The sequence below is a fragment of the Aristolochia californica genome, unplaced genomic scaffold (assembly GCF_029961685.1).
Source record: "Aristolochia californica isolate CCGP_79_NKW_82.1479 unplaced genomic scaffold, dmAriCali1.0.hap1 SCAF_4, whole genome shotgun sequence".
Lineage (NCBI taxonomy): Eukaryota > Viridiplantae > Streptophyta > Magnoliopsida > Piperales > Aristolochiaceae > Aristolochia > Aristolochia californica.
The window spans coordinates 24,642,525-24,786,703 of NW_027182103.1; the positions used below are offsets into that span (position 1 = coordinate 24,642,525).

Genomic DNA, 144,179 nt, shown 5'->3' on the forward strand with positions numbered 1-144,179 from the left:
TTAGATAGATAATGTAATATTATCATGATAGGCTTAACATAGAGAGTTCTTGTTGGAATGTAATTAGGAGTCCTAAGATTACTTGTACATGGACTTTATCACCTCCTCAACTATAAAAAGAGGTGATTGTAACTCAGAAATCAAGCAAGCAAGTCTCTTAGTTCTCTTCTATCGTGTGAAGCTCTCTCTCTCCAAACCTCTTCTATTTTTACCTTCTTCTCTCTCAACCCAAGAATCTTTCTTGTTTTTCTCTTATTTATTTCTCTCTCCCCTTGCTTGAAGTATTATTCATGGGGACATAAATTAAACAAATATTTCCTGAAAAAATGCGCTAACATGGCCTTTTGGTTTTAGAAAGTAATTTGTTTTAGCATCAATTGCCTTACCTCAAAATTTTCCTGGTAACAATTTTTCAGCTTAAAAAGTGTTTCCTAGAAACATAAGGCAATAATAGTCACTAGAAACGTATTTTTACTAGAAATACTTTTCTGATGTCTCCTAAATAATGGAACTAACAAGACCTTAGATTTGTATAAAGTAATTTGTTTCAGCAAAAATTGTCTTACAACAAAATTTTCCAGGTAAGAATTTTTAGCTTGAATAGTGTTTCCAAGAAACATGAGACATTAATGGACCCTAGACAGATATTTTTACTAGAAATACATTCCCAAAGTTTCCTAAAAAAGGTAATAACAAAGCCTTAATGATGTAAAAAGTTATTTGTTTCAGAAAACAATTTCCTTACACCAAAATTTTCTTGATAAGAATTATCAACAATAAAAGTGATTTCTAGAAAAATGAGGCACTAATGGTCCATGGACATGTATTTTTACTAGAAATACCTTTCCAAAATTTCCTTAAAAAAGGCATTAACAAGGCTTTATAGTAGTAAAATGTCATTTTTTCTAGACAAAAAGCCTTATCACAAAATTTTCCTAGTAAAAATTTTCAGCATGAAATGTGTTTCATGAAAGTTTCATGGAAATATGAGGCACTGACGGTCCATGGAGACTTATTTTTATTAGAAATAATTTTCCAATGTTTCCTAAAAAACACACTAACAAGGTCTTATAGTCGCATAAAGCAATTTTTTTAGCAAAAATTGCTTTACCAAAAAAGATTGTTGGTAAGAATTTTCTGGTAGAAAAGTGTTTCCAGAAAACATGAGGCACTAATGGTCCTTGGAGATGTATTTTTACTAGAAATACTTTTCCAAAATTTCTTGAAAAAAAAAATCTCTAACAAAACCTTATAGTTGTAGAAAATAATTTGTTTCAGGAAAGTTATCCAAGTAAGAATTTTTTGCCTCAAAAGTGTTTTCTAGGAAACATGACACACTAATGGCTCATGGAGATGTATTTTTACAATAAATACTTTTCCAATTTTTCTTGAAAAAAAAAATCTCTAACAAAACCTTATAGTTGTAGAAAATAATTTGTTTCAGGAAAGTTATCCAAGTAAGAATTTTCTGCCTCAAAAGTTTTCTCTAGGAAACATGACACAGTAATGGCTCGTGGAGATGTATTTTTACAAGAAATACTTTCCCAATGTCTCATGAAAAAATGCCCTAACAAGGTCATATAGTTGTAGAAAGTATTTTGATTCAGAAAATTTTTTCTAGTAAGAATTTTCGGCTTGAAAAGTGTTTCTAGGAAACATGAGGCACTAATGGTCCCTGGAGACATATTTTTACTAGAAATACATTTCTAGTGTTTCCAAAAAAATCCACTAACAAGGCCTTATAGTTGTAGTAAGTAATTTGTTTCATAAAAAAAAATATCTTTACCACAAAATTTCTCAGGTAAGAATTTTCAACTTGAAAATTATTTCTAGGAAACATGAGGCAATAACGGTCCCAAGGGTCATATTTTTCCTATCTTCCTAAGAAAATGCACTAACAAGGTCTTATAGTTGTAAAAAGTAATTTGTTTTAGCAAAAATTGCTTTCCCACAATAGTTTCTTGGTAAGAATTTTTATCTAAAAACGTTTTGCCAGGAAACATGAGGCACTAATGGTCCCTTGAGACGTATTTTTACTAAAAATACTTTTCGAATATTTTCTGAAAAATTGCACTAACTAGGCATTGTGGTTGTAGAAAGTAATTTGTTTTCGCAAAAAATGCCTTACCTCAAAATTTTCCGGGAATGAATTTTCAGCGAGAAAAGTGATTCTAAGAAATATGAGGCACTAATGGTCCCTAGACATGAAATTTTACAAGAAATACTTTTCCATCATTTCCTGAAAAAAATGTACTAACAAGGCCTAGTAGTTGTTAAAAGTAATCTGTTTAAGCAAAATATTCCTTAAAACAAAAAATTTGACAAGAAAAGTTATTCATGAAAACATGTGGCTTTAATGGTCCTGGACATGATTTTTTTTTCTAGAAATAATTTTTTAACTTTTTTCTAAAAAATTCATTAAGAAAGCTTTATAGCAGTAAAACTTATTTATTTTCAACAAAATTTGCCTTTTACAACATTTTCCTAGTAAGAATTTTCAGCTTGAAATGTGATGAAAATATGAGGCACTGATGGTCCATGGAGATGATTTTTTAGTAGAAATACTTTTCCAGCGTTTGCTAAAAAAATACACTAACAAGGCCTTATAATTGCAAAAAGCAATTTTTTTGGCAACCATTGCTTTACCAAAAACAGAATTTTGATAAGAATTTTTAGGTAGAAAAGTTTTTCCAGAAAACTTGAGGCACTAGTGGTCCTTGCAGACATATTTTTACTAGAAATACTTTTCCAACGTTTCCTACAAACAAATCACTAACAAAGCCTCATAGATATAGAAAATAATTTGTTTCAGCAAAGTTTTCCAAGTGAGAATTTTCTGCCTGAAATGTGTTTTCCAGGAAACAAGATGCACTAATGGTCCATGCATACGTATTTTTACTAAAAATATTTTCCCAACGTTTCTTGAGAAAATGCACTAACATGGACATATAGTTGTTGAAAAAAATTAGTTTCAGCCAAAATTTTCTTGTTTGAATTTTCAGCTTGAAAAATGCTTCCAGGAAACATGAGTCACTAATGGTCCCTGGGGATGTATTTTCACTATAAATACATATTTTAGGTTTCCAAAAAATGTACAAACAAAGCCTTATAGTTTAGAAAGTAATTTGATTCATAAAAAAAATCCTTACCACCAGAAATTCCATGGTAAGAATTTTCAACATGAAAAATGTTTCTTGGAAACATGAGGCAGCCATGGTCCCAAGGTCGTATTTTCACTAGCATAATTTTTCCAACATTCCTAAAAAAATCCACTAACAAGGCCTTATAATTATAGAAAGTAATTAGTTTCTAAAAAACATGCTTTACCATAATAGTTTCTTGGTATTAATTTTCAGTAAAACAATTTTTTCGAGGAAACATGAGGCACTAATGGTCCCTTGAGACATATTTTTACTAAAAGTACTTTTTCAACATTTTCTGGAAAAAATGAACTAACAAGGCATTGTGGTTGTAGAAAGTAATTTATTTTCGAAAAAATCCTTTCAAAAATTCCCAGGTAAAAATTTTAAGCTAAAAAAGTGTTTTTAGGAATGTGGCACTAATGGTCCCTAGAAATGTAATTTTACTAGAAATAATTTTCCAATTTTTTCTGAAAAAAATGAAGTAACAAGGCCTTGTAGTTGTTAAAAGTAATTTATTTCTACAAAAATTACCTTACAACAAAATTTACATAGTAAGAATTTTCAGCTTGAATAGAGTTTCTAGGCAACATGAGGCACTAATGGATCCTGGAGAAGTATTTTCACTAGAAATACATTTCCAAAGTTTCCTCAAAAAGGCAGTAACAAGGCCTTAATAATGTACAAAGTAATTTCTTTTAGAAAACATTTTGATACACCAAAATTTTCCAAGTAAGAATTTTAAACAAGAAATGTGATTCCTGGAAACATGAGGCACTAATGGTCCATGGCCACATATTTTAATTACAAACACTTTTCCAATGTTTCTAGAAAAAGGGCATTAACAAGGCTTAATAGTAGTAAAATATAAATTTTCCAGGAAAAATTGTCTTATTACAAAATTTCCCTCATGAAAATTTTCAATTTGAAAGGTTTTTCATGGAAATATGAGGTACTGACGGTCCATGGAGATGTATTTTCAGTAGAAATACTTTTCCAAAGTTTCCTAAAAAATACATAACAAGGCCTCATAGTTGCCGAAAGAAATTTGTTCCAACAAAAATTGTTTTTCCAAAAAAGATTCTTGGTAAGAATTTTCAATTAGAAAAGTGTTTTCAGAAAACATGAAGCATTAATGGTCCTTGGAGATTTATTTTTACTAGAAATACTTTTCCAACGTTTCCTCAAAAAATCACTTTCAAAACCTTCTAGTTATAGAAAAAGAATTTGTTTCAACAATGTTTTCCAAGTAAGAATTTTCTACATGAAAAGTGTTTTCCATGAAACATGAGGCACTAATGGTCCATGGAGACATACTTTTACAAGAAATACTTTCCCAACATTTCTTGAAAAAATGCACTAACAAGGTCATATATTTGTAGAAAGTAATTTTGTTTAATAAAAAAATTTCTAGTAAGAATTTTCATCTTGAAAAGTGTTTCCAGGAAATATGAGGCACTAATGGTCCCTATAGACATATTTTTCCAAGAAATACATTTCCAGCATTTCCAAAACAAATGCACTTACAAGGCCTTATAGTTGTAGAAGGAATTTGTTTCATAAAATAATATCCTTACCACAAAATTTCCCTAATATGAATTTGCAACTTGAAAAATGTTTCTAGGAAACATGAGGCAGTAATGGTCTCAAGGGTCATATTTTTACTAGAAATATTTTTCCAACATTCCTAAAAAAATGCAATAACAAGGCCTTATAGTTGTAGAAGTAATTTGTTTCAGAAAAAAAATGTTTTACCAAAATAGTTTCCTGGTAAGAATTATCCGCTAGAAAAGTTTTTCCAAAAAACATGGGGCACTAATGGTCCCTCTAGAAATATTTTTACTAAAAATAATTTTTGAACATTTTCTTAAAAAATACAAAACAGAGGCCTTGTTGTTGTAGAAACTATTTTTTTTTCGCAAAAATTGCCTTACCTCGTATTTTCCTGGCAAAAATTTTCAGCTAGGAAAGTTTTTCTAGGGAATATGAGGCACTAATGGACCCTAGGGACATAATTTTACTAGAAATACTAACACGGCCTTATAATTGTTAAAAGTAATTTGTTTCAGCAAAAAATGCATGTTGGAAGATAGGGCTCAAGACCACATGACCAAGGAAGGCCAACATATCTAAGAGTATTATAAGATGCACCAAACGACCAAAGAAGGCCCACAAGATGGGCCCAAGCCCATAAGAAGTAGGACCCATAATGATTACCATGAGCTGGCCATGGTCTTAGGTTAGATTTATTTTTATTTTATTTTATTATTTTATTATTACGTATTCTGACCAGGAGAACAAAGAAATACACTTAATTACGTGCCTCCCCGGCAACGGCGCCAAAAACTTGATGTAGAATTTAGTTACATCGGCTTTAATACCTCGCAAGTGTACGAATCGTTCATGTAATTTAGCAGTAAGCGAGGGTCATATCCACAGGGAGGATTGAATTTTGTGTATTCTTCAGTCAACTAGCCTAACCAAATATGATGAATTAATCTGAACTAAACACTAATTATATCCTAAATTATCAAACAATAATCTAATTAACTACTTGCATAACAGGAAACGTCAACTCTGGATTTTATCGTGATTTGTGCCTCTCTCGAGTGCCACATAATCACGAATCCGATTTCTCAATCCTTGCGTCTAGCCCCTCTCGGGCGCCTAGAGTTAAAGACAGAAATCGAATTACAATAGAATACAGAGAATCAATTTCCTATTGTGATGATGCTAAAATTATCAACTTTGGATTTTATCGTGATTCGTGCCTCTCTCGAGCGCCACGTAACCATGAATCCGGATTCTCAATCCTTGCGTCTAGCCCCTCTCGGGCGCCTAGAGTTAAAGACAGAAATCGGATTAAAATACCAAAATCCAACCTCAATTATAATCTTACCTTAATTAGCTAATTTAATCAAATATCAAGAAAACAAATCTTAAATAAACCTTAATTATCAAATCAGATTCAATTAACATTCAAAACCTAAGTTCAAACTATATGAAAAATTAAATTCAATAATGACGAATTACTCCCCTTCTTCCTCCTCTCGCTCGGGCAGCAACTCGTTCTCATGGATGCTGCAATTTCCGGAAATTGGTGGCGTCGGGTAGCAATAGTGAGTGGCCGGAGGTAGAGACGACGGTTAGAAGCCGACGGACGGAGGTAACGTCCGGCGAAGAACGAAACAGAGATGACGTTCTCCAACCGGCTCTCTCGAGTCTCGGTTGGAGTCGGAATGGCTCCGGGACTGGTCGAAATATGTAAAAGACGCCGGAGGATGGTCGGAAAGAAGAAGTGGCACCGGAGAAGCCCTCTCGGATCCCCTCCCGGCCTGGCGAGCAAAGAATGGCAGCGTCGAACTCGCCGCGACGGAGACTCTCTCGAGCTCTCCTCGGGTCTGTTCTCGGTTGCCGGATGGTGGTGGACGACGGTGGACGACGGTGGCACGGCGAACGGCGGTGGGGAACTCCTCTCGGATCCTCCCCTATTTCCGGTCAAACAAACTCTGTTTTTGGTCTCCCTTTTTCCTTCTCTTCACGCTGCCTTCCCCCCTCGGGTTTTCCCTCTCGAGTCCCCTTTCGACCCCCTCTTTCGACGCCCCCCTTTTGCTTTAAATACCATCTTGTTTATTTTAAAACAATTTGACCTAAAAATCATCTCCATTTCACTAAGGGCATTTTAGTAAATATCTCCTTCTCCACCATAATTCTCTTGAAATTCCGTAATTAAATCTATAAAAAATATTTCAGGAAGAAATAAATCTTAAAAACAATGAAATATAATTCAGGAGAGAAAAATATGCAATATCGACAATGATTAATGCCAAATTCAATAAATGCTCATTCCATTTGAAAACCGATAAATAACCACCTATAACACAATTATAAAGGTTATTCTATTATAATTAACTTAGTTCTCATGTCAGAATATAGCATCTATCACTGGCATCCTTATCGCATCAATTGGAAGATCAAGGACTCAAATAAGTATCTTTATCTAATGGTGACGTCCTACAAGAGTTTTAGTTTGAGTTAGGTTTGTCTTTTATCTATATGGAGTTATTTAATTATGCTAGGACTTATCTTTAAGTGTTAGAGTTTGAGTGTAATTGAGACAATTATTATTGTAATTGGACTCTACCACCTTCCTCTATTATAAATAGAGGTTCATGTACTTTGATTATAATGATTCAATGAAGTTTTTTTCTTTTCCATAAATTCAAAATGGTATTAGAGCAGGTACTATGAGTTGACTTGGTCAACCCACTGAGATAATGAGATCCTTTTCTCTAAACCCTAAACCCTAAGTCTAGGTTCGTAGTTATTTTTTTGAGTCCCTACATGCATAGTTTGCTTTGTGTTTTTTAAATCTATATGGATCTTTGAATATTAGAAATTATAGATTGACTGAAATATATTTGAGTCTACTTTCCAAAGAAAAATAATTTGTTCCAATTGAAGTTATCGACAGACAGATATATATATATTTTAATGAGCGAAGGTCAGATTGCAAAAAGTTTCGGGGAGTAGCAGCAATCTTCAGATTCCAAGGTATTTTTTTCTATCAAGAACTAGACTTTATATGGAAAAATATATATAAAAAAATATTTGTAAGTCTATTCATTTACGTGTTCAACCAATTTTTTTATCTGAGCTACAAAGAAAAATTGATATTTGAAGCAGCAAAGATCAGATTGAAAAAGAGCTTCGAGCGGCAATAGAAAGCCTCAATTTCCGATGTATTTTATGCTAACAAGAAAGAGACTTTATATAGATAATTATATATGAAAAGAAATATACATAAGTATATTTTCTTACCTATTCAACCAATTCTCAGTATGATTTTTTTATAAGGAGATATTGATCTTGGAAGAGACAATGGTCATTCTAGAAAAGCAGGAGAAACAGTACTTTGTTCGGCCAGTTGATAGAGACTGAAATATATCAGATTATTTATCTTCTGATAATTATATTTTATGAATTTATTGTACTTGGATGAAAGGTATATAAGTCTACTTTTAGAAGGAGAAAATTTCATGTCAATTTGATCTATATTTAAAGAAATATTCGCATTGGAAGAATCAAAGGTCATGTTGGTATTCTGTTGTAATGAAAAATCCAAATCTATGCCAATTGTTTTGTGACACTTTTTGAGTTAATATATCAGAAAAATATCTCACTTCTGCCTGGTTTGAGGGCTTATTTATACATCTTTGTTATTTGGGCTTATTGCTACATCTATGATATTTGGTTCAAGCTGGAATCACTGTCATTACCTCCCAGTTTGAGGGGGAGAAGTACAAGAAAGAGGTATTTTATTCCATATAGTGGATGACTTTATGTGACCAATATTTTCAAGAAAATGGGAGCACAAAAGATGAAGCTTCTCCATCTAAGAAAAAATATTTGTATCGGATTTTGATTATTTCATGGGTCCTTCTACAAGGTTTAATATTTTGGTTCATGTTGTATGTGTTGGAAGATGGTCGTGTTATATTCACCTGCAACTATTATATCTCTTTGGGGACATTATTATTGAAGAAGAGGTGGCCTCATATCATCATTATTTTCCCCCATCAAAAATATCAAAATTAATTGTGGTTTGGAGTCCATGACAGTGGAACTTCATTCCCGTCAAAAAGATCAAAATTATTTGTCGTTGGGAGTCCATGATGTAGGAACTTCATCCTCGTCAAAAATATCAAAATTATTTGTGGTTGGGAGTCCATGACGGAGGAACTTCATCTCTGTCAAAAATATCAAAATTATTTGTGGTTGGAAGTCCATGACAGAGGAACTTCATCCTGTCAAAAATATCAAAATTATTTGTGGTTGGAAGTCCATGACTGAGGAACTTATTATTGCATCTATGTTATCCCCCCCTCCCCCCCCCAGTTTGAGGGGGAGAAGTACAAGAAAGAGGTATTTTATTCCATATATTGTGGATGACTTTATGTGACCAATATTTTCAAGAAAATGGGAGCACAAAAGATGAAGCTTCTCCATCTAAGAAAAAATATTTGTATCGGATTTTGATTATTTCATGGGTCCTTCTACAAGGTTTAATATTTTGGTTCATGTTGTATGTGTTGGAAGATGGTCGTGTTATATTCACCTGCAACTATTATATCTCTTTGGGGACATTATTATTGAAGAAGAGGTGGCCTCATATCATCATTATTTTCCCCCGTCAAAAATATCAAAATTAATTGTGGTTTGGAGTCCATGACAGTGGAACTTCATTCCCGTCAAAAAGATCAAAATTATTTGTCGTTGGGAGTCCATGATGTAGGAACTTCATCCTCGTCAAAAATATCAAAATTATTTGTGGTTGGGAGTCCATGACGGAGGAACTTCATCTCTGTCAAAAATATCAAAATTATTTGTGGTTGGAAGTCCATGACGGAGGAACTTCATCCTGTCAAAAATATCAAAATTATTTGTGGTTGGAAGTCCATGACTGAGGAACTTATTATTGCATCTATGTTATCCCCCCCTCCCCCCCCCCCCCCCCCCCCCCCCCCCCATCCTATCCTCTTTTCCCTCGAATTGGCTAGCTGTGTCTCAAGGAAGAGAGCACCAGCGTGAGCGGAAGTGTTGGAAGATTGGAGGACTGCCATTTTATACAAAAAGATCGTATCCATCATTTGCAGCAAGCAGGAGTTCTTGATGTTCTCTCACCCTCAGCTTGAATGGGAGTGTTGGAAGATAGGGCGCAAGACCACACGACCAAGAAAGGCCCACATATCTAAGAGTATTATCAGATGGGCCAAACGACCAAAGAAGGTCAACAAGATGGGCCCAAGCCCATAAGAAGTAGGAACCACAATGATTACCATGAGCTGGCATCCTTTTCACATTAGTTGGAAGATTAAGAAGGACTCAAGAAAGTCTCTTTATCTAATTTCCACGTCCTACAAGAGTTTTGGTTTGAGTTAGGTTTGTCTTTTAAGTATATTGAGTTATTTAACTATGCTAGGACTTGTCTTTAAGTGTTAGAGTTTGGGTATAATTGGGAGAAAGGTAGTTTTATTGTAATTGGACTCTACTACCTTCCTCTATTATAAATAGAGGTTCATGTACTTTTATTATAATAAGTCAATGAAGCTTTTCTCTTTTCCATAAATTCAACATTGCCTTACAACAAAATTTTCCTGGTAAGATTTTTCAACTTGACAAGTGTTTCCAGGAAACATGAGGCAATAATGCCCCCTGGAGATGCATTTTCACTAAAAATACATTTTCAAAGTTTCCTAAAAAGGCAATAACAAGGCCTTAATGATGTAAAAAGTTATTTTTTTATGAAAAAATCGCCTTACACAAAAATTTTGCAGGTAAGAATTTTCAAAAGTGATTCCTGGAAACATGAGGCACTAATGGTACCTGGACACGTATTTTTACTAGAAATAATTTTCCAATGTTTATTAAAAAAAGGCATTAACATGGCCTTATAGTAGTAAAATGTAATTTTTTTCAACAAAAAATGCCTTATCACAAAATTTTCATGGTAAGAATTTTTCAGTTTGAAAAGTGTTTCGTGGAAATAAGAGGTAGTCATGGTCCTTGGAGATGTATTTTTAGAAAAATACATTTTGATCATTTATTTAAAAAATGCACTAAAAATTCCTTATAGTTGCATAAATTAATTTGTTTCAGCAAAAAATGATTAACCAAATATGATCCCTGGAGAGAATTTTCAGGTTGAAAAGTGTTTCCAAAAAATATCAGGTACTAATGGTCCTTGCAAAAAAATTTTTACTACAAATACTTTTCCAACGTTTCCTGAGAAAAAAATCACTAACAAAAACATATAGTTATAGAAAGTAATTTGTTTTAGCAAAGTTTTCCTAGAAAGAATTTTCTTCCAGAAAAGTATTTTTTTGGAAACATGAGTAACTAATGGTCCATGGAGACATATTTTTACTAAAAATAGTTTGCCAGCGTTTCCTGAAAAAAAATGCACTAATAGGTCATTTAGTTTTAGAAAATAATTTGTTTCAACAAAGTTTTTCTTGTAAGAATTTTCGGCTTGAAAAGTGTTTCCAGGAAACATGAGGCACTAATGGTGTTCGGAGACGTATTTTTACTAAAAATATATTTCCAGCATGTCCAAAAAAATTCCCTAATAAGGCCTTATAGTTGTAGAAAGTAATTTGTTTTATAAAAAAATATCCTTACCACAAAATTTCCCTAGTAATAATTTTCAACATGAAAACTTTTTCTAGGAAACATGAGGCAGTAATGGTCCCAACGATCGTATTTTTACTTCACATACCTTTCCAACATTTCCTAAAAAATGCATTAACATGGCCTTATAATTGTAGAAAGTAAATTGTTTTGGCAAAAATTGCTTTACCACAATAGTTTACTAGTAAGAATTTTTAGCAAGAAAAACTTTTTTCCAAGAAACATGAGGCACTAATGGTCCCTCACAACATATTTATACTAAAAGTTCTTTTCAAATATTTCTTCGAAAAAATGCACTAATAAGGCCATAGCGTTGTAGAAAGTAATTTGTTTTAGCAAAAATTGACTTTCCTCAAAATTTTCCTGATAACAATTTTCCATTTCAAAAGTGTTTCCTGGAAACATAAGGCACTAATTGTGCTTGGAGACGTATTTTTACTAGAAATACTTTTCTAATGTTTCCTCAATAAAGGCACAAACAAGACCTTAGATTTGTAGAAAGTAATTTGTTTTAGCAAAAATTGCCTTACAACAAAATTTTCCAGGTAAGAATTTTAGTCTTGAATAGTTTTTCCCAAACATGAGGCACTAATGGACCATGGAGCCATATTTTTACTAGAAATAAATTTCCAAAGTTTCCTAGAAAAAGGCAATAACAAGACCTTAATGATGTAAAAAGTTATTTGTTTATGAAAAAATTTCCTTACACCAAAATTTTGGTTGTAATAATTTTCTAAGTGAAAAGTGATTCTTGGAATCATGAGGCCCTAATGGTCCCTGGATATGTATTTTTACTAGAAATATGTTTTCAATTTTACTAAAAAAAGGCATTAACAAGGCTTTATAGTAGTCAAATGTAATTTTTTCTGCAAAAATTGCCTTTTTACAAAATTTTCTTGGTAAGAATTTTCAGCTTGAAAAGTGTTTCATAGAAATATGAGGCACTCAAGGTTCATGGAGACATATTTTTTTAAGAAATACTTTCCAAAGGCTCCTAAACCAATACACTAACGAGGCCATATTGTTGCGAGAAGCAATTTTTTCGACAAAAAATGATTTACCCAAAAAGGATTCTTGGAAAGAATTTTCAGGTAGAAAAGTGTTTCCAGAAAACATGAGGCACTGTGGACCTTGGAGACATATTTTTTCTAGAAATACTTTTCCAACTTTTCTTTAAAAAAAAAACTAACAAATCCTTATAGTTATAGAAAATAATTTGTTTTAGCAAAAATATTCTAGTAAAAATTTTCAACTTGAAAAATGTTTCCAGGAAATATGAGGCATGAATGGCCCCTAGAGATGTATTTTTACTAGAAGAACATTTCCAACTTTTCCAAAAAAATGCACTACCAATGCCTTATAGTTGTAGAAAGTAATTTGTTTCATAAAAAATATCCTTACCAAAAAATTTCCCAGGTAAAAATTTTCAACTTGAAAAACGTTTCTAGGAAACATAATGCATTAATGGTCCCAAAGGTCATATTTTTATTTGATATAATTTTCCAACGTTCCTAAATAAATGCACTAACAAGGCCATATAGTTGTAGAAAGTAATGTTTTTCAACAAAAAATTTTTTACCACAATAGTTTTCTTGTTAGAATTTTCAGCTAGAAATTTTTTTCAAGGAAACATGAGGTCCCTCGAGACGTATTTTTACTAAAAATACTATTCAAAAAATTTCTGAAAAAATGCACTAACAAGGTCTTGTTGTTGAGGGGGATATAGGATGACATCTATATGCATCAACCACCTGGGTAAGTGGTTGAGGGGGAGTCCGTACGTCAACTACAAAAATCTCTTTATGGTCTCAAACCATGCACGAGGTCACTGTTTGAGACCATAAAGATATTTTTGTAGTCGACATACGGACTCCCCATCAACCACATACCCAGGTGGTTGCTGCATATATATGTCCTCCTTTATATCCCATTCAGAAGACCATTTTTTTGCATCAAGTTGATAGACTTGCTAGGAAGAGTTAGCCGTGAGAGATAATACCAAACATACCTAGTTTAATTTAGCCACTGGAGAGAAGGTTTCTTCATAATCAATGCCATTACATCATGTATAGCCTTTAGCAACAAGGCAATCTTTTAACCGAGCCACAAATCCATCCGGATTGTGTTTCACAGTAAATACCTATTTGCAACTGACGAGTTTCTTATATGAAGGAAGGGGGACTAAAGCCCATGTCTGATTTTCATAAAGGGCCTGCATTTCTTCATCCATAGCCGCCTTCCACCGTAGATGTTAGAGAGCCTCAAGATAGGACTGTGGTACAGGTACGGAGGAAATAACCAATAGAAATTGACAAAAAATAGGGGATAAACGATGATGAGACACAAAATTTGTTATAGGATGAGAAGTAGAACGCATGGTGCAGCTCTTTCCTAACTGCAATAGGACAAGTATCATATTTTGGGCCAAAAATAATCGAAGAAAATGGACTTACCTCAGTAGGATCCAACAACTCAGCAGGTGTGGTGTCAGCTAGTGTTTCTGGGGGCTAAGTAGTTTCTGCAACATGGGGCACAACCAATCGAGGAGAACCTGGTACAGAAGATAAACCTGGAGGAGCATTATCAGAATAATATAGAGATTCTTCAAAAAAAATGACATCCCTAGACACAAGTAAACGCTGAAGAGAGGGATTATAGAAAATATAACCCTTTTGTGTGTGAGAGTATCCTAAGAAGATACACTTCACAGATTTGGCATCAATTTTACTATGTTTATGGGAGAAAATATGGACAAAACATTGGCAGCCGAAGACTCTCAAGGGCGGTGAAAAAGGATCATCATCAGGTAATAATAGAGAGTAAGGAGATTTTTTACCAAGAATGGAAGAGGGTAACCGGTTTATAAGAAAACATGCGGTAAGAACTGCATGAGGCCAATAAAAGTATGGAACTTGCATGACATATAGTAAACTGCGAGCTATCTCAAGAATATGATGGCTCTTCCGTTCGGCTACATCATTTTGTTGAGGGGTGTAGGCACATGATGTCGGATGAATAATGCCATTTTCTTGATAAAACGAGTCAAGATCTTTGGATGTGTCTTCTCTGGAATTATCTGACCGAAGGACTTTAATTTTTTGCCCAAACTGAGTGAGTACCATTGCATCAAAAGATTAAAATATCAATGGTATTTCAGAATGTTCTTTAAACAAAAATAACCAAGTGGTACGAGTGAAGTCATCAATGAATGTAATAAAATAATTCACTTGAGAAATGTTGGATACACTCAAGGGTCCCCATACATCAGTATGAATTAACGAAAAAGGAGAGACACTTTTAATTTTTGGACAAGGTGAGTATGTAGACCTTTGATGTTTACTCATTTGACATGCTTCACAATGAAGGTCTGACCAGGCTTTAGGAAAAATATGATGAAGAGATTGGGCAGACGGATGTCCCAACCTATTTTGCCATAACCTGGTCTTAGTGTCATGGGTGGATCCAGTATTTATTTGTGGCACATCAAGGTAGTAGAGCCCCACTTGTTCACAGCCTCCACCAATCACCTGCTTCGTTGTAAGATCCTAGAAAGTGATAGAGCAATTAAAATGTTTGGTGACCTGACTAACTGATAAAAGATTCAAAGGGAAAGTAGGAACGAAAAGATATCAGTGAGAGAAAGTGATGGTGTAACAAAAATGGATCCTTTCCTTTGAACTTTATTTTGTGAACCTTCAGCAATGATAACAAACTTATATGGAAGACATAGAGAAAGTGAGTATAGTAGATGTTTGTTACCTGTAAGATTCTTGGAGGCTCCTGAGTCAATTATTGAGGATGAAGAGGAAGCAAAAAAACATACCTGAAGCGGTGGTGGCAGCGGTTGGTGAAGAAGTACTTGGGATGGACCCCATCATGGTTTTAATTTTCTAGAACAGTCCATAGTCTTCATAAGTATCTTATGGTAGACCGCTCTACTTTTGTATCAATCACTAATGCTTGGTTAACCTTATTCTCATTAGCTTTATAACATCTTTCGTGAGAGTGGCCCAATCTACCACATATAGAGCATTCCTTCAGGTGAAAGCATGTTTCTCTAGTGTGGTCATATCCCTTACAATGGGTGCATTCCTTCCCATCTATTCTATCAAAACTCGTCCATCTACCTCTACATCTTCCACCTCTATAAAATTTACCTCTGCCTTGGCCTTGGCCTAGGTCAAATGGTGTTCCCCTATGTCCAGAGTACATAGTGGATGGTATTTCGGTAGTAGAGGGAGAAGCATCTGGAATACGGAAAAGTGTAGCACATACATCATCAAAATTGGGAATTGCGGAAGAGCTAAGGTGAGTCTTAACAACTTCAAGATCCGGTTTAATGTTAGCAAGGCATATGGAAGTTATCAAGGCCCATTCTATTTATCTTGGATAGAGATTGGCGGGGCAAGTTTCTATTCTTGAAGAAATCCTCTAAATCGAGCCAAATATTCATGTATAGTGTCCCCTTGTTTGGTGGTAAACATCTGTTATAAAATATCATATGGCCTTTGTAAGTTGTCGGCACTTGAATACAACTTGGTGCATGTATCTCAAATTTGTTTATCCGTCTGTAGGTGAATGACATTATTGGAGACATGTTCTTCCATACTGTTGATAAGCCAACTAATAACCAATGTATCCTTCTTTAACCATTTGGTATAGAATATAACATCTTTGTTGGAAGACAAGGCTCAAGCCCACACGACCAAGGAAGGCCCACATATCTAAGAGTATTATAATATGGGCCAAATGACCAAAGCAGGCCCGTAATATGGGCCCAAGCCCATAAGAAGTAGGACCCCTCAATGATTAGCATGAGTTGGCATCCTTATCACATCAGTTGGAAGATCAAGAGGAACTCAAGAAAATATCTTTATCTAATGGGCACGTCCTAGAAGAGTTTTAGTTTGAGTTAGGTTTGTCTTTGATCTATATTGAGTTATTTAATTATGCTAGGACTTATCTTTAAGTGTTAGAGTTTGGGTGTAATTGGGACAAGGGTAGTTTTATTGTAATTGGACTCTACTACCTTCCTCTATTATAAATAGAGGTTCATGTCCTCTAATTACAACAAGTTAATGAAGTCAATGAAGTATTTCTCTTTTCCATAAATTCAACATGGTTCAGAGCAGGTTCCATGAGTTGACGTGGTCAACCCACAGAGGTAATGTGATCCTTTTCTCTGAACCCTAAACCCTAAGTCTAGGTTTGTAGTTATATTTTTTTCAGTCCCTACACCCAAATTTTTTTTTGCATTTTCCACCTCTATACTGAGATTTACATATGCAAAATATATATTGGCGGAAAGATATTTGAGTCTTCTTTTGAAATAAAACTATTCTTTCAAATCAGAGTTATTTACAGAGAGATCAATATTTGAATGACCGAAGATCAGATTGAAAAAGGGTTTGAGCAACAACAGTAAGCTTCTGCTTCCATGGTATTTTATTCTGTCAAGAACTAGATTTGGATACATATATATCAAAAGAAATATATTTAAGTCTATTATTTTACCTATTCAACCAATTTTTTTTATCTGAGTTATCTACAAAGATAAATTGATATTTGAAGCAGCAAAGGTCTGATTGCAAAAGAGGTTCGAGCAGTAGCAGAAAGCTTCAACTTCTAAGGTATTTTTTTATATCAAGAAAGAGACTTTATGGGAGAATTATATATCAAAAGAAAGATACGTAAGTCTATTTTCTTAACTATTCAACCAATTCTCATCATATGTTTTTTTAAAGGAGATATTGATCTTGAAAGAGTCAATCCTTATTCTGTAAAAAAAGGAGAAACAATACTTAGTTCGGTAAGATGACAGAGACCGAAATCTATCAGATTATTTATCTACCATAATTATATTTTATGAAGAGAAGTTATACTTGGATTAAAGGTATTTAATTCTATTTTCATAAGAAGAAAATTTTATGTCAATCTGATCTATATTTAAATAAATATTCTCATTGGAAGAATCAAAGGCCATGCTGGTATTCTATTGTATTGAAAAATCCAAATTTATGCCCATTGTTTTGCATCACCTTTTAATTTGATTTATTAGGAAAATATCTCACTTCTCCCTGGTTTGAGGGTTTATTTATACATCTCTATTTTTTGGGCTTATTGCTACATCTATGATATTTGGTTCAAGTTGGGAGCATTGCCATTACCTCCCAGCTTGAGGGGGAGAAGTACAAGAAGTACAAGAAAGAGGTATTTTATTCCTTATGTTGTGGATGAGTTTATGTGACCAAAATATTCAAGAAAAGGGGAGCACAAAAGATGAAGCTTTTGCATCTAAGAAAAAATATTTATATCGGATTATGATTATTTCATGGGTCCTTCTACAAGGTTTATTATTTTGGCTCATGTTATATGTGTTGCAAGATGGTCGTGTTATATTTAGATGTAGCTATTATGTCTCTTTGGGGACATTATTATTGAAGAAGAGGTGACCTCATATTATCATTTATTTCATCCACGTCAAAAAGATTTGGACCAGTTCATAAATGTTGATACCCCCCATAAGGGTACAGTGGTGATTATGAGGTCATTCTTGTGACTCATGTTATCTTCAGCCATAGGAGTAAAATCAAGTACAATTGTTTTCCAATCAAGTAATCAAAATATGACCAAGTGGAAGGCTATAACCAACTTCATTAATGGTGATGCTTAGAAAAAAGCTAAGTAATTAATTTGAATGGATAATTACTCATAAAATGCTCAACATAATCCTTCTTATCTAGGAATCTTGTTCCCATAGATTTATTAAAAAAATCCAATATGAACTGGTCTTAGTCAAAGTATTATGCAAACTGAAAATCTCTTCTAATCGAAGATAATCCAAGATGCATATTTTCTCATAATTTCATAAGATGAAAACATACATAAGGACATCTCTAAATCACCTCTTAATACCGAAAAATATTATCATAAAATTAATAATATAAAAAATAAATACTTATCTCATGAGCTTCAATCTTGCTTCATAAGGAGCCTTCTATGAGCAGCTTTTAATCATATCTTCATAGAGCATAATGGGGATCCTAAATTTGTAGCTGATACCATGTTGAATTTAGGACTCCATGAATAATACCTTGAGCAAGGGGAGAGAGAAAGAAAAATGGAAAAAAAGAAAAGATCTTTTGTAGAGAGAGAAGATAAGGAAAATAAGGGAGATAAGAGAGAGAGAGAGAGAGAGAGAGTACTTCACACGAGAGAAGAGAAAAAAAAAGAAACTTGCTTGATATTTCCGAATTACAATCACCCCTATTTATAGTTGAGGAGGTGATAGAGTCTATGTACAACTAACCTTAGGACTCCTAATTACATTCCATCTAGAACTCTCTAAGATAAGCCTATTATTATAAGATTACATTATTTATTAAAAAAACTAACTCCTTATTTAAGCACGTGAATCAAGTTAGAGAGGCAGCTCCAGGTCTTATCTTGTGGTCCCCATTTGATCTTCCAGCTCATGAAGATAGAGGTACCAGCTCGTGGTATCTTTGTGGGTCCCACTTCTAATCTTATATTCTATTTCAGCACATGTTCCTTATCTCTTAGCTCGAGCCAATTTGTATGAGGACTCTTGTTGACATCTCTTGAGCTCGTGGTGGGTCCCACCATCTTGTGTGCCCATGGTGAGTCACACATTATAACAATTTATTTTCGCAAAAATTGCCTTACCTCAAAATTTTCCTAGAAAGAATTTTCAGTAAGAAATGTGTTTCTAGGAAATATGAAGCACTAATAGTCACTAGAGATGTAATTTTATTAGAAATAATTTTCCATTATTTCTTGAAAAAAATGTACTAATAAGGCCTTGTAGTTGTTAAAAGTAATTTGTTTCATAAAAAATTGCTTTACATCAAAATTTTCCTGGTAAGAATTTTCAACCGGAATAGTGTTTCAAGGAAACATGAGGCACTAATGGACCCTGGAGATGTATTTTTACTATAAATATATTTTCAAAGTTTCCGAAAAAAGGTATTACCAAGGCCTTAATAATGTAAAAAGTTATTTGTTTCAGAAAAGATTTCCTTTCACCAAAATTTTCTATGTAGAAATGTTCAACAATAAAAGTGATTCGTAGAAACATGAGGTACTAATGGTTCCCTGAAATATATTTTTACTAGAAATATTTTTTTACATTTCCTGAAAAAAGGCATTAACAAGGCTCTATAGTTGTAAAATATAATTTTTTTCAGCAAAAAAATGCCTTGTTACAAAATTTTCCTCGTAAGAATTTTCAGCTTGAAAAGTGTTTCATGGAAATATGAGGCATTGACTGTCATTGAATTTGTATTTTAAGTAGAAATATTTTTCCAACGTTTCTTCAAAAAATACACTAACAAGGCCTTATATTTGTAGAAAGCTATTTTTTCGGCAAAAATTGCTATTCCAAAAAATATTTTTGGTACGAATTTTTAGGTAGAAAACTGTTTCCAAAAAACATGAGGCACTAATGGTCCTTGGAGACATATTTCTACTATAAATACTTTTCCAACGTTTCCTGAAAAATAAATTCATAAAAAAAAACCTTATGGTTATAGAAAGTAAATTTTTTTAGCAAAGTTTTCCAAGTAAGAATTTTCTGCTTGAAAAGTGTTTTCCAAGAAACATTAGGCACTAATGGTCCATGGAAACTTATTTTTACTATAAATACTTTGACAACGTTTCCTAAAAAAATGCACTAACAAGGTCATATAGTTGTAGAAAGTAATTTGTTCCAACAAAATTTTTCATGTAAGAATTTTCAACTTGAAAAGTTTTTCCAAGAAACATGATATGCTACTGATCCCTAGAGACACATTTTTACTAGAAATACATTTACAATGTTTCTAACAAAATGTACTAACAAGGCATATAGTTTTAGAAATTAATTTGTTTCATCAAAAATATCTTTCTCACAAAATTTCCATGGTTAGAATTTTCAACACGAAAAAATGTTTCTTGGAAACATGCGGCAGTAATGGTCCCAGGGTCGTATTTTCACTAAATGTTTTTTTTCCAACATTCCTGAAAAAATGCACTAACAAGGCCCTATAGTTGTAGAAAGTAATTTGTTTGAACAAATATTTTACCACAATAGTGTCCTGGTAAGAATTTTCAGCTAGAAAAGTTTTTTTTCCTGGAAACATGAGGCACTAATGGTTCCTCGAGACTTGTTTTTACTAAAAGTACTTTTCAAACATTTTCTTAAAAAAAAATCACTAACAAGGCCTTGTGGTTGTAGAAAGTAATTTGTTTTCGCAAAATTTGCCTTACCTCAAAATTTTCCTGGTAACAATTTTCAACTAAAAAAGTGTTTCCTGGAAACATGATGGTCCCTGGAGAAGTCTTTTTATTAGAAATAATTTTCAAATGTCTCCTAAATAAAGGCACTAACAAAAGAGTTGTAAAAAGTAAATTGTTTCAACAACAATTGCCTTACAAAAAAAAATTCCTACAAAGAATTTTCAGCTTGAATTGTGTTTCCAGGGAACATGAGGTATTAATGGACCCTGGAGATCTATTTTTACTAGAAATAAATTTCCAAAGTATCCTAAAAATGGCAGTAACAACGCCTTAATGATGTAAAAAGTTATTTGTTTCAGAAAAAAATGTTTTACACCAAAAATTTCCAAATAAGAATTTTCAACTAGAACAGTGATTCCTAGAAACATAAGGCACTAATGGTCCTTGGACATGTAATTTTATTAGAAATACTTTTCCAATATTTCCTAAAAAAGTCATTAACAAGGCCATATAGTAGTAAAATGTAATTTTTTTTACAAAAATTGTTTTATCAAAAAATTTGCCTGGTAAGAAATTTCAACGTGAAAAGTGTTTCATGGAAATATGAGGCACTCACAGTCCATGGAAACATATTTTTATTAGAAATACGTTTCTAACATTTCCTAAAAAAATGCACTAACTAGCCCTTATAGTTGCAAAAATTATTTCTTTTTAGAAAATAATACTTTACCAAAAATGATTCATGGAAAGAATTTTCTATTAGAAAAGTATTTCAAGAAAACATCAGGCAATAATGGTCCTTAGAGATGTATTTTTGCTAGAAATACTTTTCTGACGTTTCTTGAAAAAAATAATTAACAAAGCCTTACATTTATAGAAACTTATTTGTTTTAGCAAAGTTTTCATAGAAAGAATTTTCTGTCTAAAAAGTGTTTTCTAGGAAATATGAGGCACTAATGGTCCCTGGAAACGTAGTTTTACAAGAAATATTTTTTCATCTTTTCCTGAAAAAATACACTAACAATGTCATATATTTGAAGAAAGTAATTTATTTCAGCAAAAAATTAGTAGTAAGAATTTTCAACTTGAAATGTGTTTCCAGAAACATGATGCACTAATGGTCCCTTGAGACTTATTTTTACTAGAAATACATTTCCAGTGTGTCAAAAAAATGCACTAACAAGGCCTTATAGTGTTAGAAAGTAATTTGTTTCATAAAAAATATCCATACTGTTAAATTTATGGAAAAGAGAAAATACTTCATTGACTTCATTAACTTATTATAATCAAAGTACATGAACCTCTATTTATAATAGAGGAAGGTAGTAGAGTCCAATTATAATAAAACTAACTTTGTCCCAATTACTCCCAAACTCTAACAGTTAAAGATAAGTCCTGACATAATTAAATAACTCAATATAGATAAAAGGCAAACATAACTCAGACTAGAACTCTTCTAGGATGTGACCATAAGATAAAGAAGCCTTTGTGAGTCCTTATTGATCTTCCAACTAATGTGATAAGGATGCCAGCTTGTGCTAATCATGGTGGGTCCTATTTCTTATGTGCTTGGGCCCATCCTATGGGCCTTTTTTGGTCGTGTGGCCAATCTTATAATACTCTTAGATATGTTGGCCTTCCTTGGTCATGTGGGCTTGGGCATATCTTCCAACACTATCCCTCAAGTTGGGGGTGAGAGAGCAACATGAACTCCCAGCTTTTTGCAAATAATGTATAGAATATTTTTGTATAAAATGGCACATCTTCCAATATGCCTTCATCTTACAACTCTCCCCCTCATGCTGTTGCGTCCTTCCATGAGGCCTTGCTGACATAAAATAAGTGAGATTAAAAATCACTCCTAGCAAGTAAGTCATTGCTCCATACTCCAGTCCTAATGTTGGATGTAGAGCACGCTCCGTCTTCTATAGGTAGTGTGTCTATTGGCATTGCTCTGAAGTTTCTACCACTGTGTCCCTCCACAGGACAACAACTCTCAAGTGTTAGGAGTAATAAAATTCATTACAAGGGGGGGGGGGGAAGGGTCCCAATCCGGACACCTACTATCATGTGTTAAGCACCTAGCCAATACTACCGAAAAGACCGGCCTGTTAGGAGCGAAAGACATAGGTACTTAACCCAGGACCATAACATCACACCCCTCCTTCGCGGGCCGACGTCCACGATGGCCCACTTGCGATGGCCCACTCTGCCACAGTCGCCCCCTCCACACGTTCGGTGGCCTACTCCGTCAAGGTCACCCCCTCCGCATAGGTCACCCCCTTCGCAGTTGCCCCCTCCGGGATTCGAACACGCGACGAGGGAACTAGCTCTGATACCAAGTTGTTACGGTCCCGAGTCATGGATCGAGTAACACGGCGTGGGAGTTGTGAATCCAGCACTGGTACTGAGTTGCTGGATTCGGTAAGGAGGATTAAATGTCCCTTCTTTGGGTACTCTTTCACCAGTGATCAGTCTCCCTTTTTATGATCTCATTCTAGTGCTAAAGTTATAGATAGAATGGAAGTAATTCAGGTGGAGAAAGAATGGAAAAATACCTGTTTTACTCACGTTAATCAGGGTTTCAACCCTGATTTGATGCAGCTCGTTCTAGGACTTGAAGACCTAGCTTGATGGGGCAGCCTTGGCTCACGTTGATGGCTGTCCTTGCTCTATTTTCGTGATGAATTCCCAGCAAGAAGAGTTGATTTAACCCTTCACATGAAAGAACCAGAATTATTCCTCCTTTGCTGCTGGTCAAGAGAGAATGGAACCCAACTTCTTGTTGACACTGGTGATGAGAGAAGATCCTCTCTTTTGGCTCAGAAAAGGGGCAGGAAGCTCCTTTTCTTAATATGGATGATGAGGGATGAATTTGGGTGAAGATGGATGGCAATGGAGGGTGAAGGATAGGTTGGATTTTTGGAGTAAATCCTAAACTCGAGATCAAGAGGTGATCTCAACCTGTTTAGACTAGATTATTCTAAAATCTCAAAGCTTACCTATTTCATTCATACCTTTCCCTTAAATAGGTCACGTCAAGGAGTTTTAGGGTTAGGGTTACAATAATTTCCCATAATGCCCTTACATATAAAGTAATTAGAAATAACTCCTACTCAAAACAATATAAGAAATAAATCCTACTCAAAGAAATATAAGAATTAAATCCTATTGAGTGAGTTGTTGTTGTCTTCTTCGTTGTGTGACTCGGTGTGCTATTGAGTCCACAACATCAGCTCGAATTCTGTGCAAGGTCTTCTGGATCCCTTCGTGTGTACTGTCATGGTAGGCCGAGAGAATAGCTAGAATCAACTTGGACTCAGGTGGAAGGAAAATCCACTGCTTGTAATAAATAAGTGAATCCTGGATGGACCACTTCACATTCATTGTCCCTTCTGAGATCTGCTGATACAGTTCCTGCAGTGCAGGGTTAGTGGCATGTGCTTCTCGCACCAAGTCCATAATGAGAAATCTTGGCTGGCTGATAGAATAGACTGACTGCTGATCTTCAAAACACCGTGATAAGGCATATGTCACCTTATTTAATCTCCCCGCACGATACTCCACCGAGAAGTCAAACCCCAACAACTTACTGATCTAGTGGTGCTGTGGTGACGTCGTCAAACGTTGTTCTAGTAGGAATTTAAAGCTGTAGTGATCCGTGCGTATGAGAAAAGCCCGGCCCCATAGATAAGGCCTCCAATGTTGGACATATTATCTCACATGAGGGGGTTACGGTGGATCCCGAGAAGATCCGAGCTATTCACGAGTGGCTGCAACCATAGCCGTGTTTTGCATTACGAGGTTTTCTGGGTCTTGCGGGCTACTACCGCAAATTTATTCAGAACTATGGGCCAGTGACAGCACCATTTACGAGTTTACTCAAGAAAAATTTCTTTATTTGGAATGAGGGGGCCACCACGTCATTTGTGGTACTCAAAGCTGCCCTCGCATCCGCGCTAGTATTACAACTTCCTAACTTCGACGAATTGTTCGTGGTAGAGTGCGACACTTCGGGCGTGGGCATGGGAGCCGCTTTACAGTAGCTGGGCCATCCTATTGCGTATTTTAGCAGACAACTGGCAGTCCGCCATCACAAGCTGGCAGCCTATGAGCGCAAATTGATTGGGTTGGCCAAAGCGGTCCAACATTGGAGGCCTTATCTATGCGGCCGGGCTTTTCTCATACGCACGGATCACTACAGCCTTAAATTCCTACTAGAACAACGTTTGACGACGTCACCACAGCAGCACTGGATCAGTAAGTTGTTGGGGTTTGAATTCTCGGTGGAGTATTGTGCGGGGAGATTAAATAAGGCGACAGATGCCTTATCACGGTGTTTTGAAGATCAGCAGTCGGTCTATTCTATCAGCCAGCTGAGATTTCTCATTATGGACTTGGCGCGAGAAGCACATGCCACTAACCCTGCACTGCAGGAACTGCATCAGCAGATCTCAGAAGGGACAATGAATGAGAAGTGGTCCATCCAGGATTCACTTATTTATTACAAGCAGCGGATTTTCCTTCCACCTGAGTCCGAGTTGATTCCAGCTATTCTCTCGGCCTACCATGACAGTACACACAAGGGGATTCAGAAGACCTTGCACAGAATTCGAGCTGATTTTTATTGGCAAGCCATGAAGCCCTCTATTGCGACTTATGTGGGTGATTGTCAGGTATGTTAGCGCAACAAAGCCGAGCACTTGAGTCCAGCCGGTCTTCTCCAGCCTCTGGCCCTTCCTACGCAGATTTGGGCTGACATTTCAATGGATTTTGTGGAAGGCCTACCCCTTTCAGCCGACAAATCCGTACTTTTCATAGTGGTTGATAGATTCTTCAAGTACGGGCATTTTATACCGATGGATCATCCGTATACAGCAACACGGGTTGCTCAGACTTTCCTGGAGCAGATAGTCCGCTTACATGGCATTCCAGAATCTATTGTGAGTGACAGAGATGCAGTTTTCACAAGCACCTTTTGGCGGGTACTATTTCGCTTGAGTGGGACGAAATTGAAGTTCTCCTCCGCTTATCATCCACAGACAAACAAGCAGACTGAGGTGGTGAACCGCACCATCGAGTTGTATCTATGGTGCTTGGTGGGGGATCGTCCGCGGCAATGGGTTCAATGGCTTCCGTGGGCCGAATACTATTACAACACTTCGTTCTACTCTGCATTGCAATCCACTCCTTTTCGGGTTATATATGGCCGGGATCCACCTCGCCTCCTCTCGTACAACCCAGGGTCCACCCGCGTGGACACGATTGATCAGGCACTCATAGATAGGGATATACTGCTACAAAATATCACAAAAAGGCTACGATGCGCCCAAGCTCGGATGAAGGATGTATACGATAGAGGCTACCGTGAGGTCTCTTTTGAGGTTGGGAAGTATGTGTGGCTACGGCTCCAGCCCTACCGTCAGCAGTCTCTTACGGGACCTCCACGTCATAAACTCTCACCCAGATTTTTTGGGCCACTTCCCATTCTTCGACGTGTGGGACCAGTCGCCTATCAACTCAAATTACCAGACACAGCCAGAATTCACGATGTGTTTCATGTCTCTCTTTTGAAGCCGCATTCCAGAGCACAACCTACATCCACTCCATTCCTACCACCGGTTGATCATGGTGAGGTTATTCTTAACCCAGCTACGGTGTTACGCGTACGCCTGATCAATGACCATTGGGAGATTCTCGTCCAATGGATGGACACTGACCCCAACACTACAACATGGGAACGTGTGGACATCTTCAAACAAGTCTACCCAACTTTTGAGCTTGAGGACAAGCTCTTTCTCCATGGGGAGGCAGATGTTGTGGACTCAATAGCACACCGAGTCACACAACGAAGAAGACAACAATAACTCACTCAATAGGATTTAATTTTTATATTTCTTTGAGTATGATTTATTTCTTATATTGTTTTAAGTAGGAGTTATTTCTTATATTGTTTTAAGTAGGAGTTATTTCTAATTACTTTATATGTAAGGGTATTATGGGAAATTATTGTAACCCTAACCCTAAAACTCCTTGACGTGACCTATTTAAGGGAAAGGTATGAATGAAATAGGTAAGCTTTGAGATTTTAGAATAATCTAGTCTAAACAAGTTGAGATCACCTCTTGATCTCGAGTTTAGGGTTTACTCCAAAAATCCAACCTATCCTTTACCCTCCATTGGAATCCATCTTCACCCAAATTCATCCCTCATCATCCATACTAAGAAAAGGAGCTTCCTGCCCCTTTTTCGAGCCAAAAGAGAGGATCTTCTCTCATCACCAGTGTCAACAAGAAGTTGGGTTCCATTCTCTCTTGACGAGTAGCAAAGGAGGAATAATTCTGGTTCTTTCATGTGAAGGGTTATAGCAACTCTTCTTGCTTGGAATTCATCATGAAAATAGAACACGGACAGCCATCAACGTGAGCCAAGGCTGCCCCATCAAGCTAGGTCTTCAAGTCCTAGAACGAGCTGCATCAAATCAGGGTTGAAACCCTAATTAACGTGAGCAAAACAGGTATTTCTCCATTCTTTCTCCACCTGAATTACTTCCATTCTAGCTATAACTTTAGCACTAGAATGAGATCATAAAAAGGGAGACTGATCACTGGTGGAAGAGTACCCAAAGAAGGGACCTTTAACCCTCCTTACCGAATCTAGCAACTCAGTACCAGTGCTGGATTCACAACTCCCACGCCGTGTTACTCGATCTATTGGTCTCTGGAGATGTATTTTTACTAGAAATACTTTTTCAATGTTTCCTTAAAAAATACACTAACAACACCTTATAGTTGTAGAAAATAATTTGTTATAGCAAAACATTTCTTAGCACAAAATTTTCTTGTTAAGAATTCTCGATTAGAAAGGAGTTTCCATGAAACTTGAGGCACTTTTGGTTCCTGGAGACGTATTTTAACAATAAATATTTTTCCAACATTTAATGAACAAAGGCACTAACAAGACCTTGTAGTTGTAGAAAGTAATTAGTTTCATAAAAAATTGCCTTACCTAAAAATTTTCAAGGTAAGAAATTTTAACTAGAAAAGTGTTTCAGGGAAACTTGAAGCACTAATGATCCAAGGAGTTACTAAAAAATATTTTTCCAATGTTTTTTGAAAAAAAAAAAGCACTAAGACGACCATAATGTTATAGAATGTAATTTGTTTAAGTAAAAATAGCTTGACCACAAAATATTCTTAGAAATAATTTTTAGCTAGAAAAGTGTTTCCTGGAAACATGAGGCATTAATGGTCCCTTGAGATGTATATTTACTACAAAATAATATTCCAACATTTCTTAAAAAAAAGGCTCTAACAAGGCCTAAAATTTGTAAAATGAAATTTGTTTCAGCAAAAAATTGCCTTACTACATATTTTTCCGGTCAGAATTTTCAACGTTTACTAAAAAATGCACTAACAAGGCCTTATAGTGAAAGTAATTTGATTAAGAAAAAATTGTCTTACCAACAAATTTTCTTGTAAGAATTTTTTGCTAGAAAAGTTTTTCTTGGAAACATGAGGCACTAATGGTCCCCATAAACATATTTTTACTAAAAATATTTTTCCAATGTTCCTTGAAAAAATGAACTACCAAGGCCTTGTACTTGTAGAAAGTAATTTGTTTCAAGAAATTTTTCCTGGTAAGAATTTTCATCTTGAAAAGTGTTTCAAGGAAACATGAGGCACTAATCGTCCTTGGAGACATATTTTTACTAGAAATATTTTCCAATGTTTTCTAAAAATACTCAGAAAAAAGGCCATATAGAGGACAAAGTAATTTGTTTCAAAAAAAATTTACCTCAAAATTTTCCTAGAAAATATTGATAGGGATTAGACACCCTAATTCAAAACTAACGAGAGCAACAACAACAATCGTAGAAGAAAGGAAAATCAAGCAAACAAAAACACACAAGATTTGTATAGGTTCACCATTCTTCGCCGGTCTACTCGCCCTTATCGACCCCTGATATGTATGGTTTCTCTTCCCATGTATCTCTTGCAACTACTTTATCTTCTATTTCTATTCTCTCTTGCTACAAAGATGCAATGTCACATGAGTGTTGGCAAAAGGCAATGCAAATAGAACTACAAGCTCTAGAGGAGAATCACACTTGGGATATTGTTACCCCCCACCCCCCCTCCCCTCCACATCCTGCTATTTGGCCTCTTGGGAGTCAATGAGTTTTTTCTATCAAGCTGCATTCAGATGGACCTTTGGATCTGCACAAAGCCAGCCTTGTAGCGCTGGGGAATAAGCAGAAATATAGGATTGATTATGAGGATACATTTTCTCCAGTTTCCAAGATGACCACGATTCAAACCATATTAGCCATTACAGCCTCACAGTCCTGGCCACTGCATCAGATGGGTGTGAAGAATGCCTTTCTCCAAGGTGATCTACAAGAGGATATTGACATGAAGCTTCCCTCTGGTATGACTAATTCTTCTCTTAATGTTGTCTGCAATCTATGCCATCCTCTATATGGGCTTAAGCAAGCTCCTCGAGATTGGTTTGACAAGTTTTGCGGTACACTTATTCTCCACAAGTTTACATAGAGTTAGTATGATTCCTCTCTCTTCTATCACAAGTCTGTCGCGGGCATGGTCATTCTCTTGGTTTATGTGGATGACATTATCTTTACTGGCACTGACTCTAGCCTAATTACTAAGCTTCAGCAGGTGTTGCATGCAACTTTTCTTATGAAGGATCTTGGCCAGCTCATGTACTTCTTACGGATGGAAGTACGTCATCGACCCAACGGTATTTTCTTAAACCATCATAAGTATATTTAAGATATTTTTACTCTATTTGGTTTGGAGGACACTTCATTGATCGCTACTCCTATGGATGTCAATGTCAAATACAGGAAAGATGAAGGGGCTCTTCTTGATGATCCTTCTATCTATCGACGCCTGGTTGGGAGTCTCATATACTTGACCACAACTCATCCCGACATCTCAGGCGGAATAAGAGAAACCGCCGGCTGTCCAAGAAGTTTGGGAAGGAGCTTTGCTATTGCTTCATATAAGTCACAATATGAGGTACCCCTAAAGCTAATAGGGCTTTCGAACTTCAATCTCTAATTATTTTGGAAAGTAGAGTCGAAGTCCAAGTCCTGAATGATGGAGACCTCACAGAGGATTCTTGGAACCATGGTGATCTCATCCAGGATCTTCTTGCCAATGACCTTGACGGGGAATGCAGTGCCATCAATGATGGACTTGGAGTAATAAACCTTGGCGAAGGGTCCCTGGCCAATGAACCTGCCGAGCTTGTATTTTCTGAAAACATTAGGTGTGCAAGCGTCGAGGACATTACGGTCTCTAGGGGTCACAAAATCAATCGACCCCAAGGAAAGTCCTGTGTCCCGAGGCTCTTCGTCTCTGCTCTTGTTCTCAAGCTCACTTCGGATTCTCCTTTCGCCACTGTAAAAATTTCCACTTCGAAATGAAAATCTCTAGATTTGTTTTACCTTCCTGCTCGTATAAACTGCTAACGACGAACAATTGAAACTACTGGGTAGAAGATTTTTGTTCCTCATGACGAAGGAGAGCCTGGCCTGTTTCGGTGAGCAGCAGCAAGTCGTGGCCAAAATTTAGCATGGGGTTCCTCTGCTAAAAAATTTCTAGTCTCAATTTCTGGAAGAAGGTTAGGTTTTCATGAACAGGGGAGATTTGAGGTCGAACCCAAATCTGGCAGTTCTGATGCGATTTGAGGTCGAACGATGGGCAGCAATTGTTAATCTTCTAGAGCGGTGACTTTTCCCTCTGAGGCCTTAACGTGATGCTTCTCGATTTCTAGCAATGTCTCAAACATTATATTGGAGGACTCATCCATCCCATTTCGCACTACTGAAACCCATGTGTGTATTTCTCCCAATAGATCAAGTATGGCAAACCATTTTTCTCCGGACAAAGCATCGCTCATTGTGTTCCCGCTCTGATACCATGTTGTTAAGATCCCGAATCTAACAAAGCTATTCGTAGGGAAGAAGAAGAGAAGAAAAGAAAATCAAGGCAAAGGGAAACTTGAAAACCCTAGGTTCATTAAGGAGAACGCACACACCCTAGCTCGTTTAGGAGAACTCAAAACCCTTTGTTTAACCTAAATTCAGACTTGTCTCTTTTCCATTCCTTACACCCCTAAATAGAGATCATGTCAAAAAGGTTCAAGAGAAAATTATAGATTTTCCCCTCCACAACATTTAAAGTAAATAAAATTAATGACTAAGTAATTGACATAGCTTACTAACTAAGTAACTTAACAACTAAGTAACTTAATGACTAAATAACTGACTCAGCCAAAGTAATTGACTCAGCCATGGCATCCTTGCATGAGTCAGCTTGCTATTGATTTCATAACAGAAGTTTGTAGAAAGGACTCTAGAGAATCGTCGACATCTAATTCTACCTTAAGTGTCGATACTAGTGGCAGGAACTTCGAGAGGAATTTCATCAAGGGCAATGGTAACAAGAAGTCAAGGAATGGAAGAAGCAAGTCCACATTCGGAAGGAATGTGGAGTGCATGAATTTTAGCAAGTCAAGTCACATGTAGAAAAATTGCAGAGCACCGAAGAAAATGAAAATAAAAACAAAAACAATGATGTAAATTCGGTAACTAAATAAATACAAGATGTTTTACTCTTGTTGGTTGATAGCCCTATTGACTCTTGGGTGTTTGATTCAGGAATTTCTTTTCACACCACTGCACATTGTGAGATCATGGAGAATTATGTTGTTGGAGATCATGGGAAGCTATATCTTGCTAATGAAGAACCTTTGGATATTGTCAGTATTGGTAATGTCAGTTTGAGGATGTGAACGGGACAGTGTAGAAAATTCACAAGGTGAGACATGTGCCAAAACCTATGCATAATTTGATTTCAGTAAGGGCAGCTTGACGATGAAGGTCATAATGTGACTTTTAATGGTGTTACCTGGAAAGTCACTAAGGGAGTCATGGTTGTTATACAAGGAGTTAAAACTGGAACTCTTTACTTCACTTCTAGTTGCAGAGACATGGTTGCAGTTGCTAATGCTCTTGCTAATTCTAACTTGTGGCATTATAGGCTCGATCACATGAGTGAGAAGGGAATGAAAGTGCTTCAGTCCAAAGGGAAGCTACCAAGGTTGAAAACTGTAAATAATAGTATTTGTGAAGGTTGTATTTTCGGCAATCAGAAAAGGGTTAGATTTTCTAAGGCTAGAAATGAGCAAAAGACAGCAAAATTGAAGTTGGTTCACACATATGTGTGGGGGCCTTCAACTGTTACTTCCCTTGATAGTTCTAACTACTATGTGACATTTATTGATGATGTAAGAAGAACGAGCGTGCTAGGAGCATGAGATTACATTCAAGATTCCCAAAGATGTTCTGGTCTAAAGCTATTAGCATCGCTGCCTATTTGATCAACAGATGTCCCTTGTTGGAAGATGGGCTCAAGTCCACAAGATCAAGGCTAGTAAGTCCACACATCCAAGTGGTGGCATATGGGTAAAATAGGATGTTTTCCATAAAGATGGCATAAAGATGTAAATACATGTTCCTTTTATGTATCTTCTTTTATCATGTTGTAGCCCTAAGGACACTGTAAAGCTATAAATAAATGCATCGGCTAAGAGGACATTTCCAACGTTTCATAAAAAAGGCTCTAAGAAAGAATTATAGTTGTAAAAAAGGCATCACAAAATTTTACAACTAAGAATTTTCCTCTTGATAAGTGTTTCCATGAAATATGAGGCAATAATGATCCCCAGAGACATATATTTACTAGAAATACTTTTCCAACGTTTCCTGAAAAAAATGCACTAACCAAGACTAATAGTTGTATAATGTAATATGTTTAAGAAAAAAATTTTAATATCACAAAAAATTTCTGCAAATAATTTTTAGCTTAAAAAGTGTTTTCAGTAAACATATGATCCCTGGAGATGTATTTTTACTACAAATAGTTTTCCACTATTTTCTTGAAAAAATCCACTAACAAGGCCTTATAGTTGCAGGAGGTAAGTTGTTTCAGATAAAATTGTCACATCATATAATTTTCCAAGTACGAATTTTCAACTAGAAAATTGTTTCCAGGAAACACGAGGCACTAATTTTCCTTGGAGACGTATTTTTTCTAGAAATAATTTTCCAGCATTTCCTAAAAAATACACTAACAATGCCTTAATGTTGTAGAAAGTAATTTGTTTTAAAAAAAGGCCACATCACAAAATTTTCCTTACAGAATTTTAAGCAAGAAAAGTGTTTGCAACAAAAATGAGGCACGAATGGTCCCTTGAGACGTACTTTTAAAAGAAATACTTTCCCTACATTTCCTTTAAAAAGGTACTAACAAGGCCTTATAGTAGTAGAAATTAATTTGTTTAAGCAAAAATTTCCTTACGACAAGTTTTTCCTGGTAAGCATTTTCAGCTTGAAAATTGTTTCCTGGAAACATTAGCTACTAATGGCGCCTAGACATGTATTTTTACAAGAAATACTTTTCTCACATTTCCTTAAAAAAATGTCTTAACAAGGCCTTTTACTTGTAGAAAGTAATTTGTTTCAACAAAAAATTCCTTACCACAATTTTCCTAGTAACAATTTACATCTTGAAAAGTGGTTTAAGGAAACATGAGGCACTATTGGTCCCTAGAGATGTATTTTTACTAGAAATTCATTTCCAATGTTTATTGAAAAAAACGCACTAACAAGTCTTTATTGTTGTAGAAAGTAATTGGTTTGAGCAAATATTACCTTACCTCAAAATGTTCCTTGTAATAATTTTCAGCAAGAAAAGTGTTTCCAGGAAACATGAGGCACTAATGGTCCCTAGGCACTAATGGTCCTTAAAGTTTTAGAAAATAATATTTTTAAAAAAAATGTCTTACCATAAAATTTTCCTAGAATAAGTTTTTTGCTAGTAAAGTGTTTCCAAGAAACACGAGGAAAAAATAGTCTCATGTGATGTATTTTTATTAGAAATAATTTTCCAATGTTTCCTGAAAAAAGGTAGTAACAAGGTGTTATAGTTGTAAAAAGTAATAGGTTTCAGCAAATATTGCCTTACCTCAAAATTTTCATTGTAAGAATTTTTAGGAAGAAAAATGTTTCTAGGAATCATGAGGCACTAATGGACTCTGGAGACGTATTTTTTCTACATATACTTTGCAACATTTCCTTAACAAATGCACCACCAAGGCCTTATAGTTGAAGAAATTAATTTGTTTTAAAAAATTCCTTACCATAAAAATATTCCTAGAATGATCTTTTTCTTATATACATTATTTACAGGAAACATGAGGCACAAATTGTCACATGTGACGTATTTTTATTAGAAGTAATTTTCCAATGTTTCCTGAAAAATGCCTCTAACAATACCTTATAGTTGTAAATTGTAATTTGATTATGAAAAAATTGGCTCCAGAAAATTTTCCTAGTAAGAATTTTCTGCTTGAATAGTATTTCCAAGAAACATGAGGCACTAATGGTCCCTACAGACGTATTTTTACTAGAAATATTTTTTCCAAAGTTTCTTGTTAAAAGGCAAATACAAGGCAAAATAGTAGTAGCAAGTAATTTGTTATACCAAAAATTGCTTTCCAAAAAAAATTTCCTCCTAAGAATTTTCAGCTTGAAAAATGTTTCCAGGAAATGTGAGCCACTAATGTTCTCTAGAGACGTATTTCTACTAAAAATACTTTACAATGTTTCCAGAAAAATGCATTAACAAGGCCTTATAGTTGTAGAAAGTAATGTTTCTTCATTAAACATTGCCAGACCACAAAATTTTCTTGGTAAGAATTTACATTTTGGAAAGTGGTTCAAGGAAACATGAGGTACTAATGGTCCCTGGAGATGTATTTTTACTTGAAATACATTTCCAATGTTTTCTGAAAAAAGGCACTAACATGGCGTTATAGTTATAGAAAGTAATTTATTTAAGCTAAAATTGCCTTACCACAAAAATTTCTTGCAAAGAATTTTCAGCAAGAAAAGTGTTTCAAGGAAACATGAGGCATTAATGATCCCAAGAGATGCATTTTTACTAGAAATACTTTTCCAAAATTTCCTTAAAAAATGTACTAACAAGTTGTTATAGTTGTATAAAGTAATATGTATCAGCAAAAATTGCCTCACCACAAATTTTTTTAGATGAGAGTTTTCAAATTGAAAAGTGTTTCCACCAAACATAAGGCATTAATGGTCCATGTAGATGTATTTTTACTAGAAATACATTTCCTACATGACAAGACATTATAGTTGTATAAAGTAATTTATTTTAGCAAAAATTGTAGAACTACAAAATTTTCCTGGTAGCTTAAAAAGTGTTTCCAGGAAACATGAGGCACTAATGGAATCTGGAGAAGTATTTTTACTAAAAATACTTTTTGCAATGTTTCCTTAACAAATGCACTAGCAAGGCCTTATAGTTTTAGAAAGTATTTTTTTAAAAAACACGCATTACAATAAAATTTTCCTAGATTGATTTTTTCGCTTGTAAAGTGTTTCCAAGAAACACAAGGCACAAATAGTCTCCTATGATTTATTTTTATTAGAAATACTTTTCCTATGTTTCCTAAAAAAGGGCACTATCAAGGTGTTATATTTGTAGATAGTAATTGGTTTTAGCACATATTGCTTCACCACAAAATTTTCCTTGTAAGAATTTTCATCAAGAAAAATGTTTCCAGGAATTAGGAGGAACTAATGGTCTTTGGAGACGTATTTTTACTACAAATACTTTTGCAATTTTTCCTTAACAAATGCACCACCAACGCCTTATTTGTTCAAAAAAATGCCTTACCATAAAAATATTCCTAGAATGATTTTTTTATTATAAATTGTTTAAGGGAAACATGAGGCACAAATTGTCACATGTGATGTATTTTTATAAGAAATACTTTTCAAATGTTTCCTAAAAAATGCCTCTAACAATACCTTATAGTTGTAAAAAGTAATTTGATTTTGAAAAATTGCCTCTCCAGAAAAATTTCTTGGTAAGAATTTTCTGCTTGAAAAGTGTTTCCAAGAAACATGAGGCACTAATTTTCCCTAGAAACGTATTTTCACTAAAAATATTTTTCCAACGTTTCCAGAAAAATGCATTAACAAGGCCTTATAGTTGTAGAAAGTAATTTTTATTCATTAAACATTGTCTAACCACAAAATTTTCTTGGTAAGAATTTAAATTTTGGAAAATGGTTCAAGGAAACATGAGGCACTTATGGTTCCTAGAGATGTATTTTGTTATGGAATCCATAGTAGGACGAGTCATCCAGAGGTGATGTGGAGGAGTTGGTGATTCAGTGGATTATATGTCTATTTTATTTCATAAGTCGTTAGCATGTATATGTCTATTTTATTTCATAAGTCATTAGCATGTAAGCCACAATGGTAGGATTGTAAAAACCTTCAATTGGGCCCTTAGCGTGAATTGCTTTAAGGGAGCTCACGAAATGAAATGAGGCAAGAATGATTTCAACCTAACCAGGATCATCGTTCTCCTCTAAGGAACCCAAGATTGGCGTTCTCCTTGATGAACCCAAGGTTCAGGCATCCCTTCGATGAGTCTGACTCCACATCTCCAATCCTTCCTTCATTCCCTCCTATTCTTGGCAACATAGGTCAACCAGGTAAGTCTGTTAGGCCTGGTTCATCCCCTATTCCCCTTGGCGATCCTTCCCTTTTTTGAGTGTCGAGGTCTGTGGTCAGGGACCACAACACATTGGTATCAGAGCAGGTAAATATGGGGGAGTCTTAGACCCATGAGGATTTGCTGGCAAGAGTCACGGAAATGGTTTACACCAGACCGGAGGAGACCGAGGGCCGACTAGCAGCATTGCTAGATAGCCGACTCTCTCAAATATACGAGATGATTTCAGGAAAAACACCAATGCCGAGAGAGGGGGAGAAGGCACCTTCAATTGGACAAGGTGCACATCACATTGGACGCACATAACACACCAGAATTTCAGTCCAAGCAGTGGGGTGGTCCCAAGGTACACTAAACTCTATTTTTCGGTTTACAATGGGGTTGACGGCCCTTTAATTTGCTTATATCGTTGTGAAATTTTTTTTTTTTACGGCTGAAATAGACAAAGTTGGCTTGGCCGCATTCCACATGCTAGATGAAGTGCAACTATGGGGCCATCAACTTGAGTTGGAACATCCTGACATAGAATGGGATGAATTTAAAGAATTGTGCACCATACGGTTTGGGTCCCTTGCTCAAAACAATCCTTTGGGCGATTTAGTACTGTTACGACAGACGGGTAGCGTTGTCCAGTACCAAAAGCAATTTCAAGAGAAATTAGCACCAGCCAGCAAAGTGGTACGAGTGGACCAACATGTCAGCTTGTTCACGGCTGGCCTCACTGAGTCCCTCCATTTGGAAGTGGAACTACTTGGCCCTACGGATTTGACTAGGGCAATGAATTTGGCTAGAGCCTTGTAAACCAAACAGAAATTTCAAACTTGAAGACCTGTCTGGCAAGGGGGAAAGAACAGCTCGGTAGTGCCTACCATAGCACCACCGTGGCGAAGTAATACTGCTACCACTACTTCTATAACACCTAAACCTCCTCCATCCACTCCAGCATTCATCTGGAAATTAAACCGGTCTGAAATGGAAGAACATAGATTAAAGGGGTTATGTTATAATTGTGATGAGCTGTACACATTCGGCCACCAGTGTAAGAAACTATTCTGGTTAGAAGTGAAGGATGAGGAAGAAGCAAGAAATTGAGAAGTAGAGCAGCTCGAGGTCGAAGAGCCCGCCGTTTCTTTGCACACGATCACAGGCCTCCAGTCTACCACAACCATGCAAGTTTGTGCCTTAGTCAATAAGCAACCCCTTTTAAGTCTTGTGGACTCCAGCAACACTCATAATTTATTGAGTTTCACAGCTGCCAAGTTTTTAAAGCTTCCAATTCAACTGTGGCCTGTAGCTTCAGTCTCTGTTGCAAATGGGGAAAAGGTGCCTAGTTATGGGATCAGCAAGAAAGTCAGGTTTACCATTGATAATCATCAATTTTTTGTGGAGTTTTTTATCATCCCACTGGCAGGATTCGATATGGTTTTGGGGGTTAAGTGGCTCCAAACATTGGGGCCCATCTAGTGGGACTTTTCAGCATTGATGATGAGCTTTGAAGTTGGCAACAACAAGGTTACACTACAAGGACGTAAAACTGAGGTGCCAGTGCATCTAAAAGGACTTCAGCAACACACCCCGGTGGATAGCAATTTAGACAACTTGTTGGATCACTTCCAGGACTTATTTCTGGAACCTATTACTCTACCGCCATTGAGACATTGTGACCATTGGATCACTTTGAAGGCTGGGTCCGAAGTGGTGGTTGTGAGACCATATAGTACCCCCACCTCCAAAAGGATGAAATTGAACATCAATGCCGAAACATGCTCGAATAGGGTCTCATCCGGCCGAGTAAGTCCCCTTTCTCCTCGCTAGTTTTATTGGTAAAGAAAAATGACAGTACTAGGCGCTTTTGTGTGGACTACCGTGAGTTAAATGCCAAGACCATTAAGGACAAGTTTCCTATTCCAGTTGTGGATGAGTTATTAGATGAATTGCATTGAGAAATTTTTTTCATAAAGTTAGACTTGCGCTCGGGGTATCACCTAGTCAGAATGTACCCTCTGCATATAGAGAAGACCACATTCCGTACTCACCATGGTCACTTTGAGTTCATCGTCATGCCTTTCGGTCTCTCCAACATCCCTTCTACATTTTAGGCACTAATGAATGAGGTATTTAATGACTATCTCTGAAAATTTGTGTTAGTGTTCTTCGATGACATTTTGATCTACAACAAGTCTTGGACTCACTATTTAAGAGACTTACGTTTGGTGTTCCAACTTCTTCGGACACATCATTTATAATTAAAACGTTCCAAGCGCTCATTTGGTACCAATCAGGTGCCCTATCTGGTCAAGTTATTACAGCCACAGGGGAAACAGTGGATCCGGAAAAGATTGAAGCAATTGTGCATTGGCCACCACCGTGCCATATTTCAGCATTGAGAGGATTTCCGGGCTTAGCCGGATATTATAGGAAGTTTATCCACAACTATGCACCACTAGCTGCTCCTCTATCCAATCTTCTCCGCCGCAATGCCTTCCACTGGAATGATAGCACTGAAAATCATTCCAAGCACTCAAGCAAGCTCTAGCATCAGCTCCGGTACAGCAATTAGCCGATTTCAAAGATCTGGTAGAATGTGATGCCTCAGGAGGCGGGCGGTGCTTCAACAATCCCAGCACCCTATTGCCTATTTCAGCCGTCAACTCGCACTTCACCATCATAAGCTACCAGCCTATGAATGGGAACTCATTGGCCTAGCCAAGGCCGTCTGCCATTGGAGACCTTATTTATGGGGATGCTTTTTTCTTATCCGCACAGACCACTACAGTTTGAAGTTTCTGTTTGATCAACGCATATCAACTTCTCCCCAACAGCACTGGCTTAGCATGTTAATTGGCTTTGATTTTTAGGTGGAACATAAAGCGGGTGTTGAATTTATGGAAAAGTGAAATACTTCATTGACATCAATAACTTGTTTTAATCAGAGTACATGAACTTCTATTTATAATAGATGAAGGTAGTAGAGTCCAATTACAATAAAACTACCCTTGTCCCAGTTACACCCAAACTCTAACACTTACAGATAAGTCCTAACACAATTAAATAACTCAATATTGATCAAAGACAAACATAACTCAAACTAAAACTCTTCTTCGTCGTGACCCTAAGATAAATATACTTTTGTGAGTCCTTCTTGATCTTCCAACTGATATGATAAGGATGCCAACTCATGGTAATCATTGTGGGTCCTACTTCTTATGAGCTTGGGCTCATCTTGTGGGCCTTCCTTGGTCATGTGGGTTTGAGCTTATCTTTCAACACTCCCCCTCAAGCTGGGGGTGAGAGAACAACATGAACTCCCAACTTGCTGCAAATGATGTATAGAATAGTTTTTTATAAAATGACACATCTTCCAATATGCTTTCATCTTCCAATACTCCCCCTCACGCTGTTGCGTCCTTTATTGAAGCCTTACGAAAATCACTCCTAGCCGGTAAGCATTGCTTCATACCCCAGTCCTAATGCTGGATGTAGGACACACTCCACTTCTATCGGTAGTGTGTCTATCGGCATTGCTCTGAAGTGTCCACCACCATGTCCCTCCACAGGACAACGACTCTCAAGTGGTAGGAGACATAAAAGCCATTACAAGGGGGGGGGGGGGGGGGGGGGGGGGGGGGGGGGGGGGGGGGTGGGGATAACATAGATGTAATTTTAAGTTCCTCCGTCATGGACTTTCAACCACAAATAATTTTGATCTTTTTGATGGGGATGAAGTTCCTCCATCATGGACTTCCAACCACAAATAATTTTGATCTTTTGGATGGGGATGAAGTTCCTCCATCATGGATTCCCAACCACTAATAATTTTCATCTTTTTGACGGGGTAAAATAAATGATGACATGGGGCCACCTCTTCTTCTATAATAATGTCCCCAAAGAGACATAATAGCTGCAGTTGAATATAACACGACCATCTTCCAACACATATAACACGAACCAAATAATAAACTTTGTAAAAGAACCCATGAAATAATCTAATATAATTTTTTTTTCTTAGATGCACCAGCTTCATCTTTTGTGCTCCCCCTTTCTTGAATATTTTGGTCACATAAACTCATCCACAACATATGGAATAAAATACCTCTTTCTTGTACTTCTTGTACTTCTCGTACTTCTCCCCCTAAAGCTGGGAGGTAATGGCAGTGATCCTAGCTTGAACCAAATATCATAGATTAAGAAATAAGCCCATATAACATAGATGCATAGATAAGCCCTCAAACCAGGGATAAGTGAGATATTTTTCTGATATATCAACTCAAAAAGTGAGGCAAAACAATGGGTACATGAACCTCTGATACCATGTTGAATTTATGGAAAAGTGAAATACTTCATTGACATCAATAACTTGTTGTAATTAGAGTACATGAACCTCTATTTATAATAGAGGAAGGTAGTAGAGTCCAATTACAATAAAACTACCCTTGTCCCAATTACACCCAAACTCTAACACTTAAAGATAAGTCCTAACACAATTAAATAACTCAATATTGATAAAAGACAAACATAACTCAAACTAAAACTTTTCTTGGTCATGAACCTAAGATAAAGATACTTTTGTGAGTCCTTGATCTTCCAACTGATGTGATAAGGATGCCAGCTCATGGTAATCATTGTGGGTCCTACTTCTTATGGGCTTGGGCCCATCTTGTGGGCCCTCCTTGGTCATGTGGCACATCTTATAATAATCTTAGATATGTGGGCCTTCCTTGGTCGTGTGGGCTTGAGCTTATCTTTCAATAGCGGGTACTCTGAATAAAGCTATTGATGCCCTCTCCCATCGTTCCAAAGACCAACTGCATTTGGCTGCCATCAGTCACCCCACTTCTATCTTACTAGATTCCATCAGAGAAGAACACCAGCACACACCAAATTTATAGGAGTTGTCACAGCAGATTGTTGCAGGCACTAAGTCAGCCCACTGGTCCGTTCATGACCACATTATTCTCTATAAAAAGCATATCTAGCATCCACTTCACCATTGGTAGCACTGGCTGCCTCATCTTATCATGACAACAAGCATAAAGGGGTGCAGAAAACTCTTCCATGCATCCGGGAATATTTTTATTGGCCAAGGATGAAATCCACAGTTGCAACGTATGTGGCTGAGTGTCTAGTGTGTCAACGGAACAAAGCTGATCATTTTGAGTCCAGCTGGCATCTTACAACCACTCAATCTTCCCACACAGGTATGGGCAGACATTTCTAAGGATTTCATTGAAGGGCTTCCGAAAACTTCGAGCAAATCGGTTCTCTTGGTGGTGGTAGACCATTTTTCTAAATATGCACACTTTATTCCTATGGAGCATCCCTATACAGCAGCCACTGTAGCCCAAGTTTTCTTTTCCAACATTGTCCGCCTCCACGGTATTCCGGAATCCATCGTCAGTGATCGAGATGTGGTATTTACTAGTATCTTTTGGAAGGACATTTTCAAGTTTTGTGGTACCAAACTCAAATACTCCTCCGCATATCACCCTCAAACAGACGGCCAGACTGAGGTGGTCAACCGCACCATTGAGATGTACTTGTGGTGTTTTTTGGGGGACAATCCTAAAAAGTGGGTAGATTGCCTTCCTTGGGCAGAGTACTGCTACAACACGTCTTTCCACGCGGCTTTACATGAAACAAAATTGAAAATACTATATGGCAGGGATCCTCCTCGCTTGCTCTCCTATGCTCGTGGAACTACCAAAGTGGATGTAGTAAGCTCTTATAACTCGTGGTCAATTTTTGGAATTCATTGTCCAACACCTTCGAACAACTCAAGCCCGCATGAAGCACTATTATGATCAGGGACACCGCGATATTCAGTACAATCCGGATGACTTTCTATGGCTCCACCGTCAACCTTACCGTCAAAATTCTATTGAAGGCACTCATCACAAGCTTTCTCCAAAATATTTTGGCCCCTTCAAAATTATCCAGCGTACTGGGCAGGTTGCATATAAGCTACAAATTCCTCCAGAGTTCAAGCTACACAATGTCTTTCATGTCTCCTTACTCAAGCCACTCAAGGGTCCCGCCCCCAATCTATTCCCGCCTTACCACCAATTGAAGATGGTAAAGTTTCTCTCACTCTTGCCAAAATATTAAGTGCTCGGCTGAATCATGAGCGCAGAGAAGTCCTAGTCCAGTGGACACACATAGATGCCACAAAAGCCACTTGGGAAGACCTAGATGTTTTCTAGCATGTCTACCCTACATTCGAGCTTGCGGACAAGCTCTTTCTCCAAGGGGGGGAGTGATGTTATGGACTCCATAGCAGGACGAGTCATCCAGAGGCGACGCGGGTGAGTTGGTGACTCAGTGGAACAGCCAAGTACTATAGGATTATATTTCTATTTTATTTCATAAGTCGTTAGCATGTATATGTCTATTTTATTTCATAAGTCGTTAGCATGTAAGCCACAATGGCAGGATTGTAAAAACATTCAATTGGGCCCTTAGCGTGAATTTCTTTAAGGGAGCTCAAGAAATGAAATTAGGCAAGAATGATTTCAACCTAACCAGGATCGGGATTCTCCTCTAAGGAACCCAGGATTGGCGTTCTCCTTGACGAACCCAAGGTTCAGGCATCCCTTCGACGAGTCTGACTCCACATCTCCAATCCTTCCTTCATTCCCTCCCATTCTCGGCATCATAGGTCGACCAGGAAAGTCCGTTAGGCCTGGTTCATCCCCTGTTCCCCTTGGCGATCCTTCCCTTCGTCAAGTGACGAGGTCTATGGTCAGGACCACAACATATTTTTACATGAAATACATTTCCAATGTTTCCTAAAAAAAGGTACTAACATGGCGTTATAGTTGTAGAAAGTAATTTGTTTCAACTAAAATTGCCTTACCACAAAATTTTCTTGCAAAGAATTTTCAGCTAGAAAAGTGTTTCTAGGAAACATGAGGCATTAATGATCCCAAGTATTGCATTTTTACTAGAAATATTTTTCCAAAATTTCCTGAAAAAAATGCACTAACAAGTTTTTATAGTTGTGTAAAGTAATAATTTTCAGCAAAAATTGCATCACCACAAAATTTTCCTGATAAAAGTTTTCAACTTGAAAAGTGTTTCCACCAAAGTCAAGGCATTAATGGTCCCTGGAGACATATTTTTACTACAAATATTTTTCCATGGTTTTCCTGGAAAAAATACACAAAGCCTTATAGTTGTAGAAAGAAATTTGTTGCAAGAACACGACCTTATAGTTGTAGAATGTAATTTGCTTCAACAAAAATTGCCTTAAATTTTTTTTCCTAGAAAACATTTACACCTTGAAAAAGTGGTTCCAAGAAACATGAAGCACTAATGGGTCCCTGGAGATGTGTTTTTTTGGAAATACATTTCCAATGTTTCCTAAAAAAAGGCTTTAAGAAGGAGTTATAGTTGTAGAAAGTAATTTATTTTAACAAATATTGCCTTACCACCAAATTTTCCTGACATGAATTTTCAACAAGAAAAATGTTTCTAGGAAACATGAGGCACTAATGGTCTCTGGAGATACATTTTTACTAAAAATATTTTTTTAACATTTCCCAAAAAAAATAAAAAATGTACCAACAAGGCCTCTATTTGTTTAAGCAAATATTGCCTTACTACAAAGTTTTCCTGGTAGGAATTTTCTGATAGAGAAGTGTTTCCTGGAAACATGAGGCACTAATGGTTCCTAAAGATGTATTTTTACTACGAATAAATTTTGAAAGTTTTTAAAAAATGCACTAACAAGACCTTCTAGTTGTAGAAAGAAATTTTTTATGCAAAAAATTGCAACATTAAAAAAAAAATCTTCGTAAGAAATTTTTATCTTGAAAGTTGTTTCTAGGAAACATGAGGAACTAATGATCCCTATAGATGTGTATTTACTAGAAATAGTTTTCCAACGTTTCCAGAAAACTGCACTAGCAAGGTCTTATAGTTGTAGATAGTAATTATTTTAGCAAAAATAGCCTTACCACAATTTTTCGAGTAACATTTTTAATCTTGAAAAGTGTTTTCAGTAAACTTGCGGCACAAATGGTCTTTAGATACATATTTTTGAAAGAAATATATTACCAGTATTTTCGAAAAAAAATGCACTAACAAGGTCATATAGTTGAGGAAAGTAATATGTTTCAGCAAAAATGTCTTACCACCAATTTTTTTGGAAAAATATTTCAATGAGAAAAGTGTTTCCAGGAAACAAGAGGCACTAATGGTCCCTAGAGACGTATTTTTACTTGAAATGCTTTTCCAATGGTTCCTGAAATATTGCACTAACAATGACTTATAGTAGCAGAATGTAATTTGTTTTAGCAAAAATTGCCTCTCCACAAATTTTTTTTTGGTAAGAATTTTCTACGAGAAAAGTGTTTCTTAGAAACATGAGGCACTAATAGTCCCTGGAGACATATTTTTACTAAAACTTTTCCAATGGTTCCTGAAATATTGTAGTAACTAGGACTTAGAGTAATAGAATGTAACTTCTTTCACCCAAAATTGCCTCTTCAAAAAAATATCTTGGTAGTATTTTTTTGCTTGAAAAATGTTTCCTAGAAACAAGAGGCACTAATAGTCTCTATAGACTAATTTTTAGTAGAAATACTTTTCCAACATTTAAGAAAAGAATGCATTAGAAAAGCCAAATAGTTGTAGAAAGTAATTTGATTCAGCAAAAATATCTTAACACAATTTTTGTGGGATGAAATTTTCAGCTTGAAAAGTGTTTCCAAAAAACATGGGAAACTAATGGACCTTGGAGATGTATTTTTACTATAAATAAATTTCCAATATTTCCTAAAAATGCAGTAACAAGGCTTTATAGTTGTAAAAAGTTATTTGATTAAGCAAAAAATATCTCACCATAAAAAATTTCTAGTAAGCATTTTTTTCTTGAAAAGAGTTTCCCAACAACTTGAGACACTAATGGTCCCTGAAGCTGTATTTTTACTAGAAATACTTTTGCAACATTTCCTTTGAAAAAGGCAATAAAAAGGCCTTATAATTGTAGCAAGTAAATGTTTTAGCAAAAATTGTCACACCATAAAATTTTCCTCGTAAGAATTTTCAGCTAGAAAGATGTTTCCAGAAAACATGAGGCACTAATAGTCCCTGGAGACGTATTTTCACTATAAATACTTTTTCAATGTCTCCTAAAAAATGCAGTAACATGGCCATTTAGTTGTAGAATGTATTTTGTTTCTGCAAAATATAGTTCTCCACAAAATTGTCCTTGTAAGAATTTTCAGCTAGAAAAGTGTTCCAAGAAACATGAAGCACTAATGGTCTTTGGATATGTATTATTATTAGAAACACTTTTCTAACGTTTGTTGGAAAAAAAAAAGAACTAACAAAGGCCTCATAGTTGTAGAAAGTAATTTGTTTCTACAAATATTGTCATACCACAATTTTCCAGGTATGAATTTTCAGTTCGAAAAGTGTTTCTGGGAAATATGAGGTCTATGGGTCCCTGGAGACATATTTTTACAAGAAAAACATTTCCATATTTTCCTGATAAAATGCACAAACAAGGCCTTATGGTCATAGAAAGTAATTTGTTTCAGAAAAAAAAAATTTCTACAATTATTTCTTGGTAAGAATTTACAGCTAGAAAAGTGTCTAGGAAACATGACGCACTAATGGTCCCTGGAGACGTATTTTTTCAAGAAATTCTTTGACAATGTTTTTTGAAAAATGAAACTAATAGTCCCTATAGACATATTTTTACTAGAAATACTTTTCTAATATTTCCCTAAGAAATATACTAACAAGGCCTTATAGTTGTAAGAAGTAATTTGTTTCATAAAAAATTGCCTAACCACAAAATTTTCTTGGTAAGAATTTTCAGCTTGAAAAGTGTTTCCTCAAAACGTCTTTGGAGACGTATTTTTACTACAAATAGTTTTCCAACATTTCTTGAAAAATGCACTAACAAGATGTTATAGATGTAGAAAGTAATTTTGTTTTAGAAAAAAAGCCTGGCCACAAATTTTTCCTTGTAAGAATTTTCAAGTAAAAAAGTGTTTCCAGGAAACATGTGGCACTAATGGTCCAAGAAGATGATTTTTTAATGGAAAAAAATTTCCAGTTATTCCTAAAAAAATGCATTATCAAAGCCTAATAGACGTAGAAAGTACGTTGTTTCAGAAAAAAATGCCTCACCACAAAATTTTCTTTAAAAGAATTTTGAGCTAGATAAATGTTTCCATGAAACATTGGGGACTAATGGTCCCTAGAGACACATTTTTACAAGAAATATTTTTCCAAATATTCCTTAAAAAATACCCTAACTAGGCCTTATATTATTAAAAAGTAATTTGTTTCAACAAAAAATGCCTGACTAAAAGAATATCCTTGTAGGAATTTTTAGCTAGAAAAGTGTTTCCAAGAAACATGTGGCACTAATGGTCTCTAAAGATGTATTTTGACCAGAAATACTTTTCCAACGTTTCCTAAAAAACTGAACTAACAAGGCCTTATAGTTATAAAAATTTATTTCATTCATCAAAAATTGCCTTACGACAAAAATTTCTTATTGGGAATTTTTAACAAGAAAAGTGTTTTAGGTAACAAGAAGCACTAATGGTCCCTGTAGTTTTATTTTTACAAGAAATATATTGCCAAGTTTTTTTGAATTTGTTTACTAAAAAAACCTTATAGTTGTTGAAAGAAATTTGTTTCAGCAAAAAATGCATTACCACTAAATTTTCCCTGTAAGAATTTTCAGCTAGAAAAGTGTTTCAAGAAAACATGAGGCAGTAATCATCCCTGGAGACTTATTTTTACTAGAAATACATTTTAAAAATTTAGCAAAAAAAACACTAACAAGGCCTTATAGTTGTAGAATAATTTGTTTTCGCAAAAATTGCCTTACCACAAAATTTTCTTGGTAAGAATTTAAATTTGAATAGTGTTTCAAGGAAACATGATGCACTAATGGTCCCTACAAATGTATTTTTACAAGAAATAATTTTCCATTATTTCCTGAAAAAATGCACTAACAAGGTCGTACTGTTGTAAAAAGTAATTTGTTTAACCAAAAATTTCTTTACTAAAAAATTTTCCTAGAAAGAATTTTCAGCGAGAAAAGTGTTTCTAGGAAACAAGAGGCACTAATGGTCACTTGAGATGTATTTTTACTAGAAGTACTTTTCCAACATTTTTCATAAAAGTACACGAACAAGGCCTTATAGTGGTAGAATATAATTTGGTTCAACAAAAATTATTATTCCAAAAAATTTTCTTGGTAATAATTTTCTTCTAGAAAAGTGTTTCTAGGAAACAGGAGGCACTAATGGTCCCTAGAGACATATTTGTGTGACTCCTGATCGTAGAATGTAATTTGTTTCAGTAAAAATTGCCTGAACCCAAAATTTTCCAACTAAGAAATTTTAGTTAGAAAAATGTTTCCAAGAAACATGAGGCATTAATGGTCTCAATTGATGTATTTTTTCTAGAAATATTTTTCCAACGTTTCCTAAAATGCACAAAAAAGGCCTTATAGTTGTAGAAAGCAATTTGGTTCAACAAAAAATGCCTAACCATAAAATTTACCTGGAATGAATTTTTAGAATGAAAAGTGTTCAGAGGAAACATGAGGCACTAATCGTCCCTAGGGATGTATTTTACATGAAAAATATTTCCAACATTTTCTGAAAAAATTCTATAAAACGGCATCATAGTTTTAGAAAATAATTTGTTTAAAAAATTGTCTTACCACAAAATTTTCTTGGTAAGAATGTTCAACTAGAAAAGTGTTTCCAGGAAACATGAAGCACTAATGGTCCCTAGAGACATATTCCTACTAGAAATATTTTGCCAATGATTTCAAAAAAAGCAACTAACAAGGCATTATAGTTTTAGAAAGTAATTTATTTTATCAAAAATTGCTTGACCACAAAAGTTTTCAGGTAAGAATTTTCAACTAGAAAAGTGCACCCAAGAACAATGAAGTACTAATGATCCTTAAAGATGTATTTTTACTAGAAATACTTTTCCAACATTTCCTTAAAAAGGCACTAAAAAGGCCTTATAGTTGTTGAAATAATTTGTTTCACCAAAATATCCCTAACCACAAAATTTTTGAGTAAGAATTTTCAGTTAGAAAAGTGTTTGCGTAAAACATCGTGCACAAACAGTCTTTATTAGAAATAACTAGAAATAACTAGTTATTTTTTACTAGAAATAACTTTCCAACATTTCCTAGAAAAATGAAATGATAAGGCCTTATAGTAGTAGAAAGTAATTTGTTTTAGAAAAAAATGTCCCACCACAAAATTTTCTTAGTATTAATTTTTCAACTAAAAAAGTGTTTCCAAGAAACTTGAGGCACTAATTGCCCTTGAAGAAGTATTTTTTACTATAAATAAATTTCCAAAATTTCCTAAAAAAAAATACAAAAACAAGGCTTTATAGTTGATGAAAGTAATTTGTATCACCAAAAATTGCTTTTCCACAAAATCTTTCTAGTAAGAATTTTTTTCTCAAAAAGTGTTTCCAAGAAACTTGAGGCACTAATGGTCCATGGAGATGTATTTTTATACGAAATACTTTTCCAAAGATTCCTAAAACATGCATGAACCAGGCCTTATAGTGGTAGAAAGTAATTTGTTTTAGCAAAAATACCCTAGCACTAAATTTTCGAGGTAAGAATGTTCTGCTAGAAAAGTGTTTCCAGGAAACATGAGGCACTAATAGTCCCAAGAGATGTATTTTTACAAGAAAAACATTTCCAACATGTTTGAAAAAAGGCACTAGTAAGGCCTGATAGTTGTAGAAATTAATTTGTTTCAACAAAAATTGCTTTACCACAAAATTTTCTTGGTATAAATTTTTTGCTGGAAAATTGTTTCCAGGAAAAAGAGGCACTAATGGTTTTTAGCAATATATTTTTACTGGAGACTCTTTTCCATCGTTTCCTGCAAAAAATGCACTAACAAGGCCTTATAGTTCTAGAAAGTAAATTGTTTAAGCAAAAATTGCCATACCAAAAAAATTTCCTGGTAAGAATTTTTAGCTAAAAAAGTGTTTTAAGAAAACATGAGCCAGTAATGGTCCATGGAGACATTTTTTTACCAGAAATAGTTTTCAACATTTCCTAAAAAATGGCATTAACATGCCACCAAACTTTCCTCATAAGAATTTTTTGCAAGAAAAGTGTTTCTAGGAAATATGAGGCACTAATGGTCCTTGAGACGTATTTTTATTTTTAAAATAAATACTTGTCCAACATTTTTTGAAAAAAAATTGCTAACATGGCCTTATAGTTGAAGAACGTAATTTGATTTAGCAAAAAATGCCTTACCACAAAATTTTCATGGTAAGAACTTTCACCTAGAAAAGTGTTTCCAGGAAACATGAGGCACTAATGGTCTCCATAGATGTTTCTTTAGTAGACATATTGGCCAAATTCTCCTAAAAATAGACACTGACTAGGCTTTATAGTTGCAGAAGGTAAGTTATTTCAGAAAAAATTGTCTTACCCAAAAATTTTCAAGGGAAGAATTTTCAGCTAGAAAAGTGTTTCCAAGAAACATGAGGCACTAATGGTCCCATGAGTGGTATTTTTACTAGAAATACTTTTCCAAGTTTTCTGAAAAAAATGCACTAACAAGGCCTCATAGTTGTAGAAAGTAATTGGTTTCAGCAAAACATGTCTGACTAGAAAATTTTCCTCATAATACTTTTTTGCTGGAAAAGTGTTTCCAAGTAACTTGAGGCACTAATTATCTCTACTGATGTATTTTTACCAGAAATACTTTTCCAACATTTCCTTAAAAAATACATACATAAAGCCTTCTAGTAGTGGAATGTAATTTCTTTAAAAAAAAAGCCTTACCACAAAAGTGTTTCCAAGAAACATGAAGCACTAATGGTCCCTTGACACGTATTTTTACTAGAAATACTTTGCTAATGTTTCCTAAAAAAAGTCACTTTCAAGGCCTTATTATTTTAGAAACAAATTTGTTTCAACAAAAATTGCCTTACCACAAAAATTTCTTCATAAAAATGTTCTGTTAGAAAAGTGTTTCTAGGAAACATGAAACACTAATGCTCCCTATAGATGTATTTTTACGAAATTCTTTCCTGAAAAAAGCCACTAACAAGGCCTTCTATTTGTAAAATTTAATTTGCTTCAACGAAAAATGCCTTATCACAAAATTTTTTAGGTCAAATGTTTTAGCTAAAAACGTGTTTTAAGGAAACATCAGGCACTAATGGTCCGTGGAGATGTATTTTTACAATAAATACTTTTCCAACATTACTTGAAAAAAAAGGAACTAACAAGGCCTTATAGTTGAAAAATGTAATTTGTTTCATCAACAATTGCCTTACCACCAAATTTTCAGCTAGAAATGTGTTTATAGGGAACTTGAGGCACAAATGGTCTTTGGAGACATATTTTTACAAGAAAAGTTTTTTCCAACGTTTCCTGAAAAAGGCAATAACAAGGCCTTATAGTTGTAGAAAGTAATTAGTTTCAGAAAATATTGGCTCTGACAATATTGTCATGATAAGAATTTTTAGCTAGAAAAGTGTTTCCAGGAAACATGAGGCACTAATGGTCCCAGGAGATAATTGTTATTAAAATATTGTTCCAATGTTTCTTGAAAATAGACACTAACAAGGCCTTACAATTGTAGAAAGTAATTTCTTTTTTAAAAACTTTCCTTAACAAAAAAAATTCCTTGTTAAGAATTTTCAGCTAGAAAAGTATTTCAAAAAAACCTGAGGCACTATGGTCCCAAGGTATGTATTTTTACTAGAAATATTTCTCCAATATTTCCTGAAAAAGCGAATAACAACGCCTCATAGTGGTTAAATGTAATTTGTTTATGCAAAAATAGCCTTACCACAAAATTTTCTAGGTAAGAACTTTTATCTAGGAAAGTGTCCTGGAATCATGAGGCTCCAACGGTGCCTAGAGACATATTTTTACAATAAATAATTTCCAACATTCCTAAACAATTGCACTAAGAAAATGTTAAAGTTGTAGAAACTAATTTGTTTCACAAAAATTGCCTACCATAAAAATTTTCTTTTTAAGTATTTTTAGCTAGAGAAGTGTTTCTAGGAAACATAAGGCACTAATGGTCCTTGGATACTTATTTTGTACTAAAAATATTTTTGCAATGTTTCCTAAAAAAATCCCTAACATGGCCATATAGTTGTAGTAAGTTATTTCTTTCATCACAATTTTTCTTGTAAGAATTTTTGTTTGAAAAGAATTTCTAGGAAACATGAGACATTAATGGTACCCAAAGACATATTTGTACTACAAATACACTTCCAACATTTCTTAAAAAAATGCACTAATGAAGCCATATAGTTGTTGAAAGTAGATTGTTTCAACAAATATTGCCTAACCTCAAAGCTTTCCTGGTAAGAATTTTTAGGTTGAAAAGTGTTTCTAGGAAACATGAGCCACTAATGGTCCTAGAAGACATATTTTTCCTAGAAATAATTTTCCAATGTTTTTAGAAAAAAAAGAACTAACAAGGCCTTACAGTTTTACTAAATAATTTATTTAAGCAAAAAATGCATTACACAAAATTTTCTTGGTAAGAATTTTCAGCTAGAAAAGTGTATCCAGGAAACATGAGGCAATAATAGTCCTAGGAGATGTATTTTATTTTTTAAAAAATACTTTGCCAATGTTGCTTGAAAAAAAAACTAACAAGACTTTATAATTTTAGAAAGTAATTTGTTTTGGAAAAAATTGTCTTACCACAAAATTTTCGTGGTAAGAATTGTCTGCTAGAAAAGTGTTTCTAGGAAACATGAAGCATTAGTGGACCCTAAAGACATTTTTTTTACTAGAAATACTTGGACATTGTTTCTAAAAAAAGTAACTATCGAGGCCTTTTAGTTATAGAAATAAGTTGTTTTAGAAAAAAATTGCCATACCACAAAATTTTACTGGGAAGAATTTTCTACAAGAAAAGTGTTTCCAAGAAACATGAGGCACTAATGGCCCATGGATATGTATTATTACTAGAATTATTATTCCAACGTTTCCTAAAAAAATGCACTAACAAGGCCTTATAATTGTTGAAAGTAATTTGTTTTAGAAAAAATAGCAAAACCAGAAAATTTTCTTGTTAAAATTTTTTATCTTGAAAAGTGTTTCCTAGAAAATTGAGGCACTAATAGTCCTTGATGACATATTTTTATTGGAAATATTTTTCCTACATTTCCTGAAAAAAGGCACTATCAAGGCCTTACAATTGTTGAAAGTAATTTTTTCTACAAAAAATGCTTTACCACAAAATTTTTAGTAACGAGGCCTTACAATTGGAAAGAATTTTTAGTTTTAAAAGGGTTTCAAGGAAACATGAGGCACTAATGCTCCCTGGAGATGGATTTTTCGTAGAAATACTTTTCCAACGTTTCCTTAAAAAAAAAACTAACAATGCCTTATAGTTGTAAAAAGTTGTTTGTTTCATCAAAAATTGGATTTCCAAAAAATTTTCCAAGTTGAAAAGTGTTTCCAGGAAACATGATTCACTAATGGTCCCTAGAGACATTTTTTTTCCTAGAAACGTTTTTCAATGTTTCCAAAAAAAAAATTCATTAACAAGACCAGATAGTTTTAAGAAGTAATTTGTCTAACCAAGAAATGCTTGGAAACATGAGGCACTAAAGGTCCCTGGAGACATATTTCCAATGTTTCCTGAAAAAAGTGACTAATAAGGCTCATGGTTATAGATAGTAATTTGTTTTAAAAAAATGCCTCATAAAATTTTTTTTCTTGTAAGAATTTTTTGCTAGAAAAATGACTCTAGGAAACATGAGGCACTAATGGTCCTTACAGATGTATTTTTACTAGATATTTTTTTCCAACATTTCATGAAAAAGGCATAACAAGGCCATATAGTTGTAAAATGTATTTTGTTTAAGCAAAAATTCCCTTACCTCAAAAATTTTCATGCAAGAAATTTCTTCTAGAAAAGTGTTTCCTAGAAACCTCAGACACTACTGTCACTGGAGACATATTTTTACTAGAAATAGTTTTCTAATGTTTCCTGAAAAATGCACAAACAAGGCCTTATAGTATACAAAATAATTTATTTCTACAAAAATTACCGTAACTCAAAATTTACCTGGTAAGAATTTTAAGCTAGAAAAGTGTTTCCAAGAAACATGAGTCGCTAATGGTCTTTGGAGAACTATTTTTATGAGAAATAAATTTCCAATATTTCCTAAAAAAAAGATACTAACTAGAACTTACATTTCTAAAAATTAATTTGTTTCAGAAAAAATTGCCTTAACTCAACATTTTCTAGGTAAGAATTTTTAGCTGGAAAATGTTTCCAGGAAACATGAAGCACTGATGGTCCCACGAGATGAATTTTTACAAAAAATATGTTTCCAACCTTTTTTGAAAAAAATGCACTAATAAGGCCTTATAGTTGTAAAATGTAATTTGTTTCTGCAAAAATTGCTTTACCACAAAATTTTCCTAATAAGAATTTTCGGCTTGAAAAGTGTTTCTAGGAAACATTAGGCACCAATGTTCCTCGAAGGCGTATTTTTACTTGAAATACTTTAACAAAAATTCCTAAAAATGCACTAACAAGGGCTTATAGTTGTAAAAACTAATTTGTTTCGACAAAAATTGCCTAGCCAAAAAGTTTTCTTGGTAAGAATTTTCAGCTAGAAAAGTGTTTCTAGGGAACATGAGGTACTAATTGTCCCGTGAGATATATTTTAACAAGAAATATTTTCAATATTTTCTGTAAAACATGCACTAAGAAGGCCTGATTGTTGTAGAAAGTGATTTATTTCAGCAAAATTTTCCTAGTAAAATTTTCAACTTGAAAAGTGTATCCAGAAAATTTGACATTTTCTATAAAACATGCACTTTCTAGTAAAAAAATTCCAAGAAATATTTTTCCAATGTTTCCTCAAAAGATGCACAAACAAGGCCTTATAGTTGTAGAAAGTAATTTCAGCAAAAATTCCCTTACCTCAAATTTTTCCTGGTAAAAAATTCTCAGTTGTAAAAGTGTTTGAGAGATAAATGAGGCACTAATGGACCCTGGAGATATATTTTTACAAGAAATACACTAACAAAGCCTTATGATTGCAGAAAGTAATTAGTTTGAACAAAAAATTTATACCACAAATTTCTTTTGGAAAGAATTTTCATCATGAAAATTTTGAGGACTCAATAGCTAACTGTTAAATTGGGTTAAAGGCCCTATCCCAAAATCACTAGCCACTTAGGAAACCTCTTCTGCCAACTAATAAATGCTAGATCTTTATACTCACTAATGTATGTGGGACTATCCTTTTGAACACTCCCCCTCACGTGTAGGCACATGGATAATTTGGGTAGAGGCCCTCATGTGGTGGCACGTGGATAATTTGGGTGGATGCCCACATATGATAACCTTGCTCTGATACCATGTTAAATTGGATCGAAGGCCCTATCCCAAAATGACTAGCCACTTAGGAAACCTCTTCTGTCAACTAATAAATGCAAGATCTTTATACTCGCTAATGTATGTGGGACTATCCTTTTTAACACTAACCGAGTCATCCAAAGGAGGCTCATTGAGTCACTGAGTTAATTGCTTTATTTCTATATTGTTTTAAATTCGTTTTATGCATTATTTAAGTTAAATTACCGTAGGGACAAAATTGTAAAATTAAACCCTAAAACTATGTTGCCGTCAACCCTACTTAGAGGGGAAGGAGAATGAGAAAAGGCAAGTCTTGAATTAGGTTAAACAGGGTTCAGAGTTCTCCTTGACGAGCTCTAGAATCAAGTTCCCTCTTGAATATGAATTTCTTTCTTCTCTCTTTGATTTTTTTTACCTTCCTCTTCACCAAAAACAAGGAGGGATTTCTTCCTCTTTTCCAAGCTCAACAAGAGGCCTTTAGCCTCTAATCAGTGCACAAAAGCAAGAGAGGATCTCTCTCTCTTTCTGAGCAAAGATAGAGGTTTTCCAGCCACTAAACTGAGAGCAGCAAAGGCTAGAGGTTCTTCAACCGCTAAACTAGAGAGCAACAAGGTTAGGGACTCCTAACCTCTCATCCGTGGACTGCCCAAGTTAGAATCTTTTCAGCCCCTAACCCGGACAGTAGCTGGAAGGGTCCTAACCCTCTCAGCCGTGAGCAGCAAGGGGCCATTCCCCTCCTGTCCGAGAGCAGCAAGGGCTTCCCAGCCTCTTACCAAGAACAGCAGCATAACTGCAAAAAGGAAGCTCATTTCCTCCCAATCGAGAGCAACAACTCTCTTACAACTCTGGATTCACCAATCCCACACCGAGTTATCAAAGCAAGGGACCATAACAACTTTGTATTAGAGATATACCGTTGTTGCAAGTTCGAATCCGGAGGGGGTGACCTAGATGCCAGATTAAAATTACTGGTAGGCTCAAAAAGTGGGTCAGGCCAGTGTTGCTAGAGTGGGCCATTGAGGATGTCAGCTCAAAATGGTGAGAGTATTGTTATGATCCTGAGGTTAAGTACTTCTGCTATCTAATAGATCGGTCTTTTGGTAAGTATTGGCTAGGTACTTAACATTTGATATCAGAGTAGGAACACAATGAGTGATTTTTCATCCCGAGAAAAGTATCTGGCCATACTCAATCTATTGGGAGAAATACATGCAAGGTTTTTAGCATTGGTAGAAATACGCATAGAAATTTTAGCATGCCGTGATGGAAGGCGTGAATCTTCCATTAAAATTTATAAGGGGCCAAGCATGGAAATTCGAAATCGGGGACCATGAAAATCTCTAAGTAGGGAAGACCAGAGCACAATTCCCTAACATGGAAATCTGACATTGGGGAACCAAAAAATCAGAAATCGAAGGCTTATTCTGCAAAAACCTCACCGATAATGGCTGAATTGGGTTCGACATAAAAAAACCCCTTATCATGGCAAGGAAAACCCCTTCCTGAATAGGAGACAGAAATATTTCTAGAGACTCTTCCCACCTGGAAAAGTTTCTGACCTACCTCTTTCTCGGAAAAAAGTCGACCTAAATTCTCCAATCTTCACCGACTGGAGAAGCACCATGTGGCTGCTGTTTGCCATCCAAAAAAGGTGAGGCTCTGTCGGAAAAAGGTCCGGTTGGCTTTGGTGGAAGAAAATACTTCAGGAACAGTGAGTTCCGAATTGAAATGTTGACACCTCTCACGGTTGCTCTCAGCAGCCTAGCGGGTAACTGACTTCAATGAATTTTGGGGTCAGTTTTTTAGACGATTTTCTACAAATTTCGTTTTCTCCTTTCTCTAGTCCTTCATTGTTTTTAAGAAAACACTCTCAAATTGGGTTGAGGGTGCACCGTTGGACACAAAAATAGAAAGGTTACTCCAATTTTGACGGAGTTCAGGCTTTAGTGTCTGAAATGCGAGATGGGAATTTTTTGGGTAGTTTGGGAATCATACAGAAATTTCTATGGGTGATGAATTATCTTACTATTGATGAGAACATAATCAATTTCTGGGTGGAGACTGAACAAAGTATACTTGATGCGGTTTTACGTGGGCATATTGATTTTGCGTCTAATCCATGGCCATCAATTTCTAGTGGTGCCTCATTAAGCAGTGGAATTAGCACACGGCCTATAATTTTCTTGCAATATTTCGGGAAGATAGGGAGAATGGACGAGGCCGTGCAGCTGTTTGATGATATGCCTGAAAGAAAGGTGGAGTACTGGATTTCTTTGCTAAGAAGTTTTGCTGAACAGGGGAATGTGATAAATTATATTACTGTTGTTGAGAACAGAAACAGTGTTCTTACTGCATGTGCCATTCTTGGATTCTTGAGATTGAGATGATGATGAAATTTAAAATTGCTGCTGCTGTTGCAGTGAAGAAAGGTGCACAACATTAGAAAACTGAAACTGAGAGTAAGATTTTGATGCTGCCAACCAGGATAATGAGGCAATGTGGATGGATATATATGCAAAGTGTGGGATGGCTACAGTCAATTTTTTTTTGCTTCTGCTGTTGCAGTGGTGATATATGCTGGCATGCACAGAAGGATACATGACCACTAAGTTGATGACGACTTTTAAATTTGCTGCTGCTGTGGCAGTGCAGAAAGGGGCACAACAGTAGAAAATAAAAACTGATAGAAATGATGTATATGAGCAGAATTTATCAAGTTCAGAGGCTTTATCATTATCTTCAACAAAGGGTGCTATTGGGCAGCTGGGGCTGTTGAAGCAGTTGAAGCAATCTTTACTGTCTACACTATGGAATTGCTCAACCAACCATAAATCTTCACAATGCAGATCCTGATTTCCATGATGATTCCATGCCTCTGAGTGTTTCAAGGGTCTTGCCAATCAGGGTTTGCCTTTCAAATTCTTTGCACTTGGAGGAACACTTGCAAATTTCGAAGTGGTGTGATATTGTCATTTTGACTGCTGTCTACAAAACAGTGCTGCAAATTGAGATAGGAGGTGAAGCGGCAATTTTGCACTCTATTTCAATGGAAAGGCTTCAACTTGCCGTGGCAATGAATGCCAACTTCCCTACTGCTGCTACATAAATTCACCAGAGAGCACTATTTGCTCTTCGTAAGTCTTCTCAGAAGAATTATAGCAACATTGCTGCTCACAACTCAGGCCTAAACCATATTGGTCTGCGGATGGAGAAAATCTTTCAACAGAAGAAATATGTTGTTGTTTGTGAGAACATCATCAGGTATGGAAGCTTTGTTCCAAGGGTCATATTTTTACTAGAAATACTTTTTCAATGTTTCCTTAAAAAATGCACTAACAATGCCTTATAGTTGTAGAAAGTAATTTTTTGCAGTAAAAATTGCTTTAACACAATAATTTCCTGGTAAGAATTTTCAGCTAGAATTATTTTCCAGGAACCATGAAGTACTAATGGTCCCTCATGACGTATATTTACTTAAAATACCTTTCAAATATTTTCTGGAAAAAAAGGTATTAACAAAGCCTTGTGGTTGTAGAAATTAATTTGTTTGAGCAAAAATTGCCTTACCTCAAAATTTTCCTGGTAAGCATTTTCAGCTTAAAAAGTGTTTCCTATAAACATAAGGCAGTAATGGTTCCTGGAGACGTATTTTTACTAGAAATGTTGTTGAATTTATGGGAGAGAGAAATACTTCATTTACTTGTTGTAATCAGAGTACATGAACCCTTATTTATAATAGAGGAAACTAGTGGAGTCCGATTACAATTAAACTACCCTTGTCCCAATTACACCCAAACTCTAACACTTAAAGATAAGTCTTAGCATAATTAAATACCTCAATATAAATAGAAGCCTAACATAGCTAAAACACCTTTCAATAGAAACTCTTCTATGAGACCTCCTTCCATAATAATTTTGGCTTTGTAAGACTTCTTATTGTGAGAGTCATGTAAGAGGCTTTCATATCTTCTTTTCAACACTCATCCTAAAGCTGGAGTTTATAACTTCAGCTTGCAATGAAAAAGATTCTTGGTCTTCAATTTTATTTGCTGCAAACTTTTCTTCTTAGATGCAAAAAAAACTTCATCTTTAAAAAACTTAATTTTTTGTTCTCCCCCTTTCTTGCCTTTTTTGTGCTCCCCCTTTCTTGCATTTTTTGTCACATTAAAATTACCACAACATATAGAATAAAATACCTCTTTCTTGTAATTCTTCTTCTAATTTTTTCCCTCAAACTGGGAGGTAACGACAGTGATCCCAGTTTGAAAAAAATAACATAAATGTAGTAATAAGGTCCTCCATGTCCCAACTTGGGCACCGACTCTCAAAGATAGAAATCAGTGATACATGAGTAATGCCTGTCATTCACAAGACGGTGATAAAAGACCCACGGATACATATAAAAGGTCTCAATGGACTTAAAGGTAAACCAACCAAAGCAACACATAAGGGGTTGGCTCAAAGGGGTATGTGAGAGTCAAATAAAGGATGGTAGGAAACAGGATGCCAAATAACGAATGGGTAATGGGTAAAGAGGAAGATAAGATGTTGAGGCCACCATGTGCTTTATTTTTCTAAGAAATTCAAATTCTGTAGCAGATGAACCAATACTGACAACAGTTAGCAAATAATGAACCCAAGGCAAGCAACTAAGAAGTTCTTCTTCAAAAATAATGTCTCAATCAAAGAGACACAATAACAATAGTGGTAATCGGCCAATCCCCAAATAACATGTACCAAATATGCAATTGTATAGCAACGGATAACTGGTAAATAATGGAAGTCCATTAGAGTAATAAGGATACATGAAATAATTTGATGTGAGTATCTACAGCAAATAATATTGTTACAAGGTGAGAGCCACCATGATCACAGGAGTAGGTGGGACCAACCATGATCACGTGAAATGGCATGATGAGTCATCACACTAGCTGGAATCCTTCTCACATGAGTTGAAATATTTGGCAATCTTTCTTGATTAATGTAATTGATTTATCTTCCCTTGATTTGTGTAGATTTGGATAATCATGATTGATGTTATTAGGGATATTAGGGATCCTATCTTATCTATTTATATGTAATTGAAATAGTATAAATAGGGGTCTTGGTTGGAGGGTTCAATCCTCTCCACTTCTCAACTCATAAAGAATCTCATTCTATCCTAAACTATTTTTCTCTCTTTTCTGTTCTCTCCTCTCTACCCAAGCTCTCTCTCTCTCGTTTTGTTTTTTTTCTTCTCCCTCTCTCATCTTGAGTGAGGTTTCCATCGTGGGGTCCTAAATTCAACATAGTATCTGTTATAATGTGGGACCCACCATGGTGCACGAGATGGTGGGATCCACCATGAGGACGTGGGATGCCAAAAAGAGTCCTCACCCATGCTAGAACGAGTTAAGAAGATAAGAAGCACAAGCTAAAAGTAGTTAGAAGACCTGAAGATCAAGTGGGACCCACAAAGATACCACGAGCTGGTAATCTTATCAATATGAGCTGGAAGATCATGTGGGACCCACAAGGGTTAAGGCCACGAGCTAGCCTACTCCCTTATGTCCACGTTATTGAAGACTTATCTTAGAGAGTTAGGGATGAAATGTAATTAGGAGATTGAAAGGTTAATTGTATAAGGACTCTATCACTTCCTCTAAAATAAATAGAGGTGTTGTAATTCAGAATTAATCAAGTCACACAACTCCTTCTTGAGTAAATCTCTCTCTCTCTTGCTTGGTGCACACCTCTCTTTTTGCACTTCTCTTCTCTGTACCCAAGAGCTTTTCTCCCCTTTTCTTCTTTTTATTTCTCTCTTATCTTGCTTAGAATATTGGAAAAGGGATCCTAAATTTAGGATCCCCACGTCAAAAGAATGCTCTAAGAAGTTATGATCAAAGCTACTCATAGAAGCTCTTTGTGAAGCAAAATTGATGCTTGTGAGATAAGTTTTTTATTCTTTTTATTATTACTTCAAGTTCTTTGTTTTTGGATAATTAGAAGAAGTTTAAGAGATGATTTTATTTCTGTCTTCATCTTATGAAAATATTGAGATTTAGGCATCTCGGATTAGAAGAAGTTTACCATGGCAATTTTGTCGGATTGCAAGTTTTTGGCTGAAATTCGGTCGGTTTATGTTGAGATTTTCTAAATAAAAGTTAGAATTTTTTTGGAAAAATATTTTCCTAATGAAGAAAATTATCTTCAGCCTATTATGAGTGGATTTTTATCCACTGGATTTCAGAAATCTAATTACATACCTTCCATGCTAAGCTTCTCCATTAACCGAGTTGTTTGAAAAACTCTACTTGGTTTTGTGATATTTTGGAGAATTTTTTGAGAGCCAAGATTTGGTTGATTGTTCTTGGAAAATCAAGAATAGAATATTCTGTTTTAAATAAAAATAATCAAGCACAAATTAAGAAAGGAAGTGGTCCTTTGAAAGTTTGGTAGACTCAATCCATGAAGAAAGGTTCTTGTTTTTTAATATCTCACAATATCTTCTTGATTAGGCCTGATTTTATTTGATTTTTGATCAATTATATATTCCCTAATTCATGAGGAACTGAATATATATACTGGTTTATCTCAAGCTGGAGTCAAATATATTTTTGGAATGATCTTGGAAAAATCTAATTCGGAATTGTTAGCTTACCTTACTTGATGTCATGCTTATTGATTAATTTTTGCTATTCTTTACAAGGAAGACTAGAGAATTAATTATAGAAAATTTTGGCCAGAAAATTGACTGGCCCAAGAGGGTTCCCTCTTTGTCTAAAGACTTGATAAAGCTTGGGATCTCCTCCTTTCTACCCGAGCTAGCCTTGGCCGCACTTGAATCTCCAAGCTTACTTAGGCTACTTCAAATTTGAGTACACTATTACCCTTGGATGGCCTCTTATGTGATTACTACCATACCCTTACAAGGGATATCAAATTTCTTGATCTGGTGCACATCGGTTCGACGGTTCTTTATAACAAGGGACCTACTTCGTCACCTCACCATACTTGGGCTACCCATTGATGAAGAAGATGTTGCTTATGCTAAGTGGTTAAAAAATGACACTTTGGTAATTAATTGGCTAATCAAAAACTTGGAAGAACCTGTCTCCAACAATGATATTCATTTTGACACCACCAAACAAATTTTGGAGACATGTGCTAAGTTGTACTCTAGCTCTGACAACTTACACATGTCATATGATATTCTCCAAAGAATGTTCAACACTATACAAGGAGAAAATATACATGAGTATTTGGCTCATTTTAGAGGCCTTGTTCAAGAATGGAAGCTAGCTAAGCCAACCTCCACCAATGTCTTTGTCCAAGACAAGTAGAAGGAAGCCTTAGCCACTACCATTTCCCTAGCAAACATTAAGCCATATCTCAAAGTTGCGAAAAGTCAACCCAGCACCTCTTCTATTCCCACCTTTGATGATTTATGTACCACATTACTCTGCATTTCAGACTCTTCTTCTCCTTATCCTACTAAAGTATCATCCACTTTGTACTCCGAGCATAGGAGAACATCAACCGACTGCAACCAAGGCTGTGGAAGAAAATTACAGAGGAGGATGAAGAAGAGGTGGAAGGAATGGCTTTGTTAGAATAGACGGAAGGGAATGCACCCATTGTGAGAAAGATGGCCACACTATAGATCAGTGTTTTAAAATCCATGGCAAATCGGATTGGGTTAAGGCTAATCAAGCCTCAATAAGTCATACAAAGGAGGACCATTTACCATAGCTGACGGCTCCGAAACTAAAGTTCTGGGGAAAGGATCCACATCTGTTACACCATCAATTCCGCTTATATATATTATTTTTGTTCCTAATTTTCCCTTGAATCTTTTATCTGTTAGTCAGCTAACATAAAATTTTAATTGCTCAATTACCATCTCACCCGCTTCTTGTGTGTTTTAGAATCTTACAATGAAGCAAGTGATTGGAGGAGGCCATGAACATGGGGGACTCTACCACCTGGACGTGCCTCAAATAAATGCCATCTCAATCAAGGAAACTAAGACAATTCTATGGCACAATAAATTGGGACATCCATCCACACAATCTCTTCATCTTCTTTTTCCTACCTTTAAGGATATGTCAAATTTAAATTGTGAAGTGTGTCAACTAAGCAAACATCAGAGGACCACATACTCACCTCGTCCATAACTTAAAAGTATTTCTCCTTTTTTCGTTGATCCACACAGATGTATGGGGACCCTTGAATATCTCAAACATTTCCTAAGTCAAGTACTTTATTACATTTATTGACGATTGTACTCGTACCACATGACTATTTCTTTTTAAAGAGCGATCTAAAATACCCTCAATTTTTAATCCCTTTCATGCTATGGTTGTCACTCAATTTGGTAAAAGAATCAAAGTACTTAGGTCTGATAATGCCAAAGAGCACTTTCAAAGATCTTGACTATTTTTGTAAAGAGAATGACATTATCCATCAAGCATCTTGTGTCTACACCTCCCAACAGAATGGTGTACCAGAATGGAAGAACCGTCACCTTCTGGAGGTAGCTCACTACTTATTGTATACCATGAAAGTCCCATACTTTTATTGGCCCCATGCCATCCTTACTACATGATTTCTTATAAATAGGCTCCCTCTTCCATTCTTGTTCATAAATCCCCATATTCCTTATTGTTTCCACACGGTAATCCCTTTTAACTTCCCTCAAAAGTCTTTGGTTGTACATGCTTTGTTCATATTAACTCTCCAAAACATAGTAAACCTGATCCAAAATCTGTCAAGTGTATCTTCTTAGGATACTCTCGCATGAAGAAGGGTAATATTTGCTACAATCCCACTCTCTAAAGGTTACTTTTGTCTATGGATGTAAATGTTTTTGAAGACTCTTTATACTACTCTGACAATGTTCCTCCAGGTCTCTCTTCTATACTAGCTTCTCCTCGACCGGTTGTGCTCCGTGCTATGAAAATTGTTGAACTACCTGAAGAGCTGGTTGACACCACTCCTGCAGAGTTTGTGGATCCCATCAAGTTAAGTCCATTTTCTCCTGTTCCTTTTGGACCACAATATGATACTCGACCTATTGCCTTAAGAAAAGAACCCAGAACTTGCACTAGGCCCTCTACTTCTCACCACATATCCAATTTTTTGTCTCACCATCGTTTATCCTCTTAATGTTGTCAAATTTTTACATCTATCTCCTTCATCTCAGTCCCACGGTCCTATCAGAAGGCTCTGAAACATCTAGGGTGGAAGACAATGGATGAAGAAATGCAGGCACTCTATGAGAATCAGACATGGGCTCTAGCTCCTCTTCCATTAGATTAAAAACCTATCAGCACAATCCAGATGGATCAGTTGCTCGCCTTAAGTTCTACTTAATTTCTAAAGGCTATACGTAGTGTTATGGGATCGGTTATGAGGAAACATTCTCTCTGGTAGCCAAATTGAACTTGGTACAAATTTTATTATCGCTTGCTACTAATTCTTCTTGGCCGGTCTATCAAGTAGATGTGAAAAAATCTTTTCTCAATGGGGATATAAAGGAAGAAATTTATATGCAATAACCACTTGGATTTGTGGTTGAGGGGGAGTTGGCATGTCGATTGAATAAATCCCTTTATGATCTAGAATAGTCTCCTCGTGCATGGTTTGATAAATTTAGCCAACCACTTATACGGGCCGAATTTCATAGATATTTCATAGATCACTTTGTATTTCTTAAAGACACACCTAAAGGCAAAGTGATTTTGAACTATATATGTTGATGATATTATCTTAACCGGTAGTGATCCTGAGGGCATTCAAGAAACCAAGGAAAAGATATATGAAGAATTCAAGACTAAAAATCTTGGACTACTTAAGTACTTTCTGGGCATTGAAGTACTACAGTCCAAACATGGGATTATACTATCTCCAAGGAAGTATGTCCTTGATCTACTGGAGGAGAGATGCGTGATGGGGTGTGGACCAGAAATAGTAGACTGATCAGTAGACAGCAGAATCACCGGGCTGAGATTACCGTTCAGTTGGGTTATGAAGCAGTGGAAATTATGACATCAAGACAATCTACGCCTACCTGGGAGGGTTTCCAATCAGTGAGACACAACTGCAATGGAAAAATAATAACAATGATTGCAAGATGACACCAGCTCGAGCAAAAACTTTCAGGAATAAGGGAGATGCCAACTATAGAATAAATTCAACTTCTAGTATTGGATGTATAGCCGATTTCTAACTCTGCAATCCAAGTAGGAACGACACGACACTTCAAGATGAACAAGGTCTAGAAGCTTCTAAATTGCTAGTGATCATAGATCAAAAAAGGATCACATTAACTGTGTGGGTTGACCTAGTCAACTCACAGAACGAGCTCTGATACTATGTTGAATTTATGGAAAAGAGAAATACTTAATTGACTTGTTTTAATTAGAGTACGTGAACCCCTATTTATAATAGAGGAAACTGGTAGAGTCCAATTACAATTAAACTACCTTTGTCCCAATTACGGCCAAACTCTAACACTTAAAGGTAAGTCATAACATAATTAAATAACTCAATATAAATAGAAGACTAACATAGCTAAAACACCTTTAAATTGAAACTCTTCTATGAGACCTCTTTCCATAATAATTTTGGCTTTGTAAGATTTCTTATTATGAAAGTCATGTAAGAGGCTTCCATATCTTCTCTTCAAAAAATAATTTTCCAGTGTCTCCTAACTAAAGGCACTAACAAGACCTTAGAGTTGAAAGTAATTGTCTTCCAAAAAAAATTCTTGGTAAAAACTTTTCTCCTTGAAAAGTGTTTCCAGAAAACATAAGGCACTAATAGATGCTAGAGATATAATTTTACTAGAAATACATTTCCAAAGTTTCCTAAAAAGGCACTAATAAGGCCATAATGATGTAAAAACTTAGTTGTTTCAGAAAAAAACTTACCTTGCACTAAAATTTTCCAAGTAAGAAATTTCATCAAGAAAAGTGATTCTTGGAAACATGAGGCACTAATGGTCCCTGGACATGTATTTTTACTAGAAATATTTTTCCAAATTTTTTTGAAAAAAGGCATTAACAAGGCCTTATAGTAGTCAAATGTAATTTTTTTTTCTTGAAAAATTGAAATACCACAAAATTTTCTATGTAAGAATTTTCAGCTTGAAAATTGTTCCACGGAAATATGAGACACTAACAGTCGGTCCATAAGACCAAGGAAGACCCACACATCCAAGAGATGTGGAAGATGGGCTCATGGCCCATAGATCAAGTCCATAACTTCTTCTTCCTCCTGTTTTCTCTCTATGAGTCCCTTTCTCTTTTTGTCCATGAGCTAAATCCATGGAGTCCTGAAAATCAATATGGTATCAGAGCATTGATTTTCAGGACTCGTAGCTATGGTTCCAAAAATTCCTTTTCTATCTCTTTGTCTTGTGTCCTTGTGTTTTGCTTATTCTCTCCCCTAGTGAAACCCATATTTTTTCTCTTTTCTTTGCTCATATTGCTACTTTGATTGATTATTCTTTATTATATAGATTATTCTTCATCCTAGTATTTTCTCGCTAGTTGAAAGATTTCCATTGCCAGCCATATTTTTTTTTTGGTTCTATTTAGGAAGCAAGGAAGATGACTTTACTGATTTCGGAAAGTTCCTTTGCTGATTGATTTTTTGTCCGTTGCTTCTCCGAAGATGCCGTGATTACCATCTGAAGTCTTGGTGGTTCTCAAGTTTTTCATAACTGTTTGAAAGCCAGCATCGCGGGAGAAGATGACTCTGCTCCCAAGACTACGAGAAAATCCCATTGCTGTTGTCCATCCCATGTTGGAGAAGATCGTAAATTGATCTTATTCTTTGTTTTCCATTCAATTATCCAGCTAGATCAAATTATCCTGGCATTATGGTTTATTTCTATTTGGTTGCTGCTGGATCTTTGGTTCTCTGATCCTGCCTCATATGTCTACTACTTTCTGGAGATAGAATTGTATCATCTCTACTGTCAGACTAATTCAGAAGTTATTCAGATGTCGTATTGCTCTCTCATTCAGCCTGGTCGTTGGATTCATTCCAAGTTAATCTTGTGAGTTATCTGGCCGTATTGATCATCCTCAATCAAGGATCTAGCAAGTTATACGCTAAAGAAGTTTATCTTGGAAAGGCATCTCCACTGGCATATTTTTTTCAAAACAAGTGATTTCTTTCTTGTTTGGAAATTTTTTTTTTCCGTTTGGATTAATCAGTAGTTCTAGCATTGTCTACTAATTTTCTGAATCTAACAGCAACGAAGACATTTTTTTCGGACATAATCTTGCTGACAATCTGGTCGTATCTACTTCTGCTCCCGTTATCTGCCGTCAATCTAGAAATTTGATCTTGGTTTGATCTTGCAGCTGGTTTTTGAAAATTTGGAAATTCTTCATTGGCGTTTTTCCTTTCTCCGACTGCTACTACAAGATCTCCTACCATGATTGTCTTTGGTTTTCCAATCTATTTGGAAGCAGGCAGGAAGATGAAGGTATTTTTGTATTTTATTCACCAAGTTAGGTAGATTGATTTTAATCTAGCGTTGGTTTTGCCAACCCTAACCAGACCTTGCCGGGCAACCTACCGACCCGCCCGACTCATTCTATTCCCTCGGGTTAACCTAGTGGGTTGGGTCAACCGAGTCAACTCTGTCCAAGTCAACTCTGTCCTGGTTAGCCTGACTCGCTTTAGTTATTTTTTTACCTCGATATACATGTCTAGGTCCCAAGTTTTATACCTATTCTTCTACAACTAGGACATATTGATCTACTATTTGACTCAACGCAATTTGGTACTTTTTCCAGCTGGATTATTATTTTGAGGCACAACATATTTGTTGGTCAACTTATTGCATTGGATTATTTCATGGGTCATTTTACAAAGTTTATTATTTTGATACGTGTTATGTGTATTGGAAGATGGTCATGTTATATGGACTCAGGCCCATTTCAGCTGCTGCTATTGTGTCTTTTTGGATGAGACATTATTATTGAAGAAGAGGTGGCCTCAATATCCTTTCTCCTACCATCCTTTATTTGACTCTCACATATCTTTGGGCCAACCTTTTGAATGTTGCTTCGGATGGGAGTTTAAGTCCATTTATACATACATATGGGTGTTTTAATTCCATTGAGACTTTTTCATATAGATACCGGGGGGTTTTTTATTGCCATCTTCTAAATGACAGGCTTTACCCACTTATCACCCATTTCGACCTATGAGACTCGGTGTGTGGGTTGGGACACCGTGATGGAGGAGAGTATTACTACATATATGTTACCCCTCTTAATTGGCATTTATTACTCCCATCACTTGAGAGTCGTTGTCCCGTGGAGGGACACGGTGATGGAGTTTTATTACACTTCTGAGTATTGCGTCCCACTACCTATAGAAGATAGGAGTGTGCCCTACATCCAACATGGGTTATGACTAGACTATGGAGCAATGTTGTACGGCTTGGAGTGATTTTAATCTCACTTATCTTATGCCAACTGGGCCTCATGGAAGAGACCACTAGCATGAGGGGGTTTGTTGGAAGATGGGCCCAAACCCACACGACCTAGGAAGGCTGACAAATCCATGTGTGTTGGAAGATGGGCCCAAGCCCATAAGACCAAGGAAGACCCACACATCCAAGAGATGTGGAAGATGGGCTCAAGGCCCATATATCAAGTCCATAACCTTTTTTTCCTCTTGTTTTCTCTCAATGAGTCCATTTCTCTTTTTCTCTATGAGCTAAATCCGTGGAGTCCTGAAAATCAACAATATTTGCATAAATTAATTTGTTTCAGCAAAAAGTGTTTTACCAAAAATGATTCCTAGAATGAATTTTCAAGTTGAAAGTGTGTCCAGAAAACATCAGGCACTAATGGTCATTGGAGATGTATTTTTACTAGAAATACTTTTCCAACGTTTCTTGAAAAAATATCACTAACAAAACCTTCTAGTTATAGAAAGTAATTTGTTTTGGCAAAGTTTTCCTAGAAAGAATTTTCTGCCTAAAATGTGTTTTCTAGGAAACATGAGGCACTAATGGTCCATGGAGACGTATTTTTACTAAAAATATTTTCTTAGCGTTTCCTAAATCAATGCTTTAACAAGGTCATATAGTTGTAGAACGTAATTTGTTTCAACAAAAAATTTCGAGTAAGAATTTTCAACTTCAAAAGTCTTTCTAGGAAACATGAGGTACTAATTGTCCTTGGAGATTTATTTTTATAAGAAATACATTTCTATCTTGTCCAAAAAATGCACTAAGAAGACCTTATAGTTATAGAAAGTAATTTGTATCATAAAAAAATCCTAACCACAAAATTTCCCTACTTAGAATTTTCAACATGAAATTTTTTTCTAGGAAACATGAGGTAGTAACCCAAGGTTCATATTTTTACTAGAAATACTTTTTCCAATGTTTACAAAAAAAATGCACTAACAAGGCTTTATAATTGTCGAAAGTAATTTGCTTTAGAAAAAAATTGCTTTACCACAATAGTTTCTTGGTACGAATTTTCAGCTAGAAATTTTTTGTCCAGGAAACATGAGGCACTAATGGTCCATCACGATGTATTTTTACTAAAAATATTTTCCAAACATTCCCTAAAAAAATGCACTAACTAGTCCTTGTGGTTGTAGAAATTATTTTAGCACAAATTGCCAAACCAAGAAATTTTCTTGGTAACAATTGTTAGCTTAAAAAGTGTTTCCTGGAAACATAAGGCACTAATCGTCCTTTGCGACGTATTTTTACTAGAAATACCTTTCCAATGTCTCCTAAATAAAGACACTAACTAGACCTTTGAGTTATAGAAAGTAATTTATTTCAACAAAAATTGTCTTACAACAAAATTTTCCAGGTAAGAATTTTCAGCTTAAATAGTGTTTCCAGGAAACATGATGTACTAATGGACCCTGGAGAAGTAGTTTTACTAGAAATACAATTAAAATTTTCCTAAAAAACGTTATAACAAGGCCTTAATGATATATAAAGTTATTTGTTTTAGAAAAAAATTCCTTACACCAAAATTTTCCTGGTAAGAATTTTTGACAAGAAAGTGATTTTCTTGAAACATAAGGCACTACTGGTCCCTGGACATGTACTTTTACAAGAAATACTTTTCCAATGTTTCCTGAAAAAAAGGCATTAACAAAGCTATATAGTTGTAAAATGTAATTTTTTCAACAAAAATATATTTATTAAAAAATTTTCCTAGTTAGAATTTTTAGCTTAAAAAGTGTTTAATGGAAATATGAGGCAATGATGGTCCATGTTGACGTATTTTTAGTAGAAATATATTTCCAATGTTTCCTAAGAAAATACACTAACAAGGCCTTATTGTTGCAGAAAGCAATTTCTTTCGGTAAAAATATCTTTACAAAAAAAGATTCTTGGTAAGAATTTTCAATTAGGAAAGTGTTTCCAAAAAAAATGAGGCACTAATGGTCCTTGGTGACGTATTTTTACATGTAATACATTTCCAATGTTTCCTGAAAATAAAATCAATGACAAAACTTTATATTTGTAGAAAATAATTTGTTTCAGCAAAGTTTTCCATTTAATATTTTTTTGCCTGAAAAATGTTTTCCAGGAAACATAATGGTCCATGTAGCCATATTTTTACTAGAAGTACTTGTCCAACATTTTTTGAAAAAATGCACTGACAAGGTCATATAGTTGAAAAAAGTAATTTGTTTAAGTAAAATTTTTCTAGTAAGAATTTTCTACCTCAAAAGTGTTTCCAGGAAACACGAGGAACTAATGATCCCTGGAGAGGTATCTTTACTAGAAATACTTTAACAACATTTCCAAAAAAATTCCCTAACTAGGCCTTGTAGTTGTAGAAAGTAATTTGTTTCATAAAAAATATTCTTACCACAAAATTTCCCTGGTAAGAATTTTCAACATGAAAAATGTTTCTACGAAACATGAGGCAGTAATGGTCCCAAGGGTCATATTTTTACTTAAAATACTTTTCAAACATTTATAAAAAAAATGTAGTAACAAAGCCTGATAGTTGTAGAAAGTAATTTGTTTTAGCAAAAAATGTTTTAACATTATAGTTTCCTGGTAATGATTTTCAACTAAAAAACGTTTTTCTAGGAACCATGAAGCACTAGTGGTCCCTCATGATGTATTTTTACTAAAAACAAATTTCAAACATTTCCTTAAAAAAATGAACTAACAAGGCCTTGTGGTTGTTGTAGAAAGTAATTTATTTTTTGCAAAAATTTCCTTACCTCAAAAATTTTCCTGGTAAGAATTTTCGGCTAGAAAAGTGCTTCTAGGAAATATGAGGCACTAATGGTCCCTAGAGATGTAATTTTACCATAAATACTTTTCCAACATTCCAGAAAAAAAAAGTACTAACAAGGCCTAGTAGTTGTTAAAAGTATTTTGTTTTAGCAAATATTGCCTCACTTCAAAAGTTTGTTGGGTAAAAATTTTCAACTTGAATAGTGTTTATAGGAAACATGAGGCAATAATGGACCCTAGAGACATATTTTTAGTAGAAATACATTTCCAAAGTTTCCTAAAAAAGGCTGTAACCTGGCCGTAATGTTGTAAAAAGTTATTCGTTTCAGAAAAATACCTTACGCAAAAGTTTTCCTAGAAATATTATTCAACAAGAAAAGTTATTCCATGAAACTTGAGGCACTAAGGGTCCCTAGACACATTTTTATTAGAAATTCTTTTCTAACGTTTCTGGAAAAAATCCATTAACAAGGCTTAATAGTTGTAAAATGTAATTTTTTTTAGTAAAAATTGTCATTTTACATAATTTTTTGGAAAGAATTTTCATCTTGAAAAGTGTTTCATAGAAATATGAGGCACTGATGATCCATGGAGATATATTTTTATTAGAAATTATTTTCCAACATTTGATAAAAAATACACTAACAAGGCGTCATAGTTGTAGAAAGCAAAATTTTCAGCAAAAAATGCTTTACCAAAGAAGATTTTTATTAAGAAATTTTCAGGTAGAAAAGTGTTTCCAATGGTCCCATGAGACGTATTTTTACTAGAAACACTTTTCTAATGTTTCTTGAAAGAAAAATCACTAATAAACCTTAAATTTATAGAAATAAGTTTCCTTCAACAGACTTTTCTAAGTAGGAATTTTTCTCCTAAAAAGTGTTTTCCAGGAAACATGAGGCACTAATGGTTCATGGAGATTTATAGAAACATGAGGCACTAATGGTTCATGGATATTTATTTTTACTATAAATATTTTCCCATTGTCTCAAGAAAAAATGCACTAACAAGGTCCTATAGTTGTAGAAAGTAATTTGTTTCAGCAAAAATTTCTTGTAAGAATTTTCAGCTTGAAAAGTGTTTCCAAAAAATATAAGGCCATAATGGACCCTGGGGATGTATTTTTACTCGAAATATAATTCAAACATTTTCAAAAAAAAGCACTAACAAGGCCTTATAGTCGTAGAAAGTAATTTGTTTCATAAAAAAATATCCTTACGACAAAATATCCCTTGGAAGAAATTTCAACTTGAAAAATGTTTCTAGGAAACATGAGGCAATAATGGTTCCAAGGGTCATATTTTTACAAGAAATATTTTTCCAACGTTCCTAAAAAAATGTACTAACAAGGCCTTATAGTTTTAGAAAGTAAATTATTTCAGCAAAATTTGCTTTACCACAATAGTTTCCTAGTAAGAATTTTCAACTAGAAAAGTTTTTCCAGGAAACATGAGGCACTAATAATCGTTCAGGACGTATTTTTACAAAAAATATATTTCGAACTTTCTTTGAAATAATGCACTAACAAGGCCTTGTTGTTGTAGAAAGTAATTTGTTTTCGCAAAAATTGCCTTACCACAAAATTTTCCTAGTAAGAATTTTGAGCTAGAAAAGTGTTTCTAGGAAATATGAAGCACAATTGGTCACTAGAGATGTAATTTTACTAGAAATACTCTTTCAACATTTCCTGAGAGAAAAAAATACTAACAAGGCCTTGTAGTTGTTTCAAGTAATTTGATTAAGCAAAAATTGCCTTACATCAAAATTTTCCTAGAAAGAATTTTCAGCTTGAATAGTATTTCAAGGAAACATTAGGCAATAATGGGCCCTAGAGACGTATTTTGACTAGAAATATGTTTCCTATGTTTCCTAAAAAGGCTATAAGAAGGCCTTAATGATATAAATAGTTATTTGTTTTAGAAAAACAATTCTTTACACCAAAATTTTCCTTGTAAGAATTTTGAACAAGAAAAGTGATTCTTAAAAATATGATGCACTATTGGTCCCACGACACGTATTTTTACTAGAAATAATTTTCTAATTTTTACTGAAAAAAGGCATTAACAAGGCTTTATAGTAGTATAATGTAATTTTTTCAGCAAAAATTGCTTGTTTACCAAATTTTCCTGATAGGAATTTTTCAGCTTGAAAAGTGTTTCATGGAAATATGAAGCATTCACGGTCCTTGGAGATGAACTTTTAGTAGAAATAATTTTCCAACGTTTCCTAAAATAATACACTAACAAGGCCTAATATTTGAAGAAATCAATTTTTTCAGCAAAAATTGTTTTACCAAAAAAGATTCTTGGTAATAATTTTCAGGTAGAAAATTGTTTCCAGAAAACATGAGGTGTTCCTTGTAGACATATTTTTACAAGAAATACTTTTGCGACGTTTCTTGAAAAAAACTTACTAACAAAACCTTACATTTATAAAAAATAATTTGTTTAAGCAAAGTTTTCCAAACAAGAATTTTTTGCCTGAAAAGGATTTTCCAGGAAATATGAGGCACTAATGGTCCATGGAGATGTATTTTTACTAGAAGTATGTTCCCAATGTTTCCTTTAAAAATGGACTAACAAGGTCATTTTTAGAGAGTAATTTGTTTAATCAAAAAATTTCTAGTAAGAATTTTCAGCTTGAAAAGTGTTTCCAAGAAACTTGAGGCACAAATGGTCCCTTAAGATATATTTTTACCAGAAATACATTTCCATCATTTCCAACTTGAGGCACAAGGCCTTATAGTTGTGTAAAGTAATTTGTTTGATAAAAAAATATCCTTACCACATAATTTCCCTAGTAAGAATTTTCAACGTGAAAAATGTTTCTAGGACACATGAGGTACTAATTGTCCCAAGGGTAGTAAGAAGGCCTTAATGACGTAAAAAAATATTTGGTAATAAAAATTGCCTTACAATAAAATTTTCTAGGTAAGAATTTTCAACAGGAACAGTGATTCTTGAAAACATGAGGCAATAATGGTCCCAGGACACGTATTTTTACTAGAAATATTTTTCCAATGTTTCCTAAAAAAGGCAATAACACAACTTTATAGTAGTAATATGTAAATTTTTTCAGCAAAAAAATTCTTTCTTCAAAATTTTTCTAGTAAGAACTTTCAGCTTGCAAAGTGTTTCATGAAAATATAAGGCATTGACCATCCATCAAAATGTAGTTTATACTAGTAATACTTTTCTAACGTTCCCTAAAAGGATACACTAACAAGGTCTAATAGTTGCAAAAAGCAATTTTTTCGTCAAAAATTGGTTTACCAAAAAAGATTATTGGTAAAAATTTTCTGGAAGAAAAGTTTTTCTAGAAAACATGTGGCACTAATGATCCTTGGAGACTTATTTTTACTAGAAATACTTTTCCACTACATCATAAAAAAATCACCAATAAAACCTTATAGTTATAGAAATTAATTTGTTTCATCAAAGTTTTCCAAGTATGAATTTTCTACCTGAAAAGTGTTTTATTGGAAACATGAGGCACTAATGGTCCGTGGAGACATATTTTTACTAGAAATACATTCCCAATGTTACCTTAAAAAATTCACTAACAAGGTCGTATAGTTGTAGAAATTAATTTGTTTAAGAAAAAAAAATCTAGTAACAATTTTCAGCTTGAAAAGTGTTTCCATGAAACATGAGGCATTAATGGTCCTTGTAGACGTATTTTTACTAGAAATACATTTCGAGCATTTCCAAAATAATGCACTAACAAGGGAAGTATTTTCAACTTGAAAAATGTTTCTAGGAAAATGAGGCAGTAATGGTCCCAATGGTCATTTTTTTAACTAGAATGTATATTCCAAAATTTCCAAAACAAATTCACTAACAAGACTAGTTGTATAAAGTAATTTGTTTCAGCAAAAATTGCTTTACCAAAATAGTTTCTTGGTAAGAATTTTTGGCAAGAAAAGTTTTTCTAGGAAACATGAGGCAGTAATGGTCCCTTGAGACGTTATTTTACTAAAAATACTTTTTGAACATTTTTTGAAGAAATGCACTAACTAGGCCATATGGTAGTAGAATGTAATTTGTTTTTCACAAAAAATTCCTTACCTCAAAATGTTCCTAGTAAGAATTTTTAGCTAGAAAAGTGTTTCTAGGAAATATGCACTAATGGTCCCTAGAGATGTAATTTTACTAGAAATACTTTTCCAATGTTTCTAGAAAAATATGAACTAACAAGCTCTGTAGTTGTTAAACGTATTTTGTTTAAGCTAAAATTGCATTACATCAAAATTTTCCTGGTAAGAATTTTCACCTTGAATAGTGTTTTTAGGAAACATGAGGCACTAATGAACCGTAGAGATGTATTTTTACTAGAAATAAATTTCCAAAGTTTCCTTAATAGGGCAATTACAAGGCCTTAATGATGTAAAAATATTTGTTTTAGAAAAAAATTCCTTAGACTAAAATTTTTTTGGAAAGAATTTTGAATGAGAAAAGTGATTCCTGGAAACATTAGGAACTAATGGTCCCTGGACATGTATTTTTACTAGAAATATTTTTCTAATGTTTCCTGAAAAAAGGCATTAATAAGGCTTTATTGCAGTGAAAAGTAATTTTTTCAGCAAAAATGCCTTATAACTAAATTTTCCTGGTAAAAATTTTCAGCTTGAAATGTGTTTCATGCTCCATGGAGACATATGTTTAGTAGAAATGCTTTTCCAACATGTTCTTAAAAAATACACTAACAAATCCTTATAGTAGTAGAAAGCAATTTTTTCGGCAAAAATTTGTTTTACCAAAAAGGATTCTTAGTAAGAATTTCAGGCAGAAAAGTATTTCCAAAAAAATTAGACACTAATGGTCCTTAGAGACATATTTTTACTAGAAATACTTTTCCAAAATTTCCTAAAAACAAATCATTAACAAAACCTTACCGTTATAGAAAATAACATGTTTAAGCAAAGTTTTCGAAAGTAAGAATTTTCAGCCTCAAAAGTGCTTTTTAGGAAACATGAGGCACAAATCATCCATGGAGACATATTTTTACTAGAAATATTTTCCCAATGTTTTATGAAAAAAATACATTTACAAGGTCATATAGTTGAAGAAAGTAATTTGTTTCAGCAAAAATTTTCTACTAAGAATTTTTAGCTTGAAAAGTGTTTCCAGGTAACATGAGGCACTAATGGTTCCTGGGACATATTTTAACTAGGGACATATTTTCAGCATTACCAAAAAAATGCACTAACAAGGCCTTATAGTTGTATAAAGTAATTTGTTTCATAAAAAATATCCTAACCACAAAAATTTCCTGGTAAGAGTTTTCTACATGAAAAAGGTTTCTAGGAAACATGAGACAGTAATGGTCCCAAGGGTCATATTTTTGCTAGAAATAATTTTCCAAAGTTCCTAAAAAAATGCACTAACAAGGCCTTATAGTTGTAGAAAGTAATTTGTTTCAGAAAAATTGCTTTACCACAATAGTTTCTTTTTTAAAATTTTCTAGGAAACATGAGGTACTAATGGTCCCTCGAGATGTATTTTTACTAAAAATACATTCAAACATTTTCTAAAAAAATGCACTAACAAGGCCTCGTGGTTGTAGAAAGTAATTTGTTTTCACAAAAAAATGTCTTACCTCAAAATTTTCTGGGTTTGAATTTTCAACAAGAACAGTGGTTGTTGGAAATTTGAGGCACTAATGATCCCTAGAGAAGTAATTTTACTAGAAATAATTTTTCAACCTTTCCTGAAAAAAAAAGTACTTACAAGGCCTTGTAGTTGTTAAAAGTAATGTTTTGGGCAAAAATTGCCTTATATCAAATTTTTCGTAGTAAGAATTTTCTGCTTGAATAGTGTATCCAGGAAACATGAGGCACTAATGGACCCTAGAGACTTATCTCTACTAGAAATACTTTTACAAAGTTTCCTAAAAAAAGGCAGTAACAAGATCTTAATGATGTAAAAACTTATTTGTTTCAAAAAAAAATATCCTTACACCAAAATTTTCATGGTATGAATTTTTTGCAAGGCTTTATAGTAGTAAAATGAATTTGTTTTGCGTTAATTACCTTATTAAACATTTTTATTTGTAAGCATTTTCAGCTTGAAAAGTGTTTCTTGGAAATATGTTGCCTTGATGGCCCATGGAGATGTATTTTTAGTGAAAATTCTTTTCCAATGTTTCCTGAAAAAATACACTAACAAGGCCATAGTTGTAAAAAGCAATTTTTTTTGGCAAAAAATGCTTTACCAAAAACAATTCTTGGTAAGAATGTTTAGGTAAAAAAGTGTTTCCAGAAAACATGAGACCATAATGGTCCTTGGAGATATATTTTAACCAGTAATATTGTACCAAAGTTTCCTGCAAAAAAAAAAAAAAGAAGTTACCAAACGTTATAGTTATAGAAAAATAATTGTTTCAGCAAAGTTTTCCAAGAAAGATTTTCTGCCTGAAAATTTTCCATAAAATATGAGGCACTAATAGTCCATGGAGACGTATTTTTACTACAAATATTTCACAACGTTTCCTTAAAAAATGCACTAACAAGGTCATATAGTTGTTGAAAGTAATTTTTTTCAGAAAATTTTTTCTTGGAAGAATTTTCAGCTTGAATAGTGTTTCCAAGAAACATGAAGTACTAATGGTCCTTGGAGATGTATTTTTAATGAAAATGCATTTCCACTGTTTCTAAAAAAAAAACATTGACAATGCCTTATTGTTGTAGAAAGTAATTTATTTCATAAAAAAGATCCATACCACAAAATTTCCATGGTAAGAATTTTCAACATGAAAAATGTTTCTAGGGAACATGAGGCAGTAATGATCCCAAGAGTTGTATTTTCACTAGAAATACTTTTCCAACATTTTTAAAAAAATACACTAACAAGGCCTTATAGTTTTAGAAAGTAATTTGTTTCAGCAAAAATTTCTTTACCACAATAGTTTCCTGGTAAGAATTTTCAGCTAGAAAAGTTTTTCTATGAAACATGAGGCACTATTGGTCCCTCGAGATTTATTTTTACAAAAAATAAATTTCAAACATTTTCTGAAAAAAAATGCACTCACTAGGCTTTTTTGTTTTAGAAAGTAATTTGTTTTCTCAAAAATCGCCTTACCTCAAAATTTTCTAGGTAACAATTTTTCAGCTTAAAAAGTGTTTTCTGGAAACATGAGGCACTATGGATCCCTGGAGACATATTTTTACTGGAAATGGTTTTCCAATGTCTCATGAATAAAGGCACTAACTTGACCTTAGAGTTGTAGAGTGTAATTTGTTTCAACAAAAATTCCTTGGTAAGAAATTTCAGCTTGAATAGTGTTTTTAGGAAACATGAGGCACTAATGGACCTTGGAGATGTATTTTTACTAGAAATAAATTCCTAAAGTTTCCAAAAATAGGTAGTAACAAAGCTTTACTGATTGTAAAAAGTTATTTGTAATAGAAAAAATGCCTTACACCAAAACTTTTCAGGTAAGAATTTTCAACAAGAAAAGTGATTCCTGGAACATGAGGCTATAATGCTCTCTGGACAAGTATTTTTACAAGAAATATTTTTTGAACATTTCCTAAAAAAAGGCATTAACATGGCCTTATGGTAGTTATTTTTTTTAGTAAAAATTGCCATAACACAAAATTTTCCTGGTAAGAATTTTCTGTTTGAAAAGATTTTGAAGGAAGTATGAGGCACTGAAAGTCCACGGAAATGTATTTTTAGAAGAAATAAATTTCGAACATTTCCTTGAAAAAGCACTAATAATGCCTTATAGTTGCAGAAATTATTTTGTTTCAGCAAAAAATGGTTTACCAAAAATGATTACCGGCAAGAATTTTCAGGTAGAAAAGTGTTTCCAGAAAACTTCAGGCTCAAATGGTCCTTCAAGATGTATTTTTACTAGAAATATTTTTCCAACGTTTCCTGAAAAAAATCACTAACAAAACCTTATAGTTATAGAAAGTAATTTGTTTTAGCAAAGTTTTCCAAGAAAGAATTTTCTGCCTAAAAAGTGTTTTTCAGGAAACATGAGGCACTAATGGTCCATGAAGACGTATTTTTACTAGAAATATTTTCCCAACGTTATCGAAAAAAAAAAAAGCGCTAACAAGGCCATATAATTGTAGAAAGTTATGTGTTTTAATTTTTTCCATGCATAAACTCTAAATTTTTCATTTTGTTGTGATCTATTTGCCTTTTTTGTTTACGGGAAGAAGGGAGAGCGAAAACTCAAAGTTTTGATTTAAGAAAAAAGTATACATCTTAAATGGAAATGCACAATGCACAAATGTAGAGAGAGATAATTTCAAAGAGTGTCTGTAATTTTTTGGGATTGTAAACTCTTTTTAGTTTTTATATATTAGGTTTTGCAATCGTCGGGGAAAAGGGGGAGGCAGGGTTTTTTAACTAAGTGTTGACTCCCAATCCATAAGACTTTTGTAACAAAAATATAGCCCGTTACGCATGATAAATCACTTTACAATCATCTATGGTGGTTAGGTCAACTTTTTGTAAATAGGCAAAATAATGGCTTGTTTGACTCAGGTAAATATCCCACTGCACGTTCACTTGAGAATTTAATGAACGTTTGTTATTTTCTTTAAAAGGTTTGGATCCATAGGTCATTTTCAACTATAACAGGTTTCAAGCATTCATATCCATTTTTAAAACGTGTGTAGAGGAAATCTCTATTTTATAAAATTCCAAGCTATTAGGGTTGAACTAGAAGAATTTCCCAAACTTGGATAACAAAACTTTTGTGTTCATTTTTTTTTGTGTAAATAAATTTTTTTTACATACATTTGTGATTTTTTAAAAATTTTTCCATACATAAACTCTAAAGTTTTCTTTTTGTTGTGATCTATTTGCCTTTTTTGTTTACGGGAAGAAGGGAGAGCGAAAACTCAAAGTTTTGATTTAAGAAAAAATTATATATCTTAAATGGAAATGCATAATGCAAAAATGTAGAGAGAGATAATTCCAAAGAATGTCTATAATTTTTTGGGATTGTAAACACTTTTTAGTTTTTATATATTAGGTTTTGCAATTGTCAGGGAAAAGGGGGAGACGGGGAGGTTTACCTAAGTGTTGACTCCCAATCCATAAGACTTTTTTTACAAAAATATAGCCCGTTACACATGATAAATCACTTTACAATCATCTATGATTGTTAGGTCAGCTTTTTGTAAATAGGCAAAATAATGGCTTGTTTGACTCGGGTAAATATCCCACCGCACGTTCACTTGAGAATTTAATGAACGTTTGTTATTCTCTTTAGAATGTTTGGATCCATAGGTCATTTGCATCTTTAACATGTTTCAAGCATTCATATCCATTTTTAAAGCATGTGTAGAAGAAATTTCTTTCTTATAAAGTTCAAAGCTATTAAGGTTGAACTAGTGGAATTTTGCAAACTTGGATAACAAAACTTTTGTGTTCATTTGTGGTGTGTGAATAAATTTTATTTACTTACTTTTTTTATTGCTTTTAATTTTTTCCATACATAAACTCTAAAATTTTCATTTTGTTGTGATCTATTTGGCTTTTTTGTTTACAGGATGAAGGGAAATCGATAACTCAAAGCTTTGATTTAAGAAAAAAGTATACATCTAAAATGCAAATTAAAAATGCACAAATGTAGAGAGAAATAATTCCAAAGAGTATCTCTAATTTTTAGGGATAGTAAAAAACTCTTTTTAGTTTTTCTATATTAGGTTTTGCAATCGTCGGGGAAAAGGGGGAGGCGGGAGATTTTTAACTGAGTGTTGACTCCCAATCCATAAGTTATTTCTCACAAAAATATAGCCTATTCCGCATGATAAATCACTTTACAATCATCTATGATTGTTAGGTCAGCTTTTTGTAAATTGGCAAAATAATGGCTTGTATGACTCCGGTAAGTATCCCACCGCGTGTTCACTTGACAATTTCTTGAGCGTTTGTTATTATCTTTAAAAGGTTTGGATCCATAGGTCATTTGCATCTTTAACTTGTTTCAAGCATGCATATCTATTTTTAAAACATGTGTAGATGAAATTTCTTTCTTATAAAATTCCGTGCTATTAGGGTTGAAGTAGTGGAATTTCCCAAACTTGGATAACAAAGCTTTTGTGTTCATTTGTGGTGTGTGAATAAATTTTCTTTACTTATATTTTTTTATTGCTTTAAATTCTTTCCATACATTAAACCAAAAATTTTCATTTTGTTGTGATCTATTTGCCTTTTTGTTTACGGAATGGAGGAGAGAAAACTCAAAGTTTTGATTTAAGAAAAAAATATACTTCTAAAATTGAAATGCACAATGCAAAAATGTAGAGAGAGATAATTCCAAAGAGTGTCTATAATTTTTAGGGATTTAAATTCTTTATATTTTTTATATATTAGGTTTTGCGATCGTCGGGGAAAAGGGGGAGGCGCGGGATTTTTAACTGAGTGTTGACTCCCAATCCATAAGTCATTTCATACAAAAAATATAGCCCGTTACACATGATAAATCACTTTACAATCATCTATCATTGTTAGGTCTGTTTTTTTTAAATGAGCAAAATAATGGGTTGTATGACTTGGGTAAATATCCCATTGCACGTTCACTTGAGAATTTAATGAGCGTTTGTTATTTTCTTTAAAAGGTTTGGATTCATAGGTCATTTGCATCTTTAACATGTTTCAAGCCTGCATATCCATTTTTAAAACATGTTTAGAAGAAATCTCTTTCTTATAAAATTCCAATCTAAAAGGGTTGAACTAGTTGACTTTCCAAAACTTGGATAACGAACCTTTTGTGTTCATTTGTTGTGTGTGAATAAATTTTCTTTACTTACATTAGTTATTGTTTTAAATTTTTCCATGTATAAAATCTAAAATTTTCATTTTGTCGTGATGTATTTGTCTTTTTTGTTTACGGGACGAAGGGAGAGCGGAAACTCAAAGTTTTGATTTAAGAAAAAAATATTCATCTAAAATGGAAATGAACAAAGAAAAAATGTAGAGAGAGATAATTCAAAAGAGTGTCTCTAATTTTTAGCGATTGTAAACTTTTTTTTGTTTTTATATATTAGGTTTTGCAATCGTCGTGAAAAAGGGGGAGGTGGAGGATTTTTAACTAGGAGTTGACTCCCAATCCATAAGTCATTTCTTACAAAAATATAGCCCGTTACGTATTATAAATAACTTTACAATCATCTATGATTGTTAGGTCATCTTTTTGTAAATGGGCAAAATAATGGCTTGTTTGACTCGGGTAAATATCCACCGCACGTTCACTTGAGAATTTAATGAGCGTTTGTTATTCTCTTTAAAAGGTTTGGAACCATAAGTCATTTACATCTTTAACATGTTTTAAGCATTCATATCCATTTTTAAAACATGTCTAGAAGAAATTTTTTTCTTATAAAATTCTACGCTAGTAGGGTTCAACTAGTGGAATTTCCCAAACTTTGATAACAAATCTGTTGTGTTCATTTGTGGTGTGTGAATTAATTTTCTTTACTTAAATTTTTATTGTTTTAAATTGTTTCCATACATCAACTCTAAAATTTTCATTTTGTTGTGATCTATTTGCCTCTTTTGTTTATAGGATGAAGGGAGAGCGAAAACTCAAAATTTTGATTTAAGAAAAAAGTATACATCTAAAATTGAAATGCACAATGCACAAATGTAGAGAGGTATAATTCCAAAGAGTGTTTATAATTTTTAGGGATTTTAAAAATATCTTTTTTGTTTTTATATATTTTGTTTTGCAATCATTGGGGAAAAGGGGGAGGCGGTGGATTTTTAACTGAGTGTTGACTCCCATTCCATATGTCATTTCTTAAGAAAATATAGCCCTTTATGCATGATTAATCACTTTACAATCATCTATGATTGTGAGGTCTGCTTTTTGTAAATGGGCAAAATAATGGGTAGTTTGACTCGGGTAAATGTGTCATCGCATGTTCACTTGAGAATTTAATGAGTGTTTGTTATTCACTTCAAAAGGTTTGGATCCGTAGGTCATTTGCATCTTTACCTTGTTTCAAGCATGCATATCCATTTTTAAAACATGTGTAGAAGAAAACTTTTTCTTATAAAATTCAAATCTATTAGGGTTGAACTAGTGCAATTTCCCAAACTTGGATAACAAAAATTTTGTGTTCATTTGTGGTGTGTGTATAAATTTTCTTTACTTACATTTTCTATTGTTTTAAATTGTTTCCATACATAAACTCTTAAATTTTTATTTTGTTGTGATCTATTTGCCTTTATTGTTTACGGGATGTAGGGAGAACGAAAACTCAAAGTTTTGATTTAAGAAAAAAGTATACATCTAAAATGGAAATGAAAAATGCAAAAATGTAGAGAGAGATAATTATAAAGAGTGTCTGTAATTTTTAGGGATTGTAAAAAAAACTTTTTAGTTTTCATATATTAGGTTTTGCAATCGTCCGGGAAAAGGGGGAGGCGGGGAATTTATAACTGAGTGTTGACTCCCAATCCATAAGTCATTTCTTAAAAAAATATAGCTATTTATGCATGATAAATCACTTTACAATCATCTATGATTGTTAGGTCAACTTTTTGTAAATGGGCAAAATAATGGCTTGTTTGACTCGGGTAAATCCCACGGCAAGTTCACTTGAGAATTTAATGAGCATTTTTTATTCTCTTTAAAAGGTTTCGATCCATAGGTCATTTGCATCTTTAACATGTTTCAAGCATGCAATTCCATTTTTAAAACATGTGTAGAAAAAATCTCTTTCTTATAAAATTTCAAGCTATTTGGGATGAACTAGTGGAATTTCCCAAACTTGGATAACAAAACTTTTGTGTTCATTTTTCGGTGTGTGAATAAATTTTTTGTACTTACATTTGTTATTTTTAAAATTTTTTTCCAAACATAAACTCTAAAATTTTCATTTTGTTTTGATTTGTTTGTCTTTTTTTTTTATGGGATGAAGGGAGAGCGAAAACTCAAAGTTTTGATTTAAGAAAAAAGTATACATCTAAAATGGAAATGCATAATGTACAAATGTAGAGAGAGATAGTTCCAAAGATTGTCTGTAATTTTTAGGGATTGTAAAACTCTTTTTAGTTTTTATATATTAGGTTTTGCAATTGTGGGAAAAAGGGGGAGGCAGGGGATTTTTGACTGAGTGTTGACTCCCAATCCATAAGTCATTTCTTACAAAAATATATACCGTTATGCATGATAAATCCCTTTGCTATCATCTATGAATGTTAGGTCAGCTTTTTGTAAATGGGAAAAATAATGGCTTGTTTGACTAGGGTAAATATCCCACTGCATGTTTAGTTGAGAATTTAATGAGCGTTTTTTATTCTCTTTTGAATCCATAGGTCATTTTCTTCTTTAACATGTTTTAGGCATGCATATCCATTTTTAAAACATGTGTAGAAGAAATATCTTTCTTATAAAATTCCAAGCTAGTAGGGTTCAACTAGTGGAATTTTTCAAACTTAGATAACAAAGCTTTTGTGTTCATTTGTGGTGTGTGAATAAATTTTCTTTACTTACTTTATTATTTTTTAAATTTTTTTCCATACATAAACTCTAAAATTTTCATTTTTTTGTGATCTATTTACCTTTTTTGATTATGGGATGAAGGGAGAGCGAAATTTAAAAGTTTACATTTAAGAAAAAAATATACATCTAGAATTGAAATGCACAATGCACAAATGTAGAAAGAGATATAAGTCCAAAGAGTGTCTATAATTTTTAGGGATTTTAAAAAAAAATCTTTTTAGTTTTTATATTAGGTTTTGCACTTGTCGGGGAAAAGGGGGAGGCGGGGGATGTTTAACTGAGTGTTGACTCCCAATCCATTAGTCATTTCTTACAAAAATATAGCCCATTAAATATGATATATCACTTTATAATCATCTATGATTGTTAGGTCAACTTTTTATAAATTGGAAAAATAATGGCTTGTTTGACTCGGGTAAATATCCCACCACACGTTCACTTAAGAATTTAATGAGCGTTTGTTATTCTCTTTAAAAGGTTTGAATCCATAGGTCATTTGAATCTTTAACATGTTTCAAGCATGCATAATTATTTTTAAAACATGTGTAGTAGAAATCTCTTTCTTATAAAATTCAGAGCTATTAGGGTTCATCTAGTGGAATTTCCCAAACTTGGATAACAAAACTTGTTTTTTCATTTGTGGTGCGTGAATAAATTTCCTTTACTTACATTTTTATTGGTTTTATGTTTTTTGATATATAAACTCTAAAATTTTCATTTTGTTGTGATCTATTTGCCTTTTTGGTTTAGAGGATGAAGGGAAAGCGAAAACACAAAGTTTTGATTTAAGAAAAAAATATATATCTAAAATGGAAATGCACAATGCACTAATGAAGAGAGAGTAAATTCCAAAAAGTGTCAGTAATTTTTAGGGATTATAAACTCTTTTTATTTTTAAATATTTGGTTTTGCAATCATTGAGGAAAAGGGGGAGGAGGGGGATTTTTAAATGGGTGTTGACTCCCAATCCATAAGTCATTTCTTACAAAATAGTGCCCGTTACGCATGATAAATCACTTTACAATCATCTATGATTGTTAGTTTAGCTTTTTGTAAATGGGTAAAATAATGATTTGTTTGACTTAGGTAAATATACCACATCAAGTTCACTTGAGAATTTAGTGAGCGTTTGTTATTCTCTTTAAAAGGTTTGGTTCCATAGGTCATTTGTTTCTTTAACATGTTTCAAGTATGCATGTCCATTTTTAAAACATGTGTAAAAGAAATCTCTTTCTTATAAAATACCAAGCTATTAGAGTTCAACTAGTGGAATTTCCCATACTTTGATAACAACTCTTTTGTGTTCTTTTGTGGTGTGTGAATAAATTTTCTTTAGTTACATTTGTTATTTTCTTAAATTTTTTCCATACATAAACTCTAAAAGATTAATTTTGTTGTGATCTATTTGGCTTTTTTGTTTACGGGATAAAGGGAGAGCGAAAACTCATAGTGTTGATTTAAAAAAAAAGTATACATGTAAAATTGAAATGCACAATGCACAAATGTGGAGAGAGATAGTTCCAAAGAGTTTTTAGGGATTGTAAAAAACTATTTTTACTTCTTATATATTAGGTTTTGCAATCGTCGGGGAAAAGGCGGAGGCGGGGATTTTTAATTTAGTGTTGACTCCCAAGCCATAAGTCATTTCTTACAAAAATATAGCTTGTTACGCATGATAAATCACTTTACAATCATCTATGATTGTTTGGTCAGCTTTTTGTAATTGAGAAAAATAATAGGTAGTTTTACTCGGGTAAATATCCCATCGCACGTTCACTTGAGAATTTAATGAGCATTTGTTATTCTCTTTAAAAGGTTTAGATCTATTGGTCATTTGCATCTTTATCATGTTTCAAGCATGCATATCCATTTTTAAAACATTTTTAGAAGAAATCTCTTTGTTATAACATTCAATGCTATTAGGGGTTAACTAGTAGAATTTCCAAATTTTGGATAACAAAACTTTTGTGTTCATTTGTGCTGTGTGAATAAATTTTATTTACTAACATTTGTTATTGTTTTAAATTTTTTCCATACATAAACTCTAAAATTTTCATTTTGTTGTGATCTATTTTCCTTTTTTGTATACAGGATGAAGGAAGATCGAAAACTCAAAGTTTTGATTTAAGAAATAAGTATACATAAAAAATGGAAATGCACAATGCAAAAATGTAGAGAGAGATAATTCCAAAGAGAATCTGTAATTTTTAGGGATTGTAAAATCTTTTAAGTTTTTATATATTAGGTGTTGCAATCGTCGGGGACAAGGGGGAGGCGGGGGATTTTTAACTGAGTGTTGACTCCCAATCCATAAGTCATTTCTTACAAAAATATAGCCCGTTGCACATGCTAAATCACTTTAGAATCGTCTATGGTAGTTAGGTCAGTTTTTGTAATTGGGTAAAATAATGGCTTGTTTGATTCGGGTAAATATCCCAACCGTACGTTCACGTGAGAATTTAATGAGTATTTGTTATTCTCTTTAAATGGTTTGTATCTATAGGTCATTTGAATCTTTAACATTTTTCAAACATGCATATCCATTTTTAAAACATGTGTCGAAGAAATCTCTTTCTTATAAAATTCCAAGCTATTAGGGTTGAACTAGTGGAATTTCTCACACTTGGATAACAAAACATTTTTGCTCATTTTTGGTGTGTGAATAAAATTTCTTTACTTACATTTGATGTTGTTATAAATTTTTTCCATACATAAACTCTAAACTTTTCATTTTGTTGTGATCTATTTGCCTTTTTTGTTTACGGGAAGAAGGGAAAGCGAAAACTCAAAGTTTTGATTTAAGAAAAAAGTATACATCTAAAATGGAAATGCACATTAAAAAGTGTAGAGAGAGATAATTCCAAAGAGTGTCTGTAATTTTTAGGGATTGTAAACTCTTTTTAGTTTATATATGTTAGGTTTTGCAATCATCGGGGAAAAGGGGGAGGCAAGGGATTTTTAACTGAGTGTTGACCCCCAATCCAAAAGTAATTTCTTAAAAAAATTAGCCTTTACGCATGATTAATCACTTTAAAATCATATATGATTGTCAGGTATGCTTTTTGTAAATGGAAAAAATAATGGCTTGTTTGACTCAGGTAAATATCCCACCGCACGTTCACTTGAGAATTTAATGAGCATTTGTTATTCTCTTTAAAAGGTTTGTATCCATCGGTCATTTGCGTCTTTAACATGTTTCAAGCATGCATATCCATTTTTAAAACATGTGTAGAAGAAATCTCTTTCTTCTAAAATTCCAAGCAATTAGGGTTGAACTAGTCGAATTTCCCAAACTTAGATAACAAAACTTTTTTGTTCATTTGTGTTGTGTGAATAAATTTTCTTTACATACATTTTTTTATCATTTTAATGTTTTTCCATACATAAACTACTAAATTTTCATTTTTTTATGATCTATTTGCATTTTTTGTTTACAGGATGAAGGGAGAGCAAAAACTCAAAATTTTGATTGAAAAAAAAATATACATTTAAAATGGAAATGCACAATGCACAAATGTATCTTTCTTCCTTTTGTTGTGATCTATTTGCTTTTTGTCTCTTTTTTTGTTTACGAGGTAAAGGGAAAGTGAAAACTCAAGTTTTGTTTTAAGAAAAAAGTATACATCTAAAATGGAAATGCACAATGTACAAATGTAGAGAGAGATAATTCTAAAAAGTGTCTATAATTTTTAGGGATTGTAAACTCCTTTTAGTTTTTATATATCAGGTTTGCAATCATCGGGAAAAGGGGAGGCGGGGGATGTTTAACTGAGTGTTCACTCCTATTCCTTAAGTCATTCCTTACAAAAATATAGTCCGTTACGTGGTAAATCACTTTACAATCATTTATGATCGTTAGGTCAGCTTTTTGTAAATGGGCAAAATAATGGTTTGTTTGACTTGGGTAAATATCCTACCGCACGTTCACTTGAGAATTTAATGTTATTCTCTTTAAATGGTTTGGATTTATTGGTCATTTAAATCTTTAACATGTTTCATGCACGCATATTTATTCTTTAAAACATGTGTTGAAAAATCTCTTTCTTATAAAATTCCGAGCTATTAGGGTTGAACTAGTAGAATTTCCCAAACTTGGATAACAAAACTTTTGTGTTCATTTGTGATATGTAAATGAATATTCTTTACTTATATTTGTTGATTGCTTTAAATTCTTTCCATACATAAATTCTAAAATTTTCATTTTGTTGTGATCTATTTGCCTTTTATCTCTTTTTTTTGTTTTCGAGATGAAGAGAAAGTGAAAACTCAAGTTTTGATTTAAGAAAAAAGTATACATCTAAAATGGAAATGCACAATGCACAAATGTAAAGAGAGATAATTCCAAAAAATGCTTGTAATTTTTAGGGATTGTAAACTCTTTTTAATTTCTATATATCAGGTTCAGCAATCGTCGGGTAAAGGGAGAGGCGGCATATTTTACTTACATTTGTTATTTTTAAAAAAAAAATTCCATACTTAAACTCTAAAATTTTCATTTTGTTGAGATCTGTTTGCCTTTTTTGTTTTCTGGATGAAGGGAGAGCGAAAACTCAAAGTTTTGATTTAAGAAAAAAAATACATCTAAAATGGAAATGCCCAATGAAAAATGTAGAGAGAGATAATTCCACAGAGTGTATGTTATTTTTAGTGATTGTAAACTCTTTTTAGTTTTTATGTATTAGGTTTTGCAATCTTCAGGGAAAAGAGGGAGGCGGGGGATTTTTATATGAGTGTTGACTCCCAATCCATAGGTCATTTCTTACAAAAATATAGCCTGTTACGTATGATAAATCACTTTACAATCATCTATGATTGTTAGGTCAGATTTTTGTAATTGAGAAAAATAATGGGGAGTTTCACTCGGGTAAATATCCCATCGCACGTTCACTTGAGAATTTAATGAGCGTTTGTTATTCTCTTTAAAAGGTTTGGATCCGTAGGTCATTTGCACCTTTAATATGTTTCAAGCATGCATATCCATTTTCAAAACATGTGTAGAAAAATCTCTTTCTTATAAAATTCCAATCTAATAGGGTTGAACTAGTGGAATTTCCCAAACTTGGATAAAGAAACTTTTGTGTTCATTTGTGGCGTGTGAATAAAATATCTTTTCTTACATTTGTTATTGTTTTAAATTTCTTCCATACATAAACTCTTAAATTTTTATTTTGTTGCGATCTATTTCCGTTTTTTTTATAGGATGAAGGGTGAGCAAAAACTCAAAGTTTTTATTTCAGAAAAAAGCATACATCTAAAATGGAAATGCACAATGCACAATTGTCGAGAGAGATAATTCCAAAGAGTGTGTCTAATTTTTAGGGATTGTAAATTCTTTTTAGTTTTTATATATTATGTTTTGCAAAGTCGGGGAAAAAGGGTAAGCAGGGGATTTTTAACTGAGTGTTGACACCCTTTCCATGACTCATTTCTTACCCTAAAACATGTGTAGTAGAAATCTCCTTCTTATAAAATTCCAAGCAATTAGGGTTGAAGTAGTGGAATTTCCAACATTTGGATAACAAAACCTTTGTGTGCATTTGTGGTGTGTGAATAAATTTTCTTCACTTACATTTGTTATTGTTTTAAATTTTTTTCCATAAGTAAACTCTAAAATTTTCATTTTGTTGTGATCTGTTTACCTTTTTTGTTTACGGGAGGAAGGGAAAGGGAAAACTCAAAGTTTTGATTAAAGAAAAAAGTAAACATCTAAAATGGAAATGCACAATGAAAATATGTAGAGAAAGAGATAATTCCAAAGAGTGTCTGTAATTTTTAGGGATTGTAAACTCTTTTTAGTTTTTATAAATTAGGTTTTGTATTCGTCGAGGAAAAGGTGTAGGCGGGGGATTTTTAACTGAGTGTGTACTCCAATCCATAAATCATTTCTTACAAAAATATAGCCAGTTACGCATGATAAATCACTTTACAATCATCTATGATTGTTAGCTAATCTTTTTGTAAATGGGCAAAATAAAGGCTTATTTGACTCGGGTAAATATCCCACCGCACGTTCACTTGAGAATTTAATGAGCGTTTGTTATTCTCTTTAAAAGGTTTGGATCCATAGGTCATTTTCATCTTTGACATGTTTCATGCATTCATATCCATTTTTAAAACATGTGTAGAATATACTCTTTCTTATAAAATTCCAAACCATTATGGTTCAACTAGTGGAATTTCCCAAACTTTGATAAAAAAAACTTTTGTGTTCATTTGTGATGTGTGAGTAAATTTTATTTACTTACATTTTTTATTGTTTTAAATTTTTTCCATACATAAACTCTAATATTTTCATTTTGTTGTGATGTATTTGCCTTTTTTGTTGAAGGGATGAAGGGAGAGCGAAAACTCAATGTTTTGATTTAAGAAAAATGTATACATCTAAAATTCAAAATGCACAATGCCAAAATGTAGAGGGAAATAATTCCAAAGTGTGTCTATAATTTGAAGGGATTGTAAAAAACTCTTTTTAGTTTTTATATATTAGGTTTTGCAATTGTTGGGGAAAAGGGGGAGGCGGGGGATTTGTAATTGAGTGTTGACTCACAAACCATAAGTCATTTCTTACAAAAATATAGCCTGTTATGCATGATAAATCAGTTTACAATCATCTATGATTGTTAGGTCAGCATTTTGTAAATGGGCAAAATAACGACTTGTTTGACTCGGGTAAATATCCCACAGCACGTTCACGTGAGAATTTAATGAGTTTTTGTTATTCTCTTTAAAAGGTTTGGATCCATAGGTCATTTGCATTATTAGAAATTTTCAACCATGCATATCCATTTTTAAAACATGTGTAGAAAAAATCTTTTTCTTATAAAATTTACAGCGATTAGGGTTGAACTAGTGGAATTCCCCAAACTTGGATAACAAAAATTTTGTGTTCATTTGTGGTGTGAGATTAATTTTTCTTTACTTACATTTGTTATTGTTTTAAATTTCTTTCCATACATAAACTCTAAAATTTTCATTTTGTTGTATTTTTTTGCCTTTTTTGTCTATGGGATGAAAGGAGAGCTAAAACTAAAAATATTTATTTAAGAAAAAAGTATACATCTAAAATGGAAATTCACAATGCACAAATGTAGAGAGAGATAATTCAAAAGAGGGTCTATAATTTTTAGGGATTGTAAACTCTTTTAGTTTTTATATATCAGGTTTTACAATCGTCGGGGAAAAGGGGGAGGGAGGGAATTTTAACTGTGTGTTGACTCCCAATCCATAAATCATTTCTTAAAAAAATATAGCCCCTTACGAATGATAAATCACTTTACAATCATCTACGATTGTTAGGTCTGCTTTTTGTAAATAGTTAAAATAATGGCTTGTTTGACTCGGGTAGCGCGTTCACTTGAGAATTTAATGAGTGTTTATTATTCATTTTAAATGGTTTGGATCCATAGGTCATTTGAATTTTTAACAAGTTTCAAGCATGCATATCAATTTTTAACACGTGTAGAAGAAATCTCTTTCTTATTAAATTCCAAGCTATTAGGGTTGAACTAGAGGAATTTCCCAAACGTGGGGAACAAAAATTTTGTGTTCATTTGTGGTGTGTGTGAAAAATTTTATTTACTTACATTTTTTATTGTTTTAAATTTTTTCCATACGTAAACTCTAAAATTTTCATTTAGTTGTGATCTGTTTGCCTTTTTTTTTTTTACAGGATGAAGGGAGAGCAAAAACACAACGTTTGATTTAAGAAAAAAGTATACGTCTAAAATGGGAATGCAGAGTGAAAAAATGTAGAGAGAGATAATTCCAAAGAGTCTCTGTAATTTTTAGGGATAGTAAACTCTTTTTAGTTTTTATATATTAGGTTTTGCAAATGTCGGAGAAAAAGAGGATGCGGGGGATTTTTAACTGAGTGTTGACTTCCAATCCATAAGTCAATTCTTATAATAATATAGCCCGTTACGCATGATAAATCAATTTACAATAATTTATGATTGTTAGGTCAGCTTTTTGTAAATAGGCAAAATAATGGTTTGTTTGACTCGGGTAAATATCCCACGCCACGTTCACTTGATAATTTAATGAGCATTTGTTATTCTCGTTAAAAGGTTTGGATCCATAGGTAATTTGCATCTTTAATGTGTTTCAAGCATTAATATCCATTTTTAAAACATGTTTAGAAGAAATGTTTTTCTTGTAAAATTCCAAGCTATTAGGGTTGAACTAGTGGAATTTCCCAAACTTGGATAACAAAATTTTGTGTTCATTTGTGGTGTGTGAATAAATTTTTTTTACTTACATTTGTTATTGTTTTAAATTTTTTCCACAATTAAACTCTAAAATTTTCATTTTGTTATGATCTATTTGAGTTTTTTGTTTACGGGATGAAGGGAGAAAGAAAACTCAAAGTTTTGATTTAAGAAAAAAGTATACATCTAAAATGGAAAAGCACAATACACAAATATTGAGAGAGATAATTCAAAAGAGTGTATGTAATTTTTAGGGATAGAAAACTCTTTTTAGTTTTTAAATATTAGCCTTTGCAATTGTCAGGGTACAAGGGTAGCCGGGGGATTTTTAACTGAGTGTTAAAACCTTATCCATAACTCATTTCTTAAAAAAATATAGCCCGTTATGCATGATAAATCACTTTACAATCATCTATGATTGTTAGATCAACTTTTTGTAAATGGACAAAAAAAGGGCTTGTTTGACTCGGGTAAATATCTCACTGCACGTTCACTTGAGAATTTAATGAGCATTTGTTACTCTCTTTAAGAGGTTTGGGACCATAGGTCATTTGAAACTTTAACATATTTCAAGCATGCATATCCATTTTTAAAAAAAGTGTAAAAGAAATCTCTTTCTTATAAAATTCCAAGCTATTAGGGTTGAACTAGTGGAATTTCAAAAACTATGATAACAAAACCATTCTGTCCATTTGTGGTGTGTGAATAAATTTTATTTACTTACATTTGGTATTTTTTTATATTTTTTCCGTACGTCAACTCTAAAATTTTCATTTTGTTGTGATCTGTTTGTTTTAAATTTTTTCCGTACGTAATCTCTAAATTTTTTATTTTGTTGTGATATGTTTACGTTTTTTGTTTATGGGATGAAGGGAGAGCAAAAACTCTAAGTTTTTATTTAAGAAAAAAGTATACATCTAAAATGGAAAAGTTTAGAGAGGGATAATTCCAAAGAGTATCTGTAATTTTTAGGGATTGTAAACTCTTTTTAGTTTTTATTAATTAGGTTTTGATATCGATGAGGAAAAGGGGGAGGCAGGGGATTTTTAACTGAGTGTTTACTCCAATCCATCACTCATTTCTTACAAAAATATAGCCCGTTACACATGATAAATCACTTTACAATCTTCTATGAATTTTAGGTCATCATTTATAAATGGGAAAAATAAGGGCTTCTTTGACTCGGGTAAATATCCCACAGCACGTTCACTAGAGAATTTAACGAGCATTTGTTATTCTCTTTAAAAGGTTTGGATCCGTAGGTCATTTGCATCTTTAACATGTTTCAGGCATTCATATCAATTTTAAAAAAATGCGTAGATGAAATCTCTTTCTTATAAAATTTCAAGTTATTAGGGTTCAACTAGTGGAATTTCCTAAACTTGGACAACAAAAATTTTGTAATCATTTGTGGTGTGTGAATAAATTTTTTTTACTTAAATTTGTTATTCTTTTAAATTTTTTCCGTACATAAACTCTAAAATTTTCATTTTGTTGTGAACTATTTTCCTTTTTTTTTTACTAGATGAAGGGAGAGCGAAATCTCAAACTTTTGATTTAAGAAAAAAGTATACATTCTAAATGGAAATGCACAATGCTCAAATGTAGAATGAGATAATTCCAAAGAGTGTCTATATTTTTTAGGGATTTTAAACTCTTTTTAGTTTTTATATATTAGGTTTTACAATCGTCGGGAAAAAGGGGGTAGCGGGGGATTTTTAACTGAGTGTTGACTCCCAATCCATAAGTAATTTCTTACAAAAATATAGCCCGTTACGCATGATAAATCACTTTACAATCATCTACGATTGTTAGGTCAGCTTTTTGTAAATAAACAAAATAATGGCTTGTTTGACTTGGGTAAATATCCAACCGCATGTTCACTTTAGAATTTAATGAGCGTTTATTATTCTCTTTAAAAGGTTTGGATCCATAGGTCATTTACATCTTTAAAAAGTTTCAACCATGTACATCAATTTTTAAAACATGTGTAGAAGAAATCTCTTTCTTATAAAATTCCAATCTCTTAGGGTTGAACTAGTGGAATTTCCCAAACTTGGGGAACAAAACTTTTGTGTTCCCTTGTGGTGTGTGAATAAATTTTATTTACTTACATTTGTTATTGTTTTAATTTTTTCAATACGTTAACTCTAAAATTTTCTTTTTGTTGTGATCTATTTGCCTTTTTTGTTTACGGGATGAAGGGAGAGCGAAAACACAAAGTTTGATTTATGAAAAAAGTATACATCTAAAATGGAAATGCACAATGCACAATGCACAAATGTAGAGAGAGATAATTCCAAAGAGTGTCTATAATTTTTAGGGATTGTAAACTCTTTTCAGTTTTCATATATTAGGTTTTGCAATCGTCGGGGAAAAGGAGGATGCGAGGGATTTTTAACAGAGTGTTGACATCCTATCCATAACTCATTTCTTACAAAAATATAGCTCGTTACGCATGATAAATTACTTTACAATTATCTATGATTGTTTGGTCAGCTTTTTGTAAATGGGTAAAATAATGCTTGTTTGACTCGAGTAAATATCCCACCGCATGTTCACTTGAGAATTTAATGAGCGTTTGTTATTCTCTTTAAAAGGTTTGGATCCATAGGTCATTTTCATATTTAACATGTTTCAAGCATGCATATCCATTTTTAAAACATGTGTAGAAGAAATCTCTTTCTTAGAAAATTCCAAGCTATTAGGGTTGAACTAGTGGAATTTCCAAAACTTGGATAACAAAATTTTGTGTGCATTTGTGGTGTGTGAATAAATTTTATATACTTACAATTTTTATTGTTTTAAATTTTTTCCATACGTAAACTCTAAAATTTTCATTTTGTTGTGATCTGTTTGCCTTATTTTTTTACGGGATGAAGGGTGAGTGAAAACACAAAGTTTGATTTAAGAAAAAAGTAAATATCTAAAAAGGAAATGCTGAGTGAAACAAGGTAGAGAAAGATAATTCCAAAGAGTGTCTGTAATTTTTAGGGATTGTAAACTCTTTTTAGTTTTTATATATTAGGTTTTGCAAACGTCAGAAAAAAAGAGGAGGCGGGGGATTTTTAACTGAGTGTGACTCCCATTCCATAAGTCATTTCTTACAATAATATAGCCCGTTACGCATGATCAATAAATTTACAATCATCTATGATTGTTAGGTCAGCTTTTTGTTAATGGGCAAAATAATGGCTTGTGTGACTCGGGTAAATATCCCACGCCACGTTCACTTGATAATTTAATGAGCATTTGTTATTCTCTTTAAAAGTTTTGGATCCATAGGTCATTTGCATCTTTAGCATGTTTTAAGCATTCATATCCATTTTTAAAACATGTGTAGAAGAAATCCTTTTCCGATAAAATTCCAAGCTATTTGGGTTGAACTAGTGGAATTTCCCAAACTTGGATAACAAAAATTTTGTGTTCATTTGAGGTGTGTGAATAAATTTTCTTTACTTACATTTGTTATTTTTTAAAATTTTTTTGACAAATAAACTCTAAAATTTTCATTTTGTTACGATCTATTTGACTTTTTTGTTTACAGGATGAAGGGAGATGGAAAGCTCAAAGTTTTGATTTAATAAAAAAGTACACATCTAAAATGGAAATTCACAATAGACAAATCTTGAGAGAGATAATTCAAAAGATTGTCTGTAATTTTTACAGATAGTAAAACTCTTTTTAGTTTTTATATATTAGGTTTTGCAATCATCGGGGAAATGGGGGAGGCAGGAGATTTTTAACTGAGTGTTGACACCATATCCATTACTCATTTCTTATAATAATATAGCCCGTTATGCATGATAAATCACTTTACAATCATCTATGATTGTTAGGACAACTTTTTTTAAATGGACAAATTAATGGCTTGATTGACTCAGGTAAATATCCCATCGCGCGTTCACTTGAGAATTTAATGAGCTTTTGTTATTTTCTTTAGGAGGTTTGGATCCATAGGTCCATTTCATCTTTAACATATTTCAAGTATGCATATCCATTTCTAAAACATGTGTAGAAGAAATCTCTTTCTTATAAAATTCTAAGCTATTAGGGTTGAACTAGTGGAATTTCCAACACTTGGATAACAAAACCTTTATGTGCATTTGTGGTGTGTGAATAAATTTTCTTTACTTACATTTGTTATTTTTTTTTATTTTTTCCATACATAAACTCTAAAATTTTCATTTTGTTGTGATGTGGTTATGTTTTTTGTTTATGGGATGAAGGGAGAGCGAAAACTCAAAGTTTTGATTTAAGAAAAAAGTTTACATCTAAAATGGAAATGCACAATGAAAAAATGTAGAGAGTGATAATTCCAAATAGTATATGTAATTTTTAGGGATTGTAAACTTTTTTTAGTTTTTATAAATTAGGTTTTGCAATCGTCGAGGTAAAGGGGGAGGCGGGCGATTTTTAACTGAGTGTTTACTCCAATCCATAACTCATTTCTTACAAAATATAGCCCGTTACGCATGTTAAATCACTTTACAATCATCTATGAATTTTAGGTCATCTTTTGTAAATGGGAAAAATAAGGGCTTATTTGACTCGGGTAAATATCCCACACCACGTTCACTTGAGAATTTAATGAGCGTTTGTTATTCTCTTTAAAAGGTTTGGATCCGTAGGTCATTTGCATCTTTAACATGTTTCAAGCAATCATATCCATTTTTAATACATGCGTATAAGAAATCTCTTTCTTATAAAATTCCAAGTTGTTAGGGTTGAATTAGTGGAATTTCCTAAACTTGGATAACGAAACTTTTGAAATCATTTATAATGTGTGAATAAATTTTCTTCACTTACATATGTTATAGTTTTAAATTTTTTCCATACAAAAAATCTATATTTTCATTTTGTGGTGATCTATTTTCCATTTTTTTTACTGGATGAAAGGAGAGCTAAAACTTAAAAATTTTATTTAAGAAAAAAGTATACATCTACAATGGAAATGCACAATGCACAAACATAAAGAGAGATAATTCCAAAGAGTGTCTGTAATTTTTTGGGATTGTAAACTCTTTTTAGTTTTTATATATTAGGTTTTGCAATCGTCGGGGAAAAGGGGGAGGCGGGGGATTTTTAACAGAGTGTTGATTCCCAATCCATAAGTCATTTCTTACAAAAATATAGCCCATTACGCATGATAAATCACTTTACAATCGTCTACGATTGTTTGGTCAAGTTTTAGTAAATAAGCAAAATAATGGCTTGTTTGACTCGGATAAATATCCCACCGCACGTTCACTTGAGAATTTAATGAGATTTTATTATTCTCATTAAAATGTTAGGATCCATAGGTCATTTGCTTCTTTGACATGTTTCAAGCATGCATATCCATTTTTAAAACATGTGTAGAAGAAATCTCTTTCATATAAAATTCCAAGTTATTAGGGTTGAACTAGTAGAATTTCCAAAACATGGATAACAAAACTTTTGTAATCATTTGTGGTGTGTGAATAAATTTTCTTAACTTACATTTGTTATCGTTATAAATTTTTTCCATACATAAATTCTAAAATTTTCATTTTGTTGTGATCTATTTTCCTTTTTTTTATGGGATGAAGGGAGAGCGAAAACTCAAAGTTCTGATTTAAGAAAAAAGTATAAATCTAAAATGGAAATGCACAATGCAGAAATGTAGAGAGAGATAATTCCAAAGAGTGTTTGTAATTTTAAGGGATTGTAAAAATTTTTTAGTTTTTACATATTATGTTTTGCATTCGTCGGGGAAAAGGGTGTGGCGGAGGATTTTTAACTGAGTGTTGACTCCCAATCCATAAGTCATTTCATACAAAAATATAGCCCGTTATGCATGATAAATCACTTTACAATCATCTATGATTGTTAGGTCAACTTTTTGTAAATGGGCAAAAAAATGGCTTGTTTGACTCGAGTAAATATCCCACCGCACGTTCACTTGAGAATTTAATGAGTGTTTGTTATTCTCTTTAAATGGTTTGGATCCATAAGTCATTTACATCTTTAACATTTTTCAAGCATGCATATCCATTTTTAAAACATGTGTAGAAGAAATCTCTTTCATATAAAATTCCAAGCTATTATGGTTGAACTAGTGAAATTTCCAAAAATTGGATAATAAAACTTTTTTGTTTATTTTTTGTATGTGAATAAATTTTCTTTACTAACATTTGTTATTCGTTTAAATTTTTTCCATAAATGAATTCTTAAATTTTTATTTTGTTGTGATATATTTGCCTTTTTTTTACGGGATGAAGGGAGAGCGAAAACTCAAAGTTTTGATTTGAAGAAAAAAATATAAATCTAAAATGGAAATTCACAATGAAAAAATGTAGAGAGAGATTATTCCAAAGAGTGTCTGTAATTTTTAGGGATTGTAAACTGTTTTTAGTTTTTTATATATTCGGTTTTGCAATCGTTGGGGGAAAAGGGGGAGGCGAGGTATTTTAAGTTGAGTGTTGACTCCCAATCCATAAGTCATTTCTTGCAAAAATATAGCCCATTATGCATGATAAATCCCTTTAGAATCACCTATGATTGTTAGGTCAGCTTTTTGTAAATGGCAAAATAATGGCTTGTTTGACTTGGGAAAATATCCCACCACATGTTCACTTGAGAATTTAATGTGAGTTTTTTATTCTCATTTAAAAGGTTTGGATCCATAGGTTATTTGCACCTTTAACATGTTTCAAGCATGCGTATCCACTTTTAAAACATGTGAAGAAGAAACATGTTTCTTATAAAATTCCAAGCTATTAGGGTTGTACAAGTGGAATTTCCCCGACTTGGATAACAAAACTTTTGTGTTCATTTTTTGTGTGTGAATAAATTTTCTTTACTTACATTTGTTATTGCTTTAAAATTTTTCCACACATAAACTTTAAATTTTTAATTTTTTTGTGATCTATTTGCCATTTTTTTTACGGGAAGAAGGGAGAGCGAAAATTCATAGTTTTTATTTAAGAAAAAAATATACATCTAAAATGGAAATGCACATTGCACAAATGTAGAGAGAGATAATTCCAAAGAGTGTCTGTAATTTTTAGGGATTTTAAACACTTTTTAGTTTTTATATACTAGGTTTTGTAATCGTCAGGGAAAAGGGGGAGGCGGGGGATTTTTAACTGAGTGTTGACTCCCAATCCATAAGTTATTTCTTACAAAAATATAGCCCGTTATGCATGATAAATCACTTTACAATCATCTATGATTGTTATGTCAGCTTTTTGTAAATGGGCAAAATAATGGCTTGTTTGACACGGGTAAATATCCTATCGCACGTTCACTTGAGAATTTAATAAACATTTTTTATTCTCTTTAAAAGGTTTGAATCCATAGGTCATTTGAATTTTTAACATTTTTCATGCATGCATATCCATTTTTAAAACATGTGTAGAAGAAATCTATTTCTTATAAAATTCCAAGCGATTAGGGTTACACTAGTGGAATTTCCCAAACTTCGATAAAAATTTTTTTTGTTGATTTGTGGTGTGTGAATAAATTTTCTTTACTAACGTTTGTTATTGTTTTAAATTTTTTCCGTACTTAAACTCTAAAATTTTCATTTTGTTGTGATCTATTTGCCTTGTGTTTACGGGATGAAGGGAGAGCGAAAATTCGAAGTTTTAATTTAAGAAAAAATATACTTCTAAAATGGAAATTCACAATGCACAAATGTAGAGAGGGATAATTCCAAAGAGTGTCTGCGGTTTTTAGGGATTGTTAACTCTTTTTATTTTTTATATATTAGGTTTTACAATCGTTGGGGAAAAGGGGGAGGCGGGGGATTTTTACCTGAGTGTTGACACCCAATCATTAAGTCATTTCTTAACAAAATATAGCCCATTATGCATGATAAATCTCCTTACAATCATCTATGTTTGTTTGGTCAGCTTTTTGTAAATTGGCAAAATAATGGGTTGTTTGACTTGTGTAAATATCCCATCGCACATTCAGTTTAGAATTTAATGAGCGTTTGTTATTCTCTTTAAAAGGTTTGGATTTGTAGGTCATTTTCATCTTTAACATGTTTCGAGCATGCATATCCACTTTAAAAACGTGTAGAAGAAATCTCTTTCTTATATAATTCCAATCTTTTAGAGTTGAAATAGTGGAATTTCCCATTCTTGGACAACAAAACTTTTGAGTTCATTTGTGGTGTGTGAATAAATTTTCTTCAGGTACATTTGTTATTGTTTTAAATTTTTTCCATACATAAACTCTAAAATTTTCATTTTGTAGTGATCTATTTGCCTTTTTTGTTTACGGGAAAAAGGCAGAGCCAAAACTAGAAGTTTTGTTTTAAGGAAAAAGTATACATCTTAAATGGAAATTCACAATGCACAAATGTAGAGAAAGATCATTCCAAAGAGTGTCTGTAATTTTTGGGGATTGTTAACTCTTTTTAGTTTTTATATATTAGGTTTTGCAAACACCGGGGAAAAGGGTCAGCGGGGGATTTTTAACTAAGTGTTGACTCCCAATCCATATGTCATTTCTTATAATAATATTGCCCGTTATATTTGATAAATCACTTTCCAATCATCTATGAGTGTTAGGTCAACATTTTGTAAAAGGGCAAAATAATGGCGTTTTTTACTCGGGTAAATATACCACCTTATGTTCACTTGTGAATTTAATGAGCGTTTGTTATTCTATTTAAAATATTTGGATCATAGGTCATTTGCATTTTAAAAATTTTTCAAGCATGCATTTCCATTTTTAAAACATGTGTAGAAGAAATCTCGTTCTTATAAAATTCTGAGCTATTAGGGTTGAACTAATGAAATTTCCTAAACTTGGATAAATTTTTTTTTTCATTCCTGGTGTGTGAATAAATTTTCTTTACTAACATTTTTTATTTTTTTAAATTTCTTCAAAACATAAACTCTAAAATTTTCATTTTGTTGTGATCTATTTGCCTTTTTTGTCTACGGGATCAAAGGAGAGCGAAAACTCAAAGTTTTAATTTAAGAAAAAATATACATCTAAAATAGAAATGCACAATGCAAAAATGTAGAGAGAGATAATTCTAAAGAGTGACTATAATTTTTAGAAATTGTAAACTTTTTTTAGTTTTTATATATTAGGGTTTGCAATCGTCGGGGAAAAGGGGGAGGTGGGGGATTTTTAACTGAGTGCTGACTCCCAATCCATAAGTCATTTGTTACAAAAATAAAGTCCGTTATGCATGATAAATCACTTTACAATCATCTATAATTGTAAGGTCAGCGTTTGTAAATGGGCAAAATAATGGGTTGTTTAACTTGGGTAAATATCCCATCACACGTTCACTTTGAATTTAATGAGAGTTTGTTATTCTCTTTAAAAGGTTTGCATCCATAGGTCATTTGCATCTTTAACATGTTTCAAGCATACATATCCAATTTTAAAACATGTGTAGAAGAAATCTCTTTCTTATATAATTCCAATCTATTAGAGTTGAACTAGAGGAATTTCCCAAACTTGGATAAAAACACTTTTGTGTTCATTTGTGGTGTGTTAATAAATTTTCTTTACTTACATTTGTTATTGTTTTAAATTTTTTCCATACATAAACTCTAAAAATTTTATTTTTTGTGATCTATTTTCCTTTTTTTTTACCGGATGAAGGGAGAGTGAAAACTCAAAGTTTTGATTTAAGAAAAAAGTATACGTCTAAAATGGAAATGCACAATGCACAAATGTAGAGAGAGATAATTCTAAATAATGTCTGTAATTTTTAAGGGTTGTCAACACTTTTTTAAGTTTTTATACATTAGGTTTTACAATCGTCGGGGAAAAGGGGGAGGCTGGGGATTTTTAACTGAGTGCTAACTCCCAATCCATAAGTCATTTCTTACAAAAATATAGCATGTTACGCATGATAAATCACTTTACAATCATCTACGACTGTTAGGTCAGCTTATTGTAAATGGGCAAAATAATGGCTTCTTTAACTCGGGTAAATATCCCACTGCACGTTCACTTGAGAATTTATTGAGCGTTTGTTATTCTATTTAAATGGTTTGGATCCATAGGTCATTTGCATCTTTTACATGTTTCAAGCATGCATATCCATTTTTAAAACATGTGTAGAAGAAATTTCTTTCTTATAAAATTTCAAGTGATTAGGGTTGCACTAGTGGAATTTCCCAAACTTGGATTACAAAACTTTTGTGTTCATTTTTTGTGTGTTAATAAATTTTCTTTACTTTCATTAGTTATTGTTTTAAAATTTTTCTATACATAAACTCTACAATTTTATTTCTGTTGTGAGCTATTTTCCTTTTTTTTTATGGGATGAAGGTAGAGCGAAAACGCAAACTTTTGATTTAAGAAAAATTTATATATCTAAAATGGAAATGCACAATGCACAAATATAGAGAGAAATAATTCCAAAGAATGTCTGTAATTTTTAGGGATTGTAAACTCTTTTAGCTTTTTATATATTAGGTTTCTCAATCGTCGGGGAATAGGGGGAGGCGGGAGATTTTTAACTGAGTGCTAAGTCCCAATCCATAAGTCATATCTTACAAAAATGTTGCGCATGATAAATCACTTGAAAATCATCTATGATTGTTAGGTCAGCTTTTTGTCAATGGGCAAAATAATGGCTTGTTTGACTCGAGTAAATATACGACCGCATGTTCACTTGAGAATTTAATGAGCGTTTGTTATTCTCTACGAAAGGTTTGGATCCATAGGTCATTTGCATCTTTAACATGTTTCAAGAATGCATATGCATTTTTAAAACATGTGTAGAAGAAATCTCTTTGTTATAAAATTCAAAGCTATTAGGGTTCATCTAGTGTCATTTCCCAGACTTTGCTAGCAAAACTTTTGTGTTCATTTGTGGTGTGTGAATAAATTTTCTTTAGTTAAATTTTTTATTGTTTTAAATGTTTTCCATAAATACTCTAAAATTTTCATTTTGTTGTGATTTATTTGCTTTTTTTGTCTACGGAATGAAGGGAGAGTGAAAACTCCAAATTTTGATTTAAGAAAAAAACTATACATCTATAATTGAAATTCACATTGCACAAATGTAGAGAGAGATAATTCCAAAGAGTGTCTATAATTTTTAGGGATTGTAAATAACTCTTTTTTGTTTTTATATATTAGGTTTTGCAATCGTCAGGGAAAAGGGGGAGGCAGGGGATTTTTAACTGAGCGTTGAGTCATAATCCATAAGTCATTTATTAAAAAAATATAGTCTATTACACATGGTAAATCACTTTACAATCATCTATGATTGTTAGGTCAACTTTTTTGTAAATGGGCAAAATAATAGCTTGTTTGATTCGGGTAAATATCCCACCGCACGTTCACTTGAGAATTTGATGAGCGTTTGTTATTCTGGTTAAAAGGTTTGGATCCATTGGTCATTTCCATCTTTAACATGTTTCAAGCATGCATATCCATTTTAAAACATTTTTAGCAGAAATCTCTTTCTTATAAAATACCAAGCTATAAGGGTTGAACTAGTCGAATTTTCCAAACTTGGATAAGAAAACTTTTGTGTTCATTTGTGGTGTGTGAATAATTTTTTTTACTTTCATTTGTTATTGTTTTAAATTTTTTCCATACATAAACACTAAAATTTTAATTTTGTTGTGATCTTTTTTCCTTTTTTTTTATGGGATGAAGGGAGAGCGAAAACTCAAAGTTTTGATTTAAGAAAAAAGTATACATATAAAATAAAAATGCACAATGCACAAACGTAGAGAGAGATAATTCCCAAGAGTGTTTATAATATTTAGGGATTGTAAACTCTTTTTAGGTTTTATATATTAGGTTTTGCAATCGTCTGAGAAATTGGGGAAGCCGGGGATTTTTATCTGACTATTGATTCCCAATCCATTAGTCATTTTTTACAAAAATATAGCTTGTTACGCATGATAAATAAGTTTGAAATCAACTATGATTGTTAGGTCAGTTTTTTTAAAATGGGCAAAATAATGGCTTGTGTATCTTGGGTAAATATCCCACCGCACGTTCACTTGAGAATTTAATGAGCATTTGTGTTTCTCTTTTAAAAGGTTTGAATCCGTAGGTCATTTGCATCTTTAACATGTTTCAAGCATGCATATCCATTTTTAAAACATGTGTAGAAGAAATCTCTTCCTTGTAAAATTTCAAGCTACTATGGTTGAACTAGTGGAATTTCCCAAACCTGGATAAAAAAACTTTTATGTTCATTTTTGGTGTGTGAAAAAAATTTCTTTACTTACATTTATTATTGTTTAAAAAAATTTCATACATAAACTCTCAAGTTTTAAATTGTTTGTGACCTATTTGCCTTTTTTGTTTACGGGAAGAAAGGAGAGCGAAAACTGAAAGTTTTGATTTAAGAAAAAAGTATACATCTAAAAATAAAATACACAATGCACAATGCACAAATGTAGAAAGAGATAATTCCAAAGATTTTCTGTAATTTTTAGGATTGTAAGCTCTTTTTAGTTTTTATATATTAGGTTTTGCAGTCGCCAGGGAAAAGGGGGAGGCGGGGGATTTTTAACAGAATGTTGACTCCCAATCCATAAGTCATTTCTTACAAAAATATATCCCGTTATGCATGATAAATCACTTTAAAATCATCTATGATTGTTAGGTCAACTTTTTGTAAATGGGCAAATAAATGGCTTGTTTGACTCGAGTAAATATCTCACCGCACATTCACTTGAGAATTTATTGAGCGTTTGTTATTCTCTTTAAATAGTTTGGATCCATTAGTCATTTACATCTTTAACATTTTTCATGCATGCATATCCATTTTTAAAACATGTGTAGAAGAAATCTCTTTCATATAAAATTTCAAGCTATTAGGGTTGAACTAGTGGAATTTCCCAAACTTGGATAACAAAACTTTTTTGTTCATTTGTGGTGTGTGAATAAATTTTCTTTACTAACATTTGTTATTGTTTTTAAGTTTTTTCCATAAATAAACTCTTAAATTTTTATTTTGTTGTGATATATTTCCCTTTTTTTACGGGATGAAGAGAGAGCGAAAACTCAAAGTTTTGATTTAAGAAAAAAATATACATCTAAAATGGAAATGCACAATGCGCAAATGTAGAGAGAGATAATTCCAAAGAGTGTCTGTAATTTTTAGGGATTGTCTACTCTTTTTAGTTTTTATATATTAGGTTTTGCAATCGTCGGGGGAAAAAGGGGAGGTGGGGGATTTTAAACTGAATGTTGACTCCCAATCCATAAGTCATTTCTTAAAAAAAATAGTCCATTACGCATGATAAATCACTTTAGAATCACTTATGATTGTTAGGGCAACTTTTTGTAAATAGCAAAATAATGGCTTGTTTGACTCGAAAACATATCCCACCACAGATTCACTTGAGAATTTAATGTGAGTTTTTTATTCTCTTTTAAAAAGGTTTGGATCCATAGGTCATTTGCATCTTTTACAAGTTTCAAGCATGCATATCCATTTTTAAAACATGTGTAGAAGAAACCTCGTTCTTATAAAATTCCAAGCTATTAAGGTTGAACTAGTGGAATTTCCCAAACTTAGATAACAAAACTTTTGTGTTCAATTTTGGTGTGTGAATAAATTTTTTTTACTTACATTTTTTTTTAAATTTTTTTTCCACACATTAACTCTAAGTTTTTAATTTTGTTGTGATTTATTTGCCATTTCTTTAACGGGAAGAAGGGAGAGCGAAAATTCAAAGTTTTTATTTAAGAAAAAATGATACATCTAAAATGGAAATTCACATTGCACAAATGTAGAGAAAGATAATTCCAAAGAGTGTCTGTAATTTTTAGGGATTGTAAACTCTTTTTAGTTTTTATATACTAGGTTTTGCAATCGTCGGCGAAAAGGGGGAGGCGGGGGATTTTTAACAGTGTGTTGACTCCCAATCCATAACTCATTTCTTACAAAAATATAGCCCGTTATGCGTGATAAATCACTTTACAATCATCTATGATTGTTATGTCTTCTTTTTGTAAATGGGCAAAATAATGGCTTGTTTGACTCGGGTAAATATTAGTTGCACGTTCACTGGAGAATTTAAGGAACGTTTTTATTCTTTTTAAAAGGTTTGAATCCATAGGTCATTTGCATTTTTAACATTTTTCATGCATGCATATCCATTTTTAAAACATGTGTAGAAGTAGTCTCTTTCTTATAAAATTCCAAGCTAAACTAGTGGAATTTTCCAAACTTGGATAACAAAATTTTTTGTTCATTTGTGGTGTGTGATTAAATTTTCTTTACTAACATTTGTTATTGTTTTAAATTTTTTCCATACTTCAACTCTAAATTTTTTATTTTATTGTGATCTATTTGCCTTGTGTTTACGGGATGAAGGGAGAGCGAAAACTCAAAGTTCTAATTTAAGAAAAAAGTATACATCTAATATGGAAATGCACAATACACAAATGTAGAGAGAGATAATTCCAAAGAGTGTCTGTGGTTTTTAGGGATTTTAAACTCTTTTTAGTTTTTATATATTAGGTTTTGCAATCGTCGGGGAAAAGGGGGAGGTAGGGGATTTTTAACTGACTGTTGACTCCCAATTAGTAAGTCATTTCTTAATAAAATATAGCCCGTTATGCATGATAAATCATATTACAATCATCTATGATTGTTAGGTCATCTTTTTGTAAATGGGCAAAATGGGTTGTTTGACTTTGGTCAATAACCCATCACACATTCACTTTAGAATTTAATGATAGTTTTTTATTCTTTAAAAGGTTTGGATCCGTAGGTCATTTGCATCTTGAGCATGTTTCAAGGATGCATATCCATTTTTAAAACTTGTGTAGAAGAAATATCTTTGTTATATAATTCCAATCTATTAGAGTTGAACTAGTGGAATTTCCCAATCTTGGACAACAAAACTTTTGTGTTCATTTGTGGTATGTGAATAAAGTTTCTTTACTTAAATTTGTTATTGTTTGAAATTTTTTGCATACATAAACTCTAAAATTTTCATTTTGGAGTGATCTATTTGTCTTTTTTGTTTACGGGAAAAAGACAGAGCAAAAACTCAAAGTTTTGATTTAAGAAAAAAAGTATACATCTTAAATGGAAATGCACAATGCACAAATGTAGACAGAGATAATTCCAAAAAGTGTCTGTAATATTGAGGGATTGTAAAATCTTTTTAGTTGTTATAAATTAGGTTTTGCATTCATCGGGGAAAAGGGAGAGGCGGGGGATTTTTAATTGAGTGTTTACTCGAAATCCATAAGTCATTTGTTACAATAATATAGCCCGTTATGCACGATAAATCACTTTCCAATCATCTATGAGTGTTAGGTCAAGTTTTTGTAAACGGGCAAAATAATGGCTTTTTTGACTCAGGTAAATATACCACCCCACGTTCACTTGAGAATTTCATGAGTGTTTGTTATTCTCTTTAAATGGTTTGGATCCATAGGTCCTTTGCATCTTTAACATTTTTGAAGCATGAATATACATTTTAAAAACATGTGTAGAAGAAATCTCTTTCTTATAAAATTACAAGCTATTAAGGTTGAACTAGTGGAATTTCCCAAACTTGGATAATAAACTTTTTGTTCATTTGTGGTGTGTGAATAAATTTTCTTTACAAACATTTGTTATTGTTTTAAATTTTTTCCATACATAAACTCTAAAATTTTCATTTTGTTGTGATCTATTTACCTTTTTATTTTACGGGAAGAAGGGAGAGGGAAAACTCAAAGTTTTGATTTAAGAAAAAAGTATACATAAACAATGCAATTGCACATTGCAGATATGTAGAGAGAGATAATTCCAAAGTGTGTCTGTAATTTTTAGGGATTTAAAACTCTTTTTAGTTTTTATATACAAGGTTTTGCAATCGTCAAGGAAATGGGGGGAGGCGGGGGATTTTTAAATGAGTGTTGACTCCCAATCCATAAATCATTTCTTAAAAAAATATTGTCCGTTACGCATGATAATTCACTTTACAATCATCTATGGTTGTTAGGTCAACTTTTTGTAAATGGCCAAAACAATGGCTTGTTTGACTCGGGTAAATATCCTACCGCACGTTCACTTGAGAATTTAATGAGCATTTGTTATTCTCTTTAAAAGATTTGGATCCATAGGTCATTTGCATCTTTAACATTTTTCAAGCATGCATATCCATTTTTAAAACATGTGTAGAAGAAATCTCTTTCTTATAAAATTCTGAGCTATTAGGTTTGAACTAGTGGAATTTCCCAAACTTGGATAACAATTTTTTTTTCATTTGTGGTGTGTGAATAAATTTTCTTTACTAACATTTGTTATTGTTTTAAATTTTTTCCTTACATAAACTCTAAAACTTTCATTTTGTTGTGATCTATTTCCCTTTTTTGTCAACAGGATGAAGGGAGAGTGAAAACTCAAAATGTTTCTCCGTAACTTCGTAAATTCATTTATTCTGTAATTTTTCGAGCAGCAACGATCTTGCAGACTAGATGTACACCAACAGGATTCTGGCATGCAGGTTTGAGGCTTTTTAAAGATGCAGAACGCATTGTTGCTGAGTCTTCACAAAAGGAGCACCTGGGAGCATGCATTGCTAGGGCTCTTGAACATTTAGATGAGGCAGAGAATGGACCCCGGGCCTCAGACTCCACACCAAATACTCTGCACAGAGATTCTATATTTCTATTTGAAGGACATTTAACAGTTGGACTTGAGCCCCGACCACTTGCATGGCTCGTGGCATAGAATTTACTTACAACTCTTGCTACCACACAAGAGCAGGTTAGTGCTGCTGAGTCTTCTCAATCCCATGGGGAGAGTAATAGAAAAAAAAATTTTGATCCTGATGCTACTTCTGCAATGTTGGAAGAGTTGGTAAAAACTATGCAAGAAATCAGTGGTTTGCAAGACATTCATTCTGTCATTGAAGCTTCATTACAGGAAATTGGTGCTAGACCAAAGAAGCCACCTCCAACCTCAAAAGAGATGGTTGCAAGGCTTCCAGTCATCACAGTCACACCTGAAATCTGGTGAAGCTAGGGAGAGAGACAGAATGTGCACTTTGCATGGAGAACTTGGTTATAGATGACAAGATGCAGAGTTGCCTTGCAAGAATTTATTTCCAATGGCTGGATGAGTATAATTCGTGCCCGATCTGCAGGCATGAGCTACAAATAGAAAACCATGCATATGAGAGCTGGAAATAACGTGAAAATGAGGCTGAAGAAGAAAGGAAAGGAGCAAAAATGCACTCCGAGGTGGAGAATATATGTTGAATACTATTGGTGCTTCTACCACAATATAGTACTTGGATAAAAAAAAATTGTTAATTTTCAAAGGAAACTTTCTGCCAACTGGGGGAACTAGTGGAGGGTTTCAAATACCACAATATCTATGTCCGGGGTGTTACATTGCAGCACTTACAACACTTATGTCATCCTGTGGGTTGACGCGGATGCCACAAATGCTACTTGGGGAGATATGGCAACATTTTGGCACGCATCCCGATCTTCAAGCTTGAGGACAAACTCTTTCTCCAGAAGGGGTGTAATATTATGAACTCAATAGCAGGCCGAATCATGCAGAGGTGTCATGGCTAAGTCAATTACTTTGGCTGAGTCTGTTTCTTAGTTATTAAGTTACTTACATGTTAAGTTACTTAGTCAGTAAGTTAAGTCAACTACTTAGTCATTAAGTTTATTTACTTTTAAATGCTGTGGAGGGGCAATCTATACTTTTCTCTTGAACCTTGTCGACGTGATCCCTATTTAGGGGTGTAAGGAATGGAAAAGTGACAAGTCTGAATTTAGATTAGACAGAGGGTTTTGAGTTCTCCTAAATGAGCTCGGGGGTGTGCTTTCTCCTTAACAAACCTAGGGTTTTCAAGCTTCCATTTGGCTTGATATTCTTTCTTTCTCTATGAATCATTGTGTTAGATCTGGGATCATAACAACTTCCCCTGCAAGAATGGTATCTGAAATATCATTAAAGATCAATTTTCCCATTACCTGCATAGGGTCTGATCGTAACCCTCATAAGTTCCCAACAATTTGGCAGAGATGCCAAAAGATTTAATGCATGAACCTCATCATCAAATTTAATTTGAACGGATGTCAATTGATTGACAATCATGCTAAACTCATTCAAATGTTATGCTACTGATGTTTTTTCTATCATCTTTAAATTGAAGATTTTTTTTGGTTAGATGTACCTTATTATTTGTGGAAGGCTGCTCATACATTTCGGACATAATCTTCATCATCCCCTCTGTGGTTTTCTCTGACGCTATGTTTAGAGCAACATTCTTCGACAATTTTAATGGGACTACTCTTAACACTTGTCTATTGAGGAGATTCCAATGATCATCCTTCATACCTTCTGGTTGCAAATCCAGAAGTGGTGCGTGCAGCTTTTTACTGTACAAATAATCTTTGATCTGCATCCTCCAGAATGCAAAATCCATACCATCGAACTTGTTGATTCCAAGTGTCAATCCTTCTCCGCCAGCCATTGCTTTCAATCACAAACCAAACCTCTGATACCACTTGTTAGGAATTAGATACAGTAATTCCAAACTAACGAGAGCAATAATAATAAACCCGAAAGAAATAAAAGCAAGCAATGAAAATTAAAAACAAGATTTATACAGGTTCGTCTCGAGGTGAGACTACGTCTTGTCTTCCGCCGCTACAGTAATCAACTATGAAAATGAAATAGTTTACAAAGAGAAACCACACACACTTACATGTGTTTTTCTCTAACCTCTCGGGCTACAGTTCCAGATGCTCCTCAGGATGATGATACTCATCAAAATGATAAAACCCTAACAACGACGACTCCATATATAAAAAGAAAATAGGGCAATTGGATTACAAGTGTGAAATTCCCACACTACCCTTAATGACACATCAGTTAATATATCGTGTCAGAGGGTAAGATTTAATTAAGCTCCACAACTTAACACGCATGGCATGAAATATTTTCCAAAATATAGGCCCAGAGATGACCCGATGCAGTGGGAGCTTATATGTCTAATTTTTTTTCCTTTTCAACTGTTGGAAGATGGGCCCAAGCCCACACGACCAAGGAAGGCCCACACATCCAAGAGATATGGAAGATTGGCTCAAGGCCCATAGACCAAGGAGAAGGCCCACATACCCATACACTGATGGAAGGATGTTAATAAAGAGTCGTCTCATAAAGATGGCACTGATGTAATTAGTTTAAGTACCAGGGGTATAATTGTAATATTTTAGTATTATTAATATATAAATTGAGTTTTAGGGGAAGGGTTAGGAGACAAGTCCATAACCTCTTATTCCTCCTATTTTCTCCCAATATGCGTTTCTCCTTTTTTCCTTGAGCTAAATCCATAGAATCCTGAAAAATCAACATGGTATCAAAGTATGATTTTTAGGACTATTGCTGTTGTTTTTAGAATTCTCAGTTTTTTTGGGCGCATGATTCTACGTCTTCTCCTATTTTTTTATTTTAAAAGCTCTCAATCTCATTTACACTATGGGGTTTTCCCCTTACATGATTATTCAAAGTTTGTTGTTGTTGATAATTCTCTGCTTCTGTCCTTGGCGAATTCTGATTCTAAATCTAGTGGTCTACCGCAAGTAGCTGCTATTTAGGCAAGGTTCACATTTTTCTTTGTGTGATTTAATATTGGATATCTCTAGGCTCCTTTCCATTGTTTGTTGTTGGTTACTGGTTGCTTGGTAACATATATATTTCAGAGTCTTTGTTAATCGACGTAACCACTTGAACTGGAAGCTAAAGAATCGTTGTAATTTTGGGTGTCCACATGACGCAGATAGGTTCTGGTTTCTGGTGCTTACTGGTTTGTTTCTGTGATGTGGATATGGATTGCTGGTTTTTGCGAATCCTTGGCAGTCGTTGTTTCTAATTATTGGTTCCTAAGAATCCTTACTGATTCTGGTGGCTGATTTTGTTACTCTGTGCAGCGGTCATTGGATAACAGTAGGGTAAGAGAATATTTCTGCTGCAGTTAGTCTCCACATATTCATCTACTGCTGATTATATTGCAAAATGCTTGTATGCATTAGAGTGTGCATGGTACTCGTTATTCATCACCTATTGTAGTCTTTATGTAACAAAGCACAGGGAGCAGTAATCTTGGTAGAGGGAGCAGTAATTTTTTTGCAGTCTGGTATGTGGTGGTCTTGACGTAATTTGTTATGGTCCCGGATCTGACACAAAGATTCGTTGTTAAGGTTCGGTTTGGCCATGGGGAATTTTAGAACAACATGGCAGAATTGTAAGGAAACATGGAGAGGAAGATGAAAATCAATTGAAAACCCTTAAGCTCGTTGAGGAGAGCTCCAAGCTTGTTTAACCTAAATTTAACCTAAAACCAATGCTTCTCTTTCTCATTACTCTTATCCCCTTAAATAGGATTCCCCCTGTTAGGGTTTAAGATAAAATATTACAAAAATACCCTTATAAATAAAATATTCCAAAAATACCTCTATAATTAAAATATTCCAAAAAATACCCATGTGGCCTAAAATGAAATAAAATAATGTAAATTAAATATAAACAATTAAATATTTATGTTATTGCATGCATAACATTACACCCCCCTCAGAAGAACGAGCTTGTCCTCAAGCTCGTAAGAAGGGTTTGTATGCCGACGTCTCCTCTGGGCCCAAGTAGCATCCGCGATCGCTATGTCCGCCCTCTGGACGCCCAAAACTGGAGCACTCCCTCTAGCAACTTTTTTTTTTTTTTACGCTTGACTGTAGGGATGCATGCCGAATGTCTCTACATCTCCCCAAGCAGCATCTCTGCCCTCCCTCAGTCCTGGACTGGTGTGAAACAGCCCCTCATGGCGGCCCCCCATTGGCCAGGTTGCACTGCCTACACTTTGCCAGCCTGGCAGCAACAACATCAAGACCAGCCCCCTAGGATGGAGAAGAATCAGCAGCACTAACCCCCTCCATATGCTACATCTTGAAACACTCAGAGGCTAGAAACATTACCATCACTGATAACAGGTTCAGCAGAAGCAATAGATTCAGCATCACCGGAATGATACAGCCCGTGTCCAACACTCTGGGTTAGTGCCTTGATTGCATGCCAATAGCCCTCTGCATCCACAAGAAGCACCTCGGCTGGGCTGACTAGCAGCAGTGTATGCTGGACTGTCACAGCAGCCTTGTTGGCTTGGCTGGCTGTTAGCAGAGTATGCTGGACTGCCACAGCACTCCACTGGGTTAAGAGAGCCTTTGCTAGGTGTAAAGAACTCCATGGAGTGGAACTTCCTCTCAGCCCATAAACACTGCCATACCGTTTGCCTAAATATGGACCGATTAGGTGTGTTGTTTCCCATTGGTGTTCACCGAACTGGACAGCATTAATCACTGCAGTTTGTCCCTGAATCACATCAGCTATAGATGCACCCTGTGAGCCATTTCCATTTTGGTCTACATATTCCAGGTGTTATTTTTTTCTGCTGACCCCATTGCTGCAGTGCCACCACAGTAGCAATTTGCAGGCCACTGTCCAAGTCAGGTGTGCATGAAGCTATGTCCCATTCATGGTTCTGTCTCTGTACACAATATGGAACTGCATTATATTTTTCAGGTTGTCGTTGCTGCTGGGGTGCCCTTATCTGCACTACAATAACAGCAGCAACATGAGATAGCCTCTTCGGCTCCAACTCAAAGCTAGAGGTGAAGTCTACATAACTAGACTCCATTGTCACCAGATCAACGGTCTTGAGAACTGATGTGCCTGTTACAATATCACTAATGTCAACTACTTCAACAATAGGAAGCTGGGTAGCATCTTCCAGAACTTCCATCCCAAAGATAGACATGTCAAATCCATAGACATTTTCCCATAATGGAACGCTAGGTCCACCTCTCCCAACTCCAGCAGCAAACATATTTGCCATATCAGGGAGAATGGTCCCTGCTTTAGCAGCAAATAAAATCAGTATTCCTGTACCACAACTAACATCAAGAACTGTTGCATGGCTCATGAGAGAAGGATTATTCAGAATAGCTACCCTATAAGAATCTGTCCTCACCATCTCGCTGATCATCTCTCTGTGACTTCCAAAAGAACTGTACGCCCCAAAATAATTCTCGTTTACTTTCTTGATTTCTCTGGCAGAAATATTTGCAAAAGAACCCATCAAACTTTTATCCTTCCTTTCCCATGCAGGAAATCTTCCAAGCTCACCCCCCGGCATGCCATTTCCAGCAATAACATTTTGGGCCTTGTAAGCAACAATTGGAAATTCATGAACATCTTCATGTACCTTCTTAAAGGGTCCATGAACATAATCAAATTCAGATAAAACAGCATCAAGAACATTCTCATCCGCCAAGCAAATTCCAGCAAAATCTTTGACGTTGTCCACCTCCCTCAGGAATTCCTCTCTTTCAACTGTTGGGGTACATTCATCTCGGTCATCTTCGTCCCCGCCAAAACTATGCAAAAATGGATCCTCCGACATGAATGGTTTCAGATCTAATGTCTTCCCTTCAGGGACAGAAGCACAAGCAGTGCCAAGGAAGGACACTTCTGCTGAATTGCCTCCAAATTCTCCAAATTCAAATACTGGGGCTGTGAAGAAAATTACCTCATAGTCTTTCTTGGTGAGCCACACAAGGAATGGAGATTTTTCCCACTGTTCCATATACTCCAGTTCATTTTTTTCTTTGTCATCCAACGTTAAGCTGGGCAATGTGGAAGTGTTGTTGGAAGCATCTTCTGCATCATTAAACATACAACTGAATAACTCCATGCAGCTCCTCAAGCCAGGTAGTAAGTTCCTAGCTATAAGGCAACTATTTCTTCCAAAATTCTCAATTCCTTTCATGTATAACTCCTTCTCAATAGGAGACCAACTGTTTTCAGCAACATCTGTTTCTAATTCTCCCTTGCCTGAATAGAAACTTTGCATTGTAATAGGAACTTCAATCCCAATGTTTGGGTGGACTCCTGATGTACTTTCATCCGTTTTTCCCTCCACAAGATCAGAAGCTGCCTCTGGGCCGTCCACTGTTTTCTGTTTGTTAGTTATTGAAGAAATAGATGCCTCATTAGTGGCCAACACACTATAGTTTATGGCGTTAGGCTTCCCCATATTTTCAGGACTTGTTATCTCTTCAAAATTTGTAGTTACATCCTTTTCTATGGAAGCCATATTGCCTATTACATCAACCCGAAGTGTTTGGACAAGGGCCTCAGCTACATAACGGCTAGTCTCCTCCAAAACAACTTCAACTTGAACCCCACATCCAAAAATTTGAAGACTCACAGCCGCACAGATATTGTGTTCATCCAAAGAAAAACAAAGCCCCTCAAAAAAAAATTTCAGCATTCTCTATAAAATTATTTCTATGAATCCCGGCAGCCCCAGAAAAAATTACATGTCAAAATTCATACACCCAAAATTTCTCTACTTCTCGGAACAGAAACACACCGGGCCAAAATTTCAAATTGGAAGTTCGTGGCCAAACAACATACATGGGATCCCGAAAATTAAACAGAAAATCCCTCTGTTTCGCAACACCAAAATTTTCATGGAACAATTTCGATGCCATTGGGAAATAATTATGTAAAACATAGATGGATTTCAGAAAAGAGAAGACGAAATTTTGGAAAATTCGTCGCAGGAGTTTACCCCAGATTTTGTGGAAATTCGTTTGCCGTTGTGCTGCCAAGACCGAGTTTGAGAAAAAATTTCGCCGACGGACCCGACGGAGTCTCTGCTTCTCCGGTGGCGAATTGTAGCCCGTTGGGGCTTCGCCGTTTGGGAGTTTTCCCTGTCGACGGAGAAGAATCGACCTTCTGTCGGCCATGATAATGGATATTGGGAGGTCGAACCCAAATCAACTTTTATTGACAAGATTGTGTCCGCATACCCCCTCCGATTTCGGATTTCTATGGTCTTTGGAGATTTTTGAGGTCCCTGTATTCGGATTTGGGGTCGCACCAGTATCGTCCACCACCTACTACGTCTCGGCAGAAAACCCTGCCGAATGCCCCAAATCGTGGTCCCCGTTGTGCGGCTTTGGCTCTCTCCCTGCGCTGAAATTTTGAAGGTTCCCGAGACAGCCTTTCTGTCCGTCCGAATTTGTGGTTTCCCCCAAATCTTCCGTAGGGCCTTCGGCTGGTAAACGAAAAAAATAAAAAGCTCCATTCGAGACAACTTCTGTTGCTTTCCCTTCCCGTACATCCTGCTCGGGGATTTCAAGTCATATGAATTTTTCGGTCGCAACGCGATCAGAAAATACTTATCTTTGTTGTAATTCTTTGTAAATTGCTCTATACTGTGCACGTTTTTCTTCCCATGATCACGCATGGCAATCCTTTTTTCTCGGGACATAGACGGACTCATTGTGTTCCTACTCTGATACCAGTTGTTATGGTCCCAGATCTGACACAAGATTCATTGTTAAGGTTCCAGTTCGGCCATGGGGAATTATAGAACAACATGGCAAAATTGTAGGGAGACATTGGTGAAGCAATTAGCGACCTATTCGGATTCCATATCACAATCTCTTGTCTATGTCATTGCTGCTGTTTAAGGGCGTTACAACAAGAATTTTGGTTTGGAATTTCTATTTAAGGGGTGTTCCAGATTTCCTGCTGGTATTGCTGTTTGGACATCTCATTAACAGAAAATACGCATCCTTTTAAGAAGCATAGTTTTTTGTTTGGATTTCCGTTTGAATATCTGCATCTCATTAGCAGGAGATACATATCCCTTCAGCAACAGATCAAGGCTTTATCAGATTTTGTTTTTCAGCAACAGAAGCAGCTTCGTCTTCATTGGTATGGCTTATACAAGCTGCTGATTTACCGATTGATTTCGAGAAACTTATCTTGATCTTACTGCTGACTTTCTGGAAAATCCTCTAATCGGTACCTTGAATTTAATATATCGGGAAGAGAGTCTTTGTTTTAATCGGAGTTCTCTACTATCTTTTGAAGATAGAATCGTATCTTCCTGCTGTCAAAATCTTCTAGTTGGGTTACTGAGCTGGCTCTAATCCTGCTCTGCTCAGCAATCACCAGCACCACAATGTTACCATTTCTGGCTGAAGATGCATCTTTTGATCCGAAGGTTTCTGCTTCGTATGAATCTGAGTTTATTTATGGAAGATATCTTGATTCTGTATTGTCACCTACTGCTGTTAATCTGAAGAAAATATTGTCGAGTTTCTGATTATAACTGTCACTTCATTGGCAGATCTTACTGCTGTTTTTAGGACACTTCTGATTCTTCTCAGAGCTACGTCCTCAGGCTCGCTTGTTCATCATTGACAACCGCAACGATACCTCTCTGCTCTCTCTGGTTTTTCGTTGTGTTCAGAAGCGGGGAAGACGATAAATAAATTAAATTTCCAACTTTGGTGTGTTGGATGATATCGTGGACTGCCATTTTATATAGGAAAATCTTATACACCATTTGTAGCAAACTGGGCGATGCTTTCTCACCCTCAGCTTGAGGGGGAGTATTATAAGATGGACCTAAGCTCACATGACTAAGGAAGACCCACACATCCAAATGTGTTAAAATATGGGTTCAAGCCCATAAGACCAAGGAGGGCCCACACATCCAAGAAATGTGAATGATGGGCACATATAGTGATGGTAGGATGGTAAATAAAGAGTCATCTCATAGAGATGACATTGATGTAATTAGATTAAGTTCAAGAGCATAATTTTAATATTGTAGTTTCATTAATCTATAAATTGAGCTTTAAGGGAAAGGTTAGGACACAAGTCCATAACCTCTTTCTTCTTCCTATTTGATCCCAATATATCATCTCTACTTTTCTCCATGAGCTAAATGCATAAAATTCTGAAAATTAACACGGTATCAGAGTATTGATTTTCAGGACTCGTAGCTATGATTTTTAGGATTCCAAAAACCCTTTTATTTGTCATATTGATGGTTCATTTTTTATAGTTCTTTTTATGTCATCTCCTTCAGCTCTATGATTATTTTATCTCTTTGGCTTTCTTTGCAACATTCTTGAGAGGAGAGTCTCCACCATCTGAGTGTTGAATCCTTTGCCTTCTGACATCACTTGTCTCCAATTCAGTCATCAGTGGCTAGCCGTATAGTGATAGTTTTATTACTAAAAAGAGTAGTACCAATGTCAAAAAATGAAGAGATGTTTGTGATGCCGAGAAGACTAAAAAAACTTTTATTGTGGTCTTTATATCAGAGTCGTATATGGTATTAGTATTACACCTTTGGTCTCTATCGACGAGCAAGATCTGATCTACAACGGGGGAATGGAGTGCAAGGAGGCGATGAAGAAGGCAGGGAAGGAGGTGCAAGTGCTATACAACTTTGGTCTCGGGCACTGATTCTACTTGAAAAAAAATCACCATTCTCTCCATCCCCATCCAATCCACGTCCACATGCATTTTCTACCACTCTTGTCAACTCATCTAAACTAGAGTAACCGGCTCAGAAAAGGAGAAAGTAGAAAGCTTCGCCTCCGATAAGTAGAAGCAGAGGTGTGCCACAACATCCACAACAACTGCGATTCAAGCGCCTGTGATGGAGCTGGTGAATAGCAGATACTATTCTACTCTTCTAGTTGTTGTCTGGTTGCATGCTTTCCTCCTATAGCCATTGCCTTTGTCATCGTATCACGATGACACTAGTTTGCAGCTGAATAGCTATTCTTCACTAGATTATTTTTCTCTATCGCAGAAAGAGGTTTATGCCAAGAATACATTTGCTCTTTCTGCTATTTTCTTTTTTGGAAAATTCCTTGGTTCATCTCCTTAAGTCAGGTCCATTGCCATTTACAGAGACTCATTAGTTTTTGTTGTTATATCTATTTTTTGGAATGTCTCGTGACTATATCCCTTTGTGTTGCCATTTTTGGATGACAACTGTAATTATTTCAGAATCTCCTTGTTGGTCCTCTACTATTTAAGTAACTTCTAAAGATAGAGTTTTTTCTGCTAGCCTTTCCTGCCCCAGCTAGATTGCCATTTTGGGAGGACGAAGATGATAGCCAGATTGATTTCGCCAGCAAGTCTTGTAGCTGTCTCACCATTTGATATGCCGATCTTCAATCACGGCTTGAAGATTTTCCAAGATATTTATGGAAGATGACTGATCCATTGTGATGTTCAGGGATGATGACTTCTTGAAAAATTAAATGTTTATTAAGTTAGGAAACTTGTTTTCATCCCAACACTGATTCAGCTTCGAGCCCAACTCAGACCAGACCTTGTCGGGTCAACCCACCGACCTGAGACTCATTGCGTGCCGCTCGGGTTAACCTAGTGGGTTGGGTCAACTCAAACTGAATCAACTCAATTCAGATCAACCTGACTCAGCCCACTTGTTTTCCTACCTCGGTTATACAGGTCCAGGTCCTGAGTTTTATACCTATTTCTTTCGTGACTCAACTACATTGGTCTACTACTTAACTCAGCTTGACATGGTCCCTTGGCTCCAACATGATATTATGTAGAATTAATTGACAACTTATTCCTTGGTCAACATATTATTGGTGTACAACCTTCTAATGATCTCTGAGTGGATTATTTTATGGGTCCTTGAATTTTCATTATTTGGTACGTGTTATTGGGCCCATGCCCATTTCATTTGCTACTATTGTGTCTCTTTGGCTGAGACATTATTATTTAAAAACTTGTTAGTTGCTGATTGTTGTCAGCAATGGTTATTTGATGAAGTAGAAAGCATATGGTGGCCCCAAAATATTATCTTTTGGGTGATTACCTATTACACTCCTTAATTGGTATTTATTACTCTTGCCTATGGAGGGACACGATAATGGAGGAGTTTGATTACACTTCTAAGCAATTCCTAGAGACCCACTACCTACAGAAGATAGGAGTTTTCCCAACATCCAACATGAGTTATTTGACTGGAGTATGGAGCGATGTCTTATGGCTAGGAGTGATTTTACTCTCAGTTATATTATGCCAATTAGGCCAATTGGAAGAGACCACCGGCTTGAGGGGGAGTGTTGGAAGATATGGTGAACTACCATTTTATACGAGAAGATCCTATACGCCATTTGTAGCAAGCTAGGCATTCATGTTGTTCTCTCACCCCTAGCTTGAGGGGGAGAGTTGGAAGATGGGCCCAAGCCCACACAACCAAGGAAGGCGCACACATCCAAGTGTGTTAGAAGATGGGCTCAAGCCCATAAGACCAAGGAAGTCCCACCCATCCAAGAGATGTGGAAGACGAGCTCAAGGCTCTTAGACCAAGGAGAAGGTCCATAGGCCCATATAGTGATGGCAAGATGGTAAATAAAGAGTCATGGCATAGAGATGGCATTGATGTAATTAGGTTAAGTTTTAGGGGCATAATTGTAATACCATAGTTTCACTAATCTATAAATTGAGCTTCAGGGGAAGGGTTAGGACACAAGTCCATAACCTCTTTATTCCTCCTAGTTTCACCCAATTTGTCATCTCTCTTTTTCTCCATGTGCTAAATCCATGGATTCCTAAAAATCAATAAGGTGTTGTAGAGATTTTATTCTGCCGAGTGACCCGAACCAGGTTTGTTCTGTTCCACATGGTAAACCCAACGGGCGAGCGCCAGACTCATTCTATTCCGCTTGGGTTAACTCAGTGGGTTGGGTCAACTTGGTCTAGGTCAACCCGACTATGCCCTCTTGTTTATTTTCCTATGTTATATGTGTTCGGGTCATGAGTTCTCTATTGATTTCTCTTGCGACTCAGTAATATTGGTCTGATATTTGACTCGGCTCAACTTGGTTCCTTGTCTCTGGCTGGATTATTATTTTAAAGTATTGGCAGCTTATTCCTTGGTCAGTATATTATTTTGTGCACAAAATCGCAACAAATTATTTTAAGGATAATTTTTTAAGGATTTTTATTATTTGGTACGTGTTATTGGGCCCAAGCCCATTTCATTTGTTGTTAATATGTCTCTTTGGCTGAGACATTATTATTGAAGGACTTCTCACTTGATGATTTTTGTCAGCATTGGTTATTCTGATGAAAAAAAAAAGCACAAGGTGGCCCCAGAATATTATCTTCTGGATGATTACTCTTTACCCCTCCTTAATTGGTATTTTTTATTCCTACCATTTGAGAGTCGGTGTTTTGTGGAGGGATACAGTGATTGAGGAGTTTAATTACACTTCAAAGGAATGCATATAGACCCACTACCTACAAAAGATAGGAGTGTGCCCAACATCCAGCATGAGTTATTTGACTCGAGTATGGAGCGATGTCTAATAGCTAGGAGTGATTTTGTTACAGTCCCAAATCTCACACGGTGATTCACAATGGGAGAAGATGAAGGACGAAGAAAATCAAGCCGAAGGGAAACTTGAGACCCGAGGTTTGTTGACCTAAACACGCATCCCTTAGCTCATTTAGGAGAACTCAAAAATCCTTTCTTTAACCTAAAATCAAGACTTCTCTTTTCCATTCTTTTCAACCCTTAAGTAGGGTTCAAGAGTACAAAATTAAAAATATGCCCCTCTATGCCACTCAACTTGAAAAGTAAATAAACTTAATGACTTAACTTAATAACTAAATAACTTAACAACTAAGTAATCTAACGACTAAGTAATAGACTCAGCCACGTCGCCTCTGAATGACTCGGCTTGCTATTGAGTCCATAGCATTACTCCCCCCTGAAGAAAGAGCTTATTCTCAAGTTCGAAGATAGGGTAAGCTTGGTGGAGCGTCTCCATGTCCTCCCCTGGGCCAGTCGTGTCATCTGTGGCATTTGTTGGGAGATTTTGTTCCTCTTCTTGTTTGATGTTGGGAATATTATGATGTTGCTCGTCTACAGAAAGTTGGTTGATGTCGTCTTGCACTGCTTGGGAAAACCATTTTTCACACACTTCCATGCTTGTTGGACTATGTGCTCCATCCAAAATGAAAATGAGACCTCCAAATTTACAACTACCCTCACTTTGTGTAGTAGCATGTGGGTCAAGATTAGGCATGCACCAAAAGTGTGCGAACTTGGGACTGATGTCAGATATAGTCAACATTTCATTAAAACACTTGTGGCCCTCTGATATTAATCCTGCATGAATATAAGCATAGAACAGACCAATAAAGGTAATTTCCTTGGTCAACACATTTTCTTTGATGTTGCCTTGGCACCCATTTCGTTATTGGAACTTTGTCCCACCATTGCCGCAAGATATCCATGAATACAGTGTCCGAACATCATTGTATTCCAACAATTTAAATTTCTCTGTGAAATTTGGTAAAAAACTCTTCTAGTATCATCCACCTGAAGTACCTTGACAAGCATGTCATGAAACTGGTTACCAACATCATACACCCTACATACCAGTGGTTGGGCAGTTTCAAATTGACACACAAATCCGATTTTTGAAATCCAAATAGGATTCAATTGATTCGTAATTACTTCTGTCCACCCCAGTTCTTCCAGTGTAGCATATCTTTTCTTTGCGTAAACTATTGCCCAAGGATCCCCCAATTTCCAGTGACCATTAGTGAGTGCATTCCATGCTAGTAAAACTTTTTGGTCCATTCTATCAAGTACATAATGAACAATCTTGATTTCTCCACATTTGGCATCCATGTAAATAAGACATGTTACAACAAACACCTCATATAACAAACCAGTCCATATAGTTCTTCCAGGAATTACCATTCCTTGTCGCATAGATCCTAAATGGGATAAAGCAGGGAGAAGGCTTATAATAGTACCCTGATCTACTAGTATGCCTTCAGACTTACCCAAAACATGGAAAAGCTTAATTGCCCCATCAACAAGCCCATTCTTTGTAAAACCATTGAGGATAGTGTTCCATGACATCACATCTTTTCTGCAGAATCCAGCTCTCATGGTGTGCCAAAGTACCCACATCTCGAAAGGGCATTTCATCAATTGTTTGGTAAGCACTAGGAATATCCCCGAACTTGGAATACATATGCATCAAAGAAGTAACCACAAACACATCTCCACACATTTCATAATCATCCAAAATAGCATTCCCACAACCCCCACCTGGTCGAAGAATTTCAACGAATAAGTGTCCTAGTGGACGCTACTTCTCCGCAGGCTGAATACACGTGACCCAAAAAATCCCCATCGCAAATTTTTAACACTAGAGCCTGAACTCCTTCCAAATCACCAGTGGAAGCCAATATATCAGCAAGCAACACATAACGTTCAAGCTTATGCGAGTAACCTTTCTAGTTCTCAGCCCAACTGAACACCCTCAACACCATTGTAGAGTTTTTTCTTACAAAGTCTGGGGACTTGAGAATGGACAAGACAAAATTTGGAGAAAATTGGTTTTGAAACTTGCCACAAAATTTAGTCAAGTTGGTTTCCAACTTGGAGGCCGAGAGTGAGAGTGAGAGGCTGCAACTCGATGGTCACAATTTCAGATCGAAACCAACTAGTCTAGACTTATCATCTTCCACCAAAGCAACTATTTCCACTCCAAAATCAAAATCTCAAGATTTTTATGCCCCCTGATGAAGTAGAGCCTGATCTGTTGCCAAAGGCAAACAACTGCAACATGGGGCTTCTCCGCTCGGAAATTTTCTGTCTCCAATTCTGGGAGAAGTTTAGGTTGCCTTGAACAGGGGAGATTTGAGGTCGAACCAAAATTTGGCTGTTCTGACGCGATTTGAGGTCGAATGATGGGCAGCAACTGTTCATCTTCCGAAGCGGTGACCTTCCCCTCTAAGGCCTTATAGCGATGCTTCTCAATTTTGGCCAATCTCAAGTCTTCCACCCTTCAATCTAGGGGTGGATTTCTTCCAAACATCATACCCCACATCCCATTGATTTTTTGGTCGTTTCTTTTCGTTCGTTCCTCACTTTTTGCCCGCATTGCTGCATTTTCTACCCTCATTGCTGCAAATTGCACCTCTCTGGATTTTGCTTCGAAGCTTGTAACTCTTGGACGAATCACCCATGTTCAAGCTCTTATACCAAGTTGTTACAGTTCCGGATCTCACACGATGATTCACAGGGGGAGAAGATGAAAGACAAAGAAAATCAAGTCGAAGGGAAGCTTGAGGCCCTAGGTTCGTTGAGGAGAACGCACACCCCGGGGCTCATTTAGGAGAACTCAAAAATCCTTTGTTTAACCTAAAATCAAGACTTCCCTTTCCCATTCCTTTCACCCCTTAAGTACAGTTCAAGAGTACAAAATTATAGATATGCCCCTCCTTGACATTCAACTTGAAAAGTAAATAAACTTAATGACTTAACTTAATAACTAAGTAACTTAATGACTAACTGACTCAGCCAAAGTAATTGACACAATCACGTCGCCTCTGAATGACTCAAGCTACTATTGAATCCATAACAGATTTTACTCTCACTTATATTATGACAGTTGGACCTCTTGGAAGAAACCACTAGCTTGAGGGGGAGTGTTGGAAAATATGGTGGACTTCCATTTTATACAGAAGATCCCATACAACATTTGCAGCAAGTTGGGCTTTCATTATGTTCTATTAGCCTCAACATGTGGGGGAGTGTTGGAAGATGGGCCCAAACCCACATGTCGAAGGAAGGCCCACACATCCAAGAGATGTGGAAGATCGGCTCAAGGCCTGTAGACCAAGGAGAAGGCCCACAAGCCCATACAATGATGGTAAATAAAGAGTCATCTCATAGAGATGGCACTGATATAATTAGTTTAAGTACCAGGGGCATAATTATAATATTGTGGGATTATTAATCTATAAGTTGAGCTTCAAGGGAAGGGTTAGGATACAAGTCCATAACCTCTTCTTCCTCATGTTTTCTCCAATATGTCATCTCTCCTTTTCTCCATGAGCTAAATCTATGGAGTCCTAAAAATCAACATCAATAAACTGATGAAAACCAAAAAATTCTTCTAGCTTGTTTCCATCTAGAAGGAGATATGTGTGTTGGTTCCAAGAGAACAACCACACCAGCCCTCTTATCACTTGGCATGTGTTTGTACAAGATCTATGCATATGATTTGGGCCAACCAATATCGAGATTTTGATTCTCTTCTCATAAAGCTCAAGCAAAGTGGCTCCATCAAAGAGTACCAAACAAAGTTTGAATGCATAGTCAACTGAGTCCATTGGCTCAAGTTGGTAGCTTCATTGGAGGCCTTAAACAAGAAATACCAAGTGAGGTAAGGTTATACCATTCTAGAATCCCTATTGGAAAAATTTACTAAGCTCACATACAAGAAGAAAAATTACCCCTCCTATGTTTCAAACTTAAGTGTTCTGTTATGGACTCAATAATAGGCCGAGTCATTCAGAGGTGTCGTGGCAGAGTCATTTAGTTATTCAGTTAATTGCATTTTTCAATTTGCTTTTACTTCATTTTTATTTCAATTGAAGAGTTATTATGCCATAAGGGAATTATTTTAATTCTTTCTCTTGAACTCTTGTTGGCGCCAAACCTACTTAGGGGGGAACGAGGAATGGGAAAAGACAATTTTGATTTTAGCCTAAATAGGGATCTAGAGTTCTCCTCAATGAGCTCTAGGGTTGGAGTTATCCTCAGCGAACTCAAATATCCAAGTTCCCTTTTGAATTTTACTTTCTTCTCTTTTCCATTTTCCAAAACCAAGAGTGACCTTAGCCGTGCTGAACCCGTCCCCAAAACTCTGGATTACCCTTTCTAGCGTCGTGTTACAAGATCCATGACCCGGGACCATAACAACTTGTTATTAGAGCAGGGTAACATGGGTGATATGTCCAGCAATGAAGAGTTGAGAGCCATGGTCAGAGAGATGCAGGACGCAAAGGCCGAACAAGAGGTGAGAATGACAAATTTTGGCCAACAACTAGAACAAATTCCAAGTATTATCCTACAAATGGAGATACTCTCAGGTATGGTTTCAGATCTTTTGGCTGCAAGAAACCCAACCCCAGACCCAAGGGGGGGAGGACAACTCGCACAGTAGAAGGGGGGAGAAGCATGCAAGGCGCATTGGTGTCCATGCACAACAGGGTGGAGGTACAGTACCCAGGTATACAAAATTGGATTTTCCCACTTTTACTGGACTAGACAACCCCTTAATTCACTTGCATAGATGTGAGAATTTTTTTTTAATCAAGGGACACCTGAATTTGATAAGGTGGGACTGGCCACCTTCCACATGCTTGTTGAAGTGCAGTTATGGTTTCATCAAGTAGAATCTGAGAGATTGATGCTAGATTGGGAGGAATTTAAAGAGTTATGTACTATAAGATTGAGCCCTCCAACACACAGCAACCCGTTGGGGGATTTGGTCCTATTAAGACAAACCGGATCCATGGACCATTATCATAAACAATTCCAAGAAAAATTGGCTCAAGCAAGCAGGAAGGTTAGAGTCGACCAGCAGGTAAATTTGTTTACAGCAGGCCTTAATGAGTCTTTGAAGTTAGAGGTGGAACTCCATGCACCTGCTGATTTGGCATGAGCAATGGATTTAGCTCAAGCACTGGATGCAAGACATAAAGTTCAAAGTTGGATGACTGGTTGACAAGGAGGAGGAACTACTCACCTTAGGTGACCTTGCCAACAATGCATCCACCCAAAAATACACTGACTAATACTATGGCAGCAGATAAAAGGACAAACCACCATTGAAATATATAAAAAAATTATCTGGTTTAGAAATGGCTGACCGCAGGGCAAAAAACCTATGTTATAACTGTAATGAACCTTACAGAGCAGGCAACCAATGTAAAAGATTGTTCTGGTCGGAGTTAGATGCATTGGGATAAGAACCAAATGAAGGTCCTCAAGAGGAGGACGAACCAGAAATTTCTTTGAATGCAATAATTACTAGACAGAAGTCAGCCAAAAGTATGCAAGTACGGGCAAGGGTTCTAGACAAAGGACTTGTGGGGTTAGTGGACTCTGGAAGTACCCACAATTTCTTATGCTAAACAGCTGCTAAACATCTTCAACTTGGGATCCAGCCTCACCCAATTGCCATGGTTTTAGTTCCCAATGGTGAGAAAATCCCTAGCTATGGGGTCAACAAGGCAGTAAAGTTTTCAATTGGTAACACTCATTTTACCACTAAATTTTTTGTCATACTATTAGCTGGATTTGATATGGTACTTGGAATCAAATGGTTGCAAACATTGGGCCCAATTTTGTGGGATTTCTCTGTTATAACAATGAGTTTTGTGTCGGAAGGAAGCCAAGTAATGCTAAAGGGCAGTCAAGCTGAAGTGGCACATCATATCCACCTACTACACAAATAGGAACCATCAGACAACACGTTAGAAAAGTGACTGGAAGAGTTCATAGACTTGTTTCAGGAGCTTTCAGGGTTGCCTCCATTGAGGCACTGTGATCATATAATTTGTTTAAAATCTGGATCAGATGTGGTGGTTATTAGACCATATAGGTATCCACACCTCCAGAAAGATGAAATAGAATGGCGGAGCCAAGCCTTGCTGGAATAGGGCCTTATTTGCAACAATTGTTCCCCATTCTCTTCACCAGTCCTTCTAGTTAAGAAACATGATGGCACATGGAGATTTTGTGTGGACTACAAGGAGCTAAATGTAAAAATAGTTAAAGACAAGTTTCCCATACAAGTTGTGGATAAGCTATTGGATGAATTGCATGGTTTTCAAATTTTTACCAAGTTAGATTTATGATCAGGTTATCATCAAGTTAGAATGCATCCTTCCGATATTGAGAAAACAGCATTCATACTCACCAAGGACATTTTGAGTTCGTGGTGATGCCACTCGGGTTATCCAATGCACCTTCCACATTTCAAGCTTTGATGAATGAGGTGTTCCATGGCTATCTCCAAAAGTTTGTGTTAGTCTTCTTTGGTGATATTTTGATTTACAACATATCAAGGGACAAGCATTTGGAAGACTTACAACTTGTTTTCCAACTTCTCCGAGCACATCACCTCTACTTGAAATGCTCTAAATATTCATTTGGGGTACCCCAAGTTCTTGGCCACATAATCTCAGTAAAGGGTGTAACAGTGGACCTAGAAAAAATTACAGTAGTCACCAATTGGCCACAACCGCATAACATTTCAGCCATAAGAGGATTTTTGGGGTTAGTGGGATATTATCGGAAGTTCATAAAAAAATTATGGAATGCTGGCCATTCCCTTGACCAGTCTTCTCAAATGCAATGCCTTCAATTGGAGCGATGCGGCTATAGACTCTTTCAATGCACTCAAATAGGCTTGAGCTTCCACCCCAGTCCTGCAATTGCAAGACTTTGAGGCCTTATTTTTGGTTGAGTGTGACGCTTCCGAGGGAGGTATTGGGGCAATTCTACAACAAACTCAGCATCCCATTGCATAATTGGCCGCAAATTAGTGGCACATCACCAGAAGTTACCCGCTTGTTAATGAGAGCTAATTGGTTTGGCCAAGGCTATTCAACATTGGTGGCCATACTTGCGGGGACGCACCTTCCTCATCCGCACTGATCATTACAGCCTCAAAATTTTTACTGGAGCAATGCATCTCTACTTCTCTATAGCGGCATTAGAATAGAAAATTAATGGGATTTGACTTTATGATGAAACATAAGTCGGGCAAATAGAATAAGGTGGTTGTTGCCTTATCCCGTCGTCTGGACGAACAACACCAATTATATGCGATTAGTTAGCCAAAGTCTCTCCTGTTAGACTCCATTAAAGAGGACCATTAGACTACTCTAGCACTCCAAGAATTATCTCATAAGATTACGGCAAGGACAATGGACTCCTAGTGGAATATCTAGGACAACATTATAATGTATGACAATTGTATCTATTTACAACACTCCTTTTCCTTGATTGTAGTAATTTTATCCACTTATCATGATAGCACTCATGAGGGTGTTCAAAAGGCGTTGCATCGAATTAGAGCAGATTTTTCTTGCATTGGATTAGGGCCAATTTTTTCTTGTAGATTACGTGACCTCGTGTCATGTATGCCAATGTGAGAAGGCTGAACATTTATCACCAGTTGGCATCCTTCAACCACTAATCCTTCCCACACAGGTTTGGGTTGATCTTTCCATGGACTTCATTGATGGCCTCCCCAAAACTTATGGAAAATCCATCCTATTTGTGGTGGTTGAAAAATTTTCAAAGTACTCTCACTTAATTCCATTGGCTCATCGTTATACGGCTTCCAGAGTAGCTCAAGTGTTTTTAGAAAATATTGTTTATTTGCACGGCATTCCGAAGTCTATCATGAGTGATCATGATGCAGTCTTTACCTGCCATTTTTGGAGAGAGCTTTTCCAATTATGCGGTACCAAACTCAAATTTTCATCTTCTTTTCAACCTCAATCCAATGGCCACCCTGAGGTTGTTAACCATATTGTGGAAACGTATTTACTGTGCTTTGTGGGTGACCGCCCTAAACGATGGTTCGAATGGCTTCCATGGGCAGAATATTGCTACAATACATCTTTTCATACAACTTTGCAAGTTACCCTTTTCAAGGTTCTCTATGGCAGGGATCTTCTACGGTTTTTTTCATATATTTGGCTCCACCAGAGTTGAATCTCTTGACTAGGCATTGCTGGACCATGATCAAGTACTTCAAGATGCTACCCAACATCTCAAGAAAGCTTAGGCTCGGATGAAGGAATACTATGAAAAGGGGCACAAAGATGTTACATACAACCCCACACTCTCAGCTTCATAATGTCTTTCATGTGTCACTCCTCAAACCATTCAATGGTACCAATCCACCTCCGTTCTTACCTCCAGTGATAGAGGGGCATGTTATCCTCTCTCCAGCCACAATTTTGCAAGCCTGACAAATTCATAATAGGTGGGAGGTTCTCATCCAGTGGGCTAACACGTATGAAGCATCTACAACATGGGAAGATCTGGAGACATTCCGCCAAGCCTACCCTACCTTTGAGCATGAGGACAAGTTCTTTCTCCAAGGGGAGTGATGTTATGGACTCAATAGCAAGCTGAGTCATTCAGAGGAGCCGCGGCTGAGCCATTTAGTTATTCAGTTAATTGCTTTTCTTTCAATTTGTTTTTACTTCATTTTTATTTCAATTGAAGAATTAGTATGTTGTAGGGACATTATTGTAATTATTTTTCTTGAACTCTTGTTGGCACAAACCTACTTAAGGGGGAAAGAGGAATGGGAAAAGACAAGTCTGATTTTAACCTAAATTGGGATTTGGAGTTCTCCTCAATGAGGTCTAGGGTTGGAGTTCTCCTCAACTAACCCAAAGGTCTAGATTCCCTTACGAATCTGATTTTCTTCTCTTTTCTTCTTTCTCTTTTCCATTTTCCAAAACCAATAGTGACTTTAGTAGTGCAGAACTCATCCCCAAAACTCTAGATTACCCTTTCTAGTGCCATGTTACAAGATCCATGACCCAGGACCATAACAGTTTCTCAAATTACTTAAGTTGAGATTAGTCGGTTAAGAGATTCCTTATAACTAGAGATCTCTTAGGACATTTGGCTAAACCAGCTCCACCCATAGATGAAGTTGATAATTTCTATATTGAATGGCTCAAGAATGACACAATTGTCATTAGTTGGCTAATTGACAACAAGGAGGAAACTATATGATGTATTTAATAACATGTTTATTACTAAATAAGGAAAAACTTGCATGATTTCTTGGCTAGGTTTAAGAGGGCTGATTAATGAGTGGGAAATTTTCTCAAACCTAGTCCATTGATATATCGGTTCAAGAAAAGCAATGGGAGGCCTTAGCAGTTGCTATTTATTTGTCAAATATCAAGTTATTTCTTGAAGTGGAAAAATCCCAACTCCTTAGCTCCTCCACATTTTCATCTTTTGATGACATACGTGAAATATTACTTCAGATACGAGATCCTTCCTCCACCTCTTAAACTAATGTATCATCTGCTATATAGTCAGGAAATAGGGGTAAATCTTCTACCACCCGAGGGCACGGTAGAAATTATAGAGGAGGCCGAGCAAGAGGTGGTAGAAGTGGCTCAGGTCCTTCAAGGTTAGACAAATGTGTCTGCACTCACTATGGTGGAGTAACCATCTGGTCGATACCTATTGGAAGCTTCATGGCAAACCGAACTGGGTCATTGCCAACCAAGCCTCGGTTCAAAATGAGAATAATGCTACCCAATCTAAGTCACAAAGAGAAAAGAAGACTATCACCGATGATGATTATGATATCTTATAAAGGATAAAAACTTTGATGGTATCCCCTCCATCTTTTTTTGCATCTTCAACTACTACTACTACTACTGCCACTACTTTGGGTATAATTTCTCCAACTTCATCCTCTTTATCTTGGATCATCGACTCAGGGGCCTCCGAGCATCTTATAGGTACTAAGAATCTATTAAATTTCCTATAGCCATGTCTACCAAATAAGTTTTTTTACCATGGTTAATGGATCCATAACTAAAGTTCTTGGGAAGGGATCCTCCTCTGTTACACCATCCCTTTCGCTTACTTATGTCCTATTTGTCCCTCAATTTCCCTTAAATGTTTTTATTTGTTAGCCAGTAAACAAAATGTTTTAATTTCTCCATAACCTTCTCACCTTCTTCATGTGTTTTCCAGGATCTCACAACTAAGCACATGACTATGGCGGCCATGAACAAAGGAGCATTTATTACTTAAACTCTCTTCCACTCACTGCGATTGCCACTTCTTGGACAAAGGCAAGGTTGCGACACAACCGGTTTGGTCATCCATCAGTAGCATCGTTTCAGCACTTATTTTCATCTTTAAAAACTTTATCAAATTTCGATTATTAAGTCTATCAATTGAGCAAACACCAGAGGACAACATATTCTCCTCGAAATAAACTTAAAGGTGTTGCTCCCTTTCATTAATTCATTCAGATGTATGGGGACCCTTAAATGTCTCAAACATATCTCAAGTTAAATATTTTGTCACCTTTGTTGATGACTTCACTAGAGTAACATGGCTATTTTTTTTTAAAGAACGATCTGAATTTTTTTCCATATTTAACTCTTTTCATGCTATGGTGTCCACACAATTTGGAAAAAAAATACAATTGTTTGATTGAATAATGCCAAAAGGTGAATTTCAATCCTTTTTGTCATGATAGTGGTATTATTCATCAAATTTTGTGCCTAAGCCCCTCAACAAAATGGTGTAACTGAAAGAAAAAACTGCAACTTCTTGAGGTAGCCCATGGCTTACTCTACTCTATGAAGGTGCTATAATATTACTAGCCACATGCCATTCTTACAACCTACTTCTTTATTAATAGGCTACCTTCTTTAGTTCTTAGCCATAAATCCCTATACTCATTTTTTTTTTCAGATGAAGACCCATACTCACTTTGTTTGAAGGTCTTTGGTTGCACATGCTTTGTTCATATCACACCCTCTCCAAAGAGTCAGCTTGAGCCTAAGTCTCTAAAGTGTATCTTTTCGGGTACTCTCGTACCCAAAAAGGTTATGTCTATTATAATCCTTATCTTTAGAAGTTAATTGTCTCTAATAAGTTCACTTTTTTTAGGACGCATCTTTTTATATCTCAAAAGATGCACCTCCGGGTCTTTCATTAGTACAAGAAACTTTGAAGCCCGTTGTGCCACTTGATGTGGATCTACTTCATCCCCCTGAAGACTGAGCCAACACCACACTTGTGAAGTTTATAGATCCGTCTGAGGTAAGTCAGTCTTCTCCTATTGTATTTGGCCCACAATTTGATATTTGGCCCATAGCTTTGCAGAAGGAGCCTCATACTTGCAGTAGGCCCTCCACTGTTAAGTTGTGGAGCTTAATCAATGCCTTACACTGAGTCGGTATGTGGACCACTAATCTTTCCCTCTTGTATTGTGGTGTGGCTTGAGAGAGGTTAGATAAAAACACCTATGAGTGTGTGCAATTTCTCTTGTAAACAATTTCATCTTGATAGTGAATTACTATAGTGGCAAAAGACAAGACATAGTCTCACCTTGAGGCGAACCTATGTACATCTTGTTGTATTTTTTTTGCTTGCTTATTTTTCTTCTTTGATTATTATTGTTGCTCTCGATAGTTTGGAATTAGGGCGTCTAATTTCTAACATCGACTTCTCATCCTATATCAAACTTTGTTTCTCACCATCAATTGTTTTCTTCATGCTATTAGTTTCTTGCATCTATTTCTTCAACTTTGTTCCGCAGCCCTATCAGGAGGCTTGGAGACATCTAGGATGGAAGGTAGCCATGGAAGAAGAACTGCATGCCTTGTATGAAAATCAAACTTGGGTCTTTGTTCCCCTTCCTCTTGGAAAGAAACTAGTGGGCTATAAATGGGTTTTTACTATCAAACACATTCCAGATGGTTATGTTGCTTGTTCTATTGGAAGATGGGCCCAAGTCCACATGAACAAGGAAGGCCCACATATCCAAGTTTGTTGGAAGATTGGCCCAAGCCCATAAGATATTGACTCACCTTGATCACTTGAGGTGGCATAAGAAGTCTTACACAATAAGAAGTCTTACAGACCCAAAATTATAATGGAAGCAGATCTCATAGAAGAGTTTCAGTTTAAAGGTTTTTTATTCATGTCAGTCTTCTATTAATATTGAGTTATTTCATTATGCTAGGGCTTATCTTTATCTTTTTAAGTGTTAGAGTTTGGGTATAATTTGGACAAAGGTAGTTTAATTGTAATTGGACTCTATTACCTTCCTCTATCATAAATAGAGTTTCATGTACTCTGATTATAATAAGTCAATGAAGTATTTCTCTTTTCCATAAATTCAACATGGTATTGACTCAATCAACCCACAAAGATAATGATATCCTTTTCTGATCTATTATCTCTAGTTTTTTAGGTTAGTATTTATCTTCTTTTTTTGTCTTTTCAATCCCTATACCATTTGTTTGCTTTGAATTTTTACCTTTATACTGAGCTTTTAATATTGCATATTATATATTGATAGAAAGATATTCAAGTCTAATTTCCAAGTAAAATTTATTTTTTCAAATTAGAGTTATCTATAAATAGAAATCGATATTTGAAGCAGCAAAGGTCGGATTACAAAAGAGATTCGAGCAGCAGCAGAAAGCTTCAACTACTGAGTTATTTAATGCTATCAAGAATGAAACTTTATATGGAGAATTACATATCAAAAGAAACATCTCTAATTCTATTTTCTTAACTATTAAACCAATTCTTTATCTAAGTTTTTTATATGGAGATATTGATCTTGGAAGATTCAATGGTCATGTTGGAAAAAGGGGAAAGAGTACTTAGTTCAACCAAATTACAAAGACCCAAATCTATCAGATTATATATATCAATATAAGTATATTTTATGAAGATAAATTATACTTGGATGAAATTTATTTAAGTCTAGTTTCATAAGGAGAAATTTTCATGCCAATTTGATCTATATTTAAAGATATATTCTCATTGGAAGAATCGAAGGTCATGCTGATATCCTGTTGCATTGAAAAATTCGAGTTTAAGCCGAATGTTTTGCATCAATTTTTGAGTTGCTATTATTGATCAACTATATCACTGTCATACTACATCTATGTTATTTGGTTCAAGCTGGGATCAGTGTCATTACCTCCCAGCTTGAGGGGGAGAAGTAGAAGTACAAGAAAGAGGTATTTTATTTCATATGTTGTGGTAAGTATTATGTGATCAAAATATTCAAGAAAGGGAGAGCATAAAAAAACATTGAAGACCAAGAATCCTAACTTGCAATAATAATTGTATTAGTTATTGGTGATATCTTAATTGTCTTGACTCGATTCTTTTTCTCTAGGTGGATTATTATTTTGAAGTATTGACAACATATATTTGGTGCAACTACTCGCATTGGATTATTTCATGGGTCATTTTACAATGATTTTTATTATTTTAGTTTGTGTTATATGGGCCCAGCCTATTTCAGCTGCAACTATTGTGTCTCTTTGGATGAGATGTTATTATTGAAGAAGTGATGGCCTCAGCATCCTATCTTCCTCTTTACCCATTACCTATTGGTTATTTGACAACCTTTCTCCTACCAGCTATTATTTGACTCTCACATACCTCTTTGGGCCAATCTCCCGCGTGTTGCTTCGGTTGGGAGTTAAGTCCATCATGTTTGGGTGTTTTAAGACCATTGAGACTTTATATATATATACCTGTGGGTCTTTTATTGTTGTCTCGTGAATGATAAACATTACCCACTTATGACGTCTTTTATTGCTATCTTGTGAATGAATGTCATTTATCATGTATCACATCTTTTATAGACGTCTTGTGAATGAAAAGCATTTATCATCCATTTCTACCTATGAGAGTCGGTTCCCGGGTTGGGACACTATGATGGAGGAGCTTATTACTACATATTTGTTACCCCCCTTTATTGGCATTTATTAATCCTACCACTTGAGAGTCGTTGTCCTGTGGAGGGACACGGTCATGCAGGAGTTTTGTTACACTTCTAAGTATTGCGTAAAGACAATGTCATACGGCTTGGAGTGATTTTAATCTCACTTATCTTATGCCAGCTCAACTTCATGGAAGAGACCACTAGCGTGAGGGGGAGCATTGGAAGATATGGAGGACTGCCATTTTTACAAGACGATCTTATACATCATTTGCAGCAACCTGGGAGTTCATGATGTTCTGTCACCCCCAGCTTGAGGGGAAGTTTTGGAAGATGGACCAAAGCCCATATGATATGGACCCACCATGAACACACAAGCTGGTGAGACCCACCATGATCATGTGAGGTGGCATAAGAAGTCTTACAGACCCAGAATTATTATGGAAGTAGGTCTCACAAAAGAGTTTCAATTTAAAGGTTCTTTAGTCATGTTAGTCTTTTTTTTATATTGTGTTATTTAATTATGCTAGGACTTATCTTTTAAGTGTTAGAGTTTGGGTATAATTAGGACAAATGTAGTTTAATTGTAATTGGACTTTACTTCCTTCCTCTATTATAAATAGAGGTTCATGTAATTTGATTATAATAAGTCAATAAAGTATTTCTCTTTCCATAAATTCAACATGCCTCAAAGACCGACTCATTTCCAAGACATACGCTCAATGTTATGGAGTGGATTATGGGAAAAAAATTTCTCTAGTTTCTAAATTAAGCTCGATACACATCTTATAATCTCTGGCTACTAATTCCACTTGGGCAATATTTCAGTTGGATGTCAAAAAAAAAAACAAATTGGAATGGGAACATAAAAGAAGAGATGTATATGCACCAACCACTTGGTTTTGTGGTTGAGGGAGAGTCGGTATGCAAATTGAGAAAGTCTTTCAGTGGCCTTAAATAGTCTTCTCAGGCTTGGTTTGCAAAATTTTAGCTAAGCAATGTTACGGTATGGATTCAATCGGTGCTCAATAGATCATTTTGCCTTTATCAAAAATACCTCAAATGGAAAAGTATTACTAGTAGTTTATGTGGATGATATCGTCTTAACTGGTAGTGAGGACAACATCAAAGATGTCAAAGAAAGTATTTACCAAGAATTTTAAACAAAGGATCTTGGACTTCTAAAATATTTTATAGGAATTGAGGTATACCAATCAAAGCATGGGATCATATTATCTTAGAGACAGTATACCTTGGACCTACTCGAGGACACATGGATGGGGAGTCGACCTATTGACACTCCAATGGATCCTAATGAAAAACTATGTGCAAGCTCTGGCGAAGATGTTGATATAGGTAAATATCAGAGGCTTGTGGGAAAGTTTATTTATCTCACAGTGACCAGACCAGATATATCATATGTAGTAAGTGTGGTGAGTCAATATACGGACAAACCACAACTTACCCATTGTCAAGCCTTGGAGAGGATACAAAGATATTTCAAAGGAGCTCCAAAAAAAAGAGCTTCTCTATAAGAATCATGGCCATTTCAACATAGAAGGTTTCTCATATGTAGATTGACTGGATCACCTAATGACAAGAAGTCCACTTCAGGGTATTGTACCTTAGTTGGAGGTAACCTGGTTACATAGAGAAGCAAAAAGTAAAATATTGTTGCAAGCTCAAGTGCAGAAGCAGAGTAAATAAGTAAGGCCCAAACAGAGCTTCTATGGATCAGATTTTTTCTAACTAAATCAGGATTCTATAAAGGAGCTTCTATGGAATTATATTGCGACAACTAGGTAGTCATTCATATCACTTCAAATCCTATTTTCCAGGAGAGGATAAACCACATTGAGGTAGACTGCCACTTTATTCGGGAAACATTTCAGGCTGGAATCTTATATCTTATACATGTTCCATCACAAGGGCAGGTGGCAAACATTCTTACGAAACCAGTCACACTCAAGATCTTAACCACTATATGTGGCAAATTAGATATCAATAATGTTTTCTCTCCACCAGCTTGAGGGGGAGTTTTGGAAGACATCTCAAAGTGGCTACAGTAAATACCTTCCCACATCAAGGAGGTGGCACAATGTGTAATTTAATGATTAAGGGGCATAAGGTTGTAACCAATGAAGATGATATATGCAACTTATATCTTTTCCTTTTGAGAGATTGTATCCCTAAGGCCATTGTAGTCATTGTAACCTTCCTTCATAAACTATAAATAGAGGCTCAAGGCAAGGGTTAGATCATTAAGTCTCCTCTTTCTCTCTCAAATTCGTCCATAGACTTTTCTCTCAAAGTCTCTCTCTCTCTCTCTCCTCCCTCCCCCCCCCCCCCCCCGCCCAACCTTGTCCCTCTTTGTTCTCTCTTCATTCTTCCTCTCCTTTTCTTCTCCTCTCTCTTACCCTCTTGGTCGAGGACCTTATCATGGGATCCTAAATCCAACACAAAGAAACCAAACACTTTGAGGAAGAACAACAAGAATCTAGTGAAGATCATTCGACTGATCCACAATCATTTAAACAACCCATTCCAAAAAATTTGCAAATTAAGAATGAAGCTTCAATCTAAGAAAGATAGGTCTTCAAAATATGTACATAAGCTATCTATATTAGAAGCACGTTATTGCAAGAATTTTATGTTTTTCTTGAGAGATGTATTTGAGATTCTATTGTGATTTTAAAAAGGACAAGTGTCCCTTTCTATGTTTTATGACTCTATTTTTTAACATCAAGAACTTGTCTTTATGAGTTGATTTCACTCCAAGATTTGCCACTTTTGACTCATAAAGCAAAAAAATCACTCATAAGCATTTCTCATACTTAGAAACAGATTTTTTGGAAATGGATTTAGGAATTTTAAATGCTATTCATAAAAAAGCTATTTATTTCTTGTGCTTTTACTTTGAAATATTGTTTACTTAGCTTAATCCTCGCTGGTTTTTATGCATCTTGATTTTGATATTTTATTTTTCTTCTAGCAAGAAAATTTTTGGAGTCATTTGTGTTATATTAAAAAATTGGGTTGTTACAAAAATCCAAGTATTTTGGTGCACATATTTTGAAATGAGTTCATGATACTTGATGAAGCATAATGAATTGAAGTGCACTTACATTGAGATCAATTGTTTTATTAATATCACTACTTGTTTTAAAAATCAAAGTGCTTATGTGACTCCTATTTTAAAATCCATAAAATACACTTGGTCAAGTAAGTCTAAACTATAAGATCTTATACTTTATAAACATCAAAGTTGTTTAGATTCTAGAGTTCTATGAAATACCTTTGAGAACTTTCTTACTTAGCCATGTGGAAGAAGATGAAAGTGCACAGAAGTAGGGACAAATTGAATGAGAGAGAATATGTGAGAAAGAGAGAAAAGAGATTCATGTGTATGTCGTTCCACTCACACCCCTTTCCAACTTTATCTGTAACATTCACTAGATATCAAGAATTACAAGACTACCCCTTTTACATAATAAGAAACAAAAAAGTAGAGATAAAGAAAAGTTACATGTTCAAACTCTTCTGAAGTTTAAAGCTCCAAAAAAATGTTACTTGTGCGCTTAGATTGTAGAATCTTTATTTGATTGAACTACATTTAAGTGCCCCCCCCCCCCCCCCCCCCCCCCCACTGCCATTTTTCAAAATGTATCCAATTTTACGCTGATTTTTGAACTTTAAATCTAGTCATTTGAGGAACTGATTGAGCTACTATTACCTCAAATAGATAATTAGGATTGGTGTATCTATCCATACTATGTTTGTATTACAATATATGCTATATTAAGACATTTCTATATTTAGCTTGAACTATAAGCAAGTAACCTTTGCATTGTTGACTTAAGCCTTGTTAAGGCAAGACCATCCTCTCCTCTTCTGTATTAAGAGGGTCCAGTTTGGTTGAATAGGAAAGAACCATTAGGCCTTAGAAGCTGTTGTGAACCATAAATCATTGTGAAAGCAAGCGGTACTGAAAATCCCTTGGTGGGTTTAGGCCTAGTGTACCTATTGAGCTGTTGTTGCAAAATTCCTTTGTGGGTCTAGGCAAGATTGCCTAGCAAGTTGCTGGAATATTCCTTTGTAGGTCTAGGTTGGATAATGTAATTGTTACTGTATTCCTTTATGAGGGTGAAGTTTTGTATGCCAGCTACTGTATTTAATTGATAAGTGTAAATCCTTGTGTGGACAACAATATAATTGTCTTAGAGACTATTTATTGTACGTACAATTAGACAACCCAAAACATAGTGAATTAACTTAAGGTGAAAACAACTTGTAGTTGGATTGGAAACTCTAGAATATTTTAAGATGTGAACCAATATAGATCATCATATGATCATCATGTGATTGTATGAATTTTTGTGGTTGAACTCTGATTTTAATTTTTACATTGCACAATTAAATTCTAGAAACTTTGAAAATACTTGAGGGATAATAAAAAAATATATTCACTCTCACTCTACATTTGTTTTTTAATGGAACAAACAAATACATGCCAAATACGAAGAAATTATTTTTTATTTATTCAATTAAAATTTTATGATTAAATTAAAAATTGACCTAAGTTTATATAGAGTTAGGCCCAGACTCCTTTCTTCCTATTCATATAAAAAATCCAACCTATTATATGAGCCTTATTTGTTATTACAAATTAGGCTCATCACCCCTGACAAGGTGGGTTTTTGGTTAGCATCCTTACACCCTTACACCCAATTTATGCTATTGGGATTTTTTTATCACAACTAAAAAAAATAATAAACAAATGCAATCAGGATTTTTTATGACAACCATAAATAAATAATAAGAAAATCTAAAAGATAGTTACATTGAATATTGTGTTTATTGGAAGACAAAAAAATTAACATGTTTGTGGCTAAAATATTTAGCTTAGTTAGGGGATGCAGAAGGGTTGTTCACATGAAGTTTAGTGTTTCATTTCATAAAATGGGCATGCTTGAGAGGAAAACATGAGAGAGGAAGAAGAGAACAAGAGACAAGAGAGGTAAAGGCACATTAAGAGAAAATAAACTAGGAGAGGAGATTAACATGCTTGTCTCCCTTCCTCTTTGGCATTCTTATTAATAAAGAAAAAAATATTTCCTAGTTACAAACTAACTATACTGCCCAAGATATCCAATTACACTCAAACTATAACTTGCTAAATTAAACATGAAAGAAACAAAAAAAAAAAAAAAAAAAAAAAAACTAGAAAACGTCTTCTTTTACATGAGTTTTTTCTTTTTACCTTGCTTCTCTTGTGAGACTTGTCTCGCATGAGATTCTTCTTAGACTCCCTTGTGAGAAATGTTGTGCATGAAACTCATCTTAGACTCTTTGATGCTTCAACAATCCCCTTCAAGTTGGAGTTGGTCATTTCACCTTAAAAATAGAAATTCTTAGCAATTAAGAAAATTTCTTTGGTCTTTAAGATTCCATTCTTCCTTCTTTAATACTTGGGTTTTGTCTCTGATCCTTCCCATTAATTGGATAATTTCTACACAACTCTTTGAATTCTTTATTACTAGTCACATAAAAATTTATTCATAGCAGGCTTCTAATCATATTGTGGGTTGAATTCTCAACCTTGTTCTAACCTCATTTAACTATTTCCTTTTTCAAGCCCTACTTCCCTATCTAATTGTCTTGCATTTTCCTATCTACCTCAAAACTTTTGCAAAATAAATGTGAAAACTCAATAAATGCTCCAGTTAGGATATATCAAGTGTTATTAATTTGGAGAAAAAGCAATACTTGAAGAAAACAAGCAATTTTCATGGGTAAAATCAATGTAGAGTTGGTTATTAGTGAAAACAAACAAAAAAGTAAACTTTTGGTTAGGTAGAAATGGAAAATATCGAATGATTTGAAGCAAAAAAATAAGAAAGCAAATCAAATTTTGACTGACAAAGAAAACCAAAAATTTCAAAAAAAAAACTTTAAATTGAGAACCCAAAGCAAACCTCATATTGATTGTTACAAAGAAGAAAATCAGATGGAGATATCATCTAATAACAAATATTTATTCTTTAAAGAGGTCATCAAAATTAAGCCATCAATTTTTTCTCTCTTGTCAATCAAAAATTTATAAAAATTTGCATCTGAATTTTTTTATCATTTAAAAAATAGGTTATAATTATTCTTTATTCTACTTATTTGCCACATTTCTTTAAAATTTTAAAAGGTAACTAGGGGTAAAAAACACATTCTAACCTCAAACTAAACCACTTGGCCTTATACTTGTCTTGTGAGGATAAATGGCCATTGTACTATGACATTATATCTTGTTATCCCACCTTGTTGCCACCCCGAGCTTATCATCATCTATCTTAATATTTTCTAGGAGATGTAATCTATTATAAGGGTAAGTACTAGGTAAAGGCATCTGAAGAACTTCTGTTGTTGGTGTAGGATTTTAACTTAAGTTTGAGTTTGGGTCTGAAAATCTAAGCCAGGTTATAAGCTAACTCAATTCTGAATGGATTTTAGATGTATGTACCCCATAATGAATAGTCCTATTCGCATGCAATTGTTTTTTTATACATCTTTACGATTTTTTACTATAAATATTTAGGGGGTTATTAATTAAGGTTAAGAAATTTAAAGTATATAAATCAAAACCCTAGGAATTCTATTTCTTCCTTCTACATATCTTTCAAGTAGTCATATTACGCGGCGCATTGCTACGGAAGCACAAAAAGATTGCTTGAGCCAGATTTGAAATTTCGCACTTCCAGTCTTCCAAGTAAGAGTATTTCTATTTTAGATCCTTAATGTTTATGTATGGTTGTATTCTTCTTCTTCTTCTTCTTCTTATTCTTCTTCTTCTTTTTTTAAGAATATTACTCTATAGTTTTCATCCTGAAATCTTCACCTCTCTAAATTGTGTTTTGTAGGTTTTATTGGTCTAAAGTCCTTGTCCATTTTTACCGTATTTTTTTTCACACCACATGAAGTCTATCTCACTCCACATGAGAAATAGATTGATTAGATTGTGGTTTCTTAGTGCTATGATTTATATGAGGCTTTTATTACCCTCAAGCTTGGCTATAATTCAATAAGAACCGAGAAGCAAGACATATGTTTGGGCTTTTTGAAACGATTACCAAATTAACCCATTGCAAATAGATATTTTACTAATATATATATTAAAACAAAAAATTTCTTAGATGAAATTATTCATGTGTTAATAAAATTAATAAAATGTTTCTTAAATTTAACAATTTAATTTTGTATGGTTAGTTGAAGATATACAATTATTTTCTTTATCGCCCTTGCACATCATGAGTGTGCCTAGAGATATATATGTATAAATGATTATAAATGAAATTTCCAATAAGAGAAAATTTATAGGTATAAAATAATAAGAGACATTTTATATGAAGAAATCAAGAACATGGATTTAATCCAAGTAGTCATTTGCTATTCCATATTTAATTAGTTGTTGGATTTCAATGAAATATCTTTTTTAAATTATTGATAGTTCATGATATTTAAGTTTTTATATTATAATATATTTTTAAAATATTTATAAAATAAATAAAAAGTTTATGTTATTGAAGGATAAAAGATAAAAAAAACCTTTGTAGATGAAATGTGGTAGTTTGCAACCCAGTCGATATTATGAGTTTTATAAGCATGGGAAAAGGTTGCATGTAACTAAACTTGGGAGAACACAAGTCCAACCTCCTTGTCCTTTGAATGTAAAAAGAATTATTTTAGTAGTTTACAATTTAGAATTTTTTTGAACCTTTTGTTTTACTACTTTGGCAGACAAAAAACACTTAAGACACACAAAACTATGTTTAAAGGTTATTTATAATTTTTGTAAACATGGCAATAACTTGTTCAGATTTTACAACAAAAAAAAAAAAATGTTTGTGGTAAGATGTTAAAATATTAATTTCATTACTTTTTATATGGGTAGAATTCATTGTAGTATTTTTCAATTTGGTGACCTGTGGAGGTAATATTATTTTTGGAAAAATATGAAACATAAATCAGCTACAAACGAATCACCCATTTGATGTTTTTTTGTTTAATTTTGTGTTTTCCACATTATATAAAGGTAAGTTTGGAGAGTATCGTTTGTTGATGAGAGACGATTGAAGATCCTGAAAATCTTTCATCCAAGGTTTTTACTCTTTTTAGATTCCATTGCTGATTAATTGGGGGAAAGTTGTAAGAGCCAACATATTGAGAATCCGAATTTTAGGGTATGTTTCCTATTAAATAGTGAAAAATTGCATCTGTCTTGAAACAACAATCAAACGAAACACAATCAAAGAAGAGACAATAGAGTAGAAGTGAGTTGATATATTATCATATCTATGTGTTTTTCTTTTTTCTTTTAAACTTTGTTATGTGTGGATGTGCATTTCTGTCTTACAAAAGATATAAAAAATTGAGTTTAGATATGCTAGCCCATTTTAGCATGGGGTTAGATCCATTGGAGTGAATAGGAACTGCTCTCCTTAGTCAAT

At 34.6% G+C, this 144,179-nt stretch overlaps 3 protein-coding genes across 3 annotated transcripts; 2 read left to right on the forward strand and 1 right to left on the reverse strand.

Annotated features, from left to right (window-relative positions):
- The first annotated feature begins 55,982 nt into the window (after positions 1–55,982).
- On the forward strand, positions 55,983–62,532 carry LOC137963939 (uncharacterized). The gene is made up of 2 exons (XM_068811171.1): positions 55,983–57,855; positions 62,502–62,532. The coding sequence occupies exon 1, from the start codon at positions 56,550–56,552 to the stop codon at positions 56,979–56,981; it is 432 nt and encodes a 143-aa protein (XP_068667272.1). The 5' UTR covers positions 55,983–56,549; the 3' UTR covers positions 56,982–57,855; positions 62,502–62,532.
- Positions 62,533–68,020: 5,488 nt separating this feature from the next.
- On the forward strand, positions 68,021–109,632 carry LOC137963159 (E3 ubiquitin-protein ligase AIP2-like). The gene is made up of 4 exons (XM_068810331.1): positions 68,021–68,033; positions 108,945–109,165; positions 109,208–109,455; positions 109,587–109,632. Exons 1-4 carry the CDS (start codon positions 68,021–68,023, stop codon positions 109,630–109,632), a joined length of 528 nt encoding a protein of 175 aa, XP_068666432.1.
- A 12,432-nt stretch (positions 109,633–122,064) lies between these two features.
- Positions 122,065–123,308, reverse strand: LOC137963160 (pentatricopeptide repeat-containing protein At2g34400-like). Its single transcript, XM_068810332.1, has 2 exons — positions 122,573–123,308; positions 122,065–122,492 (listed from the first exon to the last, which is right to left on the reverse strand). The coding sequence occupies exons 1-2, from the start codon at positions 123,306–123,308 to the stop codon at positions 122,065–122,067; spliced, it is 1,164 nt and encodes a 387-aa protein (XP_068666433.1).
- Positions 123,309–144,179: the final 20,871 nt, after the last annotated feature.

What these genes read in the sequence shown, in the direction of transcription:
- LOC137963939 (XM_068811171.1), top strand. Translation starts at nt 56,550, where the DNA reads ATGCGAGATGGGAATTTTTTGGGTAGTTTGGGAATCATACAGAAATTT.
- LOC137963159 (XM_068810331.1), top strand. An exon ending in GACCACTTGCATGGCTCGTG is followed by an intron (nt 109,166 to 109,207) that starts GCATAGAATTTA and finishes ACACAAGAGCAG; the next exon opens with GTTAGTGCTGCTGAGTCTTC. An exon ending in ACAGTCACACCTGAAATCTG is followed by an intron (nt 109,456 to 109,586) that starts GTGAAGCTAGGG and finishes CCCGATCTGCAG; the next exon opens with GCATGAGCTACAAATAGAAA.
- LOC137963160 (XM_068810332.1), bottom strand. Translation starts at nt 123,308, where the DNA reads ATGTGGGTACTTTGGCACACCATGAGAGCTGGATTCTGCAGAAAAGAT. An exon ending in AAGTTCCAATAACGAAATGG is followed by an intron (nt 122,493 to 122,572) that starts GTGCCAAGGCAA and finishes ATATTCATGCAG; the next exon opens with GATTAATATCAGAGGGCCAC.